Source organism: Echeneis naucrates, chromosome 19, assembly GCF_900963305.1.
Source record: "Echeneis naucrates chromosome 19, fEcheNa1.1, whole genome shotgun sequence".
Classification (NCBI taxonomy): domain Eukaryota; kingdom Metazoa; phylum Chordata; class Actinopteri; order Carangiformes; family Echeneidae; genus Echeneis; species Echeneis naucrates.
This window is the reverse complement of record NC_042529.1, coordinates 10,216,014-10,356,268: the sequence shown is the minus strand read 5'-3', so window position 1 is coordinate 10,356,268 and position 140,255 is coordinate 10,216,014. Positions and strand designations below refer to the sequence as shown.

The 140,255-nt window shown below is 40.3% G+C and overlaps 12 protein-coding genes across 26 annotated transcripts; 6 read left to right on the top strand and 6 right to left on the bottom strand.

The window, feature by feature from the left end:
* The first annotated feature begins 1,009 nt into the window (after positions 1–1,009).
* Positions 1,010–5,538, top strand: lrrc3ca (leucine rich repeat containing 3Ca). The gene is made up of 2 exons (XM_029528027.1): positions 1,010–1,277; positions 4,235–5,538. Exon 2 carries the CDS (start codon positions 4,318–4,320, stop codon positions 5,110–5,112), a length of 795 nt encoding a protein of 264 aa, XP_029383887.1. The 5' UTR covers positions 1,010–1,277; positions 4,235–4,317; the 3' UTR covers positions 5,113–5,538.
* Positions 5,539–12,951: 7,413 nt separating this feature from the next.
* Positions 12,952–24,265, bottom strand: med24 (mediator complex subunit 24). Of its 4 annotated transcripts, none has more exons than XM_029527551.1 (26): positions 24,178–24,254; positions 23,810–23,940; positions 23,640–23,722; positions 23,521–23,559; positions 23,360–23,433; positions 22,299–22,522; positions 22,069–22,180; positions 21,801–21,951; positions 21,223–21,336; positions 20,829–20,882; positions 20,521–20,603; positions 20,305–20,391; positions 20,018–20,129; positions 19,498–19,640; positions 19,332–19,369; positions 19,151–19,233; positions 18,762–18,940; positions 17,939–18,038; positions 17,420–17,595; positions 17,041–17,305; positions 16,253–16,434; positions 16,071–16,164; positions 15,841–15,940; positions 14,745–14,825; positions 13,921–14,069; positions 12,952–13,426 (listed from the first exon to the last, which is right to left on the bottom strand). In XM_029527551.1, exons 2-26 carry the CDS (start codon positions 23,937–23,939, stop codon positions 13,310–13,312), a joined length of 2,970 nt encoding a protein of 989 aa, XP_029383411.1. In that variant the 5' UTR covers position 23,940; positions 24,178–24,254; the 3' UTR covers positions 12,952–13,309. The 4 variants fall into 4 exon arrangements, with proteins under 4 accessions (XP_029383411.1, XP_029383412.1, XP_029383410.1 ...); XM_029527552.1 differs by lacking the exon at positions 24,178–24,254 and adding an exon at positions 24,149–24,168; XM_029527550.1 differs by having other exon boundaries at positions 12,953–13,426; positions 23,810–23,943; positions 24,178–24,265.
* Positions 24,266–32,778: 8,513 nt separating this feature from the next.
* kcnj12a (potassium inwardly rectifying channel subfamily J member 12a) lies at positions 32,779–34,080 on the bottom strand. Its single transcript, XM_029527452.1, has one exon. The coding sequence runs from the start codon at positions 34,078–34,080 to the stop codon at positions 32,779–32,781; it is 1,302 nt and encodes a 433-aa protein (XP_029383312.1).
* A 30,164-nt stretch (positions 34,081–64,244) lies between these two features.
* On the bottom strand, positions 64,245–67,086 carry lyrm1 (LYR motif containing 1). Of its 2 annotated transcripts, XM_029528473.1 has the most exons (5): positions 66,911–67,086; positions 65,793–65,964; positions 65,637–65,697; positions 64,791–64,822; positions 64,245–64,690 (listed from the first exon to the last, which is right to left on the bottom strand). In XM_029528473.1, the coding sequence occupies exons 2-5, from the start codon at positions 65,949–65,951 to the stop codon at positions 64,577–64,579; spliced, it is 366 nt and encodes a 121-aa protein (XP_029384333.1). In that variant the 5' UTR covers positions 65,952–65,964; positions 66,911–67,086; the 3' UTR covers positions 64,245–64,576. The 2 variants fall into 2 exon arrangements, with proteins under 2 accessions (XP_029384333.1, XP_029384335.1); XM_029528475.1 differs by lacking the exon at positions 66,911–67,086 and having other exon boundaries at positions 65,793–66,892.
* Positions 67,087–67,379: 293 nt separating this feature from the next.
* On the top strand, positions 67,380–73,824 carry dcun1d3 (defective in cullin neddylation 1 domain containing 3). Its single transcript, XM_029528472.1, has 5 exons — positions 67,380–67,738; positions 68,848–68,930; positions 69,795–69,845; positions 69,967–70,514; positions 71,813–73,824. Exons 4-5 carry the CDS (start codon positions 70,078–70,080, stop codon positions 72,354–72,356), a joined length of 981 nt encoding a protein of 326 aa, XP_029384332.1. The 5' UTR covers positions 67,380–67,738; positions 68,848–68,930; positions 69,795–69,845; positions 69,967–70,077; the 3' UTR covers positions 72,357–73,824.
* A 148-nt stretch (positions 73,825–73,972) lies between these two features.
* Positions 73,973–89,308, top strand: katnip (katanin interacting protein). 3 transcript variants are annotated; one of them, XM_029527283.1, is made up of 28 exons: positions 73,973–74,060; positions 74,613–74,722; positions 75,718–75,806; positions 76,093–76,268; positions 76,670–76,782; positions 76,887–76,988; positions 77,136–77,285; positions 77,516–77,756; positions 78,062–78,193; positions 78,299–78,438; positions 78,678–78,784; positions 79,038–79,134; positions 79,239–79,448; positions 80,009–80,146; positions 81,150–82,014; positions 82,398–83,165; positions 83,256–83,464; positions 83,770–83,848; positions 83,951–84,128; positions 84,223–84,388; positions 84,736–84,902; positions 85,000–85,064; positions 85,479–85,589; positions 85,910–86,049; positions 86,160–86,261; positions 86,701–86,861; positions 87,486–87,571; positions 87,683–89,308. In XM_029527283.1, the coding sequence occupies exons 2-28, from the start codon at positions 74,711–74,713 to the stop codon at positions 87,739–87,741; spliced, it is 4,863 nt and encodes a 1,620-aa protein (XP_029383143.1). In that variant the 5' UTR covers positions 73,973–74,060; positions 74,613–74,710; the 3' UTR covers positions 87,742–89,308. The 3 variants fall into 3 exon arrangements, with proteins under 3 accessions (XP_029383143.1, XP_029383141.1, XP_029383142.1); XM_029527281.1 differs by having other exon boundaries at positions 76,667–76,782; XM_029527282.1 differs by having other exon boundaries at positions 73,985–74,060; positions 74,678–74,722; positions 76,667–76,782.
* Positions 89,309–89,502: 194 nt separating this feature from the next.
* Positions 89,503–91,877, bottom strand: cox6b1 (cytochrome c oxidase subunit 6B1). 2 transcript variants are annotated; one of them, XM_029527286.1, is made up of 4 exons: positions 91,686–91,877; positions 90,919–91,032; positions 90,493–90,593; positions 89,503–89,770 (listed from the first exon to the last, which is right to left on the bottom strand). In XM_029527286.1, exons 2-4 carry the CDS (start codon positions 91,022–91,024, stop codon positions 89,717–89,719), a joined length of 261 nt encoding a protein of 86 aa, XP_029383146.1. In that variant the 5' UTR covers positions 91,025–91,032; positions 91,686–91,877; the 3' UTR covers positions 89,503–89,716. The 2 variants fall into 2 exon arrangements, with proteins under 2 accessions (XP_029383146.1, XP_029383147.1); XM_029527287.1 differs by lacking the exon at positions 91,686–91,877 and having other exon boundaries at positions 90,919–91,039.
* Positions 91,878–92,626: 749 nt separating this feature from the next.
* fam234a (family with sequence similarity 234 member A) lies at positions 92,627–97,868 on the bottom strand. 2 transcript variants are annotated; one of them, XM_029527284.1, is made up of 12 exons: positions 97,647–97,868; positions 96,657–96,960; positions 96,464–96,574; positions 96,167–96,349; positions 95,527–95,651; positions 95,302–95,434; positions 94,860–94,992; positions 94,604–94,747; positions 94,337–94,418; positions 94,081–94,233; positions 93,882–93,984; positions 92,627–93,774 (listed from the first exon to the last, which is right to left on the bottom strand). In XM_029527284.1, exons 2-12 carry the CDS (start codon positions 96,925–96,927, stop codon positions 93,563–93,565), a joined length of 1,650 nt encoding a protein of 549 aa, XP_029383144.1. In that variant the 5' UTR covers positions 96,928–96,960; positions 97,647–97,868; the 3' UTR covers positions 92,627–93,562. The 2 variants fall into 2 exon arrangements, with proteins under 2 accessions (XP_029383144.1, XP_029383145.1); XM_029527285.1 differs by lacking the exon at positions 97,647–97,868 and adding an exon at positions 97,491–97,608.
* Positions 97,869–98,119: 251 nt separating this feature from the next.
* luc7l (LUC7-like (S. cerevisiae)) lies at positions 98,120–104,984 on the top strand. 3 transcript variants are annotated; one of them, XM_029528503.1, is made up of 12 exons: positions 98,189–98,326; positions 99,820–99,890; positions 100,194–100,277; positions 100,970–101,064; positions 101,161–101,259; positions 102,132–102,242; positions 102,370–102,513; positions 102,623–102,799; positions 102,957–103,045; positions 103,130–103,159; positions 103,248–103,409; positions 103,661–104,984. In XM_029528503.1, exons 3-12 carry the CDS (start codon positions 100,268–100,270, stop codon positions 103,779–103,781), a joined length of 1,038 nt encoding a protein of 345 aa, XP_029384363.1. In that variant the 5' UTR covers positions 98,189–98,326; positions 99,820–99,890; positions 100,194–100,267; the 3' UTR covers positions 103,782–104,984. The 3 variants fall into 3 exon arrangements, with proteins under 3 accessions (XP_029384362.1, XP_029384363.1, XP_029384364.1); XM_029528502.1 differs by lacking the exons at positions 99,820–99,890; positions 100,194–100,277 and having other exon boundaries at positions 98,120–98,326; XM_029528504.1 differs by lacking the exons at positions 98,189–98,326; positions 100,194–100,277 and having other exon boundaries at positions 99,837–99,890.
* LOC115060548 (epidermal growth factor receptor kinase substrate 8-like protein 1) lies at positions 104,972–113,430 on the bottom strand. 5 transcript variants are annotated; one of them, XM_029528497.1, is made up of 20 exons: positions 113,346–113,428; positions 112,876–112,995; positions 112,648–112,715; positions 112,383–112,541; positions 112,116–112,265; positions 111,920–111,999; positions 110,619–110,731; positions 110,283–110,332; positions 110,058–110,187; positions 109,869–109,957; positions 109,718–109,792; positions 108,822–108,970; positions 108,321–108,465; positions 107,587–107,633; positions 107,391–107,499; positions 107,054–107,179; positions 106,822–106,972; positions 106,390–106,555; positions 106,029–106,161; positions 104,972–105,404 (listed from the first exon to the last, which is right to left on the bottom strand). In XM_029528497.1, exons 3-20 carry the CDS (start codon positions 112,666–112,668, stop codon positions 105,318–105,320), a joined length of 1,980 nt encoding a protein of 659 aa, XP_029384357.1. In that variant the 5' UTR covers positions 112,669–112,715; positions 112,876–112,995; positions 113,346–113,428; the 3' UTR covers positions 104,972–105,317. The 5 variants fall into 5 exon arrangements, with proteins under 5 accessions (XP_029384357.1, XP_029384356.1, XP_029384359.1 ...); XM_029528496.1 differs by having other exon boundaries at positions 112,876–113,064; positions 113,346–113,415; XM_029528499.1 differs by having other exon boundaries at positions 112,648–112,690; positions 112,876–113,064; positions 113,346–113,415.
* Positions 113,431–115,491: 2,061 nt separating this feature from the next.
* Positions 115,492–123,299, top strand: LOC115060549 (sodium-dependent neutral amino acid transporter B(0)AT2-like). The gene is made up of 12 exons (XM_029528501.1): positions 115,492–115,926; positions 116,510–116,714; positions 117,206–117,363; positions 117,742–117,862; positions 117,956–118,131; positions 118,911–119,021; positions 119,111–119,352; positions 119,820–120,003; positions 120,098–120,299; positions 120,565–120,724; positions 120,819–120,981; positions 121,111–123,299. Exons 2-12 carry the CDS (start codon positions 116,510–116,512, stop codon positions 121,357–121,359), a joined length of 1,971 nt encoding a protein of 656 aa, XP_029384361.1. The 5' UTR covers positions 115,492–115,926; the 3' UTR covers positions 121,360–123,299.
* A 5,329-nt stretch (positions 123,300–128,628) lies between these two features.
* On the top strand, positions 128,629–138,878 carry LOC115060008 (vesicular glutamate transporter 1-like). The gene is made up of 13 exons (XM_029527801.1): positions 128,629–128,690; positions 133,678–133,930; positions 134,143–134,261; positions 134,356–134,470; positions 134,557–134,644; positions 135,243–135,329; positions 135,761–135,903; positions 136,824–136,973; positions 137,118–137,250; positions 137,645–137,755; positions 137,869–137,996; positions 138,400–138,469; positions 138,595–138,878. Exons 1-13 carry the CDS (start codon positions 128,629–128,631, stop codon positions 138,876–138,878), a joined length of 1,743 nt encoding a protein of 580 aa, XP_029383661.1.
* The last annotated feature ends 1,377 nt before the right edge of the window (positions 138,879–140,255 follow it).

Genomic DNA, 140,255 nt, shown 5'->3' with positions numbered 1-140,255 from the left:
AGTCTATGTTATTATTAGCACCAGGATACTCTGTAAAAGCCTGTGACTTAAGTTACATTTATCAAGGGTGCTTCATTTTCAGAGGATTTCCTTAGTTTTCCTTCCCCTCATCAACATCCCCCATTGATCACAGGGGAATCATTTGCTTTAACCCTGGCCCAAATGGCACAATCAGCCTCACCCCCTGTTTAGATCAGATCGGCTTTTAGTGGTATAAGAAAATGGTAACTATGTTGAGTAATTAAACTTCAAGGAAACCTTGAAGTTTCATTTTGTGGTTATTCTTTAGTTACAGAAGCAGTCTGATGGTCTTGGAAGAATAAAGGCCCATAGTTGCAGTGAATCATGCAATTATGTGGTCTACCATCCTGGGACCTGGGTGGGAGCTGGGGTGGAGTCTCCCACTTTATTGATTTTAATTCCATTAATACCTTATGACTAGTTGCTTGGCAGGCTTTCTCAGACCAGTGCCCATGCACGTTTGTTTTCATCGTGGCTTTGACAGGGCTCCCTTATCAACTGGCAGCAGGCAGGAAAAGGACCTGGACACGGCCAACGATCCACCGCCCTGGCAGCCAGGCTGCATCTCTGAAACAACAAGCTGCAGATCGAGCATGATTAGGCATCCCCAAGCTAACTGTTCTGTGGATCTGCATGGAAGTGTGTACGAGATCCCATGTGTGTGTGCCTGTGTTTGAGAGAGACGGTGTGTGTGAGTATGTGTATGTTAGGGAGTGGTGCTCCTTACATTTTCCTGGCACCTGCTGTATTCACAGCCAATCCCCTTCACTCAGCGCCCAACAGATGCATATGAATGAATGTTGGGAGCCACGGCACGGCATATATGCATGACTACATCCCCAGCCCTCAGATCCTCCCCGCAGAGAGCAGCAGGCTCAATCCATCCATTACCCTGCTGTGCGTAAATGCGCTGCGCACCGTTTGTCTGCCATTTTGGTTAGTACCGTTTTCATTTATTTTGTCAGTTGAAGGATCAGGGAGAGATGCCGCCTTCGGTTTCGGTGTCTGCCTATTCACACCGGCTCCTCCACTGCTGCCTGCTTTTCTGGTTGCGTGGAAACTAAAATAAAAAAAAAAGGCTTTGCCGAACGAACTACTGGAGCATTTTCCAGCGGCGCGTCAGAGCTGCCGGAGCGGCTTCTCGGCACAAGTTTCCCGGCTGCAGGAGGAGCTGGTGGAGGCGATCTGCAGGACCTTTTTATCGAAGCACTCGCTCTGAAACACACCATGAAAGGGAGAGGAAAGAAGGCAAAGACGTGAGTATGAGTGTGTGAATTTGTGTGTGTGTGTATGTCCTACTGACCAAAACGCATAGTTTATGTTTTCTTTCTTTAAATTGCACGCAACTCAATTTCTCAATTGAAAGATTTTGCAGTTTTCCAGAATTAATGACGGTTTCTGAATGAGACTCGTGCTGAAAACAAGTTCTGGATGATGCTGACTAAAACAGGATGAACGACAAACTTAACAAGGGTGTCAGCTCCCACCTCATGTCCTTTGAGTTTTATTTCCCACTGCATGCTTGTTGCTTATGAGTTGGATTTCAAATTCAACAGAACCTGATACTTCACCCACTGTTACTCTGCAGCTTTGCCTCTTGAATGTGTTGAGCTTGTGTTGTGATTAATATAATATGAAGTTTGAAAGTAATTGGATCAGTACCAATTTAGTGCTGCTGTAATGGGGATTTGTAGTAGTCTGCTCAGCAGAGGAGATAAAAAAAGGACATCTCTGGAAATTGAGATTGACTCTGAGTCTGGGAGGATGGAGCTAAAAGCACTGAAACATGATTATAGTATGCACCGAGTTTAAGATGACAAGGTTGTTTTATTTTCTCTCCCTGTCATCTATACCTGCCAGTGATACATAGAAACCAACTTCTTAGTTACCATTCATGCATTGCTGTTGGCTGTGATGTGATGCCATGTAAAGGTCAGAGTTCCACTTAAAAAAACAACAACACATTAACATAAAAGAAGCAATGCCTCATTTTTATGCCTCTGGCGTTTGGGTTTGAGTCAACACTACTGCCCCTCATACATCTGGTGCCAGAGAGCTTTCAGCAAGGCAGTGACATTGGTGAATTCATAAAGTGTGACTGACATTTGGCTGCAGGAGCAGGGTATTTATTGTGTATATTAAAAGCACAAGTTATTTATCACAGAAGTAGGCAATGAATTTAGGAAGACTGATGAAGACCTTGCTGTGGATTTATTGCATTAGTACTGTAGGGCACTGAGAGGAGTTATGCTTTGAGCCCATATGTGCAGTTAATAAAATGTTTTGTTTTGTTTTTTTTTTTTAAATAATGCCTTTTGAATGAAAAGTTTCTTAATAATCGATCTAATTTACAGTAGTGCCCCACCCTGCTCTTCATTAGGTCTGCTCCCCATCTCCCAATGTGTATCTCATCTGCAGGCAACCCTTGTTTCCTTCCTCTCCCCTTTATTCTTTCACAACCAGCTGCCTCCATGAGCCATCATTGTGACTTACTGACATTTACCTCTTTCCTCGACATCTCATTAGTGTCACAGGCTGTATTGTAATTGTACCCTCTGTAAACCCTCTTGATATTTTCTCACAGCCCTGTGCTAGCCCATCTTGTCCACGATCTCCCCTCCTCCATCACCAACCCTCTACTTCTCCCCTCCGATTAGCTCCCAACAAAATATTAGGCTATGCTATGTGACAGGAAAAGTATAGCCTTTACAGGAGCAAAATGTCACCAATTGAGCTGGAGCAAGACCTTCTATTTCCTTGGTTGTTAAACTGCATCTGTCATGTGATTTTACATTCTCATACACCCTGTTTAGTCTGTGTGGAGAGGGAGGACAAAGCTTTGGCAGTTGCTTTACTTGGCCTTGAAAATGAGTGTCTAAACATCTGATGTCTGACAGAGGCAAACCACAGCACACAGAGCTTAATAACCCAAGCCCAAGCATCATCTGTGGTTTGCTCTTATACATGAGACCCCCCGCCCCCACCCCCCAAACACCACCACCAACTCCCATGGCTCATTATTGAGATTGTCTGGCAGGCACATCTTAAACGGGTGTAACACAAAGAGTGTTATCATCTGTATCTCATAGACAAATCACCAGTCCATTTCAAATCTATCTCCACGTCATATGCCAATATTGCCACTGTACTCTGTCTTCTACCCCCGCGCCCCCAACGTCATGCGATACTTAGAGGTACTTAGAGATCGATTTCATGTTTTAATCTTGGTAAGAGGATGTTGGCCAGTCTCAGGTCATTTTGAAAAAATGAAGAAGTCTGGTTGAACAATGTGGTTCCCTCTTGTCTTTAAGAAGACAGGCCATCACACTGTCTATTTGGTTGACCTTGGTGCTGTTTATAGCATTAGCGTTTCCCTGACAAAGGGATTGGGTGGGCAACACTGATACTATACTGACTTAAGGAGTTTTTCTTTAAGAGGATTAGTAACAGGATAGGAGGTAGCTCTGATCAGCTATTAATGAAGTGTGTTAAGGTGGGTAGAACTGCAATTTCTGAAGGTTTACACTTAATATACAAGTTTAATTTACAGGATAAGGCCACACTTTTACCTCTGTTGCTCAAACTTATGAATAAATGATCATTTCAACAAGCAACTGCATTGCCTGACTGACACAAACTTACAGTGGTCACTTATATAGAAGAAATATCCAATCAGAATATCTGCTATGATGTTAGAAAGTAATGGAATCTAGAAACATGAGATTTCCAACTGTTTTTGATTTGTGCTTGGTTTTATTATTTTTTCAGAACATTTTGTTCTGTGTTGTGTCACATCACTATGTTAATGTCAGTCTCTGTGTACAGAAATATCCCTGCACTGCAGGGATGACAATTATAAAAGAGGCACTGTGACTCCAAAGGATTTTCTTAGCTTGTTTATTGTTGGTATGAAAGAAATGTTTGCTCCTCTTAGAAATACAACAGAAGGGCAACCCTGGCCATGAAATGAATGCTGCATGCTGAAATGAGCATGCAGCATTCCTTCTGCCTCCTCACAGCAATTAGACAAGCTGCTGCACCCCTTACCTCGACGTTAAACAAAAGTATGGCTTACAAAGACCGTTAATTACCCATGTATTCTGTGGTGAAAGGATTTCACATAACTATCTGTTATTTCTCCTTTATTCTCAAGGATAGTCTTCCCACCAGCGCTAACATGACTTTCTGTTTGTTTTTTTTTTTTATGTCATAGACTGAACAGCTTCTGGGGAGGTTGATGTGGACTTCACCCAATGCACCCCAGCCTTTCTTCCTGGAGCATGCTTGTGTCCCACAATGTCCTTACTTGCAGACTGGCTACTGCGCCACTCAGTGGTCATGTGCTTGCTGCTCCACAGTCTGGTGCTAATGACCTTCTGCTTTCACCATGCTGCCACCAGTTGCTCCAAGAGCTGCTATTGCTCTGAGAACGAGAGCAGCGGCAAGACGGTGCGCTGCAGCAATCTGCAACTCACAGAGATCCCGCAAGACATCCCCAATGACACACGACGCATCTACCTGGACTTCAACCTGTTCACGACAGTCCCATCGAATGCTTTTGTAGGTTTGCCCCATCTGGTCGAACTAGATCTATCACACAATGAATTAAGCCAGCTAGAACCAGGGGCATTCCGAGGCCTGGGCTCCTCTCTACAGTTCCTGGACCTTTCTTCTAATAAGTTGAAAAATTTTAACCCTGAGGCCTTTAAGGGACTGCGGGCTCGTGCCAATCTAACTAACAATCCATGGCACTGTGACTGCAATTTACAGATGGCTCTGCCTCGTGTGGACCTAGAGCCTGCGTCTCTGACAGGCATTGTGTGCCAGACTTCAGATCCAGAGGAAATAAAAGTTCAAGGACTTGCGTTCCTATTGGAACCGGACATTGACCTTTGTGTGGTGATGAAGAGGACTACGGATGTGGTCATGCTGGTTGTCATGTTCGGCTGGTTCACCATGGTGATCTCCTACCTGGTCTACTATGTCAGGGCAAACCAAGAGGACGCCCGCAGACACTTGGAGTATCTCAAGTCCTTGCCCAGCAGACAGGGCAAGTCAGAGGAGTCTTCCACCATAAGTACTGTGGTATAGGGACCTGAAGTTTTAAACATCTACAGCCTCCCATGATACAGTCAACATCAGTGTCGCACAGCTGTGCCCAGGTGTTATCACGCAGCTGAGGTGGGCAACGAAACCTAAGCCTGCTGAAGAAAACCGGCTGATGCACCCAAGCCCAGATGAATATTTCATCTTTTGGCAGCCCATTAGGAGTTTTTATTGACTGAGTTGATGGGTTGGCCTGCAAAGTAATGGAATAAAAACAGGGCTTGGTTTGGGGCAAACTCCAGTTATGGGATACAAATGGAATTTATCCAGTGGTGCATGCACCCTCATGCACCTCTCTCATGTAGCATCTGACAATCCAGGAGGTAACGTCAAACAGCAAAATGAATAGAAGGTAAAGGCAGCGCTAGAATGTGGAACTTTACTATTTTCCATTAAGAGCTTACTGTATTCAGCAGTATATAACAAGTAAAAGGTTTTTTTTCCATTAAACTGGTGTTTTGAGATTTCTTTTCTTACCGAGCTTTGATACTGATGCATCAGACTGATGAGAACAGATCTCCAGGCTGCCGATTTGAGAGAAAACCTGTGGCTTTGGTTCATCTTCAGAACCAGTTTCATCCCTTAATGATTAATACAACACTGCGGGACTCTATCCTGCAGGAAAAGAGACTGTCCTTCACTTTTAAACTGTTAGTTTCTTGATGTGTTCATGTCATCTCATTAAAAGTTAAAGTCTCCTGTGCATATCAAATTGAGGAAATAGAAACCTGCTAGGTTTGTGACTAGGAAACAATCCACGGGTGATAGATATGATATGTCCTGTTATCCACCTGATGGAAGTAAACTTTGTCAAAGCATATTATTTGATGCCCATTTGGCAGACACAAAGCACAGCCCTGAAATTAATTCTTAGCATAATGCTAATCTAGACATACTAATCTTTAGTAGAATGGCTGATTTGAGTGGCAGGAAATCATTATGAAATAAAAAGGAGAGATTGGGACAAAATGTTCATATTCTGGTCAGTCTGAAAACTGAGCTATTTTTCATTCTCTGTCATGTCTTTAATGTGTCTGAAGTGCTTCTTGGAGACATATTGTCTGATACAATCACTTTGCGTGACACACATGGGTTTTCCAAATAACGTTTATGGGGCCATGACCTGTTGGTCCATTTAAAAGCTGCCAGAGATGTGAGTCGATATTTATCCATACAACGCAAAGAGGAAAATGAATTTATGTGTCAGGATGAAATCGTCAATTAAACCAAAAAAGGGAAATGCTTTTGTAAAATAATTCACATCCGACTACGCTCTGAGATATGCTCCAAGGTATGAATAACCCAGTGCAGTCTTGAATAATGAAATTTGATGTTTAAGATGCAGGAAATAGTTTGTCAGCAAGGATTTCCTTCTGTCAGACACACAGATGCCTGTAGAGCCGAGCGAGAGCAATAAATGATTCACGATGGCCATAAAAAACACTTGAACAGAAAGACCCACCTTCTCGTATGACCCACTTGAGGAGAAATTAAGGGATAATGCCACAGGGGATCAGCTGCCCTCCTCTCTGCTGTCTGGCTTACCCTTTCTTGGGTAAAGCACCCTCTAAATGCCCTTTAGCTGCTCGGGAAGGGTCCAGAGGACTCACAGGTTCATACAATGTCAGTTCACTGTATCCCCAGACTACCCTTTTCCCAGCATTTGAAAAAGCAAGGTGGCACATTTTTTAATGTATAAGAATAACACAACTCCTTAGCCATTCACAGCAAATTAGTAGCTGGTGCAGTAATCAACATTTTCTACCATCATACCATTTGAACAGCTCCCTTGTTCCATGGTCCGTGTTAACGGACTGAGTTTGTTTTACAGAAAACACTGATAATGATAATGGCAGGGTTTATCTTAAGGAAGCTCTGGTACAGCCTCCTGTGACGAGCCGGAGGTTCAATAGTACTGAAAAATAGATGGTAAGCCTCACTCTCTGACATTTCCTACCACACACACATACAAAGCTCCCTGATAACAGAGTCTCACGGTGGCTTTGAAACCAGCCTCTGTTAAGGGAGTGTCACCACTTGAGGTGATAAACATAGTGGTGGCAACAGTCCTGTGTGTCTCTGTACTTTCCTCAGCAAATGTATGTGAGTGTGCACACACTTTTGTTAACATACAAGTGTGTATCCCTGTGTATGTGTGTGTGCACGCGGGGAGTGAGAGTACTGGTAATGTAACACCTCTGTTCCCCAGCACCCATAAATGTCGCTGAGGTTAATTTAAATTTCAGGCCAGCTCAGCTTGCTCGGGCTGCTACCTTAGACACGTTACACTGGTGTGAGCATTACAACTGCTGGGTAATGGGACACAAAGTGGAGGATAAGGTGACACATCCAATCCCACTGAGCGCGGCCCTGTTTGGGGTTGGGTTGCAGATGAAAATGTTTCCAAACTTCAAGATCACATGGGATCTCCCAGTAAGAGCCTATGTGGGCCCCTGTCAATTTTCCCCCTTCAGCTTAAATAGGTGAGTGACACCGAAGATGCTGCATCTGAGGAGATTGACGAGGACATCTTTCAGATGAGTGTCAATATTCTGAGATGATCTGTTTTAGATGGTGTCTCCCAGGAAGCGATCCCCAGATAAAAGACGTCAATTTAGGGCTCTGTGAGGAGAAAACCATCCCATTCTCAATTTCGGTTACACAGCTCCCTCTGTTGTGGTAAGTGTGTAAGTGTATATGTAAGAAAGCTACAGCTTAACCAATGCGTTCAAGAGCCATAAAAACACAAATTTGCGTTTTTAAGACAATTAAATGAAATACAGCATTACAAAAACACAACTGCAAATTAGCAAATGACACAAATAATACATGGTTGGTTTCCAATTAAATGTCTAAGCTCTGTAAAAAGTTGGATGTAAGATTGTCAGTAGAAATAAAGTAATAAAGGTGATTTGTATTTCAATCTAATTTCTGCAAATGAAAAAGACATGTCTTCATCATATTTGTTGTGAAATCGCTTCCTGAGAAAAATTCCTTTCTGTCTAAAATGTCAATTCGCCCAGTTTTTAACACAGATGCTTTGGACAGTGGCCCAGATGATTCAAGCTCAAACTAATTTCCGAATTCCTCAGTTTCATAACTTCCTGATAGACTGAACAGCTTAGTGGTACACTTTCATATGAAAGTATCAGTCTTACCAAACACGACATCCTGTTCTTGGATCTGATCAAGAATGTTGAGCAAAACGTCTAACAAGAAGTGACTTTAATTCGTACAATAATAGCCTTTTTCTTATCTACAGATGAACAATATTTTCCTTATCTTGAAGCACGAAGATCCTGATTAAAATTAAAGTTCTGTTTCCATTTGTACGTGATCCCAAAATCCAGGACCTTATAAGCTACTTCCTTTGTCAAAAAATGTTTATTTAATAAAGGAGTATCACATCCTTAATGGCCTCCAGGCCTGTGATCCAAGGACAGTGCACACATTTTCAATTGCTGCAAAACCAGTGTTGCAGCAAGCAGAAACAAAGGTGACACTGTCATACAGTGCATCAAAGACACCCTGTGGTTAGTTTCCAGCTGGGTCATTGACGGGTCCACAGAGTGAGGCCTCAGCAGTAAGTAATGCCCTCATTTCATGTGCAAGACTGATAGGAGATCAGACCAGTGTGGATTTCAGGGATCAGATTTGACAGCTTCACTTCATGGCCTATCAAGCATGGCAATGTCATGGCCAGTGTAACACAGCGACACTAACTGATCAAGGGGCCTCATGTTAGCGCATGAAGCAAAACAACCTGCTACAATAGAGACACATGATTTGATGTGGCCATAGTGCAGTTTTTTGAGGATCACTTCAAAATTAGAATCCAACAGACCAGCATCAGCTGCGTAAATCTACTCGCTCGAGTCAAGTAGAGAAAGTTAAGTTATGTCCTATGATGACAAATTCTTCCTATAATGACAAAAAGAAAATGAAAAAGCCATATGTAAACTTTCAGATTTTGCGAATAAAATACAGCCATCAAATTTTTTGAAAAGTGAAGCCACACAGCTGAGGTTTACTCTGCAGGTCATAGATAATTCCACCAGATGGCTCTCGTGTATCTGCCAGCCTTCAACCACGGGACCAGAAACATTGGGCACAGTCATGCATCAAGAAAACTCCAGTTGGGATCTGTCTATTTGCTGCAGAGATTAGATTTTAAACAAACAAACCAAATGATCTATTCCTGGACACTTTCAGGATGATTACTACGATACAGGGGAAAAAAGTGTGGGCCTGACTGTATCTGTAGGAAGTCATCTTCACTTCCATGTCATCATGCATCACAACTATTTCTGTCTTCTGTGCCAGAATCTGTAAAAACTAAATAAACAAATACAGAGGTTGACAGTCATGGTACAAACCACATGGAGATCATATGGTAAGAAAAGTCCTCCTAGGAAAAAAAAAAACCAAGAAAAACCCAAGAAACAAAACACCCACAACAATGACGACAACAAAAACGTAAACCATTTTCAGTGACGTTTTTATGTACTTTCAGTTTCAATTTTTTTCTGACTGCTGTTTCCCTTCTTTCTGTTTTATGAATTTAAATGGTTTTGTGTCACTCTCAACGCCAGGCTGAGTTACAGGGGTGTTGGAGTTCCACTTCCATAAACACATAACTCTTAAATTGTGTTTTTCTGGAAGTTTACACTGAAAATTATATCACAAAAAAATGTAATATATATACATATATATATAATGTGTCTCATTTTAAGTGCTTATATATACATCTATCCACTCGACATCCAAGTGAATTATTAAATTGGGCTTTTTAAATTCATTAAATTGATGTATTTAAACTGACGAATTCGTGGAAACATCACTCATGAGACTACTTCAGTTGGCCAATGATGGGAAATCCCACTAAAAGGATTGCTATATATATGTGACTATAAGCGTACTTTAAATCATGGAAAGTGTTCACTCGAGGTCAATACTTTTAAGACATTCCCCAACAGAGGCCATGCACATCCTGATTGGTGAGTAGTGAGGCAATGCCTGTAAAATGCTTCCTTCCTTCCTCTGGCTGATCATCTCCAGCCTCTCCAGACACAGCACAGACCCAGAGGGGGGAAGATTCAACAGAACAGTGAGGTGCTGATCAGGCTGCACTCTGGGTTTTAAAGCAAGAGGAATAGATTACTACTTAACATCTGCTCAAACTGTCATCCTCTCTATGTTTAAGTGCTGCAGTTACTTTCAGGTTTCACATTACAGTGACTATTCTGAACTGGTGCAGCTCTTCAGCCTGTAGGGGGGCATGCCCAGTGCTGCAGCACAGACAGATCAGCCGTGTTCCGCCCTGTGCCTTCCCCTCACACACACTCACACATTGAAGCAGTGATTATCCCTCATGCCAGCGTTTTGATTTTTCTCTTCTTGCAGTTTTCGCCGTGTCCTCCTTCATGGCCACCGTCGCTCGCAGCGCGCCTCGTCCGGAAAGGAGCGCACTTGTTGAGGATCCGGATTTCCAGGAGATGGTTCAGAGGAGCCGCAGCTTGGTGGAGAGGATCCTGCTCTCTATTCCCAGCACGCACGAATCCTGCATTCACATCGAGGTGAGAGACTGCAGGAAGGTGCGGGATTTGGTGCTTCATGCAGGCTCAGCTGCGTTTTTTTTTTTTTTTAACTCCGGGCCCAGAACTGGCGCTCCTGCATGACTGAGCCTGTCGGGACTGTTAACTGGCCCTAAAGGCTGTTCTAAGAGTTCAGGTCAAACTATCTGATGATCTGTGCAGTCGGTATGTTTAAAGGTTAGAATTAAATGTGATCATGTATTATCTTGGTTCAGTCTGCAGTCTTTTCTGTTGCTTTGTTCACTGCGGTGGCAAGCTGCCTTTATGTGCTGTTATAGTACACTACGCTACAATTTTGATATAAATATTTCAAGTATGTGCATTGTATCCCACTTTATACTTGTACTGCACATGAGCTATACATTAAATAAATCTAACACAAATTGGTACCTAACAAATGAAACACAGCGCCTGTAATATAAAATGATGCATTTTCAGAGAAATTAACAATATATGAGGCAAGTTTCATTCTCCATACTGAAGAATTACTTTTAAGAAGGAAAGGACTTTAAATATGAATTTCAATGTCTGACTGCACATTTCAAATTTCAGAAGTTATTTCGAAATGGTGACAAAAACATTTGAAATCACATTATTGCACTTTTGCTTGTGACATCTGAGAAATTCCTCAAGGAGTCCTAGTAGCCCCTGGACTACACTTTGAGACATTAAAGGATTTTGCAATTTTTTGCATACCAAAGCAACTTCTACTTACTTCTGCATGTCAAGCTGGAATCTATTCCTAACATCTGTATTCTCTCTACTCACAGAATCTACAGCTGAATTCCTCAGACAATTCAAAGTTTGAACTAATGGCATCAAAGATTGGGATCCCCACTGCTCCTGTCATGAGAGTTGTGTCAGAGAGCTTCACTTTGGTAAGCTTCTGCCAACATCTTTAACTATAATGAAGGTGAAGCACAACATGTCTCATTTTTTTTGTATTCTTCTCCATTAGCAAACCAGTTTGACACACATGCTGGAGGGTTTTGAGCTGCACCGGGCCTTACTGAGCTCAGTCTTCGAGCAGCTGAGAAACAAAAACAAACTGGCAGATCTAATGGCTGACATCAGAGACCTCATCATTCAGACTAATAAGGTAAGAGTATGCCTCTGGACCGTTGTCTGTCCTGACAGATAATTTGTACTTTGAGCATCTTAATGACAACTTTCTCCATTTTTTGCAGATGCTAAAAATGGTCCAAAAAGATGTTATGACACAACCCACCCCAACTCCAGTGGTTCTACAACTGCAAGGGGAGTATGACGTTCAGGTGGCAGCACACCTGACTCTAGTACAGCTCCAGGGCTTTGGGCAGGACACAGTTCGCTGCCTCAGGAGTCTGGACCAGAGCAACGAAGAGGAGACAGAAAGCTGACCCGATTGGTGCCATTCTCCACTTTTGGCATGTGTCAAAAACTCAAGTTTATGCTGCCATTTTATCATGGCATTTATTTATTTATCTGTTAGATTATTTATTATTTGTTTATTATTTGTATTTATTTTTTGTATTTATGAAATGGTCATATGGAATATTTATTTGAGGAATTTATTTTTTGATAACAAAAATGTGTATTCTCCAGTCTTCTTATTGTTGAAAACAAGCAACTTTTGTCTTAAAGATCTGCTAGCTTCTACTGAAAGTACTTAATTTTGTTTACATTGCATACCGACTGGAAAATAAAGCTCGCAACTCTTACTCAAAAAACCCAAAATGTAATTAATTACTCCTAAAACTATATTTAAAGTATCTATCAGTAGCAGAGTTTATAAATTATGTTATGACGTTATCATATTTTCTATTTAACATTGTGAAATGAAACTGATTATTTTTGGATGAAGCTTCTTTTAAAACTGTATTTTGTGATGTTGTAATAATAATAAAAACTGTAAATGGAATTTGTTCCTTACTGTCACAGACTGCCCATACTGACACATCTGCGTCATGCTTATGCATGCAATCTCAACAATGAAATTAGATCTAAATTAGGTCTAAGATTCCAGTTAATACTGCAATAGGGAAGTACAACCAAAAGTGAAATGGATACTGCTGTGTCATTATTTCTGTACCAGTCAGACAGATTTCCTTGAGGAAGTGTTTCAAATGGTGACTGGTCACCTGGTGACCATGAGCAATTGTCAGAAGATGATCCAAATCCCCTTGTACATTGTGTCACGTATTACCACTGCTAGCATGCAACTCATTTTACTGGGGCATAGTGGTTGGATCCTGTGATCAGTTAACATCCAAATATGATGTAATCATTACTTGAGCTGATAAATACCAACAAATGACTCACATGACATAAGTAAATATTATTGAACAGACACAAATGATCTTTATCAAAGGTTTTAAGCCTAAATCTTATTTACACATTACACAAAAGTGAAAAAGGACAATAAAAAAAAAAAAAAAAGAGTAGCCAAACAGTGTTTACAGATATATGGTGACAGACATGTTTTCCATTTATTTAGATGAGCCAGCCAGGTAGACACCTAAACACTCAGTTGTGTTTTTACCTGTATGTTGATGTACCCACTTAGACAGAACTGGGTTCATTTGGTATGGATGTTTTAAATCCAAAGTTTACAAGGCTGATATGGCTTTGGCAGCTACTCTCCTGCCTAGTGGCAGGGTCAGGTCAGTGATGGCAAGAACAACTTTAGGTTTGGCCAGAGCTGGCAGCTTCACAAGCTCAGAAACCTGGATGAAAAGGGAAAAAGAAGAAGAAAGAGGCCAATAACTATTGGTTTACAGGCTCAGTGTGTCTGAGGACATAGTGACTGGTATGAAGCTGCATAAGGTATGGTGAAATATACAGTACAGGCCAAAAGTTTGGACACACTTTCCTATTCATTTGAATGAGAAGGCCTGTACTGTAAATAGAAAAACTAATTAATTATTGTTTGATCATAACAATGATCAAAGGTTATCAGAAATCCACTGGCACAAATAACATCAAAGTGGAATTAAAACAACTCAAGCACCCCAAATATTTATTTTGTTAACCCGAAGAGCTTTGAGACTGATCATTCTTTATCAAACCATTCAGCTCTGAAAAATGTGATTTCAACCAGAATAGCAATCATCTAATTTTAAGGACATCCAACCCCTTCCCAGTAGTGTCTGATGTAATAAGCACTCCCTCACTATCTCCACCCATTCAGCCTTCCTTCCTCCTCCAGGTCATAACTTACCATTGTAAAAGGCATGAACTGCAGGATGCTCCCGCGACTCCCCTGCTCTAAACACTCAACACACTCCTCCATAAAGCTTTGCACAAACTGGGTGTGAGGTCCTGCCATCTTGGAGCCCAGGATGGAGGAAATGAGGAGGAAAAGGTTGGCTGGGGAGAAGGCAACATGTGGCATTTACTGATATGGTTAAAGTGAATGGACATATTTTGTGTACTGATGCCCTTTTCCTGAGGTAACAAAAATATAGTGTAATGCTAGAGGAGAAGTAAAACCAGACTTACAGACTTTGAATTTCGCAAAGTAACACAACTGGCTAAAGGCTAGACTAAAGCCTACAGTACAAGAATGTACTGTAGCTGCTGTATGACAAAACATAATTGATTCATTCATTCATTCATTGACCGGTGGTGTCTGCTATGGAAGCAAACACTAAGATTTTCCATTTAATTTCTCTTATTCATTCCCTCATTGGGTGGCATGTTTGCCTTTATTTGATAGTTATTAGTGAAAATGCAGACAGGAAATATCACTGACGGGTATGGCATACAAAACAGGAACCCCCGGCTAAATTCAGTCATGAATGCTGCGGCTATAGAGAGATAGATAGATTCTTTTTTGTCTGCCCCAAGGGAAGCAGAAATTTTTCTTTGGGCTCATCACTTTTACACACACTCGTACACAAACACAAATGTGACAGGCACCATAATCAGCCGGAGCAGCCCCCCTTTGCCATTGTTATTCTATAAAGATTGTAGAAGGGGAACATGCAGAGTAGAGAGGTGAGGGTTCATTTCTCTGTGCATGTGTGTGGACAAAGTTCTCACCCAGGACTCGGTTCAGAGGGTCCCTCATATTGACCGTGTGGAGTTGGGATGCTGAGAGTGAACTGCTCATTGATCGGTCTCCTATTGGAATATAAAATTACTACATGATATGAGAAACAGTGGAAGAATTTTTCATTTTATATGATCATTTGTGAAAATAAACAGAATCTCAGAATCACTGTTGACACTGTTTGATGCTGCTAAAAGTCATTTGTATTGTGCTTGTGGATGACAATAATGGCATTTTGATTTTAGGTTGTGAAATTTTAAAAACTTCCTTCCACTGCTGCCTTACATAATCATCTACAGTTCCCAAAATAACCTTGTTCAACACAAGTCACCTTCCTATGAAACCAAAGCTAAGAGTAATTCTGTCGAATTCGAACTGTCAACTTTGCTACTCTAACACTGCAGAAGTGCCCACTGTGGGACAAATTAAGGCCTAGTCTATGGTGAATGCCCAAATAAGGTCTTTATAAGGACAAAGGTCAAACAGTAGTATTCAACAGTGTATTGAAACTTGTAGTTTATTTCAATATCAATTATTTCAATTCAATTCAATTCAAACTAATAAATTCTTCTCCACAGTCATTAAACCGAGCGATTTGAGACATTTCAGACATGGGTCATCCATCTTTCCGTCCACGGAAGACACCTTTTGTGGAACTTTTCTACCTAGCTGTAGGTTAAACTTAAGCGAAACTTTCCACAACTGTTAATCTGAACTGACGACATACCGAATGTCAGAACAAATGGAGTTGATGAGAGCCACAATGCAACACTGCTAAATAACACCATCGATAGAAAGATAATGAGAAAGCACAATATTGCACTCTATTATTCTAGTAATTGACTGACAATAAACTGCAGTACTAATTTTGAAACATGATGATGGCAAGACAAATGGATCAGATTTAATCTTCTTCTAATCTGGCTAAAAGATGTGTACAAGAAGCAGCTTGCTGTTCTATTTGCTTTTGAAAATCATGTGGTACTTTCTTAATCACCAGCTCAGACTGTCAGGCTAACAGATAAGTGGTCTTAGGTTTCATAACTAATAAATAACTGTGTAATAAACTGGCATTAATAGACTGACCTGGGCTGGAAAGGGCAACAGGCTCATCCTCGTTGGAACTGAGCAGACGCATGAGTTTAGATGGTTGAGTGTCATCCAAGGGAAAGAGGCTGTTATAGTCCTGTGGCCAATATTATTACATTTTAGTCAACAGTGTTTTGGAGATCATTATATTTTTAAACTGTGCTTTCTCCTACTGGAAAAAGCCCTTCTTTTGATTAAACAACAAGCTCCTTATCTGACACTTTTACCTCGATGTCTTCTCGCTGCCTTTTGCGTTGACGAGCTGAGAACGTGCCTTTGTGATGAGAGGAATAAGAGCTGAGTGCACACCACACGGACAGCCTGAGGAGCAATCCCAAAGAGTTAACAACAGATCCTAAATTAAACACAAACTACTGCTGCTAACATCATAGCAGTAAACTTCTCTTACTTGGCCAGTGCTTTTCCTGGCGGGTCTGCCAGGCTGTGCCAGTGGGCAGAATCGGTGAGCAGGTTGGGCAGTATGGTACCCAGCAGGGTGAGGGTGATCTGCTGAGTGTCCAGACAAAAGATGCTGTAGAGCAACTCCACCACCCGATTGGCCCACTCCCGCTGAGTCTCCCTTAGGAGCTCCTAAAATAGCATGCAGAGCTCTGATTACATACACGGGTTTAATTCTATTCCACTTAAAGTTGAGGAAGCAACAAATGATCTAGGTACAATGTATGAGCAAAAATCATTATATTATGAAATTGATTCCTGTCTTACTAAGCTGGATGTAAAAATTGTGTGTGTGAAAGTTATATGGAAAATATTTTATCAGACATATGTTTTGACACATCTTGGAGAACACTCAATATGTGTCTGTTGCCTGCATGTACAGAAATCCCTTTCCCTTGTGTGAGTGCGAGCAAGGGGTGAAGAATCATATTATGTTCCAAGTTAGCAGTCAAAATATTGACAGGTTTAATTGGTTTGAAACTTAAATTTCTATAAATGCAGATTGAAAAGGTAACAGAACTTAAATCAGTCAAATTCACATAAAAGAAAATTTGGCACCTTGCCAGTTAATAGTTTTACAAGCAAAATATTGCTTTGCAATACATTTGAGTAAACTAGTGTCTACTGACTGCTGGTTAGTGAGAAATTCTAAATCTCCAAAACAATCTTTCCATTTCTACATAGTCGTTTATGGGGATTTTGATTGAGGACCAAACCAACTTTAGTTCATCCTCCTACCTTGACCAAATTGTTAGTGAACCAGAAAACTCCTCCCATGTTGAGAAGACTCTCGAACAGATGAAGTGCCCGGCTGTCCACCCAGCCTTTGCGCAACACTGCCTGAAACTGCTTGCTGAGTGCCTTGTGAATGGGCTCTTTAGCAGGCAGCAAGTTGCGGTATGGAATTGGTTCCTGGCCCTCCACAGGGGGGCGAAGAGTTGCAGCCGTTTGTTGGAAGACGTCAGCGCACATGTGCTCCATGATGGAACTCATAATGATCACGCTGGTGACATGTTGAGAGATAATGAAATCTTAATTTATATAGTAATGGACTCTTTCATCATCAGCACCTGGTCATAGATTGGGAAATGCCAATGTGTGTTTCAGTTGTTTGTACCGTTCATTGTAAAACTGCAGCGTGTTCTCTCCATACAGTGGGGTCACAAGCTGTCTTATCATAGTCTGCGGTTTCTCCCTCTCGTCCCTCCCCAACATCCTGACATGGGCCACCAGCCAGGCCACGGCGCAGATGGCCATACTGCAGACTTTACCCTTGATGTTGTCTGTGATCTTCTACATTCAGAAAAAGATGAACGTAGTAAAAAAAAGAGGAAGAAAGGACATAGTGGTCTGATGACAACTATGGGGAAATGTTCCACATTGCGTTAGATTCTATAAAAAAAAAAACAAAAAAAAAAACAACAACAACAAAAAACTAGAATGCAATCAAACAGAAGTGAGACGTGTTGCATTGTTCATCAGTTTCCGAAAAAATCCGTCATACTCACTTGAGAATGAGTCAAACGACAACAGTAGGGCAAAGAAAATTTGTTTAGATTCTTAGATAATGTGTCTTATAGGGAGGTTACTGGTACTGCATAAGCAAAGACCATTTGGGAATTTTCACTGGACATACCTGCACTGCCTCGACAGAGAGCACACCATTCTCCCACGCATTCAAAACTTCCAAGATGGCTGCTGGAGTGCTGAGGCAAATTTCATGCCATTTCACCTGACTGTGAGAGCAGAACGTCAGGAGGAACTTCCATATTTGGAACATAACTTGCCATAGTTAAGAAATTTCCACTACATATTTTCCTCATAATACAGAAATGAAAATGCAAATAATGGTATTGAGGTTTTTAGTGTTCGGGAATTTGTAGACAAGCACTATTAGTTATAGTAATTGAAATATAGAAATATATGCTGAGAGATGATATTTATGGCAGCACGGCGGTGTAGTGGTTAGTGCTGGGCCTCCCTGTGTGGAGTTTGCATGTTCTCGCCATATCTGCGTGGGTTTCCGGTTTCCTCCCACTGTCTAAAGACATGAATGTTCAGGTTAACTGGTGACTCTAAATTGTCCGTAGGTCTTAATGTGAGCATGAGTGGTTGTTTGTCTTGGTTTGTCTTTGTGTGTTAGCCCTGTGATGGAGGGTTAGGGTTAGGGCAACCAGTCCAGGGTTTACCCCAAGCTCGCCCAGAATGTTGGCTGGGATTGGCTCCAGCACCACCCGCGACCCAAAAACGAAAAAGCAGTATAAGATGCATGGATAGATGATATTTATGATTTATATGAAATACTTGAAGGGGAATATAAGCAGCAATAAGGACAATTTAAGTGTAATTATTATGGAGAATTATCAGCATTGAAGTAAAGCATGTTAAGTGATTGTCCGTCAAGGATTTAAAGTATGCACTTAAAAAAATTGTTATATTAATTTTTGTGTGCAACTCACACTAGTTTCATTTCTGAGGAGTTGTTCAACAGGGTCACCAGGCTCTCAACTTTGCCAGGTTCAGGTCTGAAGCAAGGGTGGTCTGGATTCAGAGTCTTCCCCTCTTCAGGCATACATGTCTGCAGCCATGTTTCAAAAAAGGGTGTCTCACTTGAAGGACTGGGGTCTGACAGGATAACCTGGCGACAGGGGGAGCCGTGCACTGTGTCAATCCATAGGGTTAATCAACTAAAGTTGACAGATGGCACGGACTTCAATTTACACAATTTTTCTCTGCAAGCAGACATGGTTAGGACAGAAATGCACAACTCTTGTGTCTGAACACCTTGTGGCCTTACACTGAGAGAGTAGTGAGATTTAATGCGAAGTCCACACAGAAATCAACTAACCTCTGAGCCGTATGTCTGCACCACATGGCAGAGCATGAGAAAGGAAATATCAAAGAGCAGTGCCCGTACTGATGCAGACTTGGCTGAAAATGAAAAGGGAAAATCCTCACTGTTAGCATCTCAGTCAAGAAGTAGCATGTCAGTGAAGAAAGAAATTCCCACATTGGAACATGTCACTCACATCCTTCACCACTGATATGTTTGGGAAACTCATTAAGCCTAAAAAAAAAAAAAGGGACAAAAAAAAATCTTTTAAATTGGAGTATTGAATGGGGCAAACACAGCAGCACATTAATTGACCTACCTTTCAAATGTGGTTGTAAATTGGTATGGAAGTTACTACTCACTTAATGAATTTTCGTGCAAAGGATTTGAGTTTCCCTGTGGCTGCTGCTGCTGCCAAGAGGAGATCCAGGCTCTTCCCGGACAACATGTGTCCCAGGACCCCTAGAAGACCCTCGGGGGACTTGGAGTGATCTGCATCCACTGTCTAATGAACAAGAAGCAAAGATATACGGTCACTTGTTGTTTCTACAAAGCTGTACTCACATAGCATCCTCATCTTTGAGCAACTGATGCTCATTACATTGAACCATGTAATTTGTTTCTCTTCTCACCGTTTCCCCTTAGACTGAATATGTTTCACATTTAATAAAAATGTTTTTGTTTTTTTTTGCTTTATTATCAACCAAAGGATTGTGGATGACAATTTTTTACTGTTACATATACAAAATACAATCTCTGTTCTTACTCTGAGCTTTTCAGGCAAACACATTCTGAACACTTCTAATAGGACTATCAAGTAACAGTCAATACTATAACATGAAGAAATCCCTGTACAGTTGAGAGCAAGTTGTGGTGCTCTACCTTGAGAATATTGGTAACAGTGGGCTCAGCTCTCAGGATAAGACCTGGGTTCGGCTGGATGTTAGCATTTTCTGCTGTCTTTAACCTTGGGGCAAACTCCCTGTCCTCGGTCCTAAATCAAATGTGCAAGGGGAGAGGGAAAGGAAGGAGGAGAGGAGGGAAAGCAAGAGGAAGAAGCAGGAGGAGTGTGCAACAGATTACAGGGGATGGGGGATATGGTATGAGTGATATTGTTTGAGCATAATGTTCTGCATCATAGGTATTTCTTCTGAGATGGGAGCTCGTACCGTTTGGATGTGAGACTGGCTGTATTTGAATCCGACAGCAGGCCAAGCTTATTACACTCTTGTAGGAGCATGCCGAGGCAGTCACAACTATGCAAATAAGTACAAGAAAAAAAGATTTTTAAAAAAAACTATCACGACACTACCTTTCAGCAAATTCCTCATCTAAAATGTTTTACAGGTAGTACTGATGGGCATCGCAATCTCTGGAGCACTTACTTGCATCTCTGATCAGCTTTGTCCAACAATGGGGTGAGCTTGAGTAAGTACTGGAACGCAATGTTAACATCTTCCATGAAGTCCTGGAAAATATGCTTAAGTTTATAAATGTCAAAGTTTTGGCATCAAAAGCCAAACATTTTTTAATCAGTTTTCAGCATATTCTAATTCCAATTTTTTTTCCTATTTGCCTCCACCTACACCAGCTATACAAGCAAAACCAACATTTATTGCTGTTGTGTTTGACCATTTGCTTACCATCACTCATAATGATAGTGTACATTCATTTGTCATTTGTTGAGACAGACCTGTCCTTTGTCACCTTGAGGATACTTCTTTAGCCGGAGTAAAACTTGTGGGATCTAGGAGGAAAAATTTGAAATTATTTTATGAATTTTTGAAAAGCTTCTGGTGAGAATGTCAGTCTGAGTTTAGACTTAGTTACCTTGTGCACTAAATTGTAGCAACGACCTTAGGTTAGACAATATAAAACTGAGTCAAGACCATCCATTGTTAAGGGGGAACATAGACACAAACATAAATGGGGGAGTTGAGAAAATGAGTCACCTAAAATTGACTCTGTATGAATGTTATTTGCCATTACTCTAATGTCAGAAATATATTAAATTCTCAGAGAGAGCAGAGGAATGTAGAGGAAAAGCAGATAGAGGTTCAAGTCCTCATCTTTGACGTTGATCTTACCTTGAGGAATGTGAAGGCAGTCCATTTGAGCTCTTCTGTGCCCTCTGGTGACTCAATGAGGCCAGTGAAACAAGCCTTCCAGATCTCCAGGACAAAAAGAGGGGCAGGAATTCGCTGAAGAAAAACAATTTAAGATTAGTAAAGACTTTGATATGTCACTTTGTAACTATACGCGAATACTATACTTAAAGTGGTTTAGAGGTATACTGTGATTATATTATGATATCAACGTGCAATCAAAGTTACATCTTTGCTAGATTAATTCCCATTACCTTAATGTTTATGTGTGTCGGAATAATACATGTTCAAAAACATTCCATTAAAATACAGCAGTGTTGACAGAAAAATGACATGGCTCTCTGTAGATAACTGGACTCTGAAATTAAATCTTTTACTTTATCATGACAGAGAATACAAGCCACTCTAATAAAACGGTGACCTCCTTCATACTAAAGCTATTTCAAGGCACTAAAGGGCGTTTTTGCGTACACTCTTCTTGACAGTTAAATCAACTAACTTGAAAGAAAGGTTGTCACTTACAGATTTGAAATTACATTTCTTTGCATGTAAATGTTCACCTGCATTCGTTTGATCATCATCAGCTGCTCCACCAGCGGCTGGGTCTCTCCTGTCAAATTCATGGTTCCTTCGAGCATGATGAAGGCATGTATTGATGGAAAGGAGGCATGGAGGGGAGGGTCACACTGCACTGTCAGCATGTGAGGAATACTAAGGAAAGAAGGAAGGGTTTCCATGAGGAGGCTTGACCCTGACTCCAACAGAAATGCCATGCATGAAATAGCTCTTTGTGCATTCACTATTTAGGAAAAGGACAGGAATCTTCACCCCTTTACTAGTGACAAGCTCTCTTCCAGTTTACTCCTCAGTGTCTGGTTAGGTACACTGTTGAGGCCTTCTGTCACTTTCAGCATTGCTTGCTCTACACTGCTCCATGATCCTGTGAAGGAATACCATTGAGATTAGAGAGTTTGTTTATAAAGCTTTGGCAGGGAGAGGAGCTATAATACATTGGGGACGGACACAGACACAGACACACACACACACACACAAAACACCTTGTTCTTCCAGCCGGGCAATGTGGACCAAGGCTCTGTTCTTGGTGCTGTTCATCAGATTGTGAAGCCTCTCCTGGCAGGCTCTTAGACTTGCCTCTGTGCTAGCTGAGGGGCCCAGTTCTCTCAGCCTCTCACAGTACCAGGCACAGCCTTGCAGCAGCCACACCACCACTCCCAGCTGAGCCCGACACAGCCCGATGCATTCCTCTGCTTTCCCGTGACAGCTTCAGAGTCAGAGATGAGAGGCAATTCAGTGAAGGAATACTTAAAGAAGGAACAGAAATCCACTAATCTCTTCAACAGTACTCATATTAATCTATTGGAAATGCACTAGGATGTAAATTTAAAGGTCAGTAAGATTAGATTTAAGTTAAACACACAAAAAGGAATACTCCTGAGCTTAACATTGAGAAACAACCGGTACAAAATTTTGTTATTGCTCAGCAGCTGTACGTCATTATTGAAAAACAATTAGTGAAAAGACACATATGTAAGTTAGCTGATCTTGGTTTTATGTGGGCTTTTCTTCTACCTAAAAAAAAAAACCCCAACACACTGGATGAGCAGCATGTTTTAGACATCATTGCAAAACAAGGGAAGCTGAAATTCCAAATTCCAATTCAGTGTTTTTATGTATAATCAATGATAACAGATTCTTGGCTACAAATTTTGCCTTGGATGTCTAGTCCTGCAAGTCAGATAAGGTTATTAGTGTACTCTAAAGCCTATATTTTGAATTAGCTTGTCATTTCAAAAAATAAAAAATAGGTTTCAAACATCTTTTGTGTTTTGGAACAGAACATGTCAATCTGAAAATGAAATAAAACTACCTCATTACATTTGTGCAACTGACAAGTTTGGTTTAGTATATTTTGATATATTTTTCTTTGAGAACTTTCTCAAATTTACTCCTAATATCAGTGTGAAATGTACTTATGATCCATGATTCAAAACATGAATAATACAACTATCTTTAGCTTTACTTTGGGATGTGGGTTTCATCAAGACTGAAAAATACATGGTGGTGATGATGATACACATCTGACATAAATTTTGCTTACCTGAGACGATGGCAGAACATGTCCATTATTTCCAACAATGACTTGACACACAGCTCCCGTGAAAAATCTTCAAACTAATAGAGAAGAGATAAACACAATTGAAGTCCCTTGTATCTTACTGAAAAATGCATATTGACATAATTTCATCAATCATATATTACCTTGCTGATGGCTGTAAGCACACTGGAGTAAGACACCATCTAAGGAGAGTTGGGAAAGCTTGAAAAACTATACAATTACTCATTGACACTCTGCTCAGTTGCACAATTTTTTGTCTTACCTGGGAACTTATTGCATATTTGAGATATGATAAAATGAGGGGGTTGGGAGAGGGACCAATCATGGCCTGTTCCATCAGAGCCTCTGGAACACAAAAACAGCATTTACAAAGAGAGTAAGACCACTGGAACAGAAAATAATTAGCATGTAGTCTGGTTTCCTTCTCCTGACCTGCTAGGTTAAGATAATCCCAAGTTGCTCCCTTTGGAAAGTTTTTCTTTATGTTGATAGCCCACTGATAGTCACTCCAACGCTCCTTCCATGCCTGCAGAATGGCTTGCTTGAGATTGACCACCTTCATCCTGCTAGAACGACATAAAATATTTAAAATACAGTCATTAATTAACACAATCTCCTGATAACATTTACATGGTTTTATATACTGCTTGGTAGCATCCTTTACGGTATGTATTAGCTTTCTAACGTTAGCCTTTAGCTGCCGATGCCATTCAACGATTCATTCAAGTAATTCTGCAAAAATTCACACCTGCCACAGTAAATAAGACAAACCTTCCGTTTCTACAGAGTGTGAAACTTACGTCACTTAACCCGTTTTTCAATATATATAAAAATATCGTTTGTTACTCCTTTGCTTCACAATGGAGGGTACGTCATTTTCGAGTTAAAACATGTAAGCCGTCATTGGCTGAGCTTACAGCGTACCAGCATTCCTTCCGCTGATTGGTCAGAGAGGGGGCCAACTGCTCAACGTTCGACCGTCTTCTTGATGACCGAGCTGCGTCACAAGATGTCGCGCTTCTCAAAGTTCGAAGTCTGAGCCCGACAGTCGGCGAAAGGCCGGGGACTGAGGCGAGCACAACCGTTTCAAACAAAACAACAAACCGCATGGAGAAACAGATTACCTTTTGAGCCTGGCGCTCGGCCCCCCGACTGACAACAGTAATTGCGTCCGTTTTTAGAGGAAACGCATCACAGCAGCCAGCTAGACGGTCATTAAATACAAAATAAATATCATCATGTCTGATAAAGTCAAGCACTTGACTTATTTTTGTTTTTGTATTTCAGTAACAACTGTGAAATGCGTCTTGTCTTATGTAACCAATTATGTGGCTCACTGCCTCACTGCAGTATTTTTTTAAATTTATTATTATTATTTATTTATTTATTTTACTTTTTTATTTATTTATTTTCGTCAGTTCAGCGTTTTCCAACAGGTTCTTGTTTTCCTGTTATGTCACAACTTTGCGGTGGAAGGAAAGTCCAAAAATACCACTTGTTGCCAGAGAGAAAACTATCAGAAATCAAATTTACTGCACCAGAGAAATTCTAATGAAGGTTAGTGTAAGGACAAATGAGGTAAAACCCGAAGCCTTCACATGCCACATTCTGTTTTAAAGTATTTTTAAAAAGTCTTGAAAATTGTCAATTTTATTTCTAACTGTCGCATTTCCATTTTGCACTCATGGTTTTCAATGGAAAAAGGACTACTGTTCTCCACCCATCTATCTGTGCAGGTGAGGACCTGTATTGAGTCTGCAGCAACAAAAGCCCTCATTCTGCCTAACACTGGAGATCCTGTTCTAGAGTGAGGTCCACGTCCTGGGATAGAGCAGTGCCAGACAGCAAGAGATTACCCATGCATGTTGGCATAGTCTAGGTAGGTTGGAGTGAGGTGTGTGTGTGTGTGTGTGTGTGTGTGTGTGTGTAGGGGTATTTGAGGAGAAGGATCCTATCTATGTTGCTTTCTACTGAGAGGTGCATTAGACAAGGGTGCTGACAGATTTGAGTCTACCCCTGGGAAGACCAAAGAGACTGTAGACACAGCTCTGTCTCTGTTCTCATGACGTCACTGCTGCGACAGACCAAGTTTTGCAGACTACCATTTTTCTTCTGTGTGACTGTGTGAATTACTTATGATGAAGTAACTTACTCGTCCCAGCTAAGTTGAGTTCACTGGCTTTTGGGTTGTGGTACTCGAAGCTATCCATCAGTATCTCAAAGTGAATAGGTCATTAAAGCTTACTTTTTGAAGAACTTTATATTGAGCTGTTGTCTAACTGAATAATTTTCTGTTGACTTTTGTTATTATTATTTGAGTGGAGATGTTTATCAATTTCTCATATGTAATTTTACAGGCAGTTTGAGGTCTACAAATACTTCTGATCTTCAGTGTTGTGAAACTATGTGGATTATATTTATGGCATATTCTTGTAAACTATATATCGAATCCATTAAGTGAAACAAGGCAACTATTGCATAAACATACCGTACAGTTTGAGACGCACAAGAGGATATTCAAGTAAAGACAACTAATATTTCATGGTTTGTGCCTCTGAGCTTTGTTAAACTGTCTATCTGTTACAGAAAGGCTATTCTGTTTTTTCCACACAACTTCACTGTCTTTTTTTCTTTCTTTCTTTATCTAAAACACACCCAGGACCTTTGGGGCACACAAAAGTAATTACCAGGGTTGAGAGCCAGGAAATGAGAGTGGACCCTTCATGTCCCCTTAGGTTGTCCATTCATGCTGCATCATGAATCAGGATAGACTAGAGGCACCGACTGTGACAAGGAGAAGATAAGGCGCGTGCATTGCCACGGTTAATGGTGCTCAATGCCCCTTTCTCAGGTTAAAGCTCCAAATTACAGCCTTGTCAGGAGAGGAAACAGTCAGCCATGGAGCAGCTGATTATTAGAGAAATAGAGACGAATAAGGAAACTGATTTTAGTTCTTCCCTTTTTTATTTGGCTGCAAACATCTTAGGCCAACAGCAGTGGACATGGCTTGATCAGAATGTGCCAATCACTGATCTCCCAAAACATTACTATCTATAACTCCCTTTTAGTTAATTCACTGTATTAATTCTGTATTCTATTAATATTATCATGAGGAATTTTTGGGAAGTTTTTACTTTCTGGCACAATCTATTGCACTGATTTTTAATCATAGTATTCTAAAACTGGTGAAACAAAACACTTTCACATTATTCATTTTATTTGATTGAAATTGTCCTAACCTAATTGTCAATTTATGACATGTATTTACACAAATACTTAAGCCATTGAGACTTTTATATAGACATGTAGGTCAGCCTATATCAAATACCATTCTGCATTTTAAGATACATTGTGAATGGGAGATATCAGATTAACAGCTTCAGTCTCAAGGCAGAGAAGATGTTTTATGACAAGGATGTCAGATATCCAGAAAGCCTCTTTGATTGAATGATACTATCAAAGAAACGAACAGGGAGCACTTTTACCAGTGAAAGTGTTGGCCACAGAGCCACATGCGGCTTGACACTGAGGAGCTTTATATAGCCCCTTCAACACGAATTCCTCTCATTTTACTGTCATTAAGAGTCCAGGCTAAAGGGAGCTTGTTCCAGAATTAATTATAACTAGTGCAATGGGCTGCCTGGCAGAGTCTAGTAAGGCCACATATTTGCCCCTTTCACGTCCTTTTACTGTCTCCAGCAGTCTTCAGTAGGTGTAACAGTTTTTGTTTTATATCATGTGAGCAAAAGTGTGAGTGCAGGCCCCAGCTGGCTTATCCAAGTGTTCCCTGGGACTCACATAGGGCTCATTCCCAAGGGATCATGAGTGTCTACTCTTATATAATTTAGACAAAATATCATGAAGACATTCAAATAAAATTTGTCTATCTCTCTATCTAATCTACCTACCTACCTGTCTGTCTGTCTACCCACCCTTCTGTCTGTTGGTTAGTCTGTCCATCCATCCGTTTAAAACCAAATTACAGTATCCATAATTGGAGTGTTGGCCACTGTTGAGGTTGTGTCTGGCTTGATCCCCAGCTGCATTTTTTTTTGGCCAGTGGGTTACATGGCAACAGCCTCTGTATGTTAATTAATAGGTTTTATTTGCAGGAGCTGTGAGTGTGAGCGGAGAGACTGGTGCCCCAGTGGCATTCATATCTTTATAGATGCAAACAGTTGTTAAAATTTACATGTGTACACACACACACACACACACACCAATAATAGTATATAATAGCATATAATATAATTGTCTACCAGGTAGAAATAATCCATATACTGTATGTAAGAAAGGAGGTAATTTTCAGGTATTGCACATGGATGTCCAAAGCTGCAGTCTTCCCACTCCAATGGGCTATATACTCATCCTGTCTTTATGGCATGTGTTTGGAATTATATAGCAACCATCTCACTTGCAGGGCAGTTTATCCTGAGATGTCCTTAATTATTAAGATCCTCTTGGCATATAATCCTACTATGGCATTACCACTTTGACATCTCAGCTATCAGAAGTGGCTAACTTTCAGAGTTGCATCAAAGTTTGAATTCCACAACCCATGTTACACTGATGAAAATGGTATATTCTTTCAAAAATGTAAAATCTAAAATGTTTTCATGCATTAGACACTCATTAACATTGTCTACCACTAATCCCAAAAGCCTCAATTTACACTATGTCTGTTACCAAGCCACACAAAGCCTGATATACCCTGCCCAGCCCATGTTACATAATCAAACACTCTGAGTGTTGAGACCCAACGCCTGAGCTCAGCACAGCCAGCGGTCAGCATGTTAATCCTACATCTGTCGCTCACTGTGGGTGATTTAATCACCCCAACCTGAATTATTCAGAAAGAACTGATGGCCACAGATCTTGTGCAGAGTCCAGGATTATTTATCACCAGTTAAAAATTTGTTCTGTGATGCTGAAGGCAGCTTTGTACTACCACCTTGCATAACTCTTTAATCTTAGGTGGCACTTAGTTGTCATTGATTTTTTTCATGTTTATGCCATGTATGTCTTTTATATAATTGATTTTATCAACTTTATAATCATGGCATTCCTCGCTGCATGCAATATTTCAAACAAATGTTTTCACGACATCCATCCTGACATCCTGATGAAATCTTCTTTGTATGCTTACATAATATTATTCCAAAACTGCATTGTACGAAAATACCAAGGACAATATGGATTGACTGTTGAATCAGTTCAGTCAGTAATGATGACCAATATGAGTTTAAAGAGACATTGGTGTATATTACCCTATAACTTACAAGACTTTGCAGTCGCTACAGAAATGAAATTATTAGGCAGGGAAAACTGTCCAGCTGAATTATAAAATAGAAATAGAATTTTCCACTTTATACACTTTTGACTTGTCATCGTTGGAAATACACAGATGTGACCAGTGACATTAACAATGGCTCCGTTCTCTCAAGTGTCTTAGAAAGTCGTGAAAGTGTGGCAGTGAGCCAACATACACAATACCAGAACCCTGAAACCGGAGCAGCTGAACATTAGTCAGACATTATTAATTGTGTCATGTACCCCTGTGGTGTTGTCACATGTGAAAATACTCTGGTGAACGCAGGCCAACAGTTGTATTTAATACCAAAAAAAGGTTTCCTCAGTCCTGTGTTAATAATGACCTCTCGTGTTGTTTCCCTATTGATCTGACAGTGTCAGATACAGGCCTTGTCCCTGGTTCAGCAGGGCCAAAAGGCCCCTGGCCCTGCTGGTTGTTTGTGTGTCACAGTGATTAATTGATGAGCCTTCTTGAATAATTGGCCAAAGGCTGGGAAATCATCTGATTGTGGTGACATGAATCTTGATCTCTCATCTCAAACCACCCCTCATGGTGATGTATTACCTCAGTTACCACTTCATCCATTGATTAGTCCACAGTTTGTGTTGGATTTTACATTTCTGTATAGCCCAGACCAGACTTGTGAACTGCTTTCAACAAAAGAGATAAGACCCATCTTTCTTTCACAATTAGTTTTTAATTGAATAATTTAAATGACTTTAAATTAAACTCAGAGGTCCAGTAGACATTTCACTGGACATAGGAAGACTTCTAAAGAGGTCAAAGGTTTTTCCAATCATCCCTTTAAGAGAAATACCTGTTTAATCATGAGCATCTGTGCTGAAATGAAACAACAGAAAGTATCAAATTGCTGCCTTTCACTGGTGATTTCATTGTTTTACTTTGATAAAAACAGATAAATATTGATTGCTATATTCTATCAAAAAGAACTTTGTATAAAAATAAGCAGGTTTGTTCAGCCTGGCTGCTCCTATTACAATTTTATATTTTACTATATGATTTTGCTCTATAAACCCATTTGTCTAAAATGTTTAGGTCTTTCTTTCTAAGGGCTCAGATGGGCAACATCAAAATTAAAACAATCTTTGAACAACAAATCAAAATAAATTATGAACCTATGGATTTCAGTGATGCAGCATAGAAGCTTTTGGTGCTTCCCCGTTTTATTTACCACTGAAATTTTGTGAGTGGGTACCAAGGCTTCACACATATGTGTATAGGACCTTCTCAGAAGGCAATGAGCAAAATTAATATTTAGGGTTGGGTAAAGAACGCTTCACTTTGTTAGACAAACATTTTTATTACATCCTACAATATTCTAAAAAAAGCAACATATAACGAAGGAGTATCATAGGATCAAGCATACCGCTAGAGTTGAATCACTATTAGGAAAATATCAGTCATTGTGACCGACATAACAACCATTTTATGGTTCTCCTCTTTGTTTTCTTGTCATGGATTTTCACCACACCCCGCAGGTTTCCATCTACATACAAATATAAAGTTTTATCTGTGAAAGTAAACTGAATTTGTAAGGATTAGGAGAGGAAGGGGTCATTTAAAAATGCTGTTATCCATGCCAAAGAGAAAAGTTGTCATGCAACATAATTTTGTCTTATAAACGACTGTATACAGTGATAGCAAATGATTAAGTCTATAAGAACAACTTTAAGTTTTAGTTGATTTGGTTTAGATTTATTGAACAAGGATTGGCTTTAATTACTAAATGTAATTGATTGGGAATGGTTAAATCTATAAAGAGAGCATTTACAAACTGGGAATTCACACTTTTTTTTTTTCTCAGAATGACTACCCATTTTTCAAAATTGTATTTGGAAGTTTACCTTAGGAATAATTCCTTTCAAACTTGAATCTGCGCTACACTCTGTTACTTTGGTATCAAATCTGAGTCAGACATCTGCACAAAGACATCAAATGCATACAAGCACAGTAAAAGTAAAAAAAAAAAAAAACATAATCTTCTCACACCCTTCCCTTCAGTATAAGAATCAAGAATTATAAATATGCTTGTTCAGTGTATTACAAGAGAATCATCAATAATATGCTTGGTAAAATTCTTCTGAAAGGTGTCCTTTAGTGTTTATTGCTTCCATTCAGACCTTGGTCCGGTGTTGCAACACAACATATTAGCATATTGCTAAAATGCATTTAGAAGTCTACAGTGTCTGATGTTTGTAAATGCTAGAGAGATCAATATGAGGAGGGAAAAAGGAGCGGGCTATTTCCTCTTTGTTGTGCTGTTGCTCATGTAAATTTGGACAACAAAGGCTGAAATAATGGGGGTTTTGACCAGAACTTTGTCTTGTAGATATTAATTTGATTTTAACATGATAGGATACATTTGTGTCATATAATAATTAAATCATATTTTGTGTAGTAGGAAAACCAGGTAAATTTGAAACAGACTAACCCTGTAAGTTACATTATAAATAGTCGTTGAATTTACTCATAGATGATGCAAAATAAATAGAAATGTAGGGCCAACAAGTGTTATTTAATATGTTTCAACAAATATGACCTCTTTACCATATTGTGCACAATGTTGTAGAAAGATTTGTCCTTATGATGTTTGCCCATTTAGTAGTTAGAATAGCAGTTTGTTGGGTGGTAAGAAACACCCAGACATTACTTTTCAAATTGAGCTTGATAAGGCAAATTCCCAGCCATAGAAATGAAACAAGGAGAATTTTGAGTCTTGCTTAATATTATATATATATTTGAACAAACTCTTGTCAAGTAGATTTGATAAACATAAAGAGCTAGTCTAATACATTAGGTTTATAGTAGTTTTTATTTCCGGCTGTGTTGGTAAGTGTTAGGAAATGACTAAAGCAACGTTGTTCGGTAATTTCATCTCACCCAGAACTCTAGGATTTCTGTCCCCTGATACTGTTAACAATATGCATAGATTAATTTTTAAAGAGAACAAAAACGTATTAAGTGTGATCAATTTATGCAAGACGTTACAATCTTAATTTCCATATCGAATGGAAGAAAACCTTTGAAGATACTGCTAACATAAAGGTTTTAGTTAAACCTGGTTGGTTCTCAAGTTATGAAAGTAAAGGTAGATTTTAGGGCACATTTCTTAGTGTGGTACAGGGTAAAAATTGCTATTGTTGATAAATTTGCTGCCACCTCAGTTACCCACATCTTGGAAAAAATGAAATTTGTAAAACTAGAAATTGTTTATTAAAACTGGTTCTGCATTATGTGTGCTTTAGTTTTGTTTTACCTGACTACTTAGTAATATTTATAGAGCAGTACAGCAGTGGCTTCTAAGACGTTTGTTGGATAGAAGACTAAAATATGAGGCATTAAAATATTATATAAATAACATATCTCTATACATTTTTCTGTTCAACATGTTCTTTCACACCCTTATAGTGCAATTTATTTTGCCTGTTCTTCCTGTATTGGTAGACTTTGGGATCACTTCAATACCAAAATAATGAGTTAAGTTGTTCTCAGTGGCTCACGGTCAGATGTTTCTTCACGGCTCATTGCATCTGAATTCTAAAGTGCATGAATTTTCGACATGTCACTGAACACAGATCTAGCAATTACAGCAATCCAAGGAGAGCTGAAAAGAAGCCTTGTAACACTCTTACTTATGCTCAAGAACAAGTTGAAAAAGCAACTTTTTTTTTTAGAGGTGCTTTAAGAAACTGATACTGCACACAAAACATAAATTACCTAAGTAATGTATTTACACCTAAAATTTGATTACAAGTTTCTCTCATGATAATTTTTGATGCGCTGCCTTTGAAACTCTGAACTCAAAATGACCATATGAAAAAGATTCAAGTTTCCATGAAGGAAGAAGGTCTTTCTCTAGCCTTTTCCTTGATTGTAGACATTCCTCACCACAATTTATTAGCTGTGTACTCTTGCTTTCCCCTGTTATTCCAGTTAAGTCACTTTTATTGTCCTGTTTCTTATCCGATCTTTCACAGTAGTCAGCTTTTCCTATGGCACTTTGCATTGTTCTGCATTATTACCCTTGGATAAAGTTATTGAAAATTGACCCTTGGTCAATATGTAGAGGTCATATTTCTGATTCTCTACGATATGACCTTTGATCCAGTACCCTGGTGGCCTGTAAGCGTTCAAACTCATGTCGGCTGTTCCGGTCTGGACTGAGGTTAGCCAGTGCCCTGCTCCCACCTCCTACATCCTCCTCCTCATCATCACGACTTAGGAAGGCCAGCTCATTTTCATAACAGAAGGAGTTAGAGCTGGGGACTAGGAACTTGTTTTCCACCATGTCCTTGGCACTGCACCGGGGGGTGGACGGCACTTCGTATGTTTTGTGAAAGTGAGAATAATCCACTTTGTACAGGTTCTTCTCCTCAAACAAGACTGGCTCAAACCGGTGACCCCAAAGGATCTCAGAGGCTAAGTAGGAACTGCGAGCCTGTGTGGTCATGGCAGTTGCTTCAACCATTCCCTCCAGGATTACAACAATCTCAAAGTCTGCTGTTTCCAAGTCCTGTTTGCTGATCCCAAAAAGAGGGCTTTCCTCATCTATTTCATGGAGAATAGTTATAGGTGAAACCAAGAAAATCCTGTCCAAGCCTTTATCGAAGCCCACATTAATGTCTATCTGGTCGAGAGGAATATATTCTCCCTCATCAGTGATCCGAGGTTTGATGAGCTGTGCCCTAACATGGGCTTCAACAATGTGACTTCTGCGAAGGTTCCCTACCCTCCACATGAGGGACAGCTTTCCATCCCGCATGGCAATGACAGCATTGTGGCTAAACAAGAGTGTTTGTGCTCGCTTCTTAGGTCTTGCCATCTTGGCCATGATAGCGCCAATCATGAAACAATCAATGATGCAACCCACTATGGACTGGAAGACCACCATAAAAACAGCCACTGGGCACTCCTCAGTCACACAGCGGTAGCCGTAACCTATGGTAGACTGTGTTTCAATGGAGAATAGAAAGGCAGCCACAAATCCATTGACTTGGAGGACACATGGAGTGAAGTTGTCATCTCCAGCTGGGTTGTCCAGATCACCATGCAGCAAAGCAATAACCCAAAAGGCTAAGCCAAAAGCTAGCCAGGAGACAACAAACACAAGTGTGAAGACTACCAGCATCCATCGCCAGCGTATATCAACGCATGTGGTGAAGATATCAGCCATGTAGCGCTGTGACTTGTCGTCCATATTGGCAAACTGCACGTTGCACTGGCCATTCTTTTTGACAAAGCGGTTCCGGCACTTGCGGCGTGTGTGGATCTTGCCATTGCCAAAGCCGTTCATGCCATGCATGGTAGTGAGGCGGAGGCCCTCTTCTTCAGATGACACAATGCTGTAGCGATTGATCCTTCCCACACTCATGCTCCTGGCGGCACCTCCAGCTGCAGGTTCAAAGCAGAAGGGCAGGTCTGGATTCTCAGTGTGTGATTGTGGCCCCTCACAGCTTGATCATAGGTTAAGCTGCATTTTAGTGAGTTATAGACAGGTAGCTGGGTGAGAGCCTTGTGCTTTAATCCAATCCCTGTAGAATGTGTCAGGAGAAAACAATATAAGCATTTTACAGTGTCATAAACACCAAATCACGAGTATGAAACATCACCAAAGGGCCAACCAATCAAAGCTTTTAGAGACTCCATGGCAAAACATTGTTACATAAGTAACTCACACTGACTTTTGGGACTGGCTCTACAACAAGGCTCCTGATGATAATAGGTTTTTACATTTATATTATCTATATTTTTGGTTTGGTTTGGTTTGATATAAATAATTATTTCATTTTTAATGGGTCCTAACATCTACTTCAAGTAGTCTCTCCCAGTATCTTTCAAAGACATTAACTAGATAGGAGTTTGTGTTAAGATTATCCTACCACAAATCTAAATGTAATGTTTGTATGTTTATATTGTCACTTTTTTCCTCTCTCCTTTCCCAATACAAGGTTTATAGTTTCAGTACCCATAATAGCAGTTGTTTTAGTTCCTTTACACTCCCTCTCCCCACCATCTTGCTGACTTTAAACATCACGACTCAAAATCCAATTGGCCCTCACTGAAGGGTCCTCATGTCTTTTGATGTCGGCCAAGTAAGTGAAGAGCTGGCCTCACAGCACGTCCACTTCTGTCATGTGGCATTTCCTGTAATTTTCTCTTTCAAATTATAAATATGGTTGGCAGTGGAGGCTAACTAAGTGATCACCTACCAGATGTTTATTATTATGCAATGTAAAAGAAATGGCTAATGTGAGAGTGAGAAAAATGAGGATGCCTGTCATATTTTACGCTGGCCATTTAAGGCGAATGCTATCACAGTCATTTTAAATATGTCTTGATTGTATTTATCAGCTGCATACCATGTGGTCATCACACATCCAGTAGATAAACTGCACTGGATTATTTATTCTTTTGTTGCAACAGTTTGCCATAGTCATTTCACTACAACAAATTTGTTAGGGGAGTAGAAGAGGTTATGTGTGTTCTTTATGTAACTGAATATGTGCCATTGATTGCATGGACAGACAATTTTCATATAGGAATAGACTAAAACTGACTATTTATGTGACCCCATTCTGTACAATTTTGCCGTGTTATTAATCATGCTACGAGGACACCTTCCCATGGTGCTCCACACAAGTAAGTAGGTTTCTCCCCTGTGCAACACTATGTGACATATTCACTGTAATTACTGACTGGAATTTAAGCTTACAAAAATATCACAAGACATGAAGTATGTGTCAAAAGGTTATATGTCAGTGTGGCTGACAAATGACTGTCTCAGTCACATAGCAGATAACATGGCCACTGTGCTAGATGTTGAGCCTTGTGGTCAAGGAGTTTCATCCCCCGGGAACTGAACTGAGGCCCCTCTGGGTGCAGACGGCTTTTATCGCCTGACCACATCCGTTACGTGTCTGTCTGCCTGATTTGGGCCCTAAAGACTTGACAGTTCACTCATGTGCGTTCCCAATTCCCTGGTGCCTTGCCAACTGCCAAACACACACTAATTCCCTTCTCACTCACACTCTTTCAGGTGGAAGTTCTCTTTATCTGCTGCTAGATTACCTCATGTATAATTCTTAAATTTGTCCTATATGGGTCAAACGCATGTTTGCATCAGGAAAGCATGCTGGAGTTAAACGTCAAGTTCTGTTTTTATACTCCAAAAGTCTGTTTTTCTCTTTAACAATATAACATTCAATCTAAAAAAAAGCATATCTGTAAATGTTAAAAATTGTGTTCCTACCACTCCTTCCAGATAATCTGTTAGTATGAAAGCCTTTCTAGAGTGTCTGGCCCTCTCTAATTGTGTCTACCATTTCTTTTTTTTTTTACATAGACAGCTCAAGTAACCAGGTTTATCTTGATTCATCCATGGAGTGGCAGGTGGGCTTGCCTGTTTGACATAGCTGCCACACTTATATAATTGAGATTAATCTTGAGCCTTACACAGCATATCACACCATACATCTTTGTCTCCGCAATATATGGATGACCTGTGCAGACCTATTCAGTGCACAGCCTCCATATCATTCTGTAGTGATGCAGTGTTAGGTACCAAGTGAATTGGTCAGATGAAAGTAAAAACACTAATGTCCTTGGAGTCATTAGATACAGGAAGGGCCTTCGTGGTTTAAGCGCTTTTGCTGTAGTTACAAATTACTTTAAATCTGATTGTACCACTGATAGCTTTTGATGGTAAGGTTTAAGTCAATATGGTGTGTCACAATTAATTTGTCACCAGATCTTTGACGTGGATTACCAAGTGCATGTGACAGCTATAAATCTTGATTGCCTTGAATAGTACAAATCAGAATTGAAATAGGATCTGTGCTTACAGGTGAAGAATATTCGCATATGTTTGAAAAGCTGGTCATGTGGAACAACAAGCATTTGTCTGAGTGTTCTTTTTACCAATGTAAAAGAAATATGTCACAAATGTGTTTTTTAGATTGAAACCAAAGGGTCATCAAAGCCACAATTAAAAAAGTAGAATTCCCCACAAGTAGGTTTAAACACATTATTAAAAAAATAATTTTATTTTATTTTATTATTAAATAAAATTTTAATGGAGCTGCCAAGGCTGTAGTTGGTGTCTAGTAATATTTAATGCTTGGATTGGGAGTCTGAAGTGATAGCACAATTCAATCCTGTGTTTCAAATTTCATCTGACCTTTTTGTTTTTATTTAGATTCGGGATTGTGGTGTTACTGCTGCTTGTTAATTCCTAGAGCACTGCAGCACTACCGTGCATACTAAGAGTAGCATGAAATGACAGGTCAAAGGGAGGTCTTCAGTTGTGTATTGTACAGCACTTGGATTTGAGAGAGTCTGGAGTCTATAACCAAAGACTTTGCATCTTTGATTCATAAGGCAGGACATAAAGTGATTTCACTACTGCTAATAATTATTTGAATAACCTTTCATGACCTAGTCTGCTGTGCGTCCTCTTGGGAAGTTGAGAGAGTCTACTAGGGCAGATGATAAGCTTGCAGCTGATTAGGATGAATAGAATGAATAATTGGATGTGCAAAATAATGGAAGGGATTGGGAGGAACAATGAGGTGGAGCAGGAGAGGGCACTTCATCCCAAGACAAGCATGCAGCAAACTGAGCTCAACCACTACGATCCCGGCCCACCTCCCAAGGCTATTGTGAGGGAAGAGTCGAGGCTCAGGTGTCATTGTATTTTCCTATAGCTCACCACACGTAACTCATCTTGTCTCAAGTGACCTACAGGCATTTTCCTATAGAAAGTAACACAACTTCAGCATACAGAGGTCCCTGTATCTTATACAAACGGCTTTATTAGTTTCGTTTTCAAATGAAGTGCATTTGATGAAATGATGTTCTTTTAGGCAAATTTTGTTAGACAAAGGGACAAAGGCAGTGCAAATCTAACAACCGGACAACAACCCTAAAGGCTGGTAGAGTCGGTATGTAGGCCATCCCCTGTGCTGAGATGCCATATCAGGTGGTTGTTGAGAGAAACAATAGAGAAAAAATGGTCATAAACTGAGTCACGTTCTCACATACAACAGCTGGTATAATCTATGCAAGTAGAACAAAATCTGTAGTTTTTATGCTAGCTGCACCTGTAGCTATTCCACCGTTCAAACACCTGGTTCTCATTGATTGATTATTCCCACATGTGAGCTTCTCATTGGGCTTTTTTGATCTTTATTTGTGCAGTTTTTTAATTACTTGTACTCATTCACAAAGGCTGACTCACCCATATTAAACCTGAACTCTGTAATTTCCAATTTGAAAGTGACACCTGTTGGTCAAAGCACATAAGCTTGGATATATTATTTTTGGTACAGGCTTGCTCAATGTTATATGTTATGCAAATTTAGTCATACAAGAAGTCTGTATAAATACATGATGTGATAATGTATTAAGTTCATGTTCTATTTTATGTCTTACTTCATATTAAATATTTCTTTAGGACAATGAAACAAAATCAAACTGAGGCAGGATGAGGTCATTGAACTGTCTGGCAGCGTTGCATAATATTGGTTTTGTTTGTCCTCTTTTGTACCCTCATATCAGTGATTTTTGTACACTGATAGAAACATGCAGTACCTGAAGCAATGCCTCATCCATTAATACCTGCCAAAATGTGTCTTCTGGTATTATAATGCCAAATTAAGTGCCAGGTACTATCTGATTTAACACTTCAAAAAATGTTCAGGTGTTAACCACCCCATTTGTTACGTCAGTTCCTCAGTTTGTTGAAGTTGAATTGAGTAGATGTAAGTTTGTTTACACTGACTGTATTTTTGATTCTGTTGTCATCGATAAGTATTTTTCTGTTTTAATGTTTAAACTCCACTATTAATCAATTATTTAATGTCAATTAACTATCATCTGAATAATTGATCATATTATATTTTCAGTAACACAATTGCTATTCAGTGTGCTGCTTTTAAATCCTCTTAGTCCGCTTTACTATCTTAATAAACAGACTGATATGGCTCAAAAGAGCTGGGGACCCCTCAATGTCATTCTGTAATACTGACAGGAAAGGCCTTCTTAAATAATTAAATTCTAAAATATAAGTGAAAAACTAAGATGGCATGAGGTCCTTTGGTTTGGAAAAATCTGCATTTACAAAAATGTCATCACATTCTAAAGAACTGCTTTGTGTTTTAGAGAAGATAAAATACAGTGAATGTGGAAAAAATAAACAATTGGATCAAAGGCAAGACTTTAATTCACAGTACTCATATTCAAATCAAACAAACAGCCAAGCAATTATATCATCATATCTATTTTTTTCTTAGTTTTAAGGGACAACATGCTTGCAGATTGGCTCAGGTAAAGTTGTCGTATTTGATTTTGTCATCAATTACATGTTCAGCATGATTTTAAAATATATGTATATGTAAATAAAAAAATATGTCTGATTGAGTTGCAACACAATAACTGAACACGTTGTACAGGGAATGTACACAATGTACAGTGTACACATTATCATCCGCTGTCACTTTTACAACGCTACATGACATCTGACAAATGTTGATGTGAAAATCAAGCTGCAAGTTTTAGGGGAAGTTTCTTGTCCTTCTCTTACCTTTATGTCCACCTGTCCTTCACCAGCCTGCAGAAGTAAAACGTTTTCTCTTCTCTCCAAGTGTCCAAGTCCAAGTGTCCAAGTCCAAGTGTTAACCAAACTGAGGCATTCTCTGTCTCTACTACTGCAAGTGCTGCTTCTTTGTATGTCACTCTAATACGGAACAAAACCACTCCATTTTCAGCACAAGGCGCAGACCCTCTTTGAATTTCTTCATCCTGGCTGATGTCTTGTCTCTCTGTGTTTTTTTTTTTTTTTTAGAAGCAGTTGCGAACACTGATGAAATGCAGTTGTGATCAGGCTGAATCACAGCAGAACCTTGGGCCAAGTCAGAGCTGGATGTGCGAAACAGGTGTGACACATTTAATGAGGACTATTCCAGTGTAAATTCAGGTTTTTGTATCTCCATCTTATGAGGAATTTTCTTCTGCTGGTCTTCTGCTCATCCCTTATCTTTACTAACATCAAATCTGTCCTTCACTTTCCCAAAAAAACTGTACAATACTCACTCACGGTTTATTATCTGAATAGCTCTCTTTATCAGTCTTTTGCAATCTGATCTACTTGGACTGCTGTTGTCTCTCTCTCTCTCTCTTTCTTTCTCACGCTCACACTCTCTCTCCCTCTGACTATTTCTTGATCGCTGTTTCCCTCCCTCCCTTCCTCTCTCCCGTGGTGTCACAGAAGCTGCCATTTGCAGCCTCCCTCTCTCCCTCCCTCTCTCTCTTTTCTCCTCCCCTCATCTCCTTCTCTCTCTTGTTGTCTCTCTACCTCCCTCCCACATCATGGCACTACCAGTTGACAGCAACTTGACGCACAGACATATCATTGAGAAAACACAAGCAGACAATACGCTATTGTCTATGATCACATGTTAATCAAAAGTAAATGGAAGTAGCATTATGAGGATGAAAGGCTTTCAGAATGACTTCCCACATAAAATTAACTATCTGCAGTTTGCTGCCTATTTCAAACACATCTTCTCTGCTTTTACTCTGAGATGAGTCTTGTTATTGCTGCACTAAGCCACACAGATAAGGGCTTGTTCTTTAAGGTATGTTTAAGGTGCATATGCAGTTACAGATGAGATTATTAACTGTTGCCGTGCTGCAGCATGACCTCGGCAAATGCTCCTGCGTCTCTCTGACCTACTGTGCAGTGCAAAGTGTGTATCTGCATATCATGCTGCTGAATGTTGTGTCTGGGTGCAGAGTTTCACACTTGTCACCAACAACTAATCAGCAGCAATTGACCTGAGGATGTACGTATCTCTGCCCATGTGCATGTGTCTTTGGCAATATGACAGTTGAGCCCCACAAAGGCTCCTGAGTCAGACAAATTGAAATTGAAGTATGACAATCACTTAATTAGTCAGCTCTGTTTCATCACATTCTGCAGCACTGTTCAACACATTGAGTCTTCTGGAAAACTCTGGTTAAGTCCAGAGGAGAGGCTGCTTTTAATGTTGATGCAGGACTGCGTTTCACTGCGACTGTATCTCTGAATATTTCTCTGTGTCTTTGGTTTTTGCCATCAGTTGTTTTTCAAGAGCAAGCTGTAGCTTTTTTTCCCCATAGCCAACAATGTTGAGTACATTACCGTTACCCTTGACAGCTTCAAAGTGCGACATTATCCTCAGAGCTGAGTGCCTACTCCCTTTTTCTCACATTTTTTCAGAGAGCTGGTCATCAGTCAAACTATAAAAAAGATGACAATTAGTAAGGGAGGGGGGCTGAAAGAGTGAGAAGTTTCTAAATACAGCCATACTGGCTCAGCCTCAGCTTTATCACTAATGATTCATCAGTGCAGGAACTCTCTTTTTTCTCTTTCTGTCTCTGCACTCCTATTCTTTCTCTTTTGCAGCCTCTGATTTCAGACTTCTAAGGGTGATTTGCAATAGCCTGTCTGTGATCATCACCAGGCTATTGTGTTTGGCTGAGGACGTCAACTAATGGAGCTCAAAGCATCCTTTTAAAGCGCCACTCGGTCTGTGTCGGCAACAGGCACTATATCGGTTCCTGCATAATGTAAATCTTTGCTGCCAATGCTCTGCAAGCCTGGAGAACAGTAGATCACAAGGTTCTCACATCCAGACTGTAAACTTCATTATGTAACGGCACCATAATCACAGGTGGCAGCTCACATATCCTTTGCATGTCTGTCTAAATGAACAGGCTTTGCCTCCCAGGGAGATGGCTAAGTGGGATTCACTACCGCTTCCATGGCTACAGGTATAACCCTTTTTCTCTGTTTTCAGACCATAACAACTGTTAGAAATGAAGGACAGAGAGGCACAAAAGAAATAATGTATGTTGGTCAACCAGAGTCTCTGTGGATTGTGGATATACTAAAGCCCCTGACTCACCAAAGACCGTTTTGGAAAAATGAAAAGAGCATGCCTTGAAAGTGAAATTCCATTTTGCTTAAATGGGTGCATTGAAGGTTAGTGTTTATAATCATGTTTTACTTTAACCCCAGTCAATACAATAAGCTGCTGCCAAATTTGCTCATTTATGATGTACAAAGACATCAACAAAATAATTAAAATTCATTGTCCAAATTAGATTAAAAAGAAGTTGCTTTAAAGAAAAAAATATTTTGAATTCATATCGTAACTGAAACGAGAGAGATCTTTCAAGTGAAGCCTGAAAGTGAAAATAAAAGTGATAAATGAACTACCCAGGTATTAAAACAGAGTAAACAAAGTTCAAGATTTTTTTTGCTCTAGCCAGTTGCATCCAATAAGGTGTCATTTGCATTAATCAGAAGGGAACTAAGAATAAACTTTTCAGAATCTTTCTAGTGATAGTAATTGTGGCATTTCATCTTTTAGTGTGACGCTCGCCTAAGGCAGACATTGCACAGGAACTCGATTGACTTATTACTGCTGACAGCTCAATCTCTCTCCATCATAATCAAAAAATATCTTCTACAGGGTTCTGACCTGTAGAACAAAGTGAAACACACAAGAAAAGCGTGATACTTTTGTGTGTGATAATTTAAGTTGGTAAAATTAAAATGTATATTTTCATACTTACTATAGATTAATTTAGAGTGATGGACTAAAATTGATAAAATGTCATAGTTATTCATTTTTGAATGGTTAAATGAATTTGTATTGAAGTATTCAATGAATAAAAACTAATCTTGCATACTGTACTATTTTGATACCTGAAACCCACAGCTATATGCTATCACTGACCCTCTTCGCCTTTCATCCAAACAAATCATTCATTAGTCCCACATTAATGCATCTTTGTATTGTGTGAAAGCCCAGAAGAGCTCTGAACTTCCCCCTTTCCTCCCTCCCCTCCTGGTCAGCTTGTCACCAAGAACCCCAATTACATTATTCTCTGAGACTCCTGTCTGATGCAGCTATTTCAGGTTTTGGAGCCATGCCTGTTCAATTCATTTTTGCAACTTCATTTTTTGTCAGCAGGGATTAGGAATGTGATATTACTGTACTCACACTGGCTGAAATAGTTGTGAAAAGGCCTTCTTGTTCTTTGGGCCCAGCTGGTTGTTCTTTGGTGTGCTGATGGAGTGTGCATGTGTTGGACAGTGTGGAAATAACATCTTCCACAAACTTAAAAAATACACAGGATTTAAGGATAAAGCCCTCATTTGGTTTTAAGTTATCTAGGGTTCAAATGAATGATAGAATATAGATTAAAATCTTGTCATCATGTTTTTTTTTTCTTGTTGCAAGTAGTTCAGTCAAGGCAATGTGGTGTGCAACATTGTAGAAATCAAGTTGAACGTTGGCTATATTTGTCCCCTCAAGTCACACAGTCTTGTAAACTGTGAAGTAAATAATATGTGGACCTGCAGGACTCCATTATGTCTGTTCTGACTCAGGATGGTTAGCTGCCTGTCTTGAAGTGAATCCATATTGCATCAATGGCAAGGACAGACTGCAACTGGGCTCCATTTGTTTTTATTGAGGTTATGTTATCTCTGTCTGGAAGTCCAGTGAACTGTGTGTGGATTCCGTTTGTTCAGTCTGCTGCTGTCCTCTTAGTTATCGTCTGGACATAGTGGAAACACCTGCTGCTGACAGCCCCTGTGTACCTATTTTTATTACTCTTGCTCAATTGTTGTATTTGTTAAGGAAAATGAAGCTTTCTTTAGATTTGGTTTCATGAGCCCCAAATAATAAATAAATAAATAAATAACTAATAAAGTACTTCAACTTAGATTAAGTGTTGCTTCGCATGTTGTCGCATGTTGAATGTAAAATAAAGCAACTAAATCATCAAGAATTGATCGAGCACTTGATGAATTCAATTGTAACCAAATCAGTGCTGGCATTTAGCCATCAGCCAATAAGAAATAGAAAAAAACTTTCTAAAGGGGGGTTTAGTTACATTTTTTACTTAAAGTGTGTTGAATGGCTAAAAGGTAACAAAGCTGAAGTAGGACATTTCACAAAAACTGTAACTCCATCCCAGTCACAGCAGCCATGACTGCATGTGAGGACAGAGATTGTTAATCTGTTACATAATGACTCCTACAGCTGCACTTATCGTCCCTCTTTCTCTCTGCTTCACTCTGATGCTGCTTTGAGTTCATTTGACTGACAATGATGGAAGTTCAATCTGATGGACGTTCAAAGTACCCTGAATAACTCAGACTGAACTCACACTATGAGACTACCGGCTCCATTTTTACATTTTTATTTATTAATTTTTATATTTATATGTATATATATATATCACTAGATGTATGTAACAACCAACTCCTTTCTGTGAATATCATGAAAGTACTACATCTGTAATTCCAGTATATATATAATCTTGTGTTGCATTAGATAATGTTGTAAAATTAAATCTTGAATCGAACGTATTCATTATTTAACACCTTCATTAACTCACCATGGCCTTGAGTTGCAGCGTTTCTGCTATGACTTCAAGATTAAGATGAAAAAGATTTAAATTGTATATGAGGACAGTATTGATAGTGGATAGTAAACTGTTCTACGCTACAGTGGACTGGACATAACCACAGCATCACTACTTCATCACCCTGACATAGTCATATGTTATTGGCTTCTGCAATGTGTCGCCAAATCAGCTTGGATGTTTGTTATTTGTGATGCAGTAAATGTTTAGATGTGATAATTGGGCAATGCTGATCATTTGTTGACAATTGCCATCAGCCAAAGTTTTGGGAACAGGCTTTATTTGTTCCCTGGTGACTCTCAGACAAGTGTTGACATGTGGATTGTAATAATTAGTGTTTGACTGAGGCATGAATCTACTGTTTTTTAAGACATACATGTTTGTTTAGATCAATGACGTTTTTTCCCGTGAGACTGGGTACATTTTACAGTTAAGTCTTGTTCTTGTGTGCAGTTTGATGTTTATTTTGCACCCACCACAATTTAAACTAATACAGTTTCCACTTAAATTGGCACACAGATACTTTTACTGTAAGTGCAAGAGAAATACATATTGAGCTGAGACATCCTCCATACATGATTTTGAGACCCAGTGTAGGATAAATGTTCCATATAGACTAAAAGCCTGTCAAATACAGTTTACCATGTCCAAAACTTGCATCCTAGGATTTCATGAGTGTTTCATTACCTAATGTGCCTTGTGGTGCAACGCTGGGGGTTGGCAGCTGGGTGCCTACGGTTCACCATGTCCTCCCCTTGACAGCATGCTGAGAAAAGCACCTGCAGGCCTTTCCATCAATACCCTGGGGGTGAGAAAATTAATCGGCTACAGATCCAGTGTCCCTGTAGCCACCCCTCCTGATGCTAGCCCTGACCTCTGCCCAACCAACAGGCCATGCCTGCAGTGACCAACCACCCCCTGTCCACACTGGGGAAAGTACAGTTGCATTCACATTTACTGTATCTATGTAGTACATAATATTTCAATGTATTTCTGTGGCACTAATGCTGTATTTGAGACCTGAGACAAAAAAGTAGATAAATGTCATGAATGATAATCCAAATGATCATACTATAATACTAATATATCCAAAGTACACATACTATGCATATCATAGTCTGTACTTCAACTTTAGATTCAATACATGTTTGTTGCCACCACAGAATTCGAAAGCTTTTACTTGGACCAGTGTTTTAATACATATTGACTTCACTAATCTGAATGCTTCTCTAAGCTCACGTCCTTTCAACTCCAGATTATTAAAATGAAACACAATCATAATTAGGTCACCTTTTGGTTTTTGATGTCAGACATTCACCTCCTTTGACATAATGAAGGAAACTACAAAGGAAAAACATTTTGTGAGGTTCAGTCACAGATGGGAATCCCATCTCATTGCTCATTTGTGAAGGAAGGTATGTATTTACCTATTGTGTGTTGTTGGATTATATTTTGTGTGGTGAAAACATCTTGATTTTTTTTTGCCCTGTAATCATCCGTTCATGGCATTTGAATGTGTTTCTTAATCATTCCTGGCTTGAGCCAGTCAGATGCTTTTAATTTAGATATATAAAACAACCCCTAACCCCATGGGGAAAATGAGGTTAATGGCTTTAATTTAAACCACAGTAAGATCCAACAAAATGTTATGACTAAATTAGGTAATGTTTGGACAGAGTTTGCTCACCTGTTCTCATTGTGCCTCCTCTTTCCCATGTGACAGTATATCTTGGCAAGTTCATTATACCAAAAATTTCACTCGTAACACATATTGAACTTCTCTGCTGAACTGATTATGTCTTCAGGCGCTCTCGGACTCCACCTCTGACTCTATAGCAGATATTTTTAGGGCTGCTTCCACACCATGAAAAAAAATTACCCTCATATATTTTCTGTGGGCACAGCCACCTGCATAGAGGGCTGTTTGTCATTCACCCAGTTAAGGACTAATAGAAGGTGTTTTCATATGGGTAAAGCCTTGTCCAACAAAGAAACTGGGTGACTGGACTTACAAATAGGACAAAGAGTTCTTATTAAAGTGTTTTATATTCGTCAAAGGGTTCCAACATTCCCTGCATTTCATTTCAAATTAGTTCACTTTAAATGGCAGAACAGGGACAGTCAGCCGGTCAGCCTGCACAATGTGTCTTTATTAGAGCTACTGTATGCTTTCCGTCGTTTTTTCTGTTCCTTTAACCTTGATTTTTGGCTGCAGTGTGATTATCAGTGCTCATCCCAAGAAGGGTAATGATCATAATGTTGTTACACAAAACCAGCTGAAACCAGGACAAGAGCCAGAACCCATTTTGTCATGTAGCATGTAGAGGTGAGAACAAAATGACTTAATTGTATCCTTTTGTTGGATGTGTGTCTCAATTTCAAAGGTTTTATTAAAACTTCCAAGTTTTGGATGAAAGCTTTAGAATAAAATATTCCAGTTGATTGTTTTCAGTTTTGTCTGTGTGGGTGTTTGTATATCTGTGTAAAAACTTGTCTTCTGATTTGGAGGTTTCTTCACATTAGTATGTATTTGCAGGGGAGTGTGTGCGCACAGAGCTATTTGCAGCAGGTCTGGCTCCCTGGGAACCCATCCTCCATCTGTCCACTCCTCACCACCGAGCCCAGTGCAGCCCTAATTTCACCCTAAATTTACCAGCAGCTGACCTTTTTTCACAGTGGAATCATAGACCCCTTGATTTCCAAGCACCGCTCTCTAATATGTTCTTACTCACTGTTAGCTCTGCTCTCTCCCTCTCCTTCTTCCCCTTTTCATCCACCAAACACACTCATTAGGCCCTGTCTTTGCTCTCCGTATGCTCTTTCATATTCCCAGGCACAGTCACTGCTACACCTACACACATTCATCTGCAACATTTCTAGAATAGACACATGACATAAACAGCACATTTTTACAAGATGGCTATGAGCTTTTGGAAGTTAAATATGTCATTGTTTGATTTAAATGCCATACCAAACAGGCGGCTGAACAAAGGTTCTCCAGTATGTTATGATACGAGTAGTATGTTGAAGTGGTGAATCTTACCCTGTGTACTTGGAAAAATGAATTAATCATTGGGGCATATGCTGGTTTTGTGCAGGCATATGGTGGGATGCCACTTGCCCCTTTAGCTAGGGGCTGTTTTGGAGAATGCTACAAGATGCCATTCATAAGTCTCTGTAAGCTCTCAGATATACATGAGAGCTGGAGTAAACAGGATATGCGAGGACTGTGTACTATTTAAAGCTCATTTTATATTTTTACTGCTGACAGCACTCCAGGATTTTCATCCAAATAAGAATAATTAAATGAAATTCTTAGAAATATTAAATTTGCTATTTTTAAGTTATTATGTAGCTACAAGTGAGGGACTGTCTGAAAATCTCATCTGTCGGTGTTATTAAGAACATTCACAAATGAAGACCTACAGATTTGGATATTATTATTTTCTGACATATAAATCTACTTTTTCTAACTGTCTCAAAAGTTCCACCAACTCAATAATTTTCAAGCATCATGGTGTTATTATTGTAACAATCAAAACCTTGTTTGATGTTTATAAAGTAAAGTAGTAGAATCTAAACTTAACTAAACCGTGACCATTTTTATAGTAGCCATGGTGATGAAGGTCTGGTCTGAAGTCTGAATTGTTCACTTTGTGTTTCAGATATTTTGTAACACAAGTTCGACACAATACAATCTCTTTATACAAAGCTATAATTGCACATCCACATCTCTAAGTTGATGTAAAAACATTCCTCTCAGCTTGGGAGTGGTCCTATGAGTTTTTCCCAACACTGAAGTTTTCAGGTTGGACCCAGTATTGCATGGCAGGAGCTGATAGCATGGTCATAGTGGTGCCGTTGCGTCAGCTTTATTCTCCGCTGAGGCTTTACACTAATTCACTGCATCCGATCCCACAGCAAGGCACTCAATGGCCACGTTCACAGGCTCCAAAGGCCAAACATTTCTTCCATTGTTCCCTCCTGAGGCCGGATTTAAAGGGGTGGCTGAGGGAGAGGAGGATGTTCAGCAATTTCTTTTTTGGACTGCTAGCATTTACGTGGATGAACTTCACCAGAACGTTTTGTCAGTTGTTAGTGAATTTGTGACATGCATATACCTCTGTGTGTGTGTGTGTGTGTGTGTGGGCTCGGTGTGTTTGGGTGCATTTGGGTGTCACTGGCCCAAGTTAACCCAGTGGGATTCACATTGGCTCTCATCAATGTTAAGTTTTTGATTTGCTGTCCCTCTTTAACACCTCTCGTTGTGGGCGTGTGGATAAGAAGTGAGAAATAGACTGAGGCTGTGCGAAATTGTTAACAGTCTGCCCCCATTTTAGTTGTGGGAATTACAGTATTGGGAGTGAGATTACAAAACACACAGCTGATTTCATGATTATGCAGCATTTCCCTGACTTAACAGTTGACATGACCAAAAAATAAAAGGCTGTCATGTAATATTACTGATACTGTAAATAAACAGCTATGAATATGAGGCATAATGCAATTTAGAGACAAAATATTTGTTTGCACCAAAATAATATAACAAAGGGCTGTTTAACAAGTGAACAAAAATATAGCTGATGCCATCTGTTAAGATGAGCAGCCAATCAGAAATACTTTAGACATCCTTAAATCATATTACATATTACATATTATGGACTGATATTTAACAATGTGTCAAAATATGAATTTAGCATGTTGTGCACTAAGCTTTGTTGGCTGTAGGTCTTGCTGAAGGGAAATTGGTCACAATATACTTCAGAGATGGATCACCCAAACTTATGTAACATTTAGCTTTAGTGCACCTAATCCTCTGGTCTTAAAACCTAAAGCTGAGCGCTCATAACATTATCCAACTGAGCAGACACTGGGATGGGGTGCTCTCATTACAGCGATGTACCTCCTGAGTGAGCCCTCATGTCACCATTAGGTTCAGAGCTGCAGTAGCATGAAAGAAGAGGTGCAAACTGACAGTCAGCAGTCTTCTCTATTACACTGATGAGGGGAGGCTCTTATTAACCTGACAATGCTCACGTCAGTGAGAATAGGAACAGAGAACACCCTCTGAGGTTTTGTCTCACCTGTAACTTCATCTCAGCCCTTCTTAGATATGCAACAGTCCGATGTCATCTTGTTGCATATCTGGCAAAGTAATGTTGTTTTTTTTTTTTTGTTTTTTTTTATTAACATTTTCATATATTACTGAATCGAGCTCAGTCCTAAAGTCACGCCTTATTTCTGTTCCTTCTGTCGTAGTGGACTTTATTTCATGTAAAATACACATAGAACAAAACATTACTTCAGTTACATACTGTAGTAGACCTTGATCTCAGAATAATTTATCATTTTACTGCTTTTTCTATTTTTATGTGACAGTACTGTTACACTTTTGTGTAAGGAAATTTGATGGTGTTTTTCATTTTGCATATAAGGAATGTGGGTAGTTTGACTTTTTAATTTAAGTATGACGCTGTTAGATTTAGAGACTCTATCTGTCTGGGGATGAGTGGAGTATATTCTTGAAAATTGTGAAATAAGTTCCATCTAATTTTATTTTTCAACAACCCATGTTTAAAGGTCGCTCACATTTAGTCATAATCATTTTATTAACCCTTAGTGATTATTTTTATCTTATAATACAATGTTGTTACACAGCCTGAAGAGTACCAGAGAGCAGTTTGTGTCTCATGCTGCTACGCAGCTGCAGCACATACGACTGCGGCACAAGTATCCTAATGTTGCTTTGCATCAGAGCTTCATAAGGCAATAACAGTAAAGGACAGGAAGATCCCAAGTGGTGATGCTTGATGCTCTCATTTTGGAGGACTAATTTTATTTTTGGCTCATTTGCCACGCACAAGAGCTTGAGTGGCTGTGCCAATAGCACTGTACAGTAACCTCAGTGCCCTGGTCATTATTGCATGACGGATAGAGCTTGTTCTTCCATGAAGTGTGTGTCATTGTCATCCACATTGCTATCATTTACATTGACTTGATGCAGGTAGGGAAACTGACCTATGTTCGACCCGTTTCCAACAGAAGATGTTTTCTCTTCTGATAACACAGCAGTGATTCAGCCGATATCTAGTTCATTAAAGCACTTGTTCAGAGTAGTTCAATTTTCCTTTTTTCATAACACCCAGAAGAAAGGCTGACCAGAAACTAGCACAATCAACGTATTCAATGCCATGTCATATAAATATGGATGTGTGGCATGTGTTGATGGATGTTTAATGATTCTCAAAGCTTTTGTGAACTGTTTTATAAAAATGTTTACAATGCTGATAGTGAAACATGTCCTTAGCAGCCAGGAAATTCAGCGTTTAATCTTTCAGCAACTGGAAACGATCCTCTAATTACTGTAATTGGCTGGTGAAGAAGCTGGTGTGGTGGCATCGTGGAGCCACGGTGGCACCCTGATCACCGGCCTCTGACTGTCCTCTAAATGTCATCACTTTGGCTGCTTTATCACCGCCGACCACTCTATCCTCCTGGATTGTGTTTCACCTCTATCCCCAATGACGACCTCACAGGGAGGGTTTCTTTTTTCCTGTATAGCCCAAAACTCACAGTTTTCATTCAAAGTTTTATCCCTGGAAGCGTTGGTATAACAGTAATGTGAAATAATAAAATATTGAGCATAGTATTTTAGGAGAAACGTCATTTATTGCAATGTTGTACCTATTCAAGATTGGGTAAAATTATTCCTTCAGGCAGAGCTGCTTAATTATTTTGAAGCTGGAGTTAAAGCACATCTGAAACACAGTGACTGATTTATCCATGTGGGCTGCGGGAATTTGACGAGAAACATGTTATCATCCGACCCATTAATCAATCACCTAGTCAATACAAATCAAATACTCAGCTATCGGACCTTTCTGTCCTTAAGGTACTATTGTAATGTGTAAAAATCAATGTAAAAGGGGACTAATTAGAAGAGATAAATAGCCAACTCTGTTGTGGAATAAAATAGAAACGTGCTATTACATCTTTCGTTGTTATTAACTCTTAGAGTAACTTCCATTTTGCCTCAGCTGTTAATCAGCTTCTTCCCTGAAGAGAGCAAAGTGAGGGAATGAAGTAAAACCTCGGCCTTAAAGTGTCATTCACTCAAAACTCAAAGAGACTTTTTCAACCAAGACAGGGCAGTTTGGTTTAAAAGTGACTGAGGTAGGAGGAGTGCGAAGGAGAGCCGACAGTGTACGGAGCTTTCAGCCCGACTTAGTGTCAGGGTCTGTACCAGTCGTGCTGAGCTGGTGTCACAGTGAGTCTTCAAGGCAGGGCTCCAAACACAGCAGTGACACTCCTTGGACATGCGGCCTTTTCCCAACAGTCGCCCCAGACTGCTCTAGCCACTGGACGTCTCATCAGTCTCATCATTTACATTTTCTCTGTATAAAGCAGTCAGGCACAGTGTTATTAAAATTCTAGGATTTTGCCTTTTTTTAATAATTATTTTGATGTTAATTAAATAATTGATGTATCTACGTTTTATTAGCCTGCTCTGAGTTCATGCTGTGTTATTATTTTTCTACAATCCCCGCATGTGTCTCTCAGAAACCTCCTGTGAGCTGGCGAACCCGCTGCATTCAGCTGAGGATTACATATGTGCATATGGCAATGGCAGTGCAATGAAATGTACTGGAGTGAGAGACTCTTCAGTTGAGAAAAGCTAAGAGTAGCACTCCTTACTGAACACAACATGTCTTTTGGTTGCATTGCATCATAGTCCCTTGAGGCCTCTGTCTGTAAATAGTTTGGTAGTTTTAACACATCTGAGATGGATTCCCCCCTGCATGGGTGTGAACTATGCTGAAATGGCTGCTCTTGACAGCTGCTCTTGCTCATTCATTCTGAGGGGTTTGACCTTTATGGTGGATGTTTGCATGGATGAAACTGTGTCTGTTAAATAATACGATGTGCTGTTAGGCCGGTAAAAGAAGTATGAAAGATCTGTACTTATTTAATTAGCCACATATTGACAGTAAGGCTGTGGCTAAAGCCATTAAAATCAGCACACCACTTTTGTCCAAACTGAAATATGTGAACAAACATTTGATGATTCTGAAATTTCACTAACTTCACATATTTCATAGTGATAGTCTTGAATTTGGAGTCTTTTTGTCTTGCACTGTAATGAGGTTGACATTTTCGGTTGCAGTGTCTCTCCATCTATTGGTTGGATTTGTGTTCCCCTTAGGATGATTTATAATGACATTTGTCATCCCTTGACTTTTTGTCTAGCGCCATCATCAATTTAGCTTAATTGGTCCAGGGTGTACATTTATGGCCAAATACCCAGAAAGCCGATGACATTCCTGTCAGCATCAGCTCTATTTCAGCTGCATGTAGTTATGATTTATTTTGAGCAAATGTTAGCATGCCGGCGCTAAAACAAGATGGTGAGTATTTTACCTTTTACATTTTACCAATTGAGGTCACCAATTTGGGATTGTCAATAAAAGTTAGGCACAAGAAGTACAGTAATAAAAAGGAATATCTGCAGTTCAAACCGTGGGAACATGCAAGCAATGCTTATGATTTTAACAGAATTATTGCAATTAGTATACAGGACTTGGAGTAAATGTTCTTGGTTGCTATTGTGGGTCTGCAGCATCTTCTCAAGGGCAGATTAGAGAATCCCTTTCTCAGGGGATGAGCAAGATCAGACAGAATTTGTGAAGCTTTTTGCTTAACTTCCACATCTGTCAACACAGTTTTTGTGAACAAAGCAGCATGCCGATGCTAACATTTAGCTGAAAGCACTGCTGTGCTTCAGTACAGGCTCACTGAGCTACTAGTGTGGTCCTAGACTCTTAATCTTCTTATGTCTTCTGAGGACCAGTCATACATTAGCAAATGATAAGAAAATAAAAAAAATGACATCTTAAGGTTTGATATCTTTTATTCAATGACAGAATGCTGACTGAATTTTATCACAGTATATTTAGCCTAAATAACATGATTTTTGATTTACAAATCCATTACACAGTTTGTTTTTGTTGGCACCATCTGTAATAGGATTCACTCAGTACATCTATTTGCTCACACAATAATCACCATCACAATTTTTTTGCTGGTTTGTCCATCTGGTTCCTCTGTGTTCCTCCAGGCCTTTTCTACAGGGAACATCTAATCAACTCCTGGGTGATTGGAGCTGTGTTAAGATGATCTACAGGAGTGGGACATCAGCTTTATCTCACACACACACACACACACACACACACAATTTAACAGTAGCACAATGGCAAGAACAAGTATCACTTCAACGTTGGCCCCTTTAGTCACGTCCATCAGGGGTTGAGTTGAGAACTCATGAGACAATACATATTTTCTCACTCTGTCTGATGTAAAAAGTTCATCAGTGGCCAGTGGAGCTTCATGCGCTGTCCCGTCAGGCCTGGCTCTGCATATAAGCATCACTCAGTTACTATTGTTTTTTTTTCTTGGAAAAGCAACAGCCACAGTTACCTGCTGCTGGTTGAATGAAGTGCTTGAAGATCTTTTGAATTCGTTCAGCAGCAGTCAGCTGTCACTGAACTTTGTGTCTGCTGGGCCATTGACCATTTTCACTTTACTGTGTCAGTCCAGTTCCATCTCTTTTTTAAAGCCCAAAATGGGGTGTCACTTTGTGTTTGGTCCTGTTTCCTCCCTGAGGAATGATAAAGTGCTCTGTGCTTTCTTCAACCTCAGCATTTCTGAGCATGTAACCGGCCAGCAAAGTAACGACAGCGCTGTCAAAGAAGTGAGAGCCCCTAAGTACAACTGGACTTTCAGTATTTTGCAGGGTCAGTGTGGACTCCATCCTACTTCAGCCACGCTGGCATTGACTGTAGGTTGGGTCAAATTCTATCAGACTATATCTCTGAATCACAGTTGTGCGTCATTGTCATGTCACCAACATTTATTTGTAATTGAACCTTTGTTATCTTGAAAAACAGAAGTAAAATTCTAGGCACAACCAGAGCTATGGAAAGATGAAACACCAAAGCACAGGTAAACATTCCCTGTGCTTTTCTTTTTTTATTACAGATTGCCCACATATGCCATCTGCTTCTTCAACGCCTGTTGTCTTTTTAGGGATGCTGGTTACCTTGGCCGATGGCTTAATGCTGTTTCAAGCATCTCATCAAAATGCATGCAAAGCTGGGTACTGTCGCTCCACCACTGATAATGTGTTTCTGCCTGCCACTTTAAAATGAGGGGGTCATTTCAGTGTAATTTCTGTCAACAAGAATTTAAATCTGATGTAAAAGACGTGTGCAGACAGGTTCTTTGATTTGCTACCCTGGGTCAGATTTGACACACAGCGCTCACGTTGTAGTCGTTTATAAACATCTACACTTACTACACTGTCATGCTGTCAACCTTTTTTTCTGCTGAATTAATCAAAGCACCATTAACACTGCTTATGGATCAGCAATTAGATGTACAGCTACTGAACAGGATTAGTGCTCTTCCTCTGCAGCTCCTGTCCATTTCTTTCCAATCAAGCTATCTAATCTCATTACTTCACTAATTAACTGCAGCCGGTGATATTTTTAGTATCTAGGTCAGCCTGGTGTCCTCGTGACCTGTGTAGACTGGCTGGAATTGTGACGCTCCACACTAACTGTAATAATTTGTGACATTATGAAACAAATTAATGTCAGATTTTTTTTTTTCTGTCTGGTGCTGATTAATATAGATCATTAGTTATTCAGACTGTTAGCAGTAAAAAACACTTCTAGTGTCCTTTAGGACACTAGAAGTGTTGAGCTTGATGAGATCTCTGGGGTGAAGATGGGAAAAACACCACAGCAATGAGCAACATAGGCGTTTTCCACAACTGAGATAAAACACGAGCTAAAAAGTTCTTTCTTTTTTTGAAGAGTTTACATTGTGTATTTGTTTTTAAAACAGCATGTAGGTGCCATTTAAATAAAGTGATGACCTTCAGTGGGACAGTCTTTAAAGAGTGATGTGAATGGACAGGCAGGAGCACCACTGACCTGCACACAGGAAAACATCCAGTCCCCAAACCTCCTTCTGAGAGAGTGTACCAGTCTGTAAAAGCATAATAAGATAAAAGAAAATACTTGCTTTTTCTTTTGTCTCCTAACAAAATACATTATTACGGAATAGTTACTTGTGGCTGCTCAGTTACAAAATCATTCAGCCCATTACGAGGGGATTCATGTGTGGTCCAGGTTGGTCCTGATGAGTGGGCTGAGTTAGCTTTAGAAACTCTGACTGGAATCATGTCCAAGCAGGTGATTTCCATCAGATTAAGGGTCCTTCCCGATGTCTGAAATTCTTCTTAATGACACATAGCTTTAATACGTAGTGCTTTTGAACACTGAGAGTAAATTTATGTATAATGCCACACTCCTCTGTCTATAATAAATCCTATATTGTTTTCTTTGCTTTGTGCTATTTCTTTTCTTTGTTTGCTGATATTAAATGCGCATTGAAACTCTAAGCCTGGTTTTTACACCATGACCAAAACGATCAACAAAGTCTCTGGGACTTATTTCTTGGCTTACTTTGTTTGTTTAAACAGATTGACTGGAGTAATATATTATGATATTAAAAACATTTCAATTCAACAACATAGATAATACAACGTAGGTGCAATGACAACGAATCTCATTCTGACTTAAAGGCAGTGCTTTGAATTGCTAGTCTTCCTACTCACAGTGAGTGTTTTCACAACCACGCTCTCTTTGTCTGCTCCATCAGTGCTGTGCAATTACACTCAAAATGAATCACCTACCACTCTGACTGCAGTGTTTCTGACCTGGTTACCCACCACGCCGGCACCGGTCCAGCACCAGCCTGAACACCAACCGAACCTCAGCGCTGTTACCGTCGTTCTCTGAGCTTGCACCTGCTGCCCCCCTCTTTGTTTGTTGTGGATTCATCCACAGGTGAGCAACAACAAATGAGACTCCCATTTCTTTTTAAACAGGCACAAAAACACAGCGATGACAGAATGAAAGGCTTTGCTATATGTAACATCTAAAAAGACTAATTGGACAAAACAAATGAGCAATGGAAATGAGTCTGCTTCTGTTTAGGAAAATAGAAACTGAATCCAGTTGAATGTGTTCTTTGGTAATGAATTGTGTTAAAGGATGTAATAGCAATGTCCTCCCTGCTCTCCATTCCACTAAAAATAATTCATGTTTTGAGCCACAAATTAGTTATCATCGTTTGCCATACACCTAACCCTCCTAATTCCTCATTATGATTATGTACAAATGCCAATGTGACAAATGATTTACCAAGAGCTATTCACGTAGGCCTAAGTACTAAAATTAGAACAGCCCATCATTGCCTCTCTCCTAACAAGGCACATGCAAGAGTTCTGCAGAAGATCACACTTTGAACCTGTGATTATTAATTTTCACTTCCAGATACTCCTTGACACCTTAGAGGGAAAAACATGAGTCCTCCAAGTTAGGAGGAACAGTGGCTGACATTAATTTAGTGTGAGAGTGCATGTAGGCACCAATCTGTGTGTGTGTTTTATGCCTTTACCATTCTGGATGCTTTGTTCCAGTTGTTTCCCATTCTGGTTGCAGAAATATACCAGACGGCTGCTGAAGTAGCCTCAGAACAGAGTTTCCTGCTCTGGTTACCACACTGACCATGCAAAACTTCTCATCTGAAACCCAGCACCTGCAGCCACCTACAACCAGCTCGCTTCGTATGTCACTTTCACCACATTCACCGTAAACTAAACGTTTCTATCCTCTGCCTGAAGATTCAGCATTAAACACAGTTTGTCTTCCTGAGTTCCCTGACAATTTGTCAGCTGCTCCAAACAAACCACATCCATTTTTCAACCTTGGTGCTGTAAAAATACATTCTCTAATTATACTCATCCTGAAAAAAGCACTTTCTTTACAATAATAGTGCAATTAGACAGACAAAATGTAGCTGGCACATTTGGGTTTGACTGATGTGTAAATAATATAGTATGTTCAGAATTCAAAATGTACATTATAAATGCATAATCACACAGTCTATCATACTGAATGACGTAGTTCTGCTCCACACTTTCTTTTCCACTAACTACACTAAGTAAGGTTGTGTTTCCTGTAACGGCTGCCAGTGGTCATGGTTGCTTTGCATCCCTGCAGCTCGCTGTCTGGCTGGCTACACTTTTTCCATTTTTGTTTGATGAGGCTGGTGCTTTCAGTGAAGCCGTCTCCTCACTTTCACTGTGCAGCGCTGAGGCACTCTGGCTTTCTGCCCTGTCAGCCTCCTCCTCCTGCCACCTTGCTTTGTCTCTGACTGCCCCACCAGCCCCAAACCCCCGTCACCCTCCCTGAGGAGCCATAACAGCACTCCATCCAGCGAAGATGTAAACCAAGCTTGCACAACACCAACACACCCTCCTCCATTATTCATCCGCCCCCTTTAATGAGTTTTCCATCCACCTTCATGCACCTTGCACAATTAAAAGAAACAATTATTGTGTTTGATCACTTTAATTTCACTTTATTAATGTATTGGCCCATACAATTTCTCCTCCTGTGTTTCCAATCACAAGAATGAGTAGGGAAGCAGTAAATAATGGAACTGAAAATGTGAAATGATGGTGTGCTCCTCAGCCGACAGGGTGCCCTAAAATCTACAGCAGCAGCACCACAACACAATGTGAGGAAATTAAATAGATATTTCTTTCATGTTATCATTTATCTCTCAAAACTGAATTAATCTTGTTGCTAGTTTACTTTACAAATACCAAGCTATGCTTCCTGCAGAAGCCTAACACATCTGCTAGTCTAATCAAATCTTACAGAAATTAATTTGATAATTAGTCCTCCTCTGTGGCTCTTTTCCTTTTGCACCAAAGAACAGTCTAAGCTTTCTCTGCCGTGCCAGGCCAAAAGATCGCTTGTCAGTCACACAGATAATATGTTTGTTTACATACCATGATCATGAAAAGGAGGCCAACTAAATATTTGATAGCTTCTTCGAGTTACAGAGGAACAGTCACCCTGTGACCCAACACTAGAGGTGGCCCTCAGCACATCCAGTCATTGTTAAACACCTCTACAGAGCACTGGCTCACATTTGTGGGCACATGACTCTGGTTGGCAAATAATATGAAGCACTCTCAGGCTTTGTGTTCTCACTGCTGTCTACACTGGCCACGATTATGACTCTCAGCAACTAGTGGTTTTCAGTGTGCCAAGTATAAACTCATTCTGCTGCTGGGTGTGAGGTATGTATAAAAAGAACAAAAACCCAGAGGACAAACTTGGGGCAGCTCTTCCTGACATCCTCTTTAAAAATTTAAAATAAGGTTGATATCTTAGGTGCTCAGTGTTGTTCATAATGATTGAATTGACACGCCATCACCCCTGACCCCACCTTGACTCCGTGCACACACTTGAGTCCTTGGATGTTCTTCACACACTTTCCGTGGAGCATCCCAATGGACAGCGTTTAGCCGAACATGCATCAACATTTGACTGTGCGCTCCATGTTGCACACACTCAGCAATAGTTGCTGCATTAAACTTGAGGCAACTCACACACACCTCCAGTCCTTCTCTTATCTCAGAGCAGACTCTCTGTGAGCAGACACAATATGAAACGTATATTCAAAGAGAAGCCAAAGAAGGATAAAGAGCGAGTGGGACGGAAGTGAGCAAGAGAGCATGAGATGAGACAAAAGTCTGACGCAACACCAAAGGGCAATTAACTGCCTACTCATGCTGTTATTGTCAATGGCGTGTCCAAATATAACACTTTCAATTAAAATATCAAATCTTTGCCTGGTATATTTTCTAGTTTTGTTTCTTCTCATCACTTATTTCCATTATTTATCTGAAAAAGGACCATAGAAAAAATTTGCTCTGTACTTCAAACATGATTATAATGACAAATTATTTTTGTGCTGATAACTGATATACTGTATCATTATAATATGGTCTAATGAATCTGAAGTGTTGCAGAATGGACAAATGATAGAAAAAGATATTTTTAATGGAGGCTACTGGAGAGTGCAAAAGAATCCATCCACATGTGGAGTTCATGTGTGAGTGGATTGAACACTGACAACAGCATCAAAGTATAGCTTTCTTAGGATGAGTGTTGCATCTCTTTGGTGAAAAAGAAAATAAGTCATTCAATCACGGAAAAAATCCCACAAGCCTGCTGAGATATATTCAAATCTTCAAGACTTTAGAAAACGCTTGATTGCCTTTTTAAATCAATATATACCATGACTCTGATGAGGATGATTGCTCATAATTGAATCACTGAAGCACCAGTCTAATCAAGAACTGATAATTATTTAAATCAAATGTGCAACAAAGAGCTATAATTGTAGTTTTCACATCAGAAAGCATGAAAGGTCATCCAGGTCGTGGCTGCAGAACAGCAGACAGGGCTGCAGTGTTATGGCTGTGACGCTGTTGTAAGTGGCTTTTTGCACTAAACTACAATACAATACAATAGAAAATAATTAGATCGATTAGTGTCCAGTAAAACAAAGTGTTGGGGTACAGTATGTTTGTTTAAACCTGAACATAATTTACATGCCACTAGTAGCAGCACTATTATCTGCCTTATCTTGTGAGTTCTGATCACATTGTGAAGTGAAAACAAGCTTGTTATTTATTTAATGGCGGTTCAAGCTTTGCCAGGACAGTTGCACGAAGGCGAGTTGACCAGGTAAGATGAGGAGATGAATTCCCCCATTACAAGCCTCTGATTACCTTAGCACAGTTTCTTAAGGACAAAATTAGATGTCTAGCTCCTGCAGTATTCTCTACCCTATCAGTTTCTTTTTTTTCCTACTCCCATAGTTTCTTCCCCCATACTTCCCCCAGGGTCTCTCCGAAACCCCTAAATAATGCACAGGGAGTGAAGGGCTTAAAGGGGTTGTTTGATGGATCACTCTCCTCTTCATGGAGCTGTTGTATTCTTCTGGCACTGAAGCTTATTTATCATTTCATAAGGACACTGCTCTCAGGTGAATCTCTAAATATATACATTTACATTAGACAGCCTTTAAAATAAGACACTTTTTTCCTGATCCAGTTTATTCTATGTGACACTGAAACTAAAATGGGTCACATCCCTGCTGAGACACTTTCAGGTTCTTTTTGAAAGCTTCTTCACATACACTGACATCAACAACTTGCCCGTTATAGCGCTTGTAAAAGTCTTATTGTTAAACTGAATATCTGTAATAGGTTGTTATGCCAATCAGAGACAATTTTAAATCATTAAAGGAGGTAAATCTAAATTAGAATGTGTTTCAATTTGAGTTCAAACCTTTGTTACCTTTTGTATTTTCTTCAATATTAACATCAGCATCTCAAAACCACACTTGAACCAAGCTCCCAAACAGGTTATTGCTGTTTGTTATTAGTAGATAAACATGGTTATTTCACTTTCATTCATCAATTTACTGAACCTAAACACATAACTTGAGTGTAAATGTAAAATGTTAACAACAATTTTCAACAAACTTTGAATGGACGCTAATAGATGTTCATCACTTATTTCATACTTTCAACTGATGGGCCTGGACAAGGAGAAAAAGTATCAAACAAAACAAACTGAATATCTATATAAAGTCGCCTTACAGGATAAAATTAGGTGATTGAGGATGGACAGAACAAAACAAACAGAACAAAATATATAAAAACATTTTAAAAAATTTGACACTTTATATAGTTTGAGGTAAATAACCCACATGTTTTGTCATATCTGCATGTTATACTTATATACTGCTACCAGACTACTATATACTTTTTTCCTAATGCAGCTTTTTAAAACTAATTAACACTTACAGACAGCTGTAATTTTTTCACGCACATATTGTTTAACGTGATACTGCACAGTGGGAGGCATGGCCACAACAGTCAACAGTTATCAGTACTGTGAAGTTTATCGTACCAGGTTTTGTATTTTCATGCGTCATAATGAATAGCCTGCCGATCACAGTTCACAATCTGTGATATTTCACAATCAGATAAATCAGCAGGCTTCCACAGGATGTGTAACAACATCCTCTCTTATCTTTCCGCAGAACTCGCTGACAGCATGTGCAAAGTAACAGATTTATGCCCCATTTTTTAGCCACTACACACACACTTGGTTTTTTTACAGTAAGATGATGGAAAAAGTTTAATTGAATTTAATTGAAAAAATCTGCTAAAATCAGCTAACAGTGAACAGTAAGGACGAACGGCTCTGTGGGACAAACTCTGTAGTCTAAATGTGTACAGTGTTGTTATTTATATAAAATATATATTTACGTCTTTGTATATAATGTTGTTTCTTCATCTAAAAAGACAAACTAACTGTTGTCCTCATCTTATTTAGTTTAATGTGAAAACTTTACAAAATGAATGAAATAATATCCCAGCTAGAAAATGAATGAATAAGAGAGGAGACAATGCTATATAGAGTAAGTCACGGGCCAGCATCAATGGTAAGATAAGTCTGATACTGCTGGTACCCTATTAGTGGCCAGTTGTATTGAACAGGATTATTTATTACTGAGATAATATTGTCTCCTGGAAGAGAAGCCCCACACTTTAACTGAGTTTATTTACTGTGGGCCAGATAATTATCTAAGTCTGAAGTGGTAATGAACGTTACACACTCTGCAGAGAACCAGAGAGAGCACTCCAGTGGCTTTTTGCAGGGAGGTGGAAATAAATGATTAAAAAAAAAAAGGAAAACAGTGAAAGAAAAAAAGGTGTTAGTGGTTCAATGGTGAGTGTTTTTCCTGTTAATAATAAGCCATCCTTTTTTACACTGTGCAGTTTCTGAAAAATGTGTCATTAGGTGCCTCAGATGGAGAGCAGAGCCTGTGGTCCGCTGACTCTGGTGAAGGTCTTCATTCTTCTGATAGGGGAGCTTCATGAACTGCTGCTTCAGGCCTCAGTGTAAGTACGGTGTGACCCCTAGTGGATAAAGACTGCAGTGATTCAGCGTCACACTGTGCAGTGTGTTCAGAGGTGTTTCCTCTGAGTCTCAGCATTCAACAAGTTTCCAAACTGTACATTGCTGTATTGTGTGTTTTTCCAGTGAGTCATGTGATCGCCCAGTCAGTCCATCATTTAATCATCTTGTGTGGCAGAAGGCTGAGCTGATGTGCAAACCTCTTCATGATTGTCTGTCTTTCTGCCAGTTTATAGTTATTAATGCATTCGTAGATTATGGCTAAACTAGTTTGGCTGGAACTGATGTTGTCGACTCATCTTCCCACTGCATCTCCTCAGCTCACCCTCAGTTAGTTTCCCTTAAGGATTCTTTTACAAACCCAATTTTCCTGTGTGCGTCACATATTAGGTCCTGTAGCACTGTGTGGGATCTTTGACAGTGTAACTGAGACAGGAACAGGCGAAGAGTTCAAGAAACTGATCTGTGCGCTTTGATTTTAAGTTCACATATTGAAGCAAGAGGCAACAGCTGCCCTTTTGCATGCACCTACTTCATATATCCACTGTCTTTCTCTGTCTCCCCAGTGAGAGCACAGAGTACTATATAGAATGGGTTTATTCCATGTTCAACCCAGGGCCTCTTATTTCTAGCAGGACCGTTCTGTTCTGAAGACACCACAGCCTGAAGCCTGAGGCTGAAGTCTGGCGTGTCAGCCGCAGCTCTGACGTCACTCGGCAAGACATGCACCCTGCTGTGTTCATTGGGCTCCATCATGTGGCTGAAGGCATGCCAGTGTGACGCTGGAGCACAAAGAAAATGCCCTCAGAAAGTCTTAGAAGAGGAGACTGTGCTTGTCTCATTGACTCAGTCCAGGGGAGGACCTTATAATGATCTGATAAAGTCCGCATACAGCACTGTATCACCAGAGAATGAAATGGAAATGTCCAGCCCAGTAAGTTTATTTACTGATCCACATTTTGGATTTTCTGTGTCACTGCTGGAAAGTGGAGCAGAAGGTTAAATATAGTGGTGTCTCCTCAGAAGACAGCAACTGCTGCTTTTCAGATACATTTGCGATCTAGCCAACTTGGTGAAAAGTGTCACTTTACTCAAAGAGGAACTTTTGCATCTTTTTTCTGTTTTGATCCTAAAATGACAATAACTGACTGACTGAGACATCTGATTTTCATCAATGGTCCTCCTTTACTGATTCAGATTAGTAGTTCAGGAGGGCAGGAGCCAGTCCCTGCTGGCACTGGGTGACAGTACAGGACAGGCCACCATTCCATCATAGAGCTGACATATATTGACAGACAGCCAGTCCCACTCGCATGCATGCAATTATGTTAATGTGAATGCCTTTGACTGTGTGAGGACGTCAGAGCAGGGAACCCACAGGGACATAGGATGCACATACAAACACAGAGAAATACCCAGAATGAAACCCAGAGCTGTCCTCCTGTGAGGTGATATAAACACTGCACCTCTGTGCTATGGAAAAATAAAAGATAGAAATAACCTACCTGTAATAAGATTTAAAATACAGCTACAGAAGTGTTGGATCGTGTCACATTATTCTGAGTCACTTAAGTGAAATAAATCATGAATGATGGTAACTACAACAAAATAAAAAAAAATAGAATGAGTCTATTTACTTTAACCTGCAATATCATTTATGTTGGCATGGACTCCACCAGCTACTTAATAATGAACTTAATAGCTGACAAGACTTTTTTCATTCCTTTTCTTTCCTGTTCCTCTTATGTTACCTTACTGGGCCGTACTTTATGAAGTTGGCATCATGTTACTGACTTGTTTGGATTTAGCTACAACAAAGATGTAAAGTTGAGTTAAAGACATTCATACTGTAGCTCTTTGGTTAGCTAAGATCTCAGTGGCTCCGACCTTCCTCCACAAACTTTCAGACCCACCATCTGCTGATACCAGTTTTATATAAAACTTGTTTCCCAACACCCTTCATGTGATTGCCAACATATCTGACATTTACTTAATTTGTTCTACATGATCAAACAGGCTGTCTAAATGGAAAGGCTTAAGAAGGAGATAGTTCCTAAAAAATATGAATGCTTGTCATGAGTGTGTACCACAGAAACATAGATACCACTGAAATCTGAATTTCCTCATTTTTTATTAGACTATACTGAGAGACTGTACTTACGTAACATTTTTGTATCAAGACAAATCAGAAAAAAAAACAGTTTGATATAAAAAATGTGAACACTATTTTTACACAGAATAATAAATAGAATATACAATATACAAGTTGACCTTATATTACATTGAGCCAAATAGAAGGAGAAACTCAGTTACAATTAATTTCCCTGAATGACAGATCTTCTTGTATTAGTTAGTATTAGTAGTGCTGGCAATGACTCTGCCCATGAGATCAGCTTGTGACTGCACTTTTGTTTCCTGTCCTTGGTAACTGGAACTCTTGACGTGGATCGGCGAGAACAAGCATCAGGTCTCATCATGTGATTGTAAGTAAATTGGCTTGGCCTGCTTCCTCAGGCGCTGCTGTGCTCGCAGCTTCCTGCCCTTCTGAGTTGCCAGTCCGAGTGGTGGCAGGTACATCTACAGGATCATTCAGAGAACATAATCATTGAACTAAATGCAGAAACAACATAAAAACCGGAGCAGAGTATGAAGGCTGGTTAGATAAATGGTCACTTACAGCCCTTGGATACGGGTTCCTGTAATGCAGACCTGTAATGAAAATTAAAATGTTTGAAAGAATTGTCATCATATGAAACCTTGAAAACATATAACTGTAAAAGGAAATCTGATAGACCTTGGGTGATTTTTAATCTGTATTATTTTATTTACTCCTTTCAAAGATAGATGATAAATCTCTAATACCACCCTGTGGTACAATAACTTGTAATTATAGATTATTCAATAGAAAGATGAGCATGTGTGTGTGTGTGTGTGTCTATAAGTCTATAAATGAACTAATGTTTCAAAATCAAAATTAGAATCTAAATGTAATCTATAATCAAAATTTTGAACAAAAAAAAAGAAAATAATGTTTCACTGAAGTGTTGGCAAAATAGAAACACATCATCAGGTCAGTATTTACTCCTCATGAGTAACACTGAAGACTTTTGGATGGACACAGTGGCTCAGGACAGATACTGTATCACAGTTCATCACAATTGACCATGTTCTCCCTGTGTGTGTGAATGCAAGCGTGAGTGGTTGTTTGTCTCTGTTTGTCTTTGTGTTTTGGGCCTGTGATGGACTGGCAACCTGTCCAGGGTGTACCCTGCCCCTCACCCAATGTGAGCTGGGATTGGCTCCAGAAGCCCTGTGTCCCAGAAACGGAAAAAGTGGTAGAAGATGGATGGATAACATTTTTGATGCTTTTCACAAGATTTAGGGCTAAACACAAGAACACATCCTGAAATAGTCATTTGATCAGCAGGAAACATGGGACCCTAAATAGTGTGGTCTATCATGTGCTTAGAATAAAGCTTGGTCCAAAGTTAAATAAGGCAAACTTGTGTTACTGGTGTGTTACCTATTTCTATCCTTGCTTCACATTCTTCTATACACTTCTTTACTGCCTCTTGATCTGTGAACTAAAAACAAGTGCAGATAAGAAAGAATTAGTATTGCACATGGCTGTAAATCATCTGTCTGTTCTTTTCTGCAACCAGAAAATTATTATTCACACCTGCTGGTTCTGTCTGAACAGAGTCCGAGCCTCCTGAAGAATGTACTTTCTTTCAGTTTCTGTGTCACTAGTGACACCACTCTGTGCCTGCCAGGTTCGGGCGATGCGAAACACTCTCATGTACAGAGATAGCACTGTCCGGCGTGTGGAGGCCATCATCTGGGGTCACAATCTGTTAAAACAGCAGACACTTGTACACTACACAGCCTCCTGCTGAAAAGGTGTGTAATTTTATCAGCAAGTTTAAGCACATATTCATAAAGACTCCAAATACAATCCATCGTGTTTCCAACACTCTGCCTTTTGTCAATATATATACCTCTGCATACGAACTCAGCTGTTGTTTGATGCCAGTTTGCTGTACACCACATTTGAGGAGAGAAAATATGTTTTTTGTTTTTGTAAGTGGCTCCATGCTATCTAGAAATTTTGCAGGTAAAATAAAAAAACGCTCAAAAAGCCTCCCCATTATGTTTCGACCATGTACTCTAAACATTGCAGCGTGCCTGTGTTCATGTATCAGTGATGCTGGAGTAACACCTGAGGAGCCGTGTTTTTTGGTGAGTTTGTAAGAATTGATTAAGGAGAGCATTGAGGGATTTACACTGTGTGAAAAACAAAGGTACAGAAAAATAAACATGTAGGTCCTGCCACTCTGCAAGACGAGGCCATGGGAATTGTTAGCATTATAAGACGTGCTTTTGTTTAAGTTATGCTTTTACAAAGCTGCTTTCAGCGTGTCCCCACCATTCAACATTAGATGTCACTAAAACCAACACTGGTGTGTTTATCAAACAAACTTCCTACAGCTGCTCGTCTGAGTGTATAGTACCAATCGTATGTTCGTATATCTGTGTGTGCGTGAGAGAGAAAGATTTATTGAAGTATTGTGTCATTCTAATGATAAGAATTCATTTTTGTCATATACTCCGGCACCTAGCACATAGCTAGCACCAAGCTAGCTCTCCTTGAGCCTTCTCACGCTGACAGCTCAAAATGAGCATCTGTTGTTTCAGAGCGGAGTTACAACAACATTCACATCAACGACTTACACCATCCTCATCTCACTGAACTCATTATGTCTCCCAATTTATCCGACACAACAAACTTAGACCTACCGAGTATGTGAAAAGGAGACTACCTCCCAGCAGCTTGTTAGCTCTGCAGAAACACATTTGTCGACTAATGATGACGTCAAAGACTGTAAAGCAGAAACGAGAAATAATCCCAGAAATACAAATGAGATATATTCCCTTTTTTAATAGTAGACGGAGTTGATTACAGCTTAGACGTTCATAAACGGCATTTCTACGATTCACCTGTTATCCGTCAAATGTAATAGATTTTAGATTAGTTAGAACAAATATTCTGTGTTTCGTATTATTCTCCAAAAGCCCAGTAAATATCACCCTCAAAACACACGATCGGTAATTGTTTCTGAAATAAGTAATTCGTCTAGGTGTAGTGTAGGATTTTTAAATTACACGCCTTTGTTTTAAAAAAAAGAAAATATTTATATTAATCGTTACCACCGCGGAGATGAAGATCAGCTGTTGGAGGAAGTGATGCAGGAAAATGCCCATAATGTAGCTACACTCAATGACTAAAAGGGGAAAGCACAAAGAAACTGGCTGCAGTACTCCGTGCTGGTCTTTTAACTCTCACCAAAGAGCCAACACTTTTCAAAATGGGACCAAAAGCACGCCCTGGTAGCTAGTTTTTTATTTGTTTTTACTCTAGATGGGGCGAAAGACGGGATATTTTTTGAGGAAGTTTTTTGTCAGCTGCGAGCTAGTTAGCTAGCTGTCTGAGTTAACGCGACGAGTTTTGCCTCAGTTCTCCTCAGCTCATAAACGCCGCTTGGACAACTTACTGACAACTTCATCTGTACTGGCATCCCCGAAGTGATGTACACCCAGTCCCACACAGGAGATATACCCCAAAAGGTAAGTTTGACGGGGATAATTGTGGCATTTTTCGGTGTTTTAAGTGAAAGACCTAGCTTAGCTGATAGCTAACTTTGAGTTAACCGAGCTGATGCTAGCTAGCTATGGCGACGTCGTCAGGGCCAAGCAGTTCAGATGTAAATGGCCCGGCGGCGATGAAGTGTTGGTAATAGATAACAGCTCCACTTTAAGTACAATTTGAGTTAGTGAATGGTAAAAGCACCAGGCTTAGATCATTGTCAAAACACGGGCTGGTGACATTTTGGTGCTGTGCATGTGTTGTTGGGCTCACTTGATTCTGTTTGTCCTCGACACTTCCCAAAGACGAGAAGTTGGTGAAATGATGTGAACGCTGAATAACATTAGTTCGTGTCACATGTCTGACTTAGCTGAGGCCGTGGACTGGCAACAATAACACAAACATCACACATTTGTTTTCCAGCTAAACTTATCCCGCGGCTTTCTGACTAACAGTCTGATAAACACGTATTTTTACAAACATAACAAGCTAGCTTATTAAAGATACTAATTAAATTGTCGAATGGATATAAAATAATCAGCAGGCTTTCAGGTGTCCATCAGATGTTAGTTGACGGTAACGATAATGGAGCCGGAGAGTTTTGCCTCTACATGCCCAGTGCCATGATCAGTCATGCACATTTGTGCTGATGTTCAGTTTGGCCTTTTCCTTAGCTAATGATTTGGCATGATCATCACACAAAATAAAAGTTTGTCCGGGGCAAATTAATCAAGAAGTGGCTCGAAGTTTTGGATTTAGCCATGGAGGCTTATTGGCTGTAATTCAGGACAAAGCTATCTTGTGCCCTGAGTGGGATCCCTCTCTGGACACCCAGTGTTAGATCATTTTCAACCCCTCAACCAGAGATATTTAAGCCTTTCTTAAATCCTCAGTGCACAGTGTGTTTTCAGTTCAGATGCCATGAAGCAGTTTTTGTTGTAGTTATAAATCAGACAAACTAATCCTACATTGGGGCAATCCGCTGTGCTCACATTTCACACACTTAGCATGTTGACTGATGTTGTCCTTCAGGTCAGGGAATGATGAGCTATCACTTTCTGCTTATGATGACAAGATAATGTCTTTTCAGCATTGCAGATGTCAAGGTCACAGTGATGGAGCAGATTAGAAAGAGACTTTGATCTGCGGCCAGCGTCATCTGAGGGACTGCCTGTAAGTAATCTCCTGATCAGTTACTTGATTCACTATCAAACTCCAGATCTACTATTGTTTTTTTTTTTACTTTTTGGAAATAGATTGACAGTAGAATGGTTGATTGCATTCGTTTGTATATGTGGAATGGGCATATAATGTTGGGTTGATCTCAGCAACTCAGTTCTCATGCAGCCAGTTAGCACTTCTTTAGATTACCCGAAAAAGTATACAATATCATTAGCTGCCTATTGTTTGTAAGTTCCTTGTCCCTATTGTTATTTTTCTTGTCCCTCAAGTCAAGGATTAGTGGAAGATATTAGTTTTTACAGTGATATTATTACTCAACATAACATTTTTCCCCTATATTTTATTCTAAACATGCCAGAAAGGAGCTCACAAGGCCCAAATTATGCTTCTTATTGATGCAGTTAATTATGGCATCTTCAATTTGCACAGTGTCCCCTTGCTCCATGGTTGCTGTTGTAGCAAGCTTGTAGATTTTGTAAGGGCATTTTTCTTTCATCCACTGTCATCACTGCTGGAAAGTGCAAAGGAGATAATGATGAATGTACAACCTAATTTAGAACCCACTATCAAGTAGGAATTTTCTAATACTCTATTTTCACTCCTTACACAAAGATAGATACAGCTGTACTTAAATTATTTATGTAGAAGAATGAAAAAAAATAAATAAATAAAGTTGCCCACTCTCATTTACATTAGTTCATGTAGAAGTTAGTTCTTAAGAAAGTAGTGATGTTTTTTCTGGTTAACATGAAACCAATTTTACCTCAGTTGGTTTCTGTGGCTGTGATGTTTTTCATGGGTTTCTGTTGTAACCGGCACTGTTTATAAGTTGCTCTCCACTCTTTCTCTTTTTAGAGTTTTCTAGTATAACAGTGGAAAACCTGGAACGTGGCAGATTTGGAACAGGTAGAGCAATTCATTCAGTTATTTTTTCAAAATGTCTGTAGTTCAAAAAATGTTTTACCAAGATACACAGAAATGAAGATCTTGACCTTTTTATTCTGAGCAAGATTGTTCTTCACCTCAGGCCTGAGGGTATGTTGAGGCTTCTTGCCAGTCCAGAGCAGAGGTGTGTAGGTGGTTCAGACGGGGACTGAAGGTGAGGAGGAAAGACAGACAAGGGACCAGGGAGGAAGACATGGGCCAGTGTGTCACCAAGTGTAAGAATCCAACTTCCTCACTCGGCAGCAAGAGTGGAGATAAGGAGAGCAGCTCCAAGTCCCACCACAAGAAGGGTGGTGGTGGTGGGAGCCACAAAGAAGAACCCAGTGCCCCATGTAGCAAAGCCACCAGTGAACTGTCGAATGGCACCAAGGCCTTGGAGGTTACAGTGGAAACACCTGTTGTACCTGCAGTGATGGGAGAAACACGCAAGGATGAGTTTCTGGATGGAGATGGACTGTCAATGCTGCGCATTGAGGAGCTGTTTTGCTGCTACAAGGATGAACAGGAAGATGCCATCTTAGAGGAAGGCATGGAGAGGTTTTGCAATGACCTGTGTGTGGACCCAGCAGAGTTTCGCGTGCTTGTTCTTGCATGGAAGTTTCAAGCAGCCACAATGTGCAAGTTTACAAGGTAAAGTGGGGATAGCTACTGGATTGTAATTTGTTTTTAGTTAAAACTAAACATTTTCATACAGAGAAAATAGCAGCTGCAACGTTGTTATTTGATCTGTATATCTCTAGTGAAGTGTAAGCTGAGAAGTATGATTTAAATTGAATATTTTGTTAATATTTAAGAAAGACTGTCAAACTCTCCTGACATCACACTTACACAATGCACACTATTGACAAATATAAAGCTCTCAGAACTAAAACTCTCACCTAAATTGGCTTTACAAGTGTTGGTGTGTATCAGGGCAGCCTGGCCATGTTATAAAGATTGGTGCCACATGTCCTTTCACATGACTACTCTTTATCTGACCAGGCAATCTGCTTTTGAAGGGGTTACCAATTATCATTGAAAAATCTCTTTTGATATGTCTAAAGTATTGTAGCTCTATTAAATATCAGCAACTTTATATTTGACATGTGGCAAACTGCTTTTTACTATTACCCCATAACATGTACCATTAAGGGCCCTTTCACTCTTCTGTCCATGGCACATTGTATGGCACTAACTGCTCTACCAGAACTGTTTGACCTCCAAGTCTTCAGTGTTTCACTCTCCACTGGCCCATCCATCCAATCTCATTCATCTTAAAACACACACACACACACACACACACACACACACACACACACACACACACACACACACACACACACACACACACAGTGTCCCACTGTCAGGTAGGAGACACAGAGGAAATGGATCCTATTCTGTGCTCCCACTCTGCAGTTAGTGTCACAGATGAATAGCTCTCACTGCTGGCTGGGTCACTTGTCACTGCTCCCCCACTCTGATTTTTAACTCAGCACTTTTCTATCCAGAGGCTTTGGACAATACCACACTCTGGTACCAACATGTTTCATTGTCAACTGATGCTTACTGAAGCTCTTTATATAACATTTGACTTTGAAAGCCTATATTGTTGTAGGGCTCAAATAACAAAGTATATCTGTATGGGTTGAGGCCCACAACACTGACAAACATGCTGTTTACATCAAAGTTGTATCTAAAATCTGAACGTTTTTCACTACAGTTTGTAAATTCATTCTTTAACTGCAAGGGACCATGCCTTCATTGTCAATGATGTTTTTATTTCTCTTACTCTTCTAGACACACATCCTTTTGTTTGCATTAGCTGACTTCACAATGCTCCATTGTTGCTCATGTCAAATTAAACCAATTACTTAGCTCCTATAGCCTTGTCGAACAGTATGCTCTCCAATATCATTCTGATGTCCAGTTCTGTTTCTTTGTTTAATCAGGAAAGAGTTTGTTGAGGGTTGCAAGGCCATCCAGGCAGACAGCCTCAAAGGCATCTATTCCCGTTTTCCCTGCATGCTGTTGGAGGCCCAAGGCGAGGAGAACTTCAAGGACCTGTACCGCTTCACCTTCCAATTTGGCCTGGATGCAGAAGAGGGCCAACGCTCACTGCAACGTGAAATCGCCATTGCACTATGGCGCCTGGTTTTCACCCAGGACACACCTGCAATCCTGGAGCGATGGCTGGACTTCCTCGCAGAGAACCCTTCAGGTATTCGGGGCATCTCAAGGGACACATGGAACATGTTCCTTAACTTCACACAGGCAATAGGGCCTGACCTGAGCAACTACAGCGAGGATGAGGCCTGGCCCAGTCTCTTTGACACCTTTGTAGAGTGGGAGTTGGAGCACAGGAAAAAAGAGGAGGAACAGGCACAGATGGCAAAGGAGGAAGAGCGGAGGTGTACTGAGACAGAGTCATCTCCTAGCACAGACAGACTTGAAACAGAGGGAAGCCGCGGCTCACAGACGTGGGGGGGCCACTGACCAGGAAACAAGAACTATTTGCTAAGAAGGGAGGGATGTGACCTATAAGTGAACTGTACATCTGTGAATCATTGGATGGATATTAGTATTACCATTACAGCTGTTCATTTTGCTCTCCTTTTCTGTTGGGGTGGGGTTCCTGCTTTTTTTTTTTTTTTTTGAAAGGGCTCTAAGATGTTATGTTTTAAGCACTTCTATTTAAGTTATTATTTTACTTTTTCTTCCCCCATGTGTGTTTTTAATAATTGGTCAATTTTAACTTACCATAATAATACCCCACCCACCATAACCCCACACAATAAGAAAAAGCCTGGTTTAAAAACAGAAAGCCATACCTTAAACACAATTATCATCTAGACAGTTCATTTGACCTGATAACACTGTTGATATGTTTTGTAAGAAATAGTTGATATTAAATAAAAAGGGAAATTTGGGCATCCTGTCTACAAATAATCACTTTCAAAAGATTTATCATAAGGTTCGGGATCAGTGAAATCATCTCGATTGGACTAGTTTAGTTGGATTTTATGCTTTCATCTTGCAGTGCTGTGGGGATGATTTGGTTGCGCCTATGTTAGCCTCATACCTGTTGGCCTGCAATTAAACATCAAACAGTAATGAATACAATTGTCATGAGGGCATTTTATTTTGGAAACAATACAAATTACATTTACATTCTTAATTCAGGTAAGTTGCAATATCCATTTAGAAAGAGATCCACCCTTTCTCTTGTGTTGAGTGTTTTTGAGTGCTACAAGCACATTGAACAGCTTAGTTTGTTTAAGCAGCTGGCTATACTTCTTTTTGACCTCTAGCATCTACCATTTTGATGTCCACCTATTTTCAAAAGCCGCGAAGTGTATAAACCACAATGATGCTGGCTTTTATCAGATGCCTCATTGATTTCATATAAGGAATTTTGTAATATGAGAAATGGGCTCAAGCTAGGTCTTGGTCATTTCTGGACAGAAGATGCCTAAACCTGTGTTGTGTTCAGGACCATTAAATGGCACCACACAAAGCTTTTATTGTTTACCCTTAGCAGTGTAAGAGTCGTCACATCCCCAAACTGCTATCCAAAAACCTGTGTGCACACTTCAGAAGTAATGTTGACTGCTGCTGATGATGGTTGTTGAGATTGCACAAAAACCAATGGCATACTGAGTCGCTATACTTGCAATGCTTTGCAGAGAGATCGATATCACCCATATTATTTCCATTTTAAACCTTTTCCAAACTGTAGGTTGGTCTTAAGTATAGCCTAGGGCGTTGTAGGATGATTGAGTGTTAACTAGACATGCTGGCTAATCAAGTGTCTGTGATATGGGTCCAGTATGGTAAGAGGTTTTCCATGACCTGATATGTTTGGTTTACATCTACAATGGTTTTACTTCAGACCCCTTTGTCCTTTTTTATATAAAATGTATTGATTTATAATAATAAAAACAGTGTTGAACTTTTGACTGCTGATCATGGAAATGTGCATGTTTTAGTTCTCCACATTTCCCTGTAACTTGATGCTGGATGTCCTCCGTGTGCTCCAGCGGTACAGGCATCTGCAGGGAGGGGGCGTGGCCAGCACTGATGCGGCTCTCCCTATTGGTGGACAGCTATCCTGGTTACCAACCAACACAACACGCTGGGAAAACTGAAAACACCTTCATTTTAAGCTAATGGCGAATAACGTACAATTTCTCAGGGGCTGTAAGTAGTTTTTCGTACATATATCAGAGTCGGAGTAAATGTTGAACAAAGATATGAGCTCTAATAACAACGTTAATGTGATTTCATGTTAGTAAGTGACATGCTAACTCGCTAGCCTTTCAGTTTGTTGTTAGCGTCAATGCTCGCTAACTGCTGAGCTTTTGGGTGTTTTGCTAGTTTTGCGTCTGATGCTAACGCAGGGAGATAATGTGGCAAAAAACAGTAATGTCATTGGAGACGAGCTCAAAACAGTAGACTGCTTTTAAACGAAAAAAATGACAACAATTATTAGCGTGTTAGCTACTAATGCTACACGAATTAACATTTCTCACCGACCGTGCCCACGAGTACTTAGGTCAACTGTGTTTTGAGATGCTTAAAATTAGTGCCGAAGACACGGTAGCTGAAACAAGCTTGGTTAAAGCAGATAATAGGTGTTTGTTCTGTTGAATCGCCCAGCGGGTGGGGCGACATTTTAAACGAACTGCATCCAAGATCACTTAGGTTTCATGGACAGTTAACCTTGAGGTGCCCATCTGTTTTCCTATGCAGTCAAACACAACACAGATTTCAGTGGCATGTGGAGAATGATCGGTTCTCTCCAAAATTTCGGATAGGGTTATGTGAACAGCACCATCTGCAGCGACACGATGGATAAGGAGGTAGGCAAAGATCACTTTATATAACACTTCATCTGCTCTGCCAGTTTCTGTAAGTTAAGAGCTGTGATTTCACTTATTATGAAACCGTAGGGAGAAGCTCTATTTCAATTCCAGGAAGCACATGCAAACCATATTTTACTGCAGTCTGTCAGCTGTCACTCTGTCACTAACACGTTTTTCTTAAAAATTCTTTGCTCCTTTTCTACCCCTGATATTGACAGATGCTGTAGCCTATTTGACTTTTAGACTCTAAGTAAGGGCTTTGTAATTTCTTTGCTTGTCTTGCATGATTTGCATTATTTTAAATGGAATGGCATGAACTGTAAACCATGTTGAGCAACCAGCTGATGCACACTCGGATATAATAATTTATCAATGAATAAGGATTAAGACCTTGATTTGAACACTGGAGTGGGCAGACATTTATTTTAGTCCAGTGATGTTTGAGCAAACACAGACTTTCACAGCAGACATATTTTTACAATAAAAAAATACAGTCAAGCATGGCCTTTAAGCATTAATATTCATTTGTTCACTACTTGAAGCAAAGGTTCATTTCACCAGTTTGGTATTGTGGGCTGCACGTAATGTATTATGCAATGGCACATTGTTGCAAGATGCACTCCCCTTTATCCTGTCTCTACGTATTAACTGTTATGCTAGCATCTAATGAGTAAAAGGATAAGACCATTTTCTAAATAAGAGTGCGGATTTGACAAGGTATGTGTGTTAAACTACACTGTGTCCGCAAAGGCATGCATCTGAACACCAGCCCTAGGTTTGTGTAAGTGCTTTCAATTGATGATCAGTTTTCCATCGCTGTGTTAATGCTTTATTTACCCGAGATTTGGGGTGCAATTTGTTAATGGATAAAGTGACTGTAGTTTCTTAACGTGAATTCCTGTGCAACAATGAGATGTAGCGTGTCTCTTTCTAAAACAGCTGATGTTGGCTTTTCTGCTTTGTCTGCGCGTTTAATGCATGTGCTCATGAAGGAGAGCAAGACTTGCCAAGGGGAGAAGCTTGCCTCTGCCGTGGATGACACTCTGGATGAATATTTAATCACCCTCCAGCAAAAAAACAGGTGAAGTGTGAGCACAGGCTGTTGGGGAGAGAGACATTATATTTCTCAGATGAGATACACAACTCCTGCATGACTTTTAGTGCTTCCTAATTGGAGCACTGATTGGTTGTTTGAATCACGATACAAAAAATGTGTTTCTGAAATGTGGGAAAGTCAACGCTGGTATAAAATGCAAATGTGTGTTTGAGTGATGAATGAACAAAGAGTTGAAACTTGATCTTCGCCTCAAAACTACCACGTTTATATTCATAATTAATGACTTGCTCACTAATTTTTCTCTCCTCAGGATCCTAAAGCGCCTTAAAGTCAAAGACCCCAGGGAGATTGAGTTGGAACAGCTTGAGCAAGGTTTTTCTATTTATCTGAATGGAGCCAATGCTGAAGCTAGTAGAAAACAGCCCAAGATCTCCAGCCACAAGTCTGTCACCTCCCCACCTGCGTGGAGGCCTGCACGTACAGCAGGTATGTTGTTCCTGGACCAAAAAAAAATGTACAAACACACAAATCTAAATTTATTTTAACGGGACCTCATTATTTTTACCACTACTGACTTGGAGGAAGTATTGTTGTTGGGGGTTCCGTGATTGTTACACTAAAATACTCATTGCTTCTGTCATCCCCAAACCATATGGAAAACAGCTAATAGCCACCACTCCCCAGCTTGTTGGTCATATGGAATGGTCCAGTACTTACTCTGGGTGAATAAATAATAGTGACAGTTATAGCTGGCAGCCAGTTTTTTTGTTCTTCCTCTATGTGCTGTCGACCATCTGCGAATGTGTGTGTATGTGTTTCTTCTCCTCTGAGGCAATAGTCTGCTGCACGCCGCTCATGTTCTTTTCTGTGCTGTGACTCACCAGCAGATGTCTGTAGAAGTGCCCACCAGTTAACTGAAGATAGCCATAGTCTGGAGCAAACACACAGGAAGAGGAGTCACACTGCCCCAGGAAAGGTCCAGAGGAAGGAATGGGTACAGGTAGAGGCTTCTGATCTTTCAAATATTTAAAATTTGTACTGTAAAAATGTTTTAAAAGGAAAGTACACTTATCAGTGCATTTTGCTCATTTATTGTTCATGCAGAATTCTGTCAAAATTCAAACAGAGGATGGACCTAGTTTACAGATATCTCCGGAAAAGCGCTACTCAGAAGATTTTGAACCCTATGAAAGTGTAGACATGGAGGTAGAGTAAAGACATAACAATGCCTACTCAGTTGGTGTGTGTGGGTGTTTTTTTAGGGGAGGGGCTGTGTCAGATGCAGCTGTCTGTACTACTTAGTATTTCTCTATTTCTGCCATTTCCCATTTATCCAATCACTGTTTCATGCAGAGCTCCAGTCCTTGCTCTCATCGTAGTCCCCGCTTACCAAGGGACACAGGCAAGGTGTCACTCTCTTTCAGCTCCAGGCCTGAGAGCCAAGGAGGCAGAGTGAGCCAGGAACACAGTGAGAAGGTGCTTCTCAATCTTGAGGAAGTCAAGGTGAGTGGATAACACTGCTTTATGGATCTGGTGAAGGTGGCATGAAATTAAGTGACTTGTTGACATTTGTCTAATTCTCCTGAGCGTTAGTTTATGACGGTTTCTCAGTGGCTGTCTTACAAATCAAGGGAATACTGAAACTGTCAGCAGTCATGTGTTTGCACCGATCAGTGCATACACTGATGACTGTGTGCATGGATGCGTTCAGTAATACTGACTTTCTAAACAAGGTTTTGCGTCGGAGCCTGGAGGTTAGCATGCGGCGGAGCAACCGTGGCTCAGCAGGGGAGGAGTCAGACGAGGAGTGGGTGGAGGAGCAGATCGAGAGGGAGGAGAGCACTGAGAGTCTAGACGAACTGGGGCTACCTCTTTCATCCTCCAAATCATCCTCTAACCCTCGGTCCAGTGGCTCACACAGTCATTTTGACTCATCAAACCTCATTGTACTAGACTTTGGACCCACACCTAAAGGTTTGCATCAATATCCACTTTCATATGTCACTTTCAAACTGTTATTGATTTTTTTCAGTTGCATCTTAAGTGTCCACAGTGGTCCTTTCTCTTCCTTATCTGCTTTATCAGCAATGAATGGTACAATAGGAAAATAAGAAAGAACACTAGCTTGTATAGATTGGTTCAGCTGCTGTGCTTATTGGCATGTGCTATGCAGAGTGCAACACTTTTATGCCCAATAAATTTGTACACAGAATATTCAGTCAGTGTGTTCCACAGTTCCCTCCTATGACCCAAATTGTTCATTTTGTCTGTTGTTCCAGGTCGTAAGATTGAACGTTCTCTGTCTGCAAAAAGGAAAGAAAACACTGACAACTTCATAGCCACCAAGCCTATGATGGTGAAGAGCAAGACATTAGATAGACCACCATCAGATGTTAGCTGGGATGGTCAGAGTGAGTCTTTTTGTATTTTTAAGATCACCCCACAGTCATAATCTACAAGCTCTTAAATTCACAGACTGCTTATGTTGCTGAACGAAAGTGTACCTCTTATTTAAGGACCACAAAGTCGAGTGGAAAGGCCCCTGTCAACTGCCAGAAAGGCCTCTGTTGAGGAGCAAGATCCAGAGGAGATGGCATGCAGGGTGCGCCAGGCCATCCAGAGAGAAAATGACCTTGAGCTCTTCAGTCACAGCATGGTCTGCCTGCCTCAAACTGCACTGTTAACAGTTAGCTACATGGTGATCCAGAGCATAATGGACTGTGTTTAGATATAATATCCTGGTTTCTCTTTTTCCTCTTAGCACCACCAACTACTCCTACACTGTATGTGCTTTGATTGTAACAAATCGATAGTGTCCTGGGTTTAGAGTTAGGTGAAAACCCTGCCCCTAAAGCTTGTTTATCATTCGCTTCCTTCTGCTTTCTCCTTGTCCAGGGCAGGAAACACCAGTTAATAAATGGCTTAGTGCACCAGAACACCCATGACAAGAATGAGAGCAGTGTCACTCTGGCCATGCAGAGAATCACTCTGATGGGCCCCAGGTATGTTGACTATCCTCTCAGTTAACTTTGACTCAGTTGACTCCTTGTACTAGTAGTGATCTTGTATACCGTGCAGTGTCAGAACCAGCATGCTAGTGTTATATAGAAAGAAATTGGAAGAGAAGTTTATGGGGTGTGCACCACCTGTCCTTGGGAGAATTATTTATCAGTGTAGCCTGAGGTCTGCCATATCTCACCACTAATATGAAGGTCAGGGACGATGCAGAGCTGAGGATGTGATCCTTCTGTACAGACAACAACAGAAATTGCTGACAGCCTTGGAGAAACTTGAAGCTGGACCCAGCCACAACATTCCTCAGAGTGTCATATCAGACTATAGCAAGCAGCTGGTGAGTCAGGAACACCGTCTTATATTTCAGAATGAATAATCCTGATGTTGCTGGTTGTGACATAAGTGTGCAGAAGAAATGGTGAATTTGTGTTGCCACTGTAGAGACAACAATCCTCAGCAGAGGTCACCCCTGCTTTGTATGTTACCATGGAGATCCTATCAAACTGGGGGAGTGCACTGCTGGTTGGGCTGACTGAGTTGCAGTTCTTTTGCCCCCGAAACAAAAAGCTGTACGTGTCACCTCATGACCTGGACATCAGGAACACTGACTACCCAGGGAATCTGGGGGCGCTTGTCAATGGAAAGGTGAAGGTGAGTTCCCGCTGCCTCAGCATCCAGTTTCAAAGAAATGTTGTTTGTAACTACACAAATTACAATATCAGCTCATAAAGTTATACAAGTTAAACTCTGATCTTGTAAATATCCTCAGCCTTGTGTAGAACACTGTCCTCTGTGAATCCTAGCTATTACCCAAAATTTGTATATTTTACATATTTGTACTGAAGTCTGTTTTATTCTGTAGTTTTTCCTGAACTAATTTTATACATGCCCAAAGTTTTTCATCTTAATTGTAATTGCAATTTTAAAGTTAGCTATGTATGATTTACTTAAAATGTTTTATTGTCACATTTAAATAAAATTTTCTTTGGACAAAATTAAAACTATTAAATATTTCTTAGCAAACATTTGGACTTATCCTTTCATAGGAAAAGGGTACGCATAATTTTTGGTAGTATCATTAATTATGGCTCTGTAACATCTTATTGCCTGAGTTTAACTAGCGGTCATCATGTTGTCATCATACCAATTTTTGTACTTCTGTACGTCTGTTGTGTGAAATGAATATTCTGTCTATTCTCTTCTGTCAACAGACCACCAAAGAGCGTCACATGTGGATGTGTCCATTCCACCCTCCGATCCAGCTTTACTTCATCATCAGGAACACAGAGCGCTCCCTAGACTTTGGAATATCCCACATCAAGATCTGGAACTACAACAGAAGCCTCAATGTGGGTTTTTGTTTTTTTATGCATCATTTGTATTTATAATAATTTAAGCTGTTAAAAAAACACAAAACATTTGTTGACACAAGTGCAACCTATTCCAAACATCTTGTGGTTTACATTTGTCTCGAGTTCAGTGATTGTACCTTTCCATATCTGTAGCAAGTTCATAAATCCCTCATCCTTTTCTATTGTTACTATAATATGGGGCAACTGTGTTGACGTGGTTACATCAGGGGTGTGGCTCTCTCTAAGCAGTGGCTGGCTGAGATGCCAGTCAGCGTGGCCAAATGTGGAACAGTGGGAGATTAGCCTTGGAGGATTAGTGTTAGAGGAAACGTGGGCTTCTTCTCAGCCTTACTGCTGTTCATACAGGGGTACATAGACTCCATCGTATCTCTTTATTACATCAGTGTAAAATAACTTGATGTCTTGAACTTGACAGGTAAGGAGCTGTTGGGGGGGGTAAAATCATCTCGAGCCTAACCTGGGTTTCCTTTACTTTACTGTCTGGAGGATCAAGCAGTTTGAGTTCGACTTCTGCTGTTCCTTCATGGCAGCCATGTCTCTGTGCTTATTATTGCGAGAATGGGGAGGCTTAAAACTGTATGAATTAAATGATTAAATCAGTGTCTGGGGAAAATTTCCTAGATGTATGGTTGTACATATTTGTACTTTTGATTTCATAGTGTGATAGTTTTATAGTTTGCTTGAAAATTTTTATGCCAGCAAAATATTTTTGAGCATAAATTTTATTTGGATCCTTAATATTTGGTTAAATTTGTGAGTTATGTGAATATGTGTGTATATATATATATGTATGTATTTATTATTCTTTTTTTTTTTTTTGAGGGGGGGTGTTAGTTTTTTTTTTTTTTTGTAGTTCCTCAGACATTTGAATTTGAATAATTATGGAATTTAGAGATACAAATGGCTCAACCATGTCCATCTGTTAAACATGACTACATGTTCAAGACTCAGGCTAATGAATGCCTTGCTTCCTTTTCAGGAGCTTGATATTGGTGCAAGGCATATTAAGCTGTACCTCAACAGCACACTGGTGTTTGAAGGTGAACTGGAGAAGGGCTGTGGCAACCAAGTCTTTGACTACAGCACCACAATTGATCTTAAGGATTTTGAAGTTTCAGACTCCTTGTTTTCTAGCCCTGTGTCTTCAGGACACAACCTGAGGGGTGTCAGCCCCCAATGCCAAGAGGACAGGAAAGGCAGGGAGGGAAATGGCGCACAGCGACACCATAGTTCAACTCCACAGCCATCTGATGCAGCAGGTTGGACTATGATAGATATGCAGGAGAAATCACATACACCACTACCACCAATCACTCCTTCACAGGTGGGGGCATCATCCTCTACTCGTCGCTCCTCCACACAAAGAAACTCTTTTGACCTGTCTGCCTCAGAAGAGCCCCTCTCTCTCAGGCAGCAAGTGGTACAGCCGGTACCTGTAGAGCAAACCGTCACCACCCAGCCATCCTCCTCTCGAGCAGCCCCCCAGTGGCTGCAGCCCCTTAACAGAGGAGCTCCAGAGGGATGCGAGGCCAACAGGGAAAGACCTCGATGGCTGGTACCTCAGCACTCTGCAGAGCCTAAGTCACCATCAGCCTCTACCTCCTCAATGCTCCCAGAGCTGCCTTGTAATCCGGGTCGGGTGTGCAGAGGGATGGAGAGGACAGTGAATGGGGCTCAGTGGAAGGCTGACTCTCTGGATCTGAGCTACAACCTGCTAGAGGAACTTGAGGAGCAAAAGGCAGACAGACCCATCAGTGGACGCAGGAGCTCATTTCGAAACAATGCAGTCACTGCTAGGCAGCTAGATGATCAGCACCTCAGAGCTCCAGCACTGTTGAACACAGGTAGTCACTGTTACAGACTCTCATATGTGAATGCAGTTATATTACCTTTGTAATTTGTATTCCCTGTAATAAGAACATCCTGACAAGCAGTTCTCATCCTATGTCACTTCTAGCGGCTCCTCTTAGCACCATAGATCAAAGACCAGCTATGTGCATTTGTAGTATGTAATGTTTGTATATCCTTGACAACCTATTTTCAGGGTTAGGGTCATAAATAAGACTCCAGAAAATCTTTTTTAAAGAAGTTTCCCACATTTCAAAGCTTCCTGCCTCTTCCATTTTTATCCCTTAATATGTCAGACGATTGAACAAACTGTATGCTTACAAGATCCCAAGGTATCTCCATAAATATGTTACATAATTTTTTTTTTTATGTTTTCCAGAGGAGCCACTATCGTTGGTGAACACGAATAGGAGGCAGAGCTCATCTCGGGGTCAACTGCACAGGCAGCAGGATGACACCCTAATGGAGTCGTGGGACTCCCTCCTTAAGTTCAACCAATGCCAGCGTGGACGCATCTCCAACATGGGCTTTGAAGGTGACATTTTTGATGAGTTCCTCCATCGTCAGAGCCGTAGTCCAGCCACAATTCCAGTCAACCCATCCATAGCCCCCAGGAGTCCCATTTCCTCCTTGTCTGCTCTGGGGGCTCCGTGTGAAGGCCCTGATGATGATCCATTCGTGGAGCGGGAAGATGAATTTGAAATCCCTGTGTTACCACAGGGACAAAGACTGGTCATCAACATCCTTTCCACATGGGGTGATCGCCACTATGTTGGCCTCAATGGTCTGGAGGTGTTCAGTTCCAGCGGAGAACCTCTACGACCTGCTCACATCCATGCCGATCCTCCCGACATCAACATTCTTCCTGCATATGGCAAAGATCCACGTGTCGTGACCAACTTGATTGATGGCATTAATTGCACACAGGATGACATGCATCTTTGGCTGGCCCCATTCACCCCTGGTTGTAGCCACACCATCTTCATGGACTTTGGAGCTCCGTACCAAGTAGCAATGATCCGTGTGTGGAACTATAACAAATCACGCATCCACTCTTTCCGGGGAGTGAAAGAGGTGGAAATGCTCTTGGAGGGCAAGTGCATCTTCAGGGGAGAGATTGCCAAGGCCTCAGGGACCCTGTCTGGAGGTACCTGAGCAGAACAGGCTTGCTGATTTTTAATGCTCCCTTGTGTGTTTTGTTAACTTTTCCTCTTTCCTTATGCTGGTGTATTTTCAGGACTAGACCAGTTTGGGGACACTATCCTGTTTACCACTGATGATGACATCCTGGAGGCTATGTCTCGTTATGATGAAACCTTCCGTAGTGAAGGTGTGGGTCCTGAGAGCCTGGTGTATGAGGAGGAGTTACAGAGACCACGGACCGCTGATGGAGAGGGAGAGGAACGACCCTTCACACAGGCTGGTTTCCGAGAGGAAGACCTCACTGTAAGTACAGTCTTTAATTTAACCTTCCACCTGGAGTTTATTTATAAGCAACTTCATTTGTGCCAAATTCAATAGCGAAATGCTTAAACAAAAGTTTTACAGTTGAAAACATTCAAGACCCAGAATGTTTAAACCATATAGTCTACAAAACATAATCTGAGAGAAAACCTAGAAACCAGTACAACAATTTTGGGAATAGTAATTGACAGTGGTGCAGGCATCAAGTGTAGATTCACCATCACACCATGAACAGTTCAGCTCGACTCAGCTCAGAATGTGCTTAACACATCTGTGTGTTGTCTTAGTTAAAACTCCACCTGAATCCCACTGTAAGCCAGTCTGAGGAGAGCATGGCGCATGTTCCTGGGATGTTCACTGGAAAGTGTAAGTGCACAAAAGTATCTTCATCACATGTTGTGTTCCCTTTTTAAATCATGTTTTTTTTTTTTTTTAGATACTTAAAATAACAGTCTCAATTCCTCCCAGGCCTTAGAATAGAGCTGTTGTTGACTTGGGGTGACGCCCACTACATGGGCCTGACCGGACTGGAGGTGGTGGGGAAAGAGGGAGAGAGTTTACCTTTGGACCTTAGTTTAATGGCTGCCTCGCCCAGGGACCTCAATGACCTGCCTGAGTATGGGCATGACCTGCGCACCCTTGATAAGTAAATCAAACACTAAAGATACAGTGTGAAATCTAATATCACAATCAAAATCTATAGTCTTGTCTCTTCTATAATGTTTATTTTCAATATCCAGGCTTATTGATGGCCACAACATTACCACTGAGGACCATCACATGTGGCTGATCCCTTTCTCCTATGGAGAGCCCCACATCCTGAGCATTACTTTTAACAAGGCCCAGACCATTGCTGGACTCCGTATCTGGAACTACAACAAGTCTCCTGAGGACTCATACAGAGGGGTGAGACACCTCTCTGTTGTTTGCCCCATCTCAGCAAAAACAGTTTTTGCTGAGATGGGGCAGTTGTTACAAGAGGCTAAACATTCCTTAAAAAAACAATGATACTAAAAACTGTGCACACAAAAATGACACAATGTAAGATTTATAACAGTATCACTTGGATCAAATGCTACCAAAGGTCAGTGCTTGAGTATTTGTCTGATTATATGTCTGATTGGAAAACACAAAAAGAATGCCCTTTGCTTTTTCTTTTTAAAACATGAATAAACAGAACTAGTATATGATGCTACAAAGCACAGATTAGGTATTACCTCAGGTTTTCAAATATGTCTGTGTAATTGGTTCAGGTGAAGGTGATCCATGTGTTCATGGATAATACTGCAATCTCCCCAGCGGAGGGATTCCTGGTCAGAAAAGGACCAGGCAACTGTCACTTTGACTTTGCGCAGGAGATCCTCTTTGTGGACTTCCTCCAGACACCCACAGAGAACAGGAATGCTGAAGACTACCATAAGTAGGAGCAAGAGTTTGTAGTCACATATACTCCTATTTGAGCAGAACGTTTGGAATTTCATCTCCTAATTCATGATTTTACTGGTTTACTGATTCAGAGGAAGCTCGAAGAAGCAAGAGCAGGCCAGCATGGACTATGAAGCTCCCATCATGCCTTGTGGGTGTATCCTTTTGTAGACAGATAAGATTTGTGGGTTCAGGCTACATTAGCCCATCTGGATCTGTTGCTTTGGTAACAACACAGGCAAGCACTTATTCACTCACAGGTCTGTTTTCAACAATGGAAAAAACAACTGGCTGCAGTCTGGAGGAGGAAGATAAGAAATGGAGATGCACCCTGTTCTTTTAGTGTACACTAATATTGTTCCAAAGTACAGAACTCATCTTTCATGCTAGATAAATATGTAATAGTGTTGGATGACACTGTGAATACTGCACATGTATCCAGGTTTAGTATTACAGTCAGAGCTGGTTAACAGATTTAGTGTTATGTGTCCATCTGAACCTAGCAGCTTCCATCATGAGCTTTATATGTGCTATACAACATGTTGTATATTACTTTAACTCAATACATCAGTCATTTTTCAGCTACAGCTGTTAACAACCTGGGGAGATCCGTACTACATCGGTCTCAATGGCCTCGAGTTTTATGATCAGAACCATGAGAAGATCAGTCTCAATGACAACAGTATCCTTTTTTTTATGACTTCATGTTGACCTTCATCCATCTAGCTTAACAAACATGAACTCTCTTGCCCAGCTGAAATATAGCCATTACTTATTATTTCACTTTATTTATTATTTATTAACAGTGAAAACAGCATAGGAGATCGAAAGAAGAAAGATTTCAGAGCTTAAATCATTTCACGGCTAAAAATTGTTGTGAAGTTTGTGTCTGATGAAATTACAGATGGAGGGTGTGCACAGTTAATGAATGGAATTGATTGTAAATGAATAACAGTTGTCGCAGGAGCATTAATAAATATCCCTTAACATTATGTCCACCAGACATTGCAGCTTTCCCAGACAGTGTAAATGTGCTGGACAATGTGAGTGGTGATGTGAGGACTCCAGATAAATTAATAGATGGTGTCAACAGTACCCATGATGGAAGACATATGTGGTTGGCCCCAGTTCTCCCTGGACTGGTGAGGAAGTGTGAAAGAAACAGAAAAAATAAGAGAAATGGGTGATCACACTGCAGTCAGTCACAATTACATCAAGTTTGCAGTGGAGCATTTTTTTTGTTTTCCTCCAGGTGAACCGAGTGTACGTCATCTTTGATCAGCCAGTGACAGTGTCCATGATCAAGTTGTGGAACTACTCTAAGACACCGCATAGAGGAGTGAAGGAGTTTGGGGTGAGCTTTGCTTTCCAGGCACATCACACCCGTTGGGGATTGGGGATATGTAACATCCCCACCTTCACTGACTCATTGTTTTACACCCCCCACTTTTGCCTGACTGTCTTAAATTTTTTTTTTTTTTTTTTTGTGCTGGGCTAGTAACTTTCAAACAGCTCTGCATCAAACGAAGCTCCTTGGCCCATTTAGATTGATGAACGGCCATCCAGCCAATCACAGCTTTTTGGCTAACCCACTAGTCCGAGGGCTCCAAGCAATTGGTCCAAGTCAGGAAAAGTTTTTTCTGTTTACTGGTTTGCCCCCCCCCACACACCCACCTCAAAAAAAAAAAAAAAAACATGTGTGTGACGCCCCTTTTGCTGTTTGCTTTGAGCTTTGCTCTTTTTTAAATCTCGACTCCAGGCATTAAAATCTGAGTGTCTCTCTCTGTGCACAGCTGCTGGTGGATGACCTCCTGGTGTATAACGGCATTTTGGACAGTGTAAGCCACATAGCAAGGAGCATTCTGCCTACCTGTGACCCTGTGGTGCCGTATCACACCATCCTGTTCACAGACAATGCCTACATTGCACACCGTGAGAGGAACACTGTTATCAGGTATTCACATTTTATAACACAGAGGTGAACCTTGACTGTACCTTCATGGATGATTCTTTTTTACAAGAAGTACAGATTATTGAACAGCCATGCACCTTTTCCAAAAATTCAAATTGCTATAGATAGGTGGCTTATTAGTTATGAATTAGTTAATTCATTGAAAGTTGATGTGAAGCTAGTAGTTGAATGCCGACACACTCATGGGTATTAAAAGAGGTTACATTCAGTCCCACTGTCACAAATAGTGAGTTGTTTTGAACAGATGTGCTTTTCTCCACTTCAGCCCCTGTGGCAGCAGACACCACCAACAGTGAGTAACAGAGTCCCGTGTCAGCACCTCCCTGTGGTTAATCCCTGTATCGAATAGCCCTTCAGTCCCCTCAAATGCCCCCCAGACATCTCACACTCTCCTTACCACACACTTGACGTGTGATGCCTCAGTCCCATCTCTCTCCTCTGTTACCTCCCAATTCACCCTTGGTCTCAAGGCCTGGAACTGGTGGCTTCAAGCTTTGTTATTAGTCAGCCCTCCATTTCATGTTGTTCTCTGTTTCACTATCCCATATGGACAACAAATGAACCTAACCTCATCTGCTGTGTCTTCTGTTTCTTGCTGTGTTGCAGTAATTATGTGGAAGATCAGGATGTGAAGATGACCAATGAGAATCAGATAGTCCATCACAACAAGAAAAAGCAGACAGCAGATCCAGGTGAGTTAGGCAAATGAATGGGCTCAGATTAGAGCCTCATTTTGTACATATACTCTGTATAGTAACGAGTTTGAATATGTCAATATGATAGACTGTTCTCCCTCATCACAGCTCTTCGACCTAAGACCTGCATGACTGATGGTGGGAAACATGGAAAGAGGAGGTACTGACTAAATAATAGACAGAAAGATGCAGATTCCGTGGTTATAGTGAACAAAACTCAAAGGGAGGAATTTTGAGGAATTTTTTAGCCCACTTCCTAGTGGGAGACATTTTTGAAATCACTCAAAATCAGCCACCCAGCCATTCTTTGTGACGGCGCCTCACATAACCCATGCTGGAGAGGACAGAGATTGGACAGGTTTTAATGTGTTTGCACTCGCTTTCCACTTCCACTTTAAGGTTGGATCGCTCCCTTTTCCGTTGCTGTCACAATACACTCACAATGACCTATTATCTTTGAACATGTACTGTGTCGTCGTCCATCCCAGTGCCAGGATAAACCTGTGAGGCTGCATTTTATCAGCCCTCTAAATGTGCCTAGTACTAAACACTATTATTAACTGTGGCTGCTACTTGTGACTTTTGTGCTGCATATTTAAATGCTGCTTGTGGCATGTAAATACTAAAAAAAAAAAATTCAGAAAGAAGAAAAAAGGCACTCCAAGGCCACAGTAATACACTCACATCAGGATGTGGCTAACGTTACATTTCTTAATGAATTTTATCTACTGATGAGTCTCTTGCCTAATGGGTATGAGAACTGACTAACACTCCCACCAGTGCATCAACCAACCATAATGCTATGCAGACACTAATTTATATCTGTTCATAATTTCCATATGTTGGCTGATACATTTCAAAGCCTTTGGAAAGTGCTTCCAGCAAGGTTTTCACCTCTGGGAGGTTTATATTGACAGTTGAAATGGTCATTGAGAAAGTAGTCAGATGTTTGTGCATTTCAAGTAAAATAAAATGAAAACAGAAGCCGTACAATTTCATGGTATGTTAGCAAACTCCACACTTGAATTTTCACCATATGGCTCAAGATAATTAGGTCAGTCCAAGTAATCCAAGTGACCTTTTATTAAAGTTGCTATAAGTTTGTTTGGTTTTTTTGGCCGGGGGTGGCAAACATTTGTTTAGCCAGTAAAACTGTTTGGTGGGAAATATATATATATATATTTAAAAAAAATACCCACCACATTTTCCAGTTAAGAGTTTCAGTTTATACAGTGACAGGTAACTTCTTATATGCAAATACTATAAACTTACCTCAAATTGAGAAGAATGATCTTTAAAAAGGGATAATTATACTTCTACTTTCACTATACTTTGTGGTTGGTGTTGTATTATTCACTCATTCAATATTTACTGTACTAAATTGTTGCATGGGAAAAGATTATCAGCATTAGCTGTTGATTATCATCAACGATGTTAGATAAAACTTTTGTTTCAAGGAGTTTTTATTGCTTTATTGAGAACCTATATAAATTATTTAGTACTCCTTACATGTGTTGGGAGCATGTGTATATCAAATGCAGTTTTATGTATTTAATTTCTGTATGTCCAACAGCAACAGTAGCCATGAATCTATTTCAGCCCTGCTGTGGGGTAGCGGCTGTCGTATGTATAATATTTAGTGTTTTAAAATATTTGATTATTTTTCTAATCCTGATTAAATATGTATATATTATGTAGTTTTATTTGAATTAATAAAATGTCAATAATATCTTCCATCAGTTTTCTGAGAAAGATTCACTCCATCTTTTTGCCCATTTTTGCACATTTTGAATAAAATGTGCCTTCTTTTTACAGCAGCCAGGCATGTTCAGACTTAAATGTCACACTCCAAAAATAACACAATTAATAATCTGGCTAGATGAACAGCATACAAAGGAAAGGAAGGAAGAACATAGGGGACAACTGAGGTCCATAAATATATCCTGAGATATTTTAATGCAGAATTCAATGTACATTTCATGATATTTGTAGGGAATGACCATTCATTTGCAGTACAATCCTGCGACAGAGCACTAGTGCTGGAAAGGTGGTGATTGAACCACATGGTCTCCCACCACATACACAAACATTTAGCTGAGGAGATAACATCTCTGCAGTTCAACAGCTTTAGAGATGACAATCTTAGATTTTTCCTGGAAAGGTTCCTTCTTCTCTCTGGTCATCCCATTTCTGGACCTGAAGGAATGAATTGTATGTATGTTTTAATTCAATAAGTTCCAGAAAATGATTTAACAACAAAAAAAACAAAAAACTTCCAAAGCAAAGCTTTGGAAGCATTTCAAAGTGATTTAACATGACAGAAATATCTGCAGTGATAACACTGTGTGACTTGAAGCACGCCATGCACCTTAGTTTCTGCACACTGAGAACCCCATATAGAAGAGAAAAAACATTATAGTGTGCATGTTTTTCCTGTGCTTGTGTGAGTTTCCTCCGGGTGCTCCGGTTTCTTAACACCATCCAAAGACATGTATGTTTAGGCATTTATGGCATTTAGTGACTCTAAATTGTGCGTAGGTCTGAGTGTGAGTGGTTGTTGGTCTCAGTCTGTCTCTGTGTGTTGGCCCTGTGATGGACTGGTGACCTGTCCAGGGTGTACCCTGCTCAGAGTGAGCTGGGATTGGCTCCAGCATCACCCACAGACCGGAAACAGAAAAGCGGTAGAAGATGAACGAATGGTAATGAGTGCTAATGCTTGACTATTTAAATTTCAAATTATTCATGTTCCTGTTATTTGGCATAAAAAAAGAACTCTCCTGTGGTTCTGTGGCCTCTGCTAAACAGACGTGGTCCATATAAGGAAGAGTTCCACATTTATCCTGCTCTTACTATTCCAACTCTTCTGTCTTCTTGTAAACCAGTGTGTTTTGTGAAAAGGCTGTGAGAAAAGTACTAACCCAGGAAAGGGGGCAGAGTGACTTGTAGACCCTCCTGTACCATTCACATGGCATGGTGTCTTCCCCTTTGGCGGTCAGAGCTTTTTGGCAACGGTGATAGTCTATTAATAGAGAAACAACAACAATGAATATTTTAAAAAGACCATGAGCCTTGAACCATTTTTCAAGTGGAAGGGTCATGTTATTCTGTAAGAAATCTCCAACTGGATTATTTCCTCACCAGAGGTCAGAGATCATAACTTTTTAAGGCCTCAGGCAGGTAAAATCAAGGCTTGTTTTACCTGACACAGTTAATGTTACTTGGTATAGATGTTTTATTTTTAAAACATACTTTAATGCCACGTCATCTCTTCAGAGTTCTAAATCGTTGTTAGATTAGCCTGGGACTACAGCTGACTGCTTTGACCTTGACGGTTCAGCCTTTACCCAGGTAGTTGGACCAGCAGTTCCTGGTCTGGTTCTGGTTGGGGAACCGGGCATCAAACGGAGCAGTTCGATAGTTCTCGAGTCTGGTCTTAATGTCCTCAGCCATTTTCACCTCTGTGGAGAGAACGTGATCAGTGTCGATGTGAGATCCAAGACAGGAACACGCACGCAGCTACAGCTGCAGGTGTGCGGCTGACGTGCAGAGGCTTATTTTAGGCAGATTTAACGGCGCTGCATGCGGCACCCCAGGATCCTTCTAGAGCCGTGAAGCTGTCGTCAAAACAGTCCTCACCGAGCCCATCTATAACATGAGACTTCATGAGAGTCTGCACGACTAATTGTTTTCGGCTGTCGAATAATAACAATAACAATAATATGATAATATTGTGTATATGACGCCCAAAGGTCGAAAACCGAAGGGAAGAATAAATACGTGTTAACGAATGTTGGTAAATGTCTTATCGATAGCATGCTTCACTAGGCCTTTATAGGCATTTCCTCAAGGCAACGTACTTTCTCTTTGTATTTAACAGGAGCAGGTGAACCTGTTGGTGATCATCGTGTCAGCATAATAAAGTGAAATAAATCGGCCAGAAATTGGTTAATATATATATACATATCAATATCCACGCCGAACTTGACCTGGTGTCTTTCTCCGCCGCGACGATGAAGCCTGTTTCTATATGTCGACTAATTTCTCTTGTTGTAACACAAAATGGTTCAAATACAAGCATCGTGTGTAAAATGTAGGTATGGGTCGGAGTTACCTTTGGCAGCAGCTGCTGGATCGAGCTCTGGCTGACTTTATACCGGACGGAAGGCGCGTGCAGTTCCTCTCACACTGTGAGCGTCTCACGCGCGCGCCGCGAGTGTGCATACACGGCGGCCGTGCAGTCTTATCTTAAAGGTATGGCGGACGGACACGGGTCACATTGGAGAGGCGGACACACAGCCTGTCCCCACTGTCTCCGCCTGGACCGGCCCCACATGTCCGCCCCTGTGTCAGTAATAACGGGAGGTGGCGGGGCGGCGGCATGGCTTTATCCACGGGGCTAATTGTTCTAAATGTTGGGCCGTGAGCTGCACCAATGCGGAAGTGTTGAGCATTCAGGGTTAATCACTGACGGACTGAAACAAACCAGGTGCTTTTACCTCCTACAGTCTGAGATGCGGAGCGGACCGCCACTTCTCAGGCAGTGTAGGAATGAAAACGGTGTGTTTGTGCGGTGGCAGGTTGCGATGAGGCGATCCCCGCTCCAGCCCAGATGTTTACCTCCAGTCCTCTGTGATCCGGGCAGGACAGCACTTCTCTGCTTGGTGGGACGTGACTCGCTACAACATGACTATGGACAGCAGCCTGCCAGGCGGCTCCGCTTGCGCCACGGAGCGCACAGAAACACGATCTGTTATCACTCATCCCAGGGCAGATCCCAGAACAGCAGGGGGCAGCAAACACCTTCTGCAAGGCTAAAATATCTTCACGATGCAAGTATTTAGAAGGCAAAATCAGCTTTAATGGGATCACAAAGAATGCGCTTGATGCACTAGATGAATTAAATGAAGATTTAAATACGCACACAGAAAATGAGCTAACTTAAAGTGTGTTATTCCATTTAGATAACCAATACCTTTGTCAGTTTTTTGTGAAAATGCCACAATTGGCCAGATGCTCCACTGTACTTACTCCAATAACAGGAAGTCTTTGAGATGATTATTTTCAAACTGTTTAATATACCTCAAATTCAAGCATTTCAAGTTAGAAAGAAAAGCCAGCTCCAACCAAGTCCTGTACTACAGGTTCAATATATTAATGTATAGCAAAGATAAACTGATTTCCACTTATTTAAATCGTATTGATCAATAAGAAACAGCTTCATAAGGAGACGTAAACCCACAGCAATAACTCAGTATCTTGGTGATCCTTTGAAACTCAACAAATGCCTCAAGGTTTAGTCAGAGTGCATTAACGTCACCAGTTACAGCATCTTGGATTAAGTAAGGGACATGTCTTGATTATCAGCAACAGTACCAATAACTTCAAAGAAAATTCATTACGTAAAATGTAACCACATAGTGTGTGTGTTAAGATGACAGTGTTTTCATTTGTATTTCAAGTTTCACACCATGACTCAATTTAATGAAAGACAAGTAGCACTCTCAGTGTATGAGCTGTAAGGATGTTGTAAACTGAAATACACTAGAACTGTGTGCACACTACCTTTAGAGCACACTGCAACTTACAGCTGCGTAGATCCAAATAATATCCAGCCTCTGCAATTAAAAAAAAAGGATTGCATCAATGCATGAAAGTGCTAGAGTCATTACAAGGCAGGTCCCCTGGATTCATCAGCAAGCAACAGCATCTCTGTGCACAGTGATTGTTGCAGGACACGCAGTTCTTTGGACACTAAATAAACTTACTATATGATTGTATGCATCCAGTCATGTGTGAAGATAGACAATGCCCAGTTTGTCCAAAAGAGAGTAATGGAAGAACCATGTCAAATCAAGTCAGCCCAAGTCTCGAAATAAAAATTGTTTTGGCTGTCAGCAGGTGATAAATCATATTTAGTGTACACACTTTGGTTTATAAAGCTGAGATAAACCACTGCACAATCAGCTATGCCACGCTCCTTTGGTCCTTTCATGAATCACTGAAGCGGACCCGGGTGAAGGCCTCTTTGATGTCCTCGTTGGTTTCTGGGCTTCCTCCAGTGCCGATACGGAGCACTTTGCTGTCAGGGATGTCTTGCTTTAGCTTCCGCTTGCTGAGGACTACCGTACCTTCATCCTCCACAGTCCCAGGACCTGTCAATAGGAAGTAAGCAGCATGGCGCCCATGCTCCAACAGTGTGGCTGAGATAAAAAACACAAATACAGTCATTACAAAGTTGTTACACAGTGTTGTACTTGAATAATGATATGGAATTATCATTTTCAGCGCATAATAAATTCACAAGAACCTTTAAATCTGATAATATGGTCCATGGCATTTGTGGACTCAAGAAGAACTTTTGAATAGAGTGGATACATCATGTAAGAACGTTGGTCACTGGCTAAAGGCACCTGAAAGGAAACATTTTGTGAACATTTTATGTGTCACTGAGTTTCTTCCATAACAAACCATGAACATATACCTTTACACAGAGGCAGTGTACTTACTGAGGAATTAGTCTCTGTGTCCATTATGCCCCAAAACACAAAGATTGAAACAGAGTTAATGGTGTGTATTGAGGCAGGTTTGGGTGAATTTGGACTGGTCAAAAAGTTGACTTCCCACAGCACATTGCCAGACTTCCCATCCAGAATTATTATCTACATACAAGACAGCAAATTATTCCAATTCAAACACAGTATGAGAGGAGCTGCAAATAGGAAGGACAAAGTAGGTATCACACAAATGCTAGATCCAACATACCCTCTTTGTGTTGTTGCCAATATCCTCCTCAACCACAACATCCAGCAAACCATCTTTGTTGAAGTGACCAAACGAGGGCTCGCTGAGTGCACAGGGGAGACAATTATTTGATTCATGAAACTTGATTAAAATTAACCTGCTTTGTGTTTTCTACTGCACATTTGTCACTGTTATCCCAAATAATTTCTGGTAAGACAAAATCAAAAAATCTTTCAAATTATCAAACTTGTCAGATTAATATTTGCATGTAATAAACAGACATGTTACCTGATGACTGAGCTGGTATTGAATGTCCACAGTAGCTTCAGATTTTTTCCATTAACTAATGCCACCTCTTTCCCAGTCACAACAAGCAGGTTGGATGGATCTTCTGCTTCATCTGTTCTGAACACCTCTCTCACTGAGTCAGACCTACAAAGCAGAACTCAATATGAGCCAAAGTTTTGGGCTTTAATTATTACAATCTTTTGAGTAAGAAATCCATGTTAGCGAAATGACAAGATGTTAACAGATTTCATCTTACTCATAGATGGGTACTAGGCCAGATATGCTACTGGCAGTTTGCTCCCAGTGTTTATCCCTCTTGAGTCCAAGCTCCATTCCTGCTTTAGCCTGAGCAGCAATCCTCCATAGTGCCAGTCCATACAAACCAGTGTCTGGGAATTAATACAAAATCACATTGAGAGGAATGTTCATTCAAAAGTTTACATCAATGCACAGGACAACAGGTGTCTCAGAACTTGAAGTCAATATGAAAAAAACATGAGCTTCTGTAATAAATTAGTGCACTTCAAAAATATCTGTCTCTAAATGTAAAAGCATGTCTTAAAAATTACATTTTAATGTTCTAATAATGTAAACTTAAAATAAGTTAATAAATTAAACATTGAAATAAAAAGCCCACACAAATCTGCAATTTTTTTTTTTACCTTAACACCGTCTAAATCAGGTACACTCATACTAACCTTTTACGAGAACTACATAGTGAGAACCTTCTTTAGTGCGGTGGAGAAGATGTTTGGGTATCTCTGTTGAGTCAAGAGCCACAGTAGAACCAATCTGGACACCTGTCTTTCCTGAGAGGAAAACTAGCTGTGTCTGCAGATAGAATGGGAGACATTGACGGCAGGTTCATTTGTTACAGCGGGTTATTAGCAAGGAAAACTCAAAAATACACCCAAATAAATGACCTGTGTGTTGTCAGATGCCACCAGAGCCACATCACCAACTTCGTCTGCATTCAGATCTGGGACACTAAGAACTGGAACAGTGCTGTGCAGACCAGGGGGCTGCGGTTGCTGCCAGCTAATTTTACCTGCACACAAACACACCACACAATAATATAGCATTTAACAAGCCAGCATTTATCAGTCTATACAACAATAACAAATAGACTGAAGTATCTATACTATATAAATAGTCCTGACTCAAGGTCCACATACTTTTTTTTTTCTTCCACATTTTAACTGCATCTCAGACATCATCAGCAGATGGAGTTAAACCATATCAAAAAAAAAAACAAAAAAAAAAACAGCTTCCTATGCACTACAATCTACTTCACATTGTATGTGACCTAACTATGATATGCAATCTGAAAGCAGTATGCAGCATTTATATGCCATAAAAACACAAAAACTTAACATTAGAAGAATTCACACACATACAAATCCTGCACTTGGAGGCTTCAATATTATGGCTGTCTAAAGAATAACAAATGCATAAATATAGAAATGTAAAAAAAATAAATGAATAAATAAATAAATAAAAAATCAAGTGTTAGTATTAAAGTGTTATTATATATTAAAGCAATTATGAAAATCAGCCACAAACCAGAGTGTTTGTCAACAGCTGTGAACTGGTCAGAATGGGACAGCAAACAGTCCCAGGTCCTGCCTGAATCTTTCTCCAGACCACACTGGGCCCAGTGAAACTCAGGATGCAGTGGACGCTCCCACAGGGTCTCTCCATCTGTCCCATCCACTGCTACCACAAACATGCATGGTGAAGGAAAACCTGGAAAACACACAGCATGTGTCTGAATTACAGAAAACAACCGGAGTGCATTGCTTACACAGAGTGAACACTTATTTCTTCATGTTTTATTTAATTCAAAATTACTTTTTGTACCTGCATCAGCACATGAATTGTTTTGACTGACTCTGCTCATCCTGAGGATAAACAGCACATCCATCACCTTGTCACTGTTTGCAGCTTCAATAGCTATGAAGTCATAGCTGGCTGTGACAGAGAAAGTGCAAGATGAAATTGATCCCTCATTAAAGACGTTACTGAGCAGTGAAAATCAGACCACTGTATTCACCTGCTTCAGGGTAGGTCCTGTTCCAGGAAACAAGATACTGCGGCCTCACAGGACAGGGGATGATGAAGGAGAAGGCAAACACGATGGTTAGGCAGATAAACAAGGAGAAGAAGAAGACTGCAGTTCTCCAGTGGGTCAGTTTGGAAAACCCCGGGACTTCCTTGCAGCCCTTCTTCTTCAGCTCTGTTGTTGATGGTGCTGTTTCCGTCTCCAGCCCATCCTCTCCCCTCTTCAGAGGGTCGTCCTCTGTGGCATGGTCTGTGGTCTCCATCGTTGCCTCAGTGCATTACAATGCACTGATATACTTCAAGAGGGAAAGAGATTACATTAAACTTTGCCTTCACAAAAAGCTTAAATGAGAAAACACTATATGTAGACAGCACAGTAAACAGTGTAATTGTGGTATTTTTCCTGTGTCCGTCACAATGTGGAATGAACTAGAAACTTGCTTGTGTCAAATTGTAATAAAAACAAAACAAAGAATGATAAAAGTCCTTGACATTTACAGACACAGTAGGAAAAACTGCCAAGGCAGCAGTGTCCTACGGAGCAGCTGCTATATGAACATTTGTGATGTGAACCCATTCAAAGGTGCCAGCAGGGACTCCAGAGATTTCCCAGCACAACAACAGCAAACCCATAATGAACAACCAACCAACCCTGTTATTATTTCTGTCGCCGCAGGCACTTTCTCCATTGAAAAATATCCTGTCTGTTTCTATGTACCTCACTTAGTAAGCACATTTCCTGCCAAAATGATTTATAGTAAAGTGAATTTAATATTAATTAGACCAAGTATCGCCTCTGAGTACATGGTTAAATATCTGATGCTACCTTCGTCAGTGTGCTGTGCTCCAGGAAGTTTACACTACACATTTAGTTATAAACTTGCTGGGGTAGAGAGAGAAAATAAAAAAGAAAAGAAATACGGGCTAAATTTCTCGCTGAAGTCCCACAATCTGAAGTTCACTCCAGAAAAGTTTTCCTTACTTTCCTCTCCGCCGTCGTGTCTTTGGCTCGGCGGTGTGCTAAGTCAGGTAGCAGGCCGGACGAACACCCACAGAGCTGCCTGTCAGCGTAAACAAATGTGGCTGTGATTGCAGCCCTGAGTTTACCTGGCAGGTAACCTCTCTGTCGGCCTCCGCCTCATATCGGAGCCTGACACATCCAAACCACAGTAGAGCCCAACCTACAGCACTAACTTTACCATTAGCTTTCCCTCATCGGAATCCAAGATGTAACTAACTCTTAGGGGACAGCTGTCTGTGAGCGGCTTCTGCCTGGCAGACTGAAATCAGGAATGACTAAACGCCTCTGATTTCAGGTAAGCCACTCTGATTGGTTAAATAACTTCTCCTTGGCGGTAACGATTGGTCGGTTTGAGGCCAATAGCTAGCCCTTTAGCCTCAGCTAACCGGAAAGATGAGACAACGGGTCGTGACGTCACTTCCCCCGACAAAGAACGGAAATTGGCGAGTCCACGAAATAGAGAAAAGCTGCGAGAGGTGATGCTTGGACGAATACATTATCAAATAACCTAACAGAGATACCAAGGAGCTGCTTTCAGTTACCTAACCTTTATATAGCGATATCGACGGAAGGCCCAGCAATGTCTGCCCAAGCTCAAATGAGAGCTCTGCTCGACCAGCTGATGGGAACAGCGAGGGATGGTGAGTTGCCGTAGCATGCTAGCTAAGCTAGCTAGCCAAGATGGAGCCAGCGCTGAGGCTGGCTGTTGTTGGCGTGTGATGGACAGACCTGCATGAATGGATATGCTGCAGAGGGCTGTGTAAAAAATACTGTAACGTTAGACTGGAGAAACATTTACGGATTAACGTTAGGATTTAATGTTTGCATCCACCGTGGCAAATTTTAATCCAAAGATATTTTCTTGTTTCACTTTTACTACTTTTGACACGGAACAACTTCTATTAGCGTGTAGCTAAGTTAGCTAACGCTTATGTTTATTGTGAAGTTGCGGCTCCATCAGGCACTTTGCTGTGTATCATGGGACGATAAGGAGCTATTTTGTAATCTATTAGGAATCTATGAATAGATGGGGGTAACGTTACTTTTTAACATTTGTAATTTATACAATTTTAACCAACATGCCGGCGTGTTAGGCCTGGCATTTGTTTAGGACTGAATGTGTCGCTAAATAAAATAGATAATTCAACAGATATTTATTCTGTTGCCACTGTCTATGATGTAACACAAGAAGTTCCCATGGTAATATATTATATTCACTTCTTAATAATTACGACTAAAGCTAAGTAAAACATAATCAATAAAGGAAGACGATTTTAGCAAAACACGCTAGTTGGAGATTACAAGTAGTTATGTCATGATTGCATACATTTCTTGATGGTAAATAGGCATATTCAGGAGAATGTGTTCAAAATTTAAGCTGTATATGAAAAATCAAATATCTTCGACTAATCTTATCTCTTCATTTATTGTTAGTATTGATATATAAACATCAAAATAGCGCTTTAACTTTATTAATGTTTTAAGACAGAGCTATTACAACTGCTTAATATATACCATATCTTCATTTTTTTGTTTTGAGTATGATATTTTCCTTATCATTACAATATTATGAAATTGAATTACTGAAGTAAAATGTGTTATTCCTTAACACTGCACTTAATTTTACAAATCAATCCTGTGCAGATCTAGGCCATTTTAAGTAATTTTGTCTTGAACTGTTGTTGGTGAGTCGCCTGGACCATAATACACTGTGCACCAGCCCTCTTGTCTATTACCTAAATGAATAATACACTAACACTAACTCCAAATAGTTGATATTGCTGCCAGCTGCCCGCATAGATGCCTTGGCCTTTAGCATTTAGTTTTCAGCCATTTGGACGCAAACATTAAAAGAAAAATTAGCTGTTTAGTCTGATTGTTGTGGGCAGGAAATTACAGTTTATTGTTGTCCTGCCATTTTGTAAGTCAGAACTTCATGGTAACAGTTGGTTGACTAAAACTGCAGCCCTGTGGATTGTTTTTAAAAAAGTTGTTCATTCCATCTGTTCAGTAAGAGTGAATTTTGTGTTGTGAGTTTGTGGGTGTATGTGTGATGAGATTGATATCAAATTCTTCCCATACATTTGTTGCATACAAACTGAACAATTTTGGCCCCTTTATTTTATTCATTAAGGTTCAGTGTATCTTTGCCAGCCTACATCAATCTGCAAAGGAGTTGCAGAAAAGCCTCATGTTCATCGAGCCGTGAGTCACACATAATTTTTAAAGCTGTTATGATGAATATCCAAACAATTTGTTTGCCTTCCGGAAGTTATTGTAGCCTATTTTTAACCACACAAATGGGTAAATCATCAGTGGCACTAGTCTTAGAATTTGGAGTAGTAATGTGGACCCTGAGCTAAGACGTCTGGTCGCGCTGAATCAAATCGAGCACTTTCATTAGACGCCTGTTTTCAGAAGGCAATTTTAGCAAATCAGTCGAAACAAAAACTTTGCACACATTATTTTCAATCTGACTTGTGTATGACTCCCAACTTCTTACTACAGGTATGGGCAAGAAAACTGTTCCCATTTATACTTTTCTACAGCGGGTTTAAAATTCTGCAGCTGAGGTCTTGAAGATGCAGAAGGGTACAGTATGTGGTGCAGATCGCAGTGTGTATAAACAAAATTTTGTTCCTTGGATTTATTTTGTGTTTTTGTTTTCAGTGTTTTATATTTTTAAAGGGCTTGGCTGGAACCAGTGGTCTGACATGTTTACTTTGTATCGCAGGCTTTCCTGCATAGTGAAATTCCCAACTAATGTGTCCATGTGAAATAAAATGTTATGTTAAAGGTAGAAGTATCCTAAAGTAATTAAAGAAAACTACACTTTATGGTTTGCAAGTATTGCGTCAGTCCTAGTCTGTTCCTACCGATCCACTGTACAGGGTGGATGTTGAGCCTGATAACAAAATTAAACTAATTTAAGGCTCTAATATTGCCACACATTATTGAGGTTTGGGTAAGGTAAGGTCATTAATGACAGGAAATACCATATACATGCACATCCACATGTAACTTGCATTTCACATAAGTAAACACAGTCCAAGAGACAGAGTTAATTACTTGTAAATACACCAACAAAGTTTATGAGAAACCTTGACAATTAAATATTAGAATTGGTTCATATACACAGATCCTTCAGTGCATTCATAATGACACATATGTCCTCAATTATTTTTTGTGTAATTGCAATAATGTATATTAAAGCACTGGATACCTCGCACTTGCTGTCAACTATGTGAGGTCTTTCTCACTGGTTGTGTCTTGGATTGTTTCAGGGGATGAGACGCGGCAGAGGGTGAAGTTCACTGATGAGCGAGTCTGCAAAAGTCATCTTCTCAACTGCTGTCCACATGATATCCTGTCTGGAACTGTAAGTTTCCTCAATTTAAGCTCTCAGTATATGTGACACCAATATATTACTATATATTAGGATATTAATGATGCACTTCTTGTGTTTTGTTGACAGCGTATGGACCTGGGAGAGTGCACAAAGATCCATGACCTGGCACTTCGGGCAGATTATGAAATTGCCTCCAAGGAGAGAGATTTGTTCTTTGAGCTTGATGTAAGTGATGACCTCCTCTAAATAATACCAATTAATGAAATGTAAATTTGCACCATTTGTTGTATTTTCACATCCAGAGAAAACTTCTTATAGTTTCAATTTAGCTTTTAAGTATAGATTGCGTTTTACTTAGTGGAGATGTGGTATGTACATTAACCTTCATCGATAGAAGGAAGCTACGTGTTGTCTGAGTTGAACCATTTTTGACAACACGTATAAAGGAAAACAGCTAATCCAAATTTTGCCTCAAGATATGCAGGATCTATGGGTTGTACACTGTAAAGCATTTTTTCTTTAGTTTCCACTCATCACTGAAGTTAGTACAGTAGTTCATTGTCTGTCTCTGGAACAGCTGTGAAGCCACTGAAAGTCAAATTGGCTCAGTGCCCAAGAGCAGTTGCTATGAGTAACCAAGGTTGTAAAATAGAGCCTCTGGTCAAGATAGGGAACTGCCATAGTGCTGAAACCCTTCAGGCCAACTGATATTCCTTGGTACTCCTTGGTCATTTGGGGAGGCTTTATTAAATATATAACGTTCCTCAATTCATTTATTCACTTTCATGGATGTTTTTTTTTTTAGTTTCGTTGAGAATTCTCTCTCTTAGATTTCTAGCAAGTTTTGAATGGGAGTTGTGAATAGACTCCACATCTCCTTAAACTTCTCTCACAAGTCTAACGGCTGTCATGTTTATGCAAGGCTAACCATGCAACGTACAATCTCCATGAAGATTAAAAAACTTGACCATTTTCTTTGTATTTTATGTGAAAAGCTAGGCACATGATTTTAAAAAAAAAAAAAAGAAGAAGAAGAATCAGCATTGCCTTCTTGTCTTAGTCTCAATTTCTGTCTGTTATTTGCCTTCCTCTGTAAGGCGGTAGATCACCTGGAGTCATTCATTGCTGACTGTGACCGGAGGACAGAACTAGCCAAGAAGCGTCTGGCTGAGACCCAAGAGGAGATCAGTGCTGAGGTGGCAGCAAAGGTGGGCAAACCAGAAAGAAATACTGAGTTACATTCACTTATTTAATGTGAAGTAATCCTTTAGTTTTCTGTTGTATACTATGTGCTTGTTTTAAAATGGAAATTGTGTTGTGCTGGACCAATTGTAGGCAGAGAAGGTTCATGAGCTGAATGAGGAAATAGGAAAGCTCCTGGCCAAGGCGGAGCAGCTGGGAGCTGAGGGAAATGTGGACGAGGCCCAGAAGGTCCTGCAGGAAGTTGAGAAGGTCCGCACCAGGAAGAAGGATGCAGAGGTGAGGAAAAAGTGGGGAAGGGCTTCCAGTTTAGTGCAGTGTGGATTAATAGATTAATACTTCTGTCCTCTGATCCATCAACACTTCATCTCTGTACCTATCTCTTCAGGAAGAGTACAGAAACTCGATGCCTGCCTCCAGCTTTCAGCAGCAGAAGCTTCGGGTGTGTGAGGTATGCTCTGCCTACCTGGGTCTCCATGACAACGACCGTCGTTTGGCCGACCATTTTGGTGGTAAACTTCACCTGGGATTCATCCAGATCAGAGAGAAACTGGACCAGCTAAAGGTAAATATCTCTTCATCTAAATGCTAAATCAATTCCAAGTGTATATGGAAGTCAGACAGAAGTAATCATATAAAAAAAAAGAAAAAGTTCAGAACACAGAAGTTTGGATAAGGTTGTTTCATCTGTAATTTTGTACTGTGGTTTTTATTTTGGATAGAAAACTGTGGTTGATAAGCAGGAGAAAAGGAACCAGGAGCGCTTAAAGAGACGAGAAGAAAGGGAGAAAGAAGAGCGGATGAGGAGGAGGTTGGTGTAAACGTTTAAATTACATCCAATTTTTATGTTTCACTGTTCAAACTTGCACCATTTTATAATCTGCTTACTTTATAGGACCAGATCACGGAGCAGAGAGCATAGAAGGTAATTTTGTTATTTAGTTACATTTAAAATCAGTTATTTTCATGTGAAATCTGAGATAAATTAAGATGTTGTTTGTCATTTTTATTAGGTCCCGTTCTCGTGACCGCAGAAGGAGGCGCTCACGCTCCACATCACGAGACAGGCGCCGTTCACGTTCGCGCTCTAGGGAGAGGAGAAGGCGGCATCGTAGCCGCTCTCGCTCCCGCAGCCGTGGGCACCGTCACAGCCACGAGCAGAGCTCCAGACACAAGTACATGTCACACTTCATACCAAGCCTGAACAGAATGATTACTGCACGAACCTCCTCCAACATAACTGGTTTTGATTGTTGCTGTTGTTTCAGCTTTTGCATGTTTATTAAAACTAATTCGAAGATATGTAGCCATGTGAAGACTTGGCAGCCATTAAGGGTGTCTTCCTGTGTTCCTGTGTTTTACTTTTTCTGCTGTAACTTTGTATTTGTTTTATCTAACCCAATATCTGGTACGTCTTGTCGTTCAGGTCATCCAGGGACCGCGAGCGCTCATCCAGAGATAGGTCAAGGGAGCGAGACCGTAGGGACGGAATGAACGGCAGATCGGACTCCCGCCGTGCAGATGACAGGGATGCAGGAGACCTCTGAAGACCAAACTCCATCCAACACTGACACACTCTCCTCCTGTCTCTCTCACCTGTTTGTCTGTTTATAGTAACCTAATGTTACACACAGTCCTTGCCTTGACCCCTCTGTTCTCCTGCCTGCCTCCTTTCTTTGCTTTCACAGTTAATGCAGCCGGCCCAGAGTGTACACACACCTGAATTATTGTATGGAGTTCCTTATCTAGCATTCAGATTTATCAAATGGCATTTGGATGGCAGGATTAGTTATTGATCAGTAGTGGAGTGTATTATAATATCCACATCTGTAATTTGGTGGCTGTTTGTCCAACACATCCTGTGTCATGTTATAAACTACCCTGCAATGATTCCTTCAAACGTGATGATCTGCTGGGAAATGAAAGTGATGATTATTCTTTTATTAATTGATGGTGTTTTGATACAGAATTTGTCTGTAAATAAGTTTGGGCCTATTGATTGTTGCAGTCTGAAAATCCTCATTGTATCAAGAAAGTTGTTTTTTTTTTTTTTTTTTGGTTTTTTTTTTTTTTTTTTTTTTTGGTTTGTTCGTTGTTTTGTTGTTTTTTTTTTTTTTGGAAGTCTCCCTCTGCTTGAGTGCAGTTCTTGAATGTCTGGCAACATATTCGTCTCAAGTACTTTAGTTTGCTGACATCGATTTAAAGTTTTAGGAAGTCAATTTAAGACCTTATGGTTTAAAAGTCATTAGTGTTTGTATCAATATCTTGTCAACTTTTTTTCTTTCAAACTAAGTTTTATTTCATGCTGCCAGTAGTGAAGGGAAGCAGTTCTATTAAGACTTAAACCAGTAAAAGTAAATGCTTGGTTTGAGAGTTTGTATTGGTCACAAGTCTCTGTCATGTAATTTGTTCTAGTTTTATTTTTCTTGTCTTACAATTTGTTCTAGTTTTAATTTCTTTTATTTAAAATAAAAAATGGTAACATCAAACTGAATATTGGCATGAGAAGCGTAAGGTCCAGAAATTACATTGGGAAGTCAGTGCTGAAATTGTGTAAACCTTTGTGTCCAGTCAAATCTGAAATTCAGGCCCATTTTGAAGAAATTCCTTTGTGAGTAGATTTATATTGAAATCCAAACCAGTTTTAATGGCTGCATTGCTTTACCTAATGTGTGGAGTCATATCTGTTTATGTTCTGCTGGAACTCTTTCTTTAAAGTCTGAATTAAACAATCCCACCATTTTAATTTTTATTGTGTTAATCAAGGCTGAATTATTGGACAATAGTTTTACAAAGGTAAATATGTTTCATTTAAGTTAGTCCTTAACTCTTAAGCAGAAATTACACAGAGCAGAAAACTATTCACATTAGAATAAACAACATAATTTACAAATGATATTCTTTAAAGTCCAAATGTTTCATCATCACAACACCTGCTTTCTCTTCCTAGAGAGATTTAAGTGTGCAATCAACTCATGTATGTACTCTGGTAAATATAAGTAACAAATCAAGAGCTGTCCCTGGTGATAACTGCACCAGATGAGCACAATCTTTCATCTGAAGCTCTTCACGATGTCTGCTGTTCATAATGTGCTGCTCTCCAGTTTCAGATCAACCTTCATTTTCTGCTTCTCCATGACCGCTTCCAGCTCTGTGGCTCTCCTGGCATCCTACAGAAACGAGCGAAAGAGGACAGATGAAACTAAATTGATCAGTGTTTTACCAACAAGAATTCTGCCTGACGAAGAGGTTAAAACTGCAGAGCCGTTCAAAGGTATTAATACAAACTGGTGTTTACGTCCTTATGACTCAGTCATGCAGTTGTTGGAAAATAAAAGTTACATGAAATGGGTAATTTTCATTAATAATTTTGGACTACTCTCCTGACTGTTTCTGACATCATTTATATGATTTATCTATTTTGGAAGATAGATGAAATAATAGAATCGGGTTGATTGATATAAGCACGTAATTATTGTGGATTTACAGCAAGACTTCATATATTTTCCTTTGAGTGTGAATGTTGGAGGGATTTGGGCACTGAGACTGGTCTTCAGTACATTGTTCAGCATTTTAATCAGAAATATAAACTTCTGCAGTGAACTAGATGACAACAGAGATAACATCAACTGCAACATCCTTACTGACTAATACAAATCCCCCTTTACTGTCATTCACTTCATCTAATCTGTGCATGTCTTTTTTTGCTTACTCAACAGTTCAGGAATTAATAAATAGTAATAACAGCAGGGAATGAAGTCTTGCTTGAGAATGAGAGTTTTCCTTGTATTCACCTCCAGCAGTGCCTTCTGCACAGTGAGCTGACTGTACACTCTGGTTCCTTCTTCTGGAATCACAGCACGCAGCTCCTCCTTGTTGAGGGAGAAGAGCTGCGCCCCAGTCAGGACTCCCAAACATGACACTGTCCTGAAGGACACAAAGGACAAGTGATTTCAGACAACAAGCCCCAGTTGTATGTACTTTCCACTCCTATATATTTGCACTAGAAATTGTTCAGTAATTATAATTGGTGTCGGTGGAGGTGATTTTTTTCTTAAGCTCTTAATGAACAAACACATTCACACTGGCCACCCCCCATCATATGAACTATATGTGGATAATCTGGTCTGCTGGCTGGAGCTGAGCTTGACTCACGGTTCGCTGAAGCCTTTCCCTCTGAGCCAGTCAGCCACTTCAGCCGGGGCAGAGTGGTAGTCCAGAGGAACAGAGGTCTCAGCGGAGCGAGGAATGACCAGAGGTTTGTTCAGATTGGCCTTTCCATTGGTCAGCCTCTGGAGCAGCTCGTCATTCACCAACATTACTGAAAATATCGAGGAGGATTGAAATATAAGCAACGTGAGATGATAAAATTAAAAATCATTCCACTCATCAGTTATGTTGTGTGATTTAGTCAGTGCTCTTGTTAGAAAAGTAAATTGGATTATTACCTTAATTTCTGAAATCATTAATGGCACTCCTTAAACAACTCAGCATCATTATATCTGTGTCATTAAAGTGAAGCCTTTTTTTCCAGTTATCTAAAAATTATTAACTGTGGTTTCTCATCTTTCTTCACCCATTTCGTACCTTTATCTGTGTCCTCTGCTGCTGGTATATGCTGGCTGTATGCTGGTGAGCTGTGTGGGCGCTGTGGGGAGTGGGTGGGGGCCTGTGGCAGAGTAGGGGGGCTGGGTGGGACTGCAGAGGAAGTCCTGGAGAGGGGAGGCGGAGTTGGAGCCTGCAGGGAGGAGGAGAGATAGTAACTCAGGTGTGTTCAGGTCAGACCATACCTCTGTAATTCATGTGTGTGGTGTCTTACAACAGGGGCTTTGTTGGTGACAGGGCTTTCTATGTGAGCCATTGGTTCCAGGATATTGAAGGGGACAAAACCGATCTGGTTAAAACGATTACGACACTTCCACCAACGCTTGGATGATTCAATCACCTGTAAGATGGAGGAGTTGCTGTCTGTCAGAGAACTGTTCGGTTTATCAACACATGGAGTTCAGTGTTTTCTTTTCAGCCTGCGCAGTTATCCTCAGTGAATGCTTGTTTTTACTATACATTTCTAAAAATAGTTGTGCAGGATAACAGTATTTATCAGCTTCCACCAAATGAACCATGAGCACATTCCTCTGTGTAGTTGACTTCATTACCTCAAGTGTCTCTCCCTGCTGCACGGAGAGCTCACTGCTGTTCCTGGCTATGAAGTCGTAGCTGCAGCTGTAGAGTCTATCAAGCTCTGGTGAAAGTGTGTTGCCATCACTGAGAGATAAAGCACATGGATGCTGTTATGGTGCAGGCCAGATAAATAAGAGCAGCTGACTGAAATGCTTCTTTAAATTGACCTACGTTTCATCGCTGACAGGAGGACCGACTGGCTGAGCAGGCTGCTGCTGCTGTGGATGACAATGAGACAGAGAGTCATGACTGTACAGCACGCACATACACCATCATAAACAAGTAGACAGAATAAAGGGTCACCATACATGTGACAAAGTTCAAACTTAAGCTTTGACATGCTTAACCTGACTGTTAGCTCTTCCCATGTAAAAGAAAATCAGTGTGTGTCTATTCTTGTTTTATAACTAATGCTATTACCAAAAAAAATCGATTACTGAGAAGAACTCAAGTTGTGAGACAGAGAAAGTGGCTTTTGGTTCAACAAGTCTGAAACATACATTCATAAACCATTTAAAACACACACCTCCAGTGGCAGCAATGTGTCTTACAAAAGCTGTTCAACTACATTTCACAAAGCAGACACAATCCTCAGAAAAATTGCACAATTTACAGTGACTAATTTAAGACTGGAGTGTTGAGCAACACAAGCAAACTACATTTATGGGAAAGCTCTTTAGTCCAAAATCTCCATCACACCTCAGAGAACCTCAAGGCTTCCACTAAACTACAGTTTCAGTCTCTTGTCAATGAACTTCAAAGGAGACTGAAACATCTTAAAAGCATTTGTCCAACTTTATATTTAAGTGTGTTGTGTCTGTACACATTCATATTTTGAGTACTCTTTTCCTTTAACCCATGCTGGAGGAAGTTCCTAACCCACTTGGTGCACAGGTATTCCATACCTGTTGTTTTACTTGGAGGGCTTCATGTTTGTGCTGTGACTCGACAGGATCCTCCCAAACCTGCCCATCTGCCCTGGAGGCTTCTGGCTTCCAACCATCGAGAAACACAATGGTGTATGGAGCTACAGGCCCTCTGAGCTGGGACCTGAGAGAGCAGAGACCCAGCATTGGTTCACAGGTAAAGGGTTCATCCTATTTTCCCTCAGCCGAAACCCTCAAAAACAATATCTTCACATCTTCATGTCTGAAATATCATGCCCACTTTGGTCATCATCATTATAATTTTGACTGGGGGGGAATAATTATCGCACTGAAATACTCATTAAGGTAAAGGAATAGTTGAGGGACTGTGGTCAGTGAAGAATCAAATGGCAGCTGAATGACTTCCATAATGTTGATGTTTTGGTCCAGAAAGTGTCTCAAATTAGACAAAAAGTACCTTAATTCAGTGGTGAAACATTGCCTAATCACTGTTAGCTCGCAGTCATTGCTGCTACTGACCGAGGGAGTGTCCAGTTGGGTCCCAGAGAAGTCCACAGCTGCCTCTCCTCCTCGTTCAGGTTGTCTTGTAGCAGGGACACAGCTGAGCTGGTCAGAGCCGGGCTGGACACAGACGCTCCAAAGGCTGGACCTCCTGTGGTTTTCACCATCTGTTGGCAGACACAACCCGTGTTAATATTCAGTCAACAAGAGGGTTTTCTTCTGACTGAGCAGTGGCAACCAAAGCACACACACACACACACACACACACACAGTCCTAGAGGCATGAGTCTCTGTGTTTCCAATCAGGTGTGCCAATGTACACAAATCCAACACACCCACTGCGACCTTTGAGTCTATTTGGACTTATTCATACATGAATGGGAAAAATGGAAGCAGAGGTTTTTTAATTATATATCAACAATAAACTGAGACACACCTGGAATTCCATCTGTGTATTTCTATTTGAGCTTAACCAAATACTGTATTGAATTAAAGTCTTCACATTACTAATATTTTGCCATCTAGGTTTCTCGCTCGGCAGCATGTTTTTGAAGAAAATCATGCAGATACTGCAACACAAACACGAATAAATGCAAACCATTAGTGGTGAAAGTTGGGAAAAAAACAATGTCCTTGTGTACATACTGAAGGGAGCTTAAAGTTTCTGGATACACTAATCAACTACATAGCTGACTTTTCCATTATTTTGACTTGACACATGCTGGTCTAACGTCACCGTGATCCTTTCTTCCTGTGCGTATCTGTACCTACATAACAACGATGTGTCGTCATGAGGCATGTGGATGGTTTAGTTTAGGAAGTTCTTTTCTATTTGCGATGCTATAAGACCTTGTGTTTACAGCAACAGCAACAACAAGGCCGGCTGGCGGACACATAGAGGTTATGGCACTCACCATGTCCAACGGTTTGAATACGTGGTGAACAAGCTCCTCTGATGAAGGGTTGGAGATGAGGGATTTCAGACGAGCCTTTAAGGGCATAAGCGGAGGAATTTAATACAATGTGAAGCACATAGAAAGAAGTGGGACCAGACTGAATACACACCAGCAAGCTGAAGCAATATTTGAATTTCTGGAAGATATCAATGAATTCCTCCTCAAGTGGGGGTCGGGCCTTCGTAGTGAGTAAATCTTCTGTTGTTCAGAAATGGAGACAGCACAACATGGTTATCCAATTCAAATATTTACTTTGTTCAATGTGAATCTGGTAATCAGAGGTAATGTTTTTTGTTACCTTCAATAGTTTGCTTTTTACTCTTCTTCTTTTTCTTCTTCCTCTGGTTGAGCACCGTTGCAGCCTCTGCTGTCTGCTGCAGCTTGGCCATGAAGTTCTCAATGTCATCGAAACAGTGATTTAGGATCCCCTGGAGGGAGACAGACAACCACTTTGTTATGTTCTCCAGGTATGAAACGCAGGCAGAGGTAAGTGAAAACACGGACAGTTGATGAGGAGGCGTACCACTTCTCTCTCTGCTCGTAGGAAAGAGATGTCCGGCTCGCCATTCACAGCTGCTGGGGCAGAGAAGAGGAATCAGCCCATCCATTTTCATTCATGACTCTGGCGTTTGCTTTATTTGGAATTCCATCCCCCCACCCCTTCTTCGAACCACTGAAACCCACCACCCCCCTTTCAAACACAAACGCACAAAGCAATCTGTGTGCTCCTGAGCCTTTCACCTGAAATACCTCTCTGTCTCACTTGTCCTTTCTTACCTTCGTCTAATCTCTGCAAATACTTTCACTGCAAAGGACTTTATCGTGGAATTGAGGTGAAAATAATTTTTTTTTCTCTTACCTCTGGGACCAGGGTATGGTGGAGGGTCAGCTGGCGGAGGGTTAGGGGCATGTGGGATGGGGGGATCGGGGATTTCATAGGGGCTGATCACCTCTCCACCACTCTGGGGGAGCCTGAAGGACGAGAGGAGACTTTTATACAACATTGCATTCTTCTCTGCAGCATGACGGCATAGTGGTTAGCGCTGTTACCCCACAACAAGAAGTTTGTGGGTTCAGTTCCCAGCTCTGGGGCCTATCTACGCATGTTCACCATTCACTTGGCACCTTAACAGGAAACACCTCTCAGTGAAGTCAGACACTGTCATAGGCAGATGTTTTGACTGTATGACAGACTCGTCCTCATTCGGAGAGCCTCAAGTGGCTGCAGCCTGACAGACTAGTTACTACAGAAGGACATCTTTTTATCGCACAACCCAGAAACACAGCACACACTTCATCAGCAGAGAAATAATGTGATGTCACTGAAATTCAATCCTGCAGCCCTTATTTCAACAACAAAGACTGTAAACAGTATAACTGTGCTTACTCATGACTCTGCCTCATACAGCACACAGCACATCATTTCAACCTAAATTCGCTTCAGTCAGTTTCTTAGTTTTATATTGAAGACATGGAGTTGATCAAAACTATTGTATGTTTGCCAACTCTAGTGCAACACATAAGCTTTGTACAAATGCCTGCTTGTGCTGACTCACAACTTTACCCATCACATTAAAGAGTCAGCGTCTAAGCATAAGAGCCCATCCTTCCATTTGTCTTACCACATGTGTCTGTCCATCACACGGTCCTAATAAAAGAAATTTCTCAAAGGAAATGATCCATTCAGGCGCTGAGATTGCTCTCTGCTGCTGTCACCTCTCCACCTGCTCTCTGTCACAATGGCCTTGTAATTTCCGTCACACCTTGTTAAGTTATGTAGAAACTGGTAAAACAAGTCTTTCTCTCTCTCAGCTGTTTACACTGTCCTCTCTGTCGGTCCCCTCCCTCTTTCTCTCTCTCTCTCCCTGACAGGTGAATCACTCTGCTTTCATTCAAGTGAAACATATGAGGCATAATGGATGTAAAAAAAAAAAAAAAAATAGAAATCAAACCATTCAATGGGATGTATTATCTGTGTCTATCTTTTGTTTGGCTCCCTCAGTCTCGTCTATTACAATATGAAGGCAAACACACGCCCAGACAGAGATATACTTTCTTCAAGTGAAACTACAAAGAGACACAATTCCTAAGGAATTAACATCCACCCAAAGAGATTCAGTTATCAAGTCTTTTTGAGGGCCATTCTGATGCAGTTTGTACCTGAGGGCATCTGAGACCTTCTTACTCCTGCTAGTGGATTCCGAAACCATATGTGTAATGTTGTCACAAATTTCTTCTGCCTGTGAAAATAAAAGAACTGGAAGTGGCATCACTTGTAAAACAAGAACCACGCCGATGACTCAAACTGACACTGAATCACACAGGAAAGGGGAACAGCTCAGGTTTAAGTACTCACCTTCACAGTCTCGCAGTTGAAGAAATGAATGTCTGGCTTCTTCTGCTCATTAATTTGGCAGATTAACATGAGCAGAGACGGGAAATGTTTTTCTGTGTTAATGGCATCACACCGGTAGATTGATTTGAATGGGTATTTCTCCAGCTCATCCTACAGAAGTAGATCAAACTTAATGTTATAATGCAATAGAAATTGAATGGGATTTCTCACACATTAGTCTAATCCCCTCCAATTTTAAGTCCAGATGACCATTACATCAATTCTTACATTGCTCTGGATGGCTCGGAGGTGAATGGTCTCTGTTCCAACGTCCAGGTACATCTGTTGACTCCATAGTTTCTTGTTCTGAGCCAGGAATGTGAGACGTGACTTGGCCTCCTCCACGCCCTGCACGTCTCCATCCTGGAGAGAGAACGTCAGCAGGTGCTGCAAACAGAGATAAAACATAAAGATGAGAAAGAAAACTCTTCGTAAAATATCATGTAATCTGAAGGGAAATGGGTTTAGTTAAGGTGTAGCAGATAAGACTCACGTTAACAAGATATCGTGACATGTTTGTCCACTGAAGTAATTTTCTATGAGGAGGCAGATGGAGAGAAGCTGTCAGGAGGAGGAAAGAAGTTAGGAGCTACAAAAGGTTGTTCAAGTATCTGATCCACTCAGAGATATAGCTGGTTCCTCTAGTGCTGATGGTGTTGCTTCAAACCAAGAAGTTTGATCTGCCTGCTTTAAAGTCTCTCTAAAATATCATATCCTTTACCTATGGCAGCAACTGTCTCATTCAAGTTCTCCTTTTTCCCTGTTTCAGCCTTCGTCAGTCTGCGTCTGTTTGTGCTTCAGTCTCTTGCATTACGTTATGGGAGTGAGCTGCCCAACCAGTCTGGTGACAATACAATGTATCTCACGATTAAATCACTCTGCTCCTGGATGACCATCAATACTGGAATCACTGGTATCAAGAAAGAACACGCTGAGTATCACTTATGCTTCCTTAAACTAGGTTCACTGGGAAATATTAAAAGAAAATGTAAAAACTTGCAGTGCAAATAACATACACTAGATGTGAGTGAAGAGACGAAACACTCTGGTTAAAATATAAAAATTTGCATGTTAGCACATCACCCTAATAAAGCCCATCAAAAACATCAGCAACCTTCCTCAGTAGTATTCAACTTCAAGTGTTCGAAGTTATAAGTTGAATAACTGGGGATAGATGTTTAATCAACTTACCACTGTTGCGAGGCTGTATTCCTGATGTTAGCAGCTGTGTGGGTGTCTATATACTGACAGTAAAACCTGCCCTGCCTCTCAGTGTAACTCCAGGTGTCTCACGCTTCACTCATTGCTACTGAAACCTTTTACAGAGCAGGATTGAGTCACCTTGTGCAGACCTACCCACTGCACCAGCCCAGCTTGAAGATAAAAGTATTTACTTATTTTCCTTCCTGTACACCGTCATACAAGCAAATATAAAGTTATCCTTGGAATTTGGGATTTGTCAAAATATGCAAAAAACTTTGAGAACTACCCATATTGGGTATTTTCTAAGATAATCCCAATATTTTAAAATTTAGTCTGATGAATGATAAATAATATCATTCCAGGCAATGTGAAGTGTTTCTTGTCAGTTCTCAAACTCCAGAGGAAGGAGAATGCCTACAGGACGCTTTATTGGAGATATGGCAACAGGTTTGGAGGCAGGCTGAGGAATTGGTTTGATGGAGAGGAGCAGGGAAATCTGGGAAACTGTCCAAATGGACGAGGGAACAGCAGTAGAAGCTGAGCAGGACAGGTAGACCAGAATGATTCAACGACAAACCACAACTATGCTGCATGTGGAGTTCAGACCAGGAGTTGTATGTAATAAGATCTGCGGTAAAGATAAAAGGTTAAAAGATGGAGCATGAGAAACAGTAAGAAACCAGCCCTGAGGAAACATAAGTGGCTGTATGTGATGTGTCACCACCTTGGTAGTAATAGGATGTGGTGCAGGGTAGCTGCTGAGGGTGATGAGAAACTGATTGGATCCTTCTACCTTTACAGGGATGATAAAAAATGAGAGAAATAACCAAAGGAAATAAAGAAAGAAGCCATCATGAAGTAGGCAGTTCAAACTAAACTTTAATGTTGGGAAGTAAAGTTTGCCTGAGAATCGTCACCTGGTATTTGCAGTTTTTAACAAGTGCCTCTGAAAACACATCTTCATACATGACATGCACATACACACACACATGGTCCATACAAGGTGTTAACGAAAAAGGGACAGTGGAGTGTCACATTTCACAACAGTCCTTATTTATAGATAGCCAACTTTGTGTCCACCAATAACGGGGGAAGGTGGAGTAGGTTGAAGTGGCAGGAAGCGCGATTCCCACTTGACTTTGATTTAAGGACATTTGGATACACTTTGCAAGAATTTGTGCTATTGCGATAACACAAGGTATTTGTCCATTATTTATAAGTATGTGTTATTATTCCCAAACTCATGGATTATACCGTAGTGTTTGTGTCGGTACTGTGGTAGACTGCTATTTGCCTACACAGCAAGCATACGTGGCAGCCAGTGTGTGTGTGTGTGTGTGTGTGTGTGTGTCTGTGTGTGTGTGTGTGTGTGTGTGTGTGTGTGTGTGTGTGGCAGAGCACATAAATACTACCGTCGCAACAACCTAACTTGAGGCAATCTGCAGGTAAATATACATTTATTGAAGTTCTTATGACACAACAGAGAAAAAAATAAAAATAAAATAATAATAAAAAAATAAAAAAAATAAATAAAATAATAAAATAAAATAAAACAAACATGTCTCATGGCTCGAACTACTGTAACAGCTTGGATTTTTTGGACTAAATGGACGAGAAATGTCAATAGAATATTTAATATTGGCACAAGATAAAAATGAAACCAAGTTGCCACGTATTAAGTTGACAGCTGAGGGCGTTGTGAAAAAATATAAATCGTTCCAACTTGTTTTCATCCAAATAATAATTTGCAATTCCTTTCCATTTGTAACGCAGTACTAAGAGGCTGCTGGGGTCTCCCTCCCTTCATGTGTAGGCTAAATGACATATAGTCTGTCAGGGGCAGTGTTTCTGCTTGTGCTGCGTATGCGGGCTCGTATGCGTGTTTATGTGTCAGAGACGATTCAAATTGAGGTAAAACCTGTAAAAAGTGTTTTAATAATTGCTGAGATGTCTGGAATACGTAATATTCTAAATAATCGCTCCGTGTTTTACTTCAGGTCTTTAGTGACCAGTTTCTTCGATGGTGAAAATTATATGAAAAATTGAGATTATCTGATGTATTCGCTCACATAGAACTATTTCTCAGTATGCACAGTAGTTATAATTTTCTCAAACATTAGTGAGTAAGAATAATCCAACATTGGGGTACCATCGTCACAATTGTATTTATTTATTTATTATTAGGATTTTTAATCAATGTGTTTTGACTTCATCACTTCACTTCACTACAGTCCTTGAATGCAGCTTTGTTATTGCATCACGCGGAAAGAAGCAGTCTCCTCCCACTTCATGAGACAGTGAAGGCACGCCAGCGTGTTTGATGACCACTTACAACTGATGCCTTTTTAGGTTTTTAAGTTGAAATTCGTGTCGGCATCAAATCATCAGGTCATCGTCATGTCTCGTTTAATCTGATGCAGAAAAGCTGAATGATAACTTCGCTCGCGACGTCTCTGGCATCACTGACAGTTAAAACCACAACCGCACGTGCTCGGCGCCTTCTTTGTGGGGTTCCCGCCGTCTGCAGCGTTTCACCTGCCCGCTGACGGAAGGCGTTACCCGGTCCCAGGTCAGGTAATGTGGGCTCAGCTGCGTGTGCTCTCCGGCTGACTGCGGCTCTGTGGTGTGCCACGTTGGAGCTCGGTGTTTTTGTTTAACTTGCAATAAGGCGCCAAGAAGTTCCAGCTGCTGACTGTGACTGTAGATATAAGGTCGTGTGCGCTCGATCTGGTATCACGATAGCTTTTTTGACTTGTGCCACATAGTTGTGGATCATCTTATACTCGGATTAGCAGCTAAATGCAGCTAGAGTAACGAACCACTCTCTGGTTAGCAGGCTGCTCATCTGAACTGTCAGATGCCACGGAGTCAGCCACAGCCTTTGCTAACTCTGCTAGCCTTGAGTCCAACTCTCAGTATCGTAAGCAGGATGTGCAGAATATTAGAAACATCCCAGATTGTTGCCCATCGCAATCCAGCAGTACCCCACTAACAGCTTCGCTAATATTCAAGTATTTCATTCAACGCCTCTCTAAAGGTTTCCACAACAACATGAAATGAAAATATGGGCTTTATAGCACTACTGAATGTGCACCTAAGAAACACACACACACAAACCCTGTGCATAAATGTCTTGTCCCCTCCTGCCTTAGATGGAGAAACAGCCTCTGCCAACTGATGATGCCAAGACCGAGGACAATGGCTACGCTGATGAGGAGAGCCAGGAAGCACCACCTGAGTCTGCTGCCCGGGCAGGATGGAACAGTAAAGTAGAGTACTTTTTGGCACAGGTTGGATTCAGCGTTGGGCTTGGCAACGTTTGGAGATTTCCATATTTGTGCCATCAGAATGGAGGAGGTGAGAACCTACCATTGTCATCCATGTGAGATGGCATCCTGGGGGAAATCTATCAATAGTGTTAAACTACCAACTGTGTGCCTCCAACTTCAACACCATTTACCTTGTTCTGTATAGATCTTTAAATGTCCTTTCTCTAAACAACACTTAGAATTGTACATCTGTCAACAAGTGCCTCAGTGTAAACTAAATGGTTTCAGTAGTTTTATTGTAATTTTCTCAGTTTTTCAAAAAGCTCAATAGTTAATATGTTCAATTTTATATGCAAAAACAAGCATAAATCATTTATGTATCTTATTTTGCTTGCAGCATGAATAAGACACAAATTCAATAGGGCACAGTGTTAATAGAACTCTAAATAGCCAATAATCTGCCAGTGTGGGATTAGAGAAACAGACAAGCATATATAATTTTTCTTTAAATTGAGTGTTAAATGCCAAGTATTAAATTGAGATGTTAATAACTTAACGGCATTCATTTCTTCTCCTCAGGAGCTTTTCTCCTCCTGTACGTGCTGCTCATGCTGGTCATGGGCATTCCTTTGTTTTTCCTGGAGCTGGCAGCAGGTCAGGCCATTCGACAAGGCAGCATTGGAGTTTGGACATACATTTCCCCGAGGCTTTCAGGGATTGGCTACTCCAGCTGTGTGGTAAGGTAACAATTTCTACATGATGACCCATCTACTAAGACAATGAAATACTTCAGTTTATGGCGATACAAGGTAAAAATTCAAGCATGATTTGGCTTTCTGTGAGAGAATTTTGTCCATTGTCTAGAAAAGCAGACTATTTGAGCTGATGTATGGAGTAAAAAGCCAGTACTGTATTCATGCAGTTAATGCACACAGCTATCTTGTACTGTTCAACTTGTGATTAAACAACCTAGGGCTAGTTAAGGACTGACCTACTGATATTGTTTTGATTGACAAAGTACAGAATCAACATTTCAAAAAAATTTTAATCTTCCATAGCCCATCTTTTATAATTTAGCCTGTTGTATAATTTTCTTTGTTTACAAATGTCTTTAGGTGTGTTTCTTTGTGGCTCTGTACTACAATGTGATCCTTGCTTGGAGTCTCTTTTATCTGGGGAACTCGTTCCAGTACCCTCTCCCTTGGAGTCAGTGCCCAGAACAAGGCAATGTCACAGGTAAGCATTCCTGAGAAACACTCAAGCAGTTATGTCATTGTTGATGCATTTAAAAAAGATTTATTTTTATAAATGTATATATTTATTTTACAGTGAAAGAATGTGAGATGAGCTCCCCCACATCGTATTTTTGGTACCGCAAAGCTTTGGATATCACAGATTCCATCAATGACACAGGCTCTTTTAATCTGTACATTGTCTGCTGTCTTCTGGTGGCCTGGACCATCGTGTGTCTGGGAATGTTTAAGGGTATCAAGACCTCTGTCAAGGTAAACTGTGATCTGTTTTTGTGTTGTGTTGATTTTAGTTTTCAGGATTTTTGTTCATGTTTAACAGTTAAGTAGAGCTGTGGTAATTAGGAACATTTCACAGTAGAACTACTGGACTGATTTATCTTTTAGCCAGTTATTAGACACAATTTATTCAAATCTGTAATCCTTTAGAGGAATACTGGGAAAGTATAAATAACTGTTATAAATGATGCAGTGGTTTGGAATAAGTTCATTTTAATTACTGTAACAGTGTCGGTTTTGGAACCAGCTGAGCAAAACACGGGGCATCAAATAACAGTGTAATTTACTGTGCTGAAAACTCCTGAATTACGAACAAAATTACATGCCTTCCCATGTTGTTTAGATTTTCTCAGTTTGGACAAATCCCCTTCATGTGTCAGGCTTTCAAGATCAGTGTGGCTGATGGAATCTTTGGAATCTGTAGCTTCAGTGTTCACCAACTAAGTTATTCAGTATAATGAACAGCAACAGCATTTTATACAAAATTTCCTTGACATCATTATTCAGATAGACTTAACAAATTAAAATTACTTTAAAGGATTGTATCCTCAGTTAAACAAACAGAAGTTGAAATAACATTTTACTTTTTTGTTTTGTTTTGTTAACATCTAAGGAGGCCTAATCCTACTCATCGACATCAGGTGTTTTGTGCATTGACTGACTTATGCACTTTTTGGTTACTACCTGGTTAAACCTGTGAATTGAGACACTTACCTTCCTCATGTGTATGTGAATTTTTCTTTCTCATTTTCTAGGTGATGTATTTCTCCTCCATCTTCCCCTACGTTGTTCTGTTCTGTTTCCTTGTCCGAGGACTCATGCTAGAAGGGGCCTTAGAAGGAATCACCTTCATGTTCTACCCCAAGGTATCCACAGATAAAATGTCTGAGTGTTCAAAGATCACGCAGATGTTGATGTTTCCTTGGCTCACCCTATTTCTTTTTTACATTTTTAGCTGGAAATTTGGGCAGACCTGCAAGTTTGGCGACAGGCAGCCACACAGGTCTTCTTCGCTCTGGGACTTGGCTTTGGGTCTATCATTGCCTACTCGTCCTATAATCCCAAGAACAACAACTGCCATCGTGACGCCTTCACTGTGTCGGCTATTAATTTCCTTACATCTGTGCTGGCTACTCTGGTTGTGTTTGCTGTGCTTGGCTTCCGTGCCAAAGGCAAAGTCCTTGAATGTGTAGCAAGGTGTGTTTTAATGATAAGACAAATTTTTGTGTTTGTGATGGACAGTGTTTGAAACCCCCTGGTCTCCCTAGGTCTATGTGATGTGTATAGAGCTCAAACTACATATCCTACCAGTATGGGTGGGATATCTGATGATCTAATGAAGGGCAGTGATGCAGCTGAAAACAGACGCACAACATATAGCGAAAATATAAAATTGATTGCAGCGGGAAGCTCAAGGGAGTCATGCAGCTCATGTAATTAAAATGTGCTATATTTGGATGTTGAATTTAAAACATTCATTTGCTGCTTACCAGCCTATTGTTAACTATAATGGGCGGCCCTGCAGCTGCAGTCATGTGATCTTTTGGCCAGTTCACACACCCCTACTTGTCAGTATCTGATTACATTTACATTAGAGTAGCATATGCTATGTGTAACATATAATATACATGGTAGTGATTTGATGTTATTTGTGTTTTTCACAGTAATGTAAGGAAGCTGTCGTATCAGATTGAAAGTGGCTATATGAAAGAAAACTGGATGCCACACTTCAACTACTCTGTTCCCAGTTCAGTGGATGTGGAGGACTACAGGACCTGGTTCAGCCAGTATGGTAAACATATCCCTGGCAATTTAACAGACTGTGACCTAGAACAAGAGTTGAAGAAGGTAAAGAATCACTTTTTGGACCACAGTCACTAAAAATTGAAACATGTTGTGTGCTGTGTGTATATAAGGTAAAGCTTGCCTTTTTTGCCTTCAGGGTGTGGAGGGAACAGGCCTCGCTTTTATTACCTTCACTGAGGCCATGTCGCTTCTTCCTGGCAGTCCTTTCTGGTCAGCCCTCTTCTTCCTCATGCTGCTCAACTTGGGTCTCAGCACCATGTTTGGCACGATGGAGGGCATCCTCACCCCCCTCACTGACCGCTTCAAATCTCTGGCCAACAAGAAGACCAAACTCACAAGTAAACACCTATTTCATCTTTTTCTATGCAAGCATCAGTATGACATTACTGACATGACTGAAGACAGAGAGCTGTAGGTAACATTTCCTATTATTGCCCTATAAATTATCCTCCATCAGCTGATTTTAGTGACACCTTTAAGCAAAGAGCAAGTTATATTTGTAAATGTATTTATTTAAGTGATTGAAGAAAATTCTAAACATGTCTCCCTCCGTACTCCGTTTTATAGCTTCTCTTAATATGTTTTGCATCCGTCCTGTTTCAGTTTTCAGCTGCATCGTTGGCTTTCTGATTGGGCTGCTCTTCACCCAGCACTGCGGAAACTACTTTGTGACGATGTTTGATGATTACTCTGCCACTCTGCCCCTCATTATTGTGGTGGTTTTTGAGACTTTCAGTGTGTCTTGGCTATATGGAGCAGATAGGTGAGGTCTACTTTAAAACTCTTGGTCATTGACTTAAATTTCAACCAGTTGCTGAATGTCACTCTAAAGTTTATTACTCTGTTTTTTATTGAAGATTCCTTGATGACATTGAGGGAATGCTGGGCTGGCGTCCCAGTGTGGTGTACAAGTACCTGTGGAAATACATCTGCCTGCTTGCTATGCTGGGCTTGCTGCTAGCCACCACCATTCGCATGTTCATCACACGACCCACTTACATGGCATGGAACCAAGATAAGGTATGACATTTTAAAAAGCCCAGAAAAGAAATAAACTCCCCTTACACATTAAGTGTTTGACAGAGGAGACTGCAGAATAGCTCTAAGTTGTGATTGTCCAACTTCGAATTATTAATTATTCCTCCCCAGGCCTCTGAGGAGCACCTGGAGTACCCTGGCTGGGCCCTGGCTGTCCTGGCTCTACTGATCATATTTGCCATGATGCCTGTGCCAGTGGGCTTGGTCCATGCTCTTCTGCGGGAGAGGACAACGCAAACATCCAGGGATAGAGAGAATGGTCAGTACAGCATGGTTAGCACTGATGACAAGTATGTGTCTCCGATGACTGACATGTCAGAACTGGACCAAAGGAATGGGGCCTCTGGTTCCTTTTCCTAAAGACCAAACCTTTGATATTACACAGTGGGAGATGACCTGCATTATACGGTCAAAATCTCCATTTGCAATTTTGGAGGAAAGTTTAATTATATCTCCCTCTTTCATACAGATATGGCACAGAGAAATACAGGTATTATGAGCATTAATTGTAATATTTTTGTTTTGTATACCTAAGTTATGTTCAAACATGATCACACAAGTCTACCATTAAGTGTGTTATGTTGAAAATAAGGAACAAATAATTTATCACCATATAATCTGGCGTTATGAACTACAAGGTAGAATTTTAAAAACTGAGTGGTTGTTCAGGAGGAAAAAAAAAATGTTTTCAGTGTAAACCATAGCAGTCACTTGACCTTGTTTCTATAATTTTTATTTTGAAAAGATTTCACTTGTCCATTTATTTTAATCTGTAATAATGGAAACTTGTCATCTTTATGAAAGTGCATTTGTGCATGATGCTCATCATCTTTGTGTCATGAACTCACAGGCAGGTGGACACAATAAGGCAGTGGCAGTACACAGGGATTGGCGGTCTCAAGGTCTTTAATGCAGTCCAACTTCGATGCACGATAAACTATAGCTCAAGGCAAAATTACAGAATCCTCATGCAATACTTAGCAACTGGTAAGCTAGAAAAGAAGGTCATACACAAGGAAACTAACAGACAGTATTGCTGGAACGCTGCTCCCTAGGAAGACGAGATGAATTGGCAACAGAGGGAAGGGAAGCACAGCTTAAATACACACAAGGACAGGGAGACAAGAAGACAGGTGAAACGCATTCAGGTAATCACTACAGACGGGAAAAGAACCAAGGGAGGATGAAAAGATAGAGACAAAACTATCAAAATAATACAGGAAGTGAACGAGGCAAACATAACATACCTACTCCCGAATTCCTGACACTTTGTGAATATCACTAACACTCAGTTTTCCTCTTGATGTAGAAAGGACTTTTCATTTAAAATGAGACCATCAGTTACGATTTCAGTGACGTTGGAACAAAAAATCTTCTCCTGCCTATTTGTTTCCGTTTTCCAGGGAGTAGTTTGTGTCAAATGAAATATAGATGGTACTATTTTTCATCATATTTGCTTCAAAGAAAAAAAAACTCCAGCTACTAATGGTAAAAGGTTTCTGAGATTGTTACAGCAGGAAAGAGGAAATCCAGGTAAATTAAGTACTGCTTGTAGGTATAATAATGATGCTATACACAACATAGAAGTCCTCTAACATTAACAGTCGTGTCCTGAGTCACTGTTGTTGCTACGGTTTTCATCAATATTAGTATTATATTTGTATTACACCATCACCTCCATTTCAGTTATATCAAACATCAGCTAAATATATACACACTTCTGTCTAAAGACTGCGCGCACACTTTTTTTTTCTTTAAACCAGTTTGTCATGTGCAGAATGGTCCAAATAATGTCAATATGTAAATAGTGTGTGGGATGACTTTTTAAGAACGAATGTTAAAGAAATTTATATATCAATTTGTACATGACATTTGCATGAATCTTTGTTTTTTCATTTTTAAAATTGGGTTTAAGACAAAAGTTGGTGCCTGATCATTTCAAAGGGCTACACAAACTCACTGACCAGACAGAGTACTCCTTTACATAAGAATTACTTCTTGGGCAACCATTTTTTCATAGTGAAATATGTTTTTATATTCTCATTGGGTTACAGTCAAAATGAAGTAATCTTATGAACTTGAATGGCGTTACATGTAACTATCATTTCTAAGTGCCTTCAGGTTGAATGAGGCTAATTATGCAAAATGCTGAAAGCTTTCCAACCTTTGTATATATTATTTGAAAAACATTTCCTTTAGCAGATTCATTTTTTTATTAGGTTTGTAGTTTAAGAAAATGTAATATAATGCCGTTTCTGTGTAATATATTGCCATTCTTTTATTAAAAATTCAGAACACAATACTGTATTTAATCAGTCTTTTGTTTGAAATGTAGCTGAAACAAAGGAAGTTGTAATTTGACTTGTTTGACAGTTTCCTATTGTTGATGTGGTTAGAAAAAAGCGTAAATGGTAATATTAAGATAAAACTTACTAGTGAAGTTATTACATTTTTAAGACCTGCTACAAAGCAGAAATCAAGCAAGTGACAACTGAGATGGGAGGCAGGTGATGCTTTCCTTTCATGATCTTGCTGCTACCTGAGTGATGACTTTGGAAATAGCACTCTTCTGGTGTTTCTTACAAAGTGTCTTTTTTGGAATATTTGGTAAGTCCAGCACTTAACTAAATCCCCAGATACGCTGTGTCTAAGTGAAGAGCATTTCTTCAGTCACGTTCCCCGTTGAAACACAGTCCCATCATCTGCACTGAATATCTGCTTGGGTAGGTTGAACAAAGCGAGACTGCCATTGTAACACTGACAGATGAGCAGACATGTTGCAGCAATACAAAGGTTTGTTTTTCATACCAATTGCTGATGGTACAGGTTGTAACTGGAGCTGCCTCATCAGGAAATATTTCTTTTTCATGCCAGCTGGCTGGAGACAGTTTTTGGTTCATGTCTTGATGTGTTTGTGGAACAAGTGCAGGTGGTCTGAATAAACCCGTGCTAAAGCAGCTGACCACTTGCAGTTTTAGCTTTAAGACAAAGTTTCACTGTTACAACAGGGAATGTTTTGTTTCTTTCACATCTACCAGTCCTTGAACAGTTAGTGTTCCTGCAGAGCTGTGCAGACTGTGGGAATGGAGGATATTGTCTTTATTTGTGTTTTAAACCTGGTATGAGCCAAATATCAGACTGCTATTGTGACCACACACTTAACCTCCAGATATCCATCAAGCAGTATAATAAAATAGATTTTATACATTGTAACTATACATCGTTTGGGATACGTAAATCAGATTTATCAGGCAAATTTTGTAGCTATAATTCTAATATGTGTAGAGGATTACTTTGAATCTATAGTTGCATTTAAACAATCTTCATTCTCGATTTACTTATTTATTTATTATTAATAATAGTGGTTTGGATTTCATATCAGGCCATGCAGCAGCAGACAGACAGATGCATGAGATTAAAGCAATACCTTTTGGTGTCAGTAGGGAGCTCTGCTGCTCTTGTGTCAAGACATCTCAGACACCAAGTGAACTTACTTACATTGACGTTTTTTATGTGGATCTGTTTTCTCATGTCATAAATAATATTATTTCTAAATTATAAGGATAAAAATGTTGATACACCAAGTTATGAGGACTACCTCCTTTTCTTCCTGTTCAAACTACAAATTCAAGGTCAAAATTTTGAAATGAAACATTGTGCCTGAGCAGAACAGGCTACAGAAAGCTACAGAACACAGCCCCGCTGTGAGTCGCCATCTTTGTGTATGCTTCTATGGAAGAGTATTCGCAGTTGTCCCCTTGGAAATATTACGTGTCTGGGGAGTTCAGTTGTCTTGGATGCAGTTTACTTCAGTCAGCCAGAGGCAGAAAGCACCAACACCCGACAAAGAGAAACAACATCCTCACTTCGACCTCAGGTAATAACAACTGACTTCAGTATTTTAAATGGAATATTATGTTAAAAGTTACTATGTTTGTGTGTGATAGGAAGCTAGTTCAATTGTTTGAAGGGCATGTTTTCAGAGCAGGACCAGGGAGGTTAACGCACCCAGAAAATGATTAAAGTATGAAAATCCTTCAGTTCAATATTAACTTGTAGCCAAAATAAACTTCTAATTAGTCCTGTTAGTAAACAGGAAGAATCGTCTATGTGCTCATCATTGTTCATTTAAATTCACTACAAGTATTTTTTCTTTGTTTTGTTTTCAGTGCACACCATGTCATTCTATGTGTATCTTGTTTGGTTTTTTTTTTAGTTTTAGGTGTACGAGTGGAAGACCCACATGGCCGGCCTGGCAGGTCTGTGCCTGCTGTTGGTGATTCCACTGAGCATCTCCCAGAGCACCTTGCAGTCTGATCATGCCCATCAGGCCCCAGCAGAACCGCCCCCCCCTTCTGCCCACTTAAGGGACATTCTCAGCAAGGAGCAAACCGCTCATTTAAATGCAATGCAAACATGTAAGTGTACTCCTCCCATCGTGGATTAGTGTTAGAAGAACACAGCAACACAAACACTCTTCCTTGATGATAAACGGGAACTGCACTAAGTTCAAACCTACAAAGGCAAGTAATTGCTCCAGCCTGGTGGTTAATTTCATGTCTCTCAACAGACAACCATATGGACAAAGACAACGCCAAAGTAGGCCTGTTCATCGCTGCGGCCATGGGAACCTTCACTCTGATGGCGGCAGTTTACTGTATCTACAACAAGTTCTACATCAAACAGCAGTACCTACACAGCCAGCTAAACAATGACCCAGGTAGATGAACAAATGTTTGATGAATTACTGAGTCAGAGCTTCTCTCAGTCTTGCACAGGGCAGTTGCTTTCTGGTACCAAATTGTCATGCCTGAAGCCGCAGTCAGAAACCTGTATGTTTTTGTAGTTTTAAAAACACGCCTGACAACTCTACTGTTTGGCATTACAACAGATAAAATTATTACATATAAAACAGAAATATCTGACAGTTACAGCAGAAATACCTCTGAGTGATAAATTATATTGAAATGTAGGCCTGAACAATGAGTGGAAATACCTTAATCCAGAGAAATCTGGACTAAACCTGTCAATTGTTTCCTCTTGTCTCTTGGGTATTGTTTATTGTACAGCAGCACAGTCCAGCCATGTCATTATACATGAGCGTGCTATACTGTGCTTATTGGCATTGTGCAATACAAATTGAAAGTCTAGGAGCATTTGGTGCATGCTGCCAATGGAGGCACTAATAAATGATGCTGCACAGGCTAGCTTTAACAATACATCAGTTGTGTACTTACAGTTGATATTAAATACATGTACAGAAGCACGACTGATATGTTTGATCTTTTGAGCAAGTACTTTGAAGAAAACTTTTGAAGGGACAAAAAATAGGCGCAAGTGTGAAAATGAATTTTCTTCTGTGTGTCTGTAGATCTAACCACAGACCCAATGGACCCCCCGTCTGTGTTTTTTCACGCCTCTGTTGACTCCAGTGTAGTAGATCTGCAGAAAGCTGGTTATGGCTCGCTCTCAGACACTCCATCCGTCATCTCTGTGCCACCCAGACTGTCCCCCCCGCCCTCTGCAATGCCTTTTCCTCCCCTCTTCCTCTCCTCTCACTCTCTGAGAACTATATCAGCTAAGGATCTGGAGAAGAGCTATATCTGACATCGCCATCTTATTTTCACAGACACGTTTGAATGATGAAACAGAGTAGTTGCTATTTGAGCGTGCACGTTTATCATTATCTGTACACATCAGGCACAATTTAAATTTTTGTGGCTAAATTATGGTTATGGAGAGAAATGGGTTCAAAACATGAAACCTTACACAATGGAGGTTTGTGACCAGCAGGTTTCACACTCGCACACCCAAAAAACCTCCAGCATTAGCCTGCTGTTACTAATCTGTCACTTCCTCCTGCTGTCTGTGAATTTTAAGTATAACCCTGTTGCTACCCAAAACCACCATATTATGTGAGAAATCCGCCTTAAACTTTTGTCTGTGTATCACCACTATATATCTGTAGTCATTTCTGCATTTGTTTGTACAGTTACAATATAAAGTGGATCTTCTCTGCATAATACTAATACTGTCCAATTTATCAGTAGTCATCCACAAAATAAAGACTCAGTAATGAAAGAAATGCTCTCTTCTGGACTTTATGATCAATAATTGCAGTCATATATGCTAAAGTTAACATGTAACTGATTGTTTAAGATAAACACACAAACCAAAGGCATATCTAGCTCAAGACAGCTCAATGGAGAATAACAGACAAAAGTAGAGAGATTTTTTTTTTTCTCAGGTTAAAAATAACTTTGCTTTGTCTGAGATTTTCAGGAGGCGGCAAAAAGTCTGTCTTGTGTTTGATCTGTGTCTGTGCCTCTTCATATAAATGTCCAAAGCAGCCAAAAATAAAATGATGCAGAGGTTTTAAGCTCCTATTTTCTGACAAGGTTCATACACTGATCCATATTTTAAACAAAAATAAGAGGCTGTACAAACATAAAAGTGCTGTGACATGCGGTGACAGTGAATGTGATTTTTACATTATGATGGAAAATACCAAGCTAACTTAACAGCATCTTTAACAGAGCAGTAGTTCACTGAGCACGTAGCTCTTTTCTGGATCAACACAATATCTGTAGCTTTTGGTAATGATGTGGCGTTGAGCCGACATGCACAGAACCAGCATCCTGACATGCAGGCACCTTAATGGGTTCCAGATATCATTATTTCAATAAAGTATCTCAAACTAAATAGACCTGAATAGATCCAGTTGCTCAAATGACCCTGAGGTCCATGCTTGACCTTCAGCGGTATATGATATACATGAATATCTCCCAGAATCCTGAGGCCCAGTCCTTACAGATATTCCACCAAGCTGTGTCAAAAGTCCCATTTCTAAAATACTGAGTATTTAGGAGTTATTCACTGCACACACAAGTGTTATGGCAGCTGTGCACACGGACACACCGCAATGAAAGTTATTTCTAAGGTGCTAGATTTTTATATGTATACTTTCACCGTTGGAGTTTCATCTCCTTTCAGTATTGATCCTTATTTTTCCCCTCATGAATACACATAACTGATGTGAAGTCCGTCCTGGGAGCTGCTGCCCCTCCCCTGTTAGAAATACTTGGGAACTCCGTTAAGATGCTTCGATCAGACACTGTTCACTCTAATTCTCTCCATTCAAGGCTTGTGTGGTCCAAGAATAGCCTCGGTGCTTAAAACGGCTGGGCTGGGAAGGGAGTGACATGCTCCACTCACTCCACAGACCTGCAGAGATTAGCGCACAGGCGGGCAGCGGTAATCTGGATTCAGGAGCGCGGCCGGAGACGCCGTGTGGCCATGAATCCTGTCGAAAGTTGCCCCCAGATCCCCGAGAATCAGCCCGGACACCCAAAGGTGTGAACAGGCTCACCTGGACATCAAGGACTCACAATGATTTTACACCAAGGAGGGTGATCGAATCAGATCTTTGGGAAAAAAATCTGTGTGGCTGACTGCAGAAACCCGCGAGGTCAAGGAGGCTGCTGATCAAGTTTTTCTTTTTGTTATAATTTTTTTATTTTATCAATGTGTGAGTGAGAAACACAAGTCGGACGGAGTGAAGGCAGAGGCTGTGCGCTCGGGCGGGAGCGCGCACACACTTCACACGGGTCGGACGCTGGAGGAGAGAGGATGGAGATCCGGCCGGACAGGTTTAAGGCCGTGGCAGCCAAGACTCTGGGGAAGATATACGGGTATGTAAGTCCCACTGGGACACATCACAGCCGCAACATATTGGGGGGCAGAGATGGCTGCAGGAGTTATCGTCCTTTGGTGTAAAAAAAAAAGCCCATCTTTTAAACTTAAATCCACTTTAGAGTTAAGAGAGAAGCGCTTGGTACATTTTAGGATCAACATGATCAGTGTAGGTTTAGATGAGCTGTCCCAACATCTGTCTCTCTATAAGGCAGCTTATAAGAAACTGGCATGCATAATCTGTCATTTCATATGCAACCCAAGTCAATAAAGTAAACTGCATTTTCTCCGACCAAACGAAATTAGCCTTTTTCAGGGACAATGACAAGTGAATTAGAAAACCTCGCAGCACGAAGAGAATTAAATTTCATGTTAGACCTAAACTGCTTGATAAGTGTAAGATGAGGCGTTGGATCAATATTCGGGTTCATTTCTTTCAGACTTTTTTTTTTTTTGCAGTGCCGTGCCACTGTTATATTACACAGGCCTCTACTTTATGTGCGAGAGCTCAAGCGATAGGTTGCGCTTCCTCCTATATACATGCGTGTATGTTAAACTATATAACTTTTTTATTTTATTATACATATAATAAACTATATAATGACAAGCACATTTGCAGGCCTGTGGGGCTTCTGCCTGCGGCCTGTTGGTCTCACCAGTGGCGCTGCAGCCCAGCCTTCTTTGGGTGTGAGGTAGATATTTGACAATGGACTGATTTTGGGACGTCAGTGTAGACATGAGGTTAAACTGCTAATGGGTGACCTTGGGTGAGACATCTGATCTGAGAGGAAAAAAAACCGTCCCAGGTGTGTGAGGCTGGCAGGAGTGTGTATTGATGGTCTCCCCTTCCTCGCTGTCGAGATTTGATGGAGCGTCTAAACACTTAAATCCTCTCCAGAAATAGCCTCTGCTCGTCCAAGCTGTCGGCCCATGTAAATCCCTGCAGGCCGTACACCTTGGCCACATCTCTCCCTCCACCTAAGTAGCCCGGTAGCTCGTCATCATGCCCCCGCCCCCCCGCACTCAGTGCTGGGATTAGGCCCGCTGCTGTCTTCACGGTCCCTGAGGTGAGCCCCCGCAACCAGGTCCCGCTCTGCACGCAACTCCAGCAGCAGACAGCCGGGTCGCTGTGTCTTATTTACTGCTGGATGTTTTATTGAGGAGACATAGAAAAGTCCTTATCTATTTTCTTCTATTCACTTCTTTTCTCAGCTGCGCTGCAGAGATTCTGCAACGTCAGTCATTTCTCAGATCACCTGCAGTTTTGAGGCATGACGAAAACAGCGAGAAAAATGACTTCACTGGTGCAGAGGCTGGTGAATGTCTGTAACTATAGTTTGATAATGAAATCTCTCTATCTCTTCTAATCCACAATATCACAGGACTGAGCTGCCAATGAGATCTAAAAAAAAAAAAAAAGTCCTGTTAGTTTATGTGGTTGCAGCACTTGCTCACCCTTTGTGTTACTCAAGTTAAGCAGGTCTTGTGTCATGAAGAGCTTTCCAGCCATTCAATCTTCACAAGTTATTCAGCTGTCTCTCATCCAATCATCAATTCCAAGCTGTTGACTCAAATCTGAGACCAAGCTGCTGAACTTACTGACATTTGTCCTTGAGGTATGAATTCAGTGCTTCATTTAGAGAGAGAGAAGAAAAACTATTCAGTCAGCAGTACAAGTCATGTCAATCCATCTCTCTTATGGGTTATCAAAATCCAGAATAAAACCTTTCCCTTCCTGAGTTAAATTGCTTTAGAAGCATCCAAATCATTCCCTGTGGTGTGACAAGAGCAACCAGCAGAAGGTCAGGTCACCTGTGAGGATTACAAAGGATTTTCCTTAACTCAGGGTCAGCCATGAAAAGTCACCGCAGCAGATACAGTATGTAGTAAAACTAAGCCAAAAAAGAATGAAAATCAAGCATGTGATATGTTGCAAAGAAATTAAATGACAGGTCGGCATCATTTGGACTGAAGGAAAACAGATGTAGATTGTTTGTAGATGGATGAAATGTTGTGATTTGTCACCAAGACTGTGTGAGTCAGGGGAGTCAATTGTAAAAGGCAGGGTTAAAGATAAAGAGGTGACTGGAGAAATAAAGTGAGAGGCCCGCCCGGACAAAAATAGTCCAACAGAGCCAGCAATATTAATAATTCAAGATGGAGAGCTATTAATACTTTTCGTCAAAGACTGTTAGATCCCCATGCTTACAGTAACTAGAGAGATAGGCTGACAGACAGATAGGGAAATTCTTTTTTTACAGCATTATCTATCAGCATTAACAAATAATACAAATTACAAATAACCAAATGAAAAGGAAGCACAAAACAATAGCCAACAAAAAGTACTAGACTAAAGTCATACATACACGTATATGGATGCCAAAGCACACCACCACCGCAAATAACAGCGCACTAGCCATAACAGGCTGATAAAAGATCTCCAATATCTTGCTGCAGATTTGGAAGGATCGCAGCCCCCTCAGGAAGAAGAGTCTGCCTATCACCTTGTTGTACACAGCATTGGTGTTGGGCTTTCAGTCCAGTTTATTGTTGATGGAAGCCCCTAAGTATTTGTACTCCACCTCCTCTTCAAGAACCCTCAGTGGGTGAGGAGCCAACTTCTTGCTTTTGAAGTCAACCAATAGAACAACTAATAGAGCATGTATGTTTCATTATTGTGTTTCTGTTACTTTCTGGTCTACATCATTGGGGTTTTCATCTGACTAATCTGAAAAGGTTAAAAAGCAGGAACTGGAGGACGTCCTCTTTAGATTAGATTAAATTAGATTAGATTTACCTTCACATAGCATACTCATGCCATTTCTGGTCTCTGTAAAAAGTAGAATTCATAAAACCTGAGAAATGTGACAATAGTTGTGCAAAGATTTGTTCATAAATGTGATTGGTGGTAGTCCTACATAACTAACAGAAACTGTCAGATCCTTGCAGATTATGCACATAGAATGAATAAATGCACACGTTAACCATGCTCTTGATGACTAAGTATAAGGTACTTCCTCTAAAGTCACCACACTCTGGGGTGTGGTGACTTAGTGGTCTGTACTCAATCTGGTTAGGGACTTTTGACAGATGCCCCCATTCCTCCTGATGTTTCATGTCCCAAACAGTACTCATCTGATAAACTAGTAACATTTACCAAATCGATTCTAAGAAATGGAAATGGGGAGTGTAGATATCTGTGTAGTGATACCTCTTCATGAATATATGATGAATAGATCTTGTACTGCAGATTTTTTAAATTAGGTTATAAGATTTAAAGATCAGTTCAATTGCTCTCAGTTTACTGTTACAAGATCAATTTCCACTGCAGCTATACTGTATTTACCACACAGTTCAACTGAAGCTGCTCACCCACACGCAAAAATTCGATTAACTGCATGTACATTATTATTACTGATGTCTCTGACTGCTCAAACACAAAGGTCATTTTTTAATCTATTGAGTTTTACTGCGGTTAGGGGTTTTGTGCATGATCTTGTGTGAGCTAAGCTTTATTAATAATGGCCATGGTGGGTGTGCACTGTCAGTAACAAAAGTGCAGGCCTCACCCTCAAGTCCTTCTGTCCTGTAAAACCAGCTGTCTAACTAAGTCATCTATAAAACACAGTCCAGTCTCCCAAAGCTTTGTTCTGCCTCTGCACTGCTAAAAAGAGCAGGGGCTAACTGGCGTGTTTTGCTTAAGCACAAGCAGCTCTTGTTTATTGTATTTATCTTTGGATGGTGGTTTTTCCCTTTATTTACCCCCCGCACCCCCCAAAAAAAGCAATAGGGATTGGATTAGCAATAGGATTCTGTGCTGCCAGCAGTTCACCAGTATGATTTAAGAACTCAGCACATGTTATGTTTAATAGATTATCTGCTGAGTTCAGATACATATTTAATGCCTGTTAGACTCGAGGCTCACAGAGGTCATGGTTTTTTTAGAGTTTCTCAGCAGGCTCTATAAACATACTGTAGGGTATAGACAGGAGAGGCCGGTTGGAAGGAGGAGAGGAGCATGGATTCACCAGGATGAGACAAGTTTCTGTAAACACTTAACACAGCACCAGGAGGTTCAGGGTATGATGCCTGCAAAAAAGAAATACCCAACATATGAACACCTCGGGAAGACAGGATGAGTCAGGGTCAGCCCGCACCAGTGGCAGTTGGCTGACAGAAAATTGTGCTGATGGCTCAAATTGACAGACCAAAAATTGGCCTAAACATCAAGATCCATGCATTTTTATCAAGCCAAGCTGTCAGAGCAGGATCTGATATCACAGTCTTCACTGTGAGGCGTTTAGAAAACCTGGGGGAAGGCTGGCTGGAAAATCAGGAGTAAACTAAATGTGAAAGAGTTTATCATTATTACACTTCTGAAGCCTGTGAATTGCTACTACAGTGCTACTGTTGTGTTGATTTCTGAAATACAATTTTACATTGAGGAGCCTTTTGGTGTGAATTGTTAAGGTTCTCTATGCCAGAGTTTACAGCTGATAGATGCACAGGCAAACACATGACACAGCCTTGAGCTGAGAAATGTAACGATTAACCTTTTATGCCTCTGTGCTGCAAAAAGTCAGGGCCTGATTTGATTTTGGTGGTCAAAGATCAAGGTTGTGGTGACATCACAATCATAGTTTTTGTATGTTGCACAGGTGAAAATTTTATCACGAACATTTACTGGGACTCAAGGATGAACTAACTCAATTTGATCAACCTGATAGACTGTGATGGTCAAAGGTCAAGACTTCTCAATCCAATCCTGACAGAGTTTCACATAAACTGCAAATATTTCATAGGATTCAGGTTAAACAGTGCAAATTGAAACTAGTTTGAATGGTGAAGGCAGACAACAATTAAGTAGTAATTCAAATTACCAATGAGTGAAAAACAAATCAACTAGTAATCCCTTTCTTTAGACAACCAAACTAACAGGAGCTGTAGCTTATGTAACATTTTTCACTTCCTTACTCTTCTTTCCAGAGCTCTTGAGAAGAAGCAGGAAAATGGCGAGACCATTGAACTCTCGGCAGAGGGCCGGCCGGAGATGGTGGAGGAGAAGGAGATGCCCGTTGTGGACTGCACATGCTTTGGGCTGCCCAGGCGCTACATCATCGCCATCCTCTCTGGTATTGGCTTCTGCATTTCCTTTGGGATCCGATGTAATTTGGGCGTGGCCGTCGTCAGTATGGTCAACAGCCACACCATCTACAGAGACAACAAAGAGGTCATAGTGGTGAGTGGAGTGTTCTTAGAGCAGTTAATGAGTTTATGTTTGCAGGGTTACAGCTTTATGTTATATGTCTTGGATGGAGAAGGGCAGATCAAATAAAGTATGTCAGTCACATAAGTTCTCTTGTTCTTCCTCTCATTAAACTTCATGTGCAGTTTTCTATAAAGTTTTCTATCTAATATTGTCGTCTGTCTTCTTCTGCTGTATTCGACCAGAAAGCTCAATTTGACTGGGATCCAGAAACGGTGGGAATGATCCATGGCTCATTCTTCTGGGGATATATAGTAACACAAATTCCAGGAGGGTTCATTTGTCAAAAGTTTGCAGCAAACAGGTCTGGTACTCCACTACTTATAGTGTGCATGTGATCATTTCTTCTCTTATTTATCCTGAATATCTCTTCTCTTCTCTATTCTTTGCTCTTCCAGAGTGTTTGGCTTTGCTATAGTGGCCACATCCTGCCTGAATATGCTTATTCCCACGGCAGCACGGATGCACTTTGGCTGTGTTATCATTGTCAGGGTGTTTCAAGGTCTTGTGGAGGTGCTGGAGTCTTGTCTGTGGTTTCCTTTTAAATTTAGGAAACAAGTAAATATCCATGTTAATGTAACTTCTTCCCTACTCTACAGGGAGTTTCATATCCTGCCTGTCATGGAATTTGGGCAAAATGGGCGCCACCACTTGAAAGGAGTCGTCTGGCCACAACAGCCTTTTGTGGTAACTTTCTAATTCCAGCCAGAGTTTCTATGTCTTTGAATGACAGATGGTTGCTGATACTCTTTTAAGGCTTCATTAATATATAATACTGTACACAGTATATAAAGATGAAAATAGACTCAGGGCCATCATCCATTAATTGATGAATAGATGTTGAATCTCAGGCTACTTCCTGTTGCTGTGTTGGCAGTTCCTGACTCCACCAAACCTCCAGCTAATCCAGAAATGGGAAAAAGAGGGGGTTGTGTTTGGAGTTTAGACTTTGGTGCAAGCTAGTTTGTGGCAAACGTATGCTCCACCACCTGTCACTCAACAGCTTGCCCTCAGTTGTGCAGACTTTTAAACCTAAATATAACTAAAATAGAGGAGTTAAATATTTACCCTTGTGCAATTAAACAGGCCAAAACTGTTTTTCGCAAACAGACTATAAAAATAGTTATTTCTGCTGTAAAAATTGGCATTTTAATGTTGGAGTTACTGTAGACTGACTCACTTATGGAACCAGATTTTAATAGCCATTCAAGGGAAGATGACTTAATTTTTCAGTCCAGGAGTATTCTGCTTAGTTTAATATTAGTTTAACATTGGTTTTCTCTAGGTTCTTACGCTGGTGCTGTGATTGCCATGCCATTAGCTGGAATCCTGGTCCAGTATTCAGGATGGTCCTCGGTCTTCTATGTGTATGGTAATGAACTATGGCCCTTGCTTTTACACTCTTCAAAATGACAGTTGGACTGAATATATACTTATTATTTATTTTATGGAAACTTTTTTTCTGTGGACATTCCACATTAACGTCCTAGTGAAAGACAATATAAAGTGACATCATTTGCATGAAAATAGTCCTGTGTATGCTCAGACATCACGAGGCAGATCGTGTGATAGCACAGCAGATGCTGACAAACTGAAACTTAAAAGGACCGGCCTATCAAAAGCCAGCACCATATGCATGAGAAAAGAAAAAAGGTAGACTCATTATGCATGAATGAATTAATCTATAGACAGCAGCTACAGTCAGACTGTCTGTCTGTCTGGCTGCAAGTTTGTTTTCACCTACCAAACTATCATTAGACTTTATCTTTCTCTGCATATTTGCATGTCTTCCTTCCTATCCAGGAAGTTTTGGTGTCATGTGGTACTGCTTCTGGATCCTGGTCTCTTATGAGAGCCCTGCAGCCCACCCCACCATCACTGACGAGGAAAGGAAATATATCGAGGACAGCATTGGCGAAACAGCCCAATTTACTGTCACGGTTAGTGTGCAAAATAGATTGCCTGCGGAGTGATATGACTCAGATGTTGTTATTTAGATTTCCGGAAATTCTGCTTTCAATATGAATAGGCTGGTACTGTTGTACTGCATAAAGTCGCACATACAGTTGAAGTAAAAAAGCAAGAGCCCCTTTTCAACATATCAGTAGTTCTTTATCAAAATAAAATGAGTAAAGTGAGATATGGAAACTCCATCAGTGGTGACCTCTGCTCATTTATGCTTACATCCATGCATTTGAATAAAACTACCGTATTTTCCGCACTATAAGGCGCACCTAAGAGCCTTCAATTTTTTCAAAAGCTGACCATGCGCCTTATATATGGATCAATATTGATATTGATCCATATATATATATCTGCCAGTGGATCGTAAATGCCTGGGCTGATATATCAGTCTCAACTGTGGTCCGAGCTTTCAGGAAGGCAGAAATTGTCACTGAACTGCCAGACAACAACAGCGACACTGACTCGATTAATGACTTTGATGAGACGGAGCCGGGCGTGTTGGATGCCGAATTCGCCCAGCTGTTCAATTCGGACACTGAAGAAGAAGAATTCGAGGGATTTGTAGATGAGGAATGAACTGATAAAGTGAGCTTTACGTGTTTCTTTTGTGTGTTTACAGTTGAACAAGGTTGGTCATATTGTGAATATGGACATTAACGCATAACGTAACGTAACGTAACGTAACCCCAGCCTCTACTGTAGCGCCTTATAATGCGGTGCGCCTTATAGTGCGGAAAATACGGTAATTAAATTCGTCCATCCAACTTGTTTCTACTTAGCTTTAAATACAAAACATTGATCTTTAAGGTGCACAACACATTTTATGCACATTTATGCTTGTGAATCAATTCAGAAGTTTTGTTTTAACAATCCATAACTTAAAGAATTTTCTATATTCTAGAAATTCAACACACCATGGAGGGCGTTTTTCACATCCATGCCAGTGTACGCTATCATTGTGGCTAATTTCTGCAGAAGCTGGACTTTCTACTTGCTTCTCATCAGCCAGCCTGCATACTTTGAGGAAGTGTTTGGATTTGAGATTAGCAAGGTAACAAAAATAATGGAATGGAATAAGGGCCTTGCAGTGTGCTGGCAACAAAGGTTTCTAAATGTTTAATAATGTGCTACTGAAATGTCACTGCTTTATATACAGTTTTCACTGTGTTGCATATTTTTTTCATCTCTCACCTAGGTGGGCATAGTGTCTGCACTTCCACATCTGGTTATGACTATCATTGTGCCCATTGGGGGCCAGCTTGCCGACTATCTGCGTTCTAATCATATTATGAGCACCACAAATGTCAGGAAACTTATGAACTGTGGAGGTGAGAAGGGGAAAGATATGAGGGAAAAACAAAAAGACATTTGTAAAAACCTCCAATTCAATGCTATCTGCTTTAACTCACCATCACAGTGTGGTTAACTATGTTGTTAATTTCAGTGTTATATAACTTCAGCTGTGGTCAGCAAATGTATGACATATAACAGAAATTATGAGTCACCATGAAGAAGCTCTCGCTCAGTTGGCCATTTTTAGACCTGAATAGCAGAGTGAGAAGTAGTCAGTCTACAGATGACTTTGTTCAACAACAAATAAGGGCAGAAGCAGAAGCAAAAAAGGAAACGGCCATCACCTGACTTTAGTAATACACTTGCATTGGGACTGCTTGTGCTTTTCCATAAAACTCAGTGTTTGTTGGTTTCACTGGTCTATGTCAGGGTTTGGAATGGAGGCAACTCTTCTGCTGGTGGTGGGCTTCTCTCATACAAAAGGTGTTGCCATTACATTCCTGGTTCTGGCTGTGGGATTCTCTGGCTTTGCCATTTCAGGTGAAAGCATAACTTGAAATGTACACACTGTCAATTGATTTGAGATATCTGGTGGTATCCATTGCTGTCATGAACACAACATGAGTCCAATGTTATTTATTCTTCCGCATTAGGTTTCAATGTGAACCACCTGGACATTGCACCCCGATATGCAAGTATCCTCATGGGCATCTCCAACGGTGTGGGCACTTTGTCTGGTATGGTTTGTCCACTTATAGTTGGTGCCATGACGAAGCACAAGGTGAGAGGTTATACGGTCTGTGTTTGTATAGGCAATCATCTTCAACTGTTAGATTTTAGTAGTATTCAACCTATTCTAAACTGACGCAATAGTATCTAAACCATCTTGTCATTGGGGTTTGGTTATGACAACATATTTCTAAAGCAACAGAAGTGGTGTTACATCCTCACAGACGCTTGTTCTTAATGTTGCCGCTTTGCACCTGCATATAAGGAAATGTTTGTCCTTTTAGAGGGACAGATACCAACTTGAGTCAGCTCAATAAATCTGAAATAGATTAATAAAACACAGTGCATTAGCAGTTTTGAATTTTATAAACTTTATAAACTTGATTTCAAAATCATAACAGGAAATGAAACACTTGTTCTACATGCTTATAAACATGTTTTTCCTGTTTTGATAGACACGTGAAGAATGGCAGGGTGTATTTCTCATTGCCTCACTTGTTCATTATGGAGGAGTTATTTTCTATGGTGTGTATATTTACCTCAAAATTTTCAATTAATTTCTGTATCCGTATTCATCAATATGGGGTTTTTTATGCAATCAAACCTTAAACACACAAGTCTGAATAACACTCTGTTTTACTTTGTTGAAGGCCTCTTTGCATCTGGTGAGAAGCAAGCTTGGGCTGAGCCAGAGCAGCTGAGTGATGAGAAATGTGGCATCCTGGATGAGGATGAGCTTGCAAACGAGACAGAAGAGTTGTATCGCACAAGTGGTGGAGCAGGCTATGGAGCAATGAAGCAGGGAGCAGATCCCAATGGAGGAGGAGGAGGAGGAGGCTGGGTCTCAGACTGGGACAAAACTGAGGAGTATGTACAACCAGCTGGAACTAATAATTACCTTTATGGAGGTCAGGGAGACCGGGAGTTAACATAAAGGAAGCAGATCCTCTGCATATAGCCTTTAGTGAGGCAGAAACAGAACATCAACAGATTCCCCTAATTCTGTGGAGAACTTTAAAAGTGTGGATTTAAAACGGAAGGTGGGAAGGGACATTTTTCAACAAGTCTGACTATATTAATACAACTGAACTGAGTTCAAAGAGACTGCACAGTGGGGACAAGGACTTCAGTATATGTAAAATATGTGTTTGTGTGTGATTGCAATTGTGTACCATATATGACAGACAATCTAAGTAAGTGTGTTTTAGGACCTCTCTGCCTCCTCTGTAATATCTGTTGGAGATGGGCTATGATTTAGGCCTAATGTGGCTTTCTGTGACATTCACTCACTAATTGTAGAAATTTCTGTTAACGGACTAGATTTGTATTTCCTTAGTATGTCTCTCATTTATATTTGAGTCATTCCAAATTAAAAAATCATTAGGTGGACATTGGATTAAAAGTGCATTTCTGGTTGACGAACATGCACATGCAGAGCTTTTATCTGCTCATAGAGTTTCTGCAATCCACAGCAGAGTATGCACTTCAAATGAAGTTAAAGTTTTGTCTTTAATGTGCAAACTTTTAAGAAAAAGCATCTTACTTGTGCCAATACAACAAAATATTTTGCCGTGTAGTATTGGTTTATGCATCCAATGAGAAAGTAATTGAACCCCTTCTAACATTACTATTTTAGACTAAATAGCCTGATCTTGACATTATAATGCACTTGACCTCTAACCTCTATGCCTGCTGATAAAAAGGAATGAAAATTCCTTTTATATGACTAGAAAGACTATCAATATGCAGGATAATAACAACCCTATATTATATGTGTTTCCTTGTCTCCTCAAAATATAAAATCTAAATTTTGTTCATCATGCAATACATGTAATATATGCTCCATTAATATTACTTTGTTATGTTACTGCTGTCTTCAGGAAATTCATGCACTCTGAGAAGGAAAGCACACTGCTGTCACTGTATTAATATCCTCTAATAGCAACACTACAATAACAACAATTGCCAGACTATCCTCAATGTTTCAAACCTTTATATTGAGACTGCTGTATGATGCCTATAATTTTGCATTGGTCCAAATAAGTGTGCAAATAACAGTCTTTTAAAGTCTTTTAAAGCTGCCTCACTCTGCAGATCTCAGTCTCATTAAAATGTGTCATTTCCTCTTTCTTCGGTGCAGAAAACCAAAGATATGTGAAATGATCAGGAAATGGAAGCTCAATTAAAACTGAATCGATGATAATGGACAACAAAACAATAGCATTTGACTGTACATGAGTAATTTGTCCTATTTATTTATTTATTTTTTTGTAGGTGTTACATTGTTAGCTAGCTACACCCAACGTTTCAA

Excerpts from the sequence above, each read along its gene's own strand:
- lrrc3ca (XM_029528027.1), top strand. The coding sequence starts at position 4,318 with ATGTCCTTACTTGCAGACTGGCTACTGCGCCACTCAGTGGTCATGTGC.
- med24 (XM_029527550.1), bottom strand. The coding sequence starts at position 23,939 with ATGAAGGTGGTCAATCTCAAGCAAGCCATTCTGCAGGCATGGAAGGAG. Across the intron at positions 18,941-19,150 it reads TGCAGACATACGGCTCAGAG|GTTATCCTGTCAGACCCCAG; the intron begins GTTAGTTGATTT and ends CCCTGTCGCCAG. Across the intron at positions 15,941-16,070 it reads GGCAGCGAGAAGACATCGAG|GACTATAACAGCCTCTTTCC; the intron begins GTAAAAGTGTCA and ends TATTGGCCACAG.
- kcnj12a (XM_029527452.1), bottom strand. The coding sequence starts at position 34,080 with ATGAGTGTGGGAAGGATCAATCGCTACAGCATTGTGTCATCTGAAGAA.
- lyrm1 (XM_029528473.1), bottom strand. The coding sequence starts at position 65,951 with ATGATGGCCTCCACACGCCGGACAGTGCTATCTCTGTACATGAGAGTG. Across the intron at positions 65,698-65,792 it reads TGTTCAGACAGAACCAGCAG|TTCACAGATCAAGAGGCAGT; the intron begins GTGTGAATAATA and ends ACTTGTTTTTAG. Across the intron at positions 64,691-64,790 it reads GGAACCCGTATCCAAGGGCT|ATGTACCTGCCACCACTCGG; the intron begins GTAAGTGACCAT and ends ATGATCCTGTAG.
- dcun1d3 (XM_029528472.1), top strand. The coding sequence starts at position 70,078 with ATGGGCCAGTGTGTCACCAAGTGTAAGAATCCAACTTCCTCACTCGGC. Across the intron at positions 70,515-71,812 it reads ACAATGTGCAAGTTTACAAG|GAAAGAGTTTGTTGAGGGTT; the intron begins GTAAAGTGGGGA and ends TTGTTTAATCAG.
- katnip (XM_029527281.1), top strand. Across the intron at positions 80,147-81,149 it reads ACTACAACAGAAGCCTCAAT|GAGCTTGATATTGGTGCAAG; the intron begins GTGGGTTTTTGT and ends CTTCCTTTTCAG. Across the intron at positions 86,262-86,700 it reads GAGGAGTGAAGGAGTTTGGG|CTGCTGGTGGATGACCTCCT; the intron begins GTGAGCTTTGCT and ends CTCTGTGCACAG.
- cox6b1 (XM_029527286.1), bottom strand. The coding sequence starts at position 91,024 with ATGGCTGAGGACATTAAGACCAGACTCGAGAACTATCGAACTGCTCCG. Across the intron at positions 90,594-90,918 it reads CTGCTGGTCCAACTACCTGG|ACTATCACCGTTGCCAAAAA; the intron begins GTAAAGGCTGAA and ends CTCTATTAATAG. Across the intron at positions 89,771-90,492 it reads CACTCTGCCCCCTTTCCTGG|GTCCAGAAATGGGATGACCA; the intron begins GTTAGTACTTTT and ends TCATTCCTTCAG.
- fam234a (XM_029527284.1), bottom strand. The coding sequence starts at position 96,927 with ATGGAGACCACAGACCATGCCACAGAGGACGACCCTCTGAAGAGGGGA. Across the intron at positions 95,652-96,166 it reads AGCTGTTGACAAACACTCTG|GTAAAATTAGCTGGCAGCAA; the intron begins GTTTGTGGCTGA and ends GTTTGTGTGCAG. Across the intron at positions 93,985-94,080 it reads ACACAGAGACTAATTCCTCA|GTGCCTTTAGCCAGTGACCA; the intron begins GTAAGTACACTG and ends GTTTCCTTTCAG.
- luc7l (XM_029528502.1), top strand. The coding sequence starts at position 98,266 with ATGTCTGCCCAAGCTCAAATGAGAGCTCTGCTCGACCAGCTGATGGGA. Across the intron at positions 102,243-102,369 it reads GTGCTGAGGTGGCAGCAAAG|GCAGAGAAGGTTCATGAGCT; the intron begins GTGGGCAAACCA and ends GACCAATTGTAG. Across the intron at positions 103,410-103,660 it reads GAGCAGAGCTCCAGACACAA|GTCATCCAGGGACCGCGAGC; the intron begins GTACATGTCACA and ends CTTGTCGTTCAG.
- LOC115060548 (XM_029528498.1), bottom strand. The coding sequence starts at position 112,668 with ATGTCACGATATCTTGTTAAC. Across the intron at positions 107,500-107,586 it reads CCTCCTGTCAGCGATGAAAC|TGATGGCAACACACTTTCAC; the intron begins GTAGGTCAATTT and ends TTTATCTCTCAG. Across the intron at positions 106,162-106,389 it reads GGGAAAGGCTTCAGCGAACC|GACAGTGTCATGTTTGGGAG; the intron begins GTGAGTCAAGCT and ends TGTGTCCTTCAG.
- LOC115060549 (XM_029528501.1), top strand. The coding sequence starts at position 116,510 with ATGGAGAAACAGCCTCTGCCAACTGATGATGCCAAGACCGAGGACAAT. Across the intron at positions 120,725-120,818 it reads TGGCTATATGGAGCAGATAG|ATTCCTTGATGACATTGAGG; the intron begins GTGAGGTCTACT and ends TTTTTATTGAAG. Across the intron at positions 120,982-121,110 it reads TGGCATGGAACCAAGATAAG|GCCTCTGAGGAGCACCTGGA; the intron begins GTATGACATTTT and ends ATTCCTCCCCAG.
- LOC115060008 (XM_029527801.1), top strand. The coding sequence starts at position 128,629 with ATGGAGATCCGGCCGGACAGGTTTAAGGCCGTGGCAGCCAAGACTCTG. Across the intron at positions 135,904-136,823 it reads AATTTACTGTCACGGTTAGT|AAATTCAACACACCATGGAG; the intron begins GTGCAAAATAGA and ends TCTATATTCTAG. Across the intron at positions 136,974-137,117 it reads TTGGATTTGAGATTAGCAAG|GTGGGCATAGTGTCTGCACT; the intron begins GTAACAAAAATA and ends TCTCTCACCTAG.